General features: G+C 39.3%; 1 protein-coding gene and 1 long non-coding RNA gene across 8 annotated transcripts; one reads left to right on the top strand and one right to left on the bottom strand.

The window, feature by feature from the left end:
* Nucleotides 1–2,126: 2,126 nt before the first annotated feature.
* On the bottom strand, nucleotides 2,127–2,931 carry LOC128634020 (uncharacterized). Its single transcript, XR_008397212.1, has 3 exons — nucleotides 2,538–2,931; nucleotides 2,406–2,453; nucleotides 2,127–2,302 (listed from the first exon to the last, which is right to left on the bottom strand). It is a non-coding gene; the product is annotated as an uncharacterized LOC128634020 (long non-coding RNA).
* A 23,197-nt stretch (nucleotides 2,932–26,128) lies between these two features.
* On the top strand, nucleotides 26,129–141,467 carry chl1b (cell adhesion molecule L1-like b). Of its 7 annotated transcripts, none has more exons than XM_017479998.3 (29): nucleotides 26,129–26,419; nucleotides 76,733–76,925; nucleotides 83,956–84,064; nucleotides 91,416–91,606; nucleotides 92,149–92,271; nucleotides 94,205–94,375; nucleotides 97,728–97,766; nucleotides 98,081–98,192; nucleotides 98,486–98,667; nucleotides 99,392–99,523; nucleotides 100,363–100,503; nucleotides 102,407–102,518; nucleotides 103,951–104,117; nucleotides 109,971–110,130; nucleotides 110,229–110,353; nucleotides 111,275–111,376; nucleotides 112,029–112,226; nucleotides 112,541–112,611; nucleotides 117,565–117,787; nucleotides 120,284–120,399; nucleotides 122,353–122,557; nucleotides 123,077–123,199; nucleotides 131,613–131,792; nucleotides 133,277–133,351; nucleotides 134,923–135,036; nucleotides 135,341–135,502; nucleotides 135,814–135,945; nucleotides 136,716–136,788; nucleotides 139,865–141,467. In XM_017479998.3, the coding sequence occupies exons 2-29, from the start codon at nucleotides 76,832–76,834 to the stop codon at nucleotides 140,064–140,066; spliced, it is 3,834 nt and encodes a 1,277-aa protein (XP_017335487.1). In that variant the 5' UTR covers nucleotides 26,129–26,419; nucleotides 76,733–76,831; the 3' UTR covers nucleotides 140,067–141,467. The 7 variants fall into 7 exon arrangements, with proteins under 7 accessions (XP_017335487.1, XP_053539475.1, XP_053539476.1 ...); XM_053683500.1 differs by lacking the exon at nucleotides 26,129–26,419 and adding an exon at nucleotides 60,079–60,226; XM_053683501.1 differs by lacking the exons at nucleotides 26,129–26,419; nucleotides 133,277–133,351 and adding an exon at nucleotides 60,079–60,226.
* The last annotated feature ends 2,712 nt before the right edge of the window (nucleotides 141,468–144,179 follow it).

Below are 144,179 nucleotides of genomic sequence, written 5' to 3'. Positions count from 1 at the left end.
TTTCTTTCCTGGCCCTCTGTATAAAACATCTATGCTCGATATCCTCATCGAGTTTTTGGCCACAGAGTATGCATTTCGAATGGGCACATACATGATTCTCTCGATTAGAAGGTTTATCCCTTATCACACGTTTACATTTATCGCAGTAGAATCCCGTTTCACACATAGAATATTCGCCTTTGTGCGATTGAATCTTTGCTTTATGCCTCTCGAAACAGTATTGGGAGCTACACAGTCTCTGACACTCTGGACATTTAGTAACATTCTTAGGGTGTTTGTAACAATCGGGGTCGTGACAAACGTTGCAGCTATAAGCGCATTTATGCTTCCATAAAACGTCAAACCCCGAATGGCAGAAATGACAAACATGACTCGTTCCTAAAAGTCCGTTGATACTTTTAACCCCGTAATAGTGGTTGTCATGTAAAAACAAGTAAATGGTTTTTTCGTGGGGAGTCTTGCTAGTTTGAAAGAAAGAGTATCCGGCTTTGCTAGCAGAACAGTGTACGATTACGATTTTGCAATTCAAATGTCTCTCAAATCTCGGTACGTCAGCGAAGCTGACAGCGGTGTTTACGGATAATCCCACATCGTGTTGTAATTTTCTAGCGATTTGTTCGGTTTCAAAATCATTTTTTTCACGATTCAAAAGTTGGCTAACACACAAGGCGAAGCACATGTTGTCTCTGTTGTGAAAAATGTATAGATGCTGCATTTTCTTCTGCAGGGTTTCTGTTTTTAATATATGGCCTATTTTCCTTCTAATTCCACCACCCCGAGGTGGTCGAACGATTTGGACGACTATTTCAAGGGTATTATCGGTAAAAATTTCACGTTTACTCTGAATTGCATTTTCGAGCATGGTCAGAAAAGAACCTAAATCGATGACACCATTGTCTAATTGAACGCGTGATGAAACATTGATCGTATCACCTCTAATTTCAACGGTGACTACATCCTTGGCAGAAATTAAATTGTTAGCGATTTCAATCGCGCTGTTTAAAATCTCTAAAACATAATTATAAAAATCTGCAAAGCTGTCAACGTTCGCGATAGAAGAAAAATTCACTCTTCTCCTAATCTCAGTGTTGTTGAATCTTTCCCGATTAATTATTCTAATATTAGGATCTAATCCATCACCCTCTTGCTCTACTTGGATATCGGGCGAGTTTTCCATCTGAGAATCTTGGGTATCGGGCGAATGTGTGTTTTCCATTTGAGAATCTTGGGTATTAGGTGATTGTATGTTTTCCATTGGTCGGTTGCGTTCATTATCGTTTTCCGAATTTTGTGCAATATTGTCAGGGTTTTCGATTAAGCTAACAAGACCGTCATTTATCCTCATAAGACTTTGATTAAGTTCGTGTATCATATCATGAGAAGATAACGGATTAGGTTCCTGAGCGTTTTCTGGAGTCGAGACGATATTCTGAACGGGAGGTAATGACATATTTTCATTGATTTGATTCACCACGTCTATTAAACATGGATTTATCTGCAAAGATTCTCTTTGTTCGATTAGGTTATTTTGTAACTCTAACAGACATTGATTTAATTCGAAAAATATGTCGTGCGACGTGACCGGCGTACTTGATACAGTTTGACTGGAAATTCGTCTGGGGTTTTCATTTTGAGTATTGTTCTGTTCTGACGATCTTAAATTTTCATTCAACTGATTGACTGCATCGATTAGATCAGGGTTTATTTGTACTGAATGACCGTGTTCATTTAGGTTATTATGTAACTCTAACAGACATTGATTTAATTCAGAAAATATATCATTCGGCGTTACCGTTGTGTTTGATACGACGTGATTTGGACTCTGATTAGGTCTCTCACTAACGACTTGGTGTGACGGTATTAAACTTTCGTTCAGCCTGTTGATCGCTTCAGTTAAATATGGGTTCAGGGGTGTGTGCGAATCATTTGAAAAACTCTGGTTTCCGTCATAAAAGAAATCATGCGATAATGGAGAATTTTCAGTTCTCTTTTTTTTAATCTCCATATCCGAACTGCATTTCAGTCGTTTCTGCGCCATATCTATCATACAATTTTCTAATCAACTTTATGCTCACTGAGAGACATCTATTCACATTTTCAAGCGTGCTGTACAGTAAAGGGATCAAATCTGTACCTCGATCAGATTCAAGTGTATAATCAATCTGTCCAAAGTTTTCCAATAAATCAGTCTTTGCTTCGAAGAATTCACGCCACACTGCGCAGATCTGTTGTAGTTCGATGTCTTGTTGAATGTCGGTTTCCGAGATGATTTCCTCTGGGTCTTCTATTGCAGCACTCGTATCTATAAGTCACAGAACATGTGAAAGAGCTTTTATTTATTTTATTTATTTATTTTTTTATTTTTTTGTGCTGTGTAAATAGAAGGTAAATATACTACAACTCACCTGAAATATCTCCGTCGTAATCACTGTTAGACACGTTTCCCTCAAATTCTGAATATGATACAAACAATGTTATATTCATGTATGAAAGACTTTTACAGCATGAAACATTCACAATTTTATGTTGTGACTTACGTGTGGAACTCAGATTCAAAAGGTCCTGAGTGGTTGTTTCGGGAATCTCATCATCAGAAATAATCACCAAGCTGTCTATAAAACAGTAAAACATACTTTTAATAACTTAACATTCTCATTTTAGATCACTACATAGATCTAAGAGACAAATTTTAATTACCTATACACTAGAAACAGATGAGCTTAACTCGGTCTTGCACTGTAATATAAATGTAATGAATATTTACAATTTAGATAAAGTATCGTACCAGATTACATAATGACCAGATAAGTATGATGATTTTTGTACTCAGAATGATTAGTTCTAAGTTTATATCAATATCATTGCCTACTGGATAATTACATAAACATTGTATTTCAATTTATATTTAACTATTAATTGATTAAAATACAAATTTTTACCTGCTGAGAAATCCATGGGGTCTGGAAATTCTGTTGAACTTTGCCGATGTTCAAACTTTCGAAGTAGTGAAGAACTGACTCTGGAAATTCGGTCGAACCTTTTCCGATGTTAAAACTTTCGAAGTGCTCGACTTTATAAACAGGTTTGTATGCATTCGAGTGTGTGTGTGTGTGGGGGGGTGTGTGTTTGTGCTCGGGAATGCATCAGAACGGGGGTTTTACGTTGTTGACCTTTTGACCTAGGCCTGACTCGGAGTGCTTCATATTCTACGTGAAAGGAAAAGATCGTGTGTTCCCGGGACCGAGAACTTGAAAAGCAAAACGGTTCCTTTTTCTGCATCGAAAAAAAAACCCGGCTGTACATCCGTTTGACATTACCCAATATTGAATCTTTTCATGTTCTAACATTTTTTCTATTCTTCCCAAAAAAGGGTGAGCTTTTTTCGGCGCGTTAGGACAAACATCAGCCATGTTGTAAGATCGCACACGTTGTTCTAAGTACAGAGTATTATAAAGCCTAGAGGGATGCTCGACTTTTATAAGCAGGTTCGTATGCATGCGTTTGTCTGTACATGCACGTGTGTGTTTGTGTGTGTGTGTGTGTGTGTGTGTGTGTGGGTGTGTGGGTGTGGGTGTGTGTGTGTGATATTTTTGTTTGGATGTGGGATACACATGGCTGTACCAGGTATGGTCACGATTTGGATGTGAACCAGATTTAACAAAACTATATATATTTTTATGACCTACCACAGAGAGCTTCATATTCTATGTGAAGAGGAAAAACATGAGTATGCAACTTGTGTCTGTGTGGGGTGGGGTGGGGGGAACACATGGTCATACCAGGTATGGTCACGATTTGGATGTGAACCAGATTTAACAAAACTATATATATTCTTATGACCTACCACAGAGAGCTTCATATTCTATGTGAAGAGGAAAAACATGAGTATGCAACTTGTGTCTGTGTGGGGTGGGGTGGGGTGGGGGAACACATGGTCGATGTCCTACCACAGAGTGTTAGAAAAACATGAGTATGCAACTTGTGTCTGTGTGGGGTGGGGTGGGGTGGGGGGAACACATGGTCGTACCAGGTATGGTCACGATTTGGATGTGAACCAGATTTAACAAAACTATATATATTCTTATGACCTACCACAGAGAGCTTCATATTCTATGTGAAGAGGAAAAACATGAGTATGCAACTTGTGTCTGTGTGGGGTGGGGTGGGGTGGGGTGGGGGAACACATGGTCGATGTCCTACCACAGAGTGTTAGAAAAACATGAGTATGCAACTTGTGTCTGTGTGGGGTGGGGTGGGGTGGGGGGAACACATGGTCGTACCAGGTATGGTCACGATTTGGATGTGAACCAGATTTAACAAAACTATATATATTTTTATGTCCTACCACAGAGAGTTTCATATTCTATGTGAAAAGATGTACCAGGTGTGCGCAACGTGTGGGGCGGAAAAACACACATGGCAGCACCATGTATGGTCACGAATGGATGTGATCCAGATTTAACATAACTATTCATATTTTTATGATCATGACCTTTGATCTAGATATAGAGAGTTAGAATGTGTATCTTTTTGACCTTTGACCTATACCTGTCAAAACTACGGTTACAATATATACAAACTATCTCTCTCTCATGTGCCTTCTTGCCCAAGAGAGAGCAGTATCAGAATGTTGAGTGATTCTTATATTCAGTAGTGATCAGTATGAGAACAGTGAGTAATTCTCATTCTCAAGGGTATCAATAACAAAACCTTTAGGAATAATGAACAATATCAACAATGTACAATATTAGCACCCTGAGCAGTTCTTGTCCTCAGTGGTGATATCCACATTTGATTCTCATCCTCAATACAGTACAGAACATCAAGAGATGAGGGGTTTTCATCCATAATAGGAAGCTGTATCAACACTTGGAATCATGATAATGTGATTCTCATTTTCAATAAATGATGGTATTGGAAGATGGTATGATGGTATTATGTGCACTGTCTCTTACTGTCCAGTAAGGGGTACCACCATGTGTTACAATCCCTTGTGTTTGAGTTGTTATATGTATGGCCTCCACTAGTTCCACTAGAAGGAAACCACCCTGGTGGCAACTTTGCCACTGGTACTTAACAAGAAACAAGCAAATAGGAATATGCCACTAATTCTGAAGGAAACTGTCCTGGAATATATAGCCTTCTGTATTCATTATCCTGGCAGATGCTAAACAATTACACTGTTTAACTCAACCTTCTGGCAAAAAAAAAAAAAAAAAAAAAAAAAACCTGCCTAGTACTATTTACCAGTGTTTCTTTAATGTGAAGCATTGGCACTAAGAACAATTTTCCACTTTAAGACTCATGCTTGCAATGCCATTATTGAGACAGGGCGCAATGCAGATTTTATACAACACTGAGCACTTTGTGCACACAAGCAGGCATTTTCGAGCACCAGAGCCCCTTTGTCAGGCATGACAGATTTATCAGACTGTCTTTTGTGAGGCTATTTCCTGACCCTGCTTTGCCTCCTATGTCCAGCCTGGAAACAAACAGATGTGGCCCACCAAGTTTATTGAGTTAAATTTTGCAATAGCTTTATTTAAGTGCTTAAAAGGTGCTATGCATCTTATAAATAGCTTTATGCCGTCAGGCCACATACATAGAGCATTTGCATGAGTGTTCATTGGGCCAATAAGAACAATCTAAATAAATCTATGATTTAAATAAGGCAGGAGTCTGCACCAAAATATAAATGAACAAAAGCTGTCATTCATTCTCGGGCCTGCATGTGGGACAATATCTAATGATATGCCATTTGATAGTTAATGAACTTCCTACATGCCCCATAGCTTCTATTTCCATAGCAACCACTGGGTGCTGCAAAGCAGTTGCAGCAGTAGGTGGGGGAGGAAAACAAAATGAACATTAAGAAAACCTTTGTATTTCAGTTCCTCCTTCCAGATATCCACAGATGATCATTCTGCCATTTGTATAACCTATTATAAGCCACTAAGCCTCCACTAAGCCTCTGGTGTTGTTTGATATTTTTAGAATACTTTAATTTAAAAGCAGTACATACAGTATTATAGCAATATATATATATATATATATAATATATATTTCCCAATAAAATACTTTTTTTAACCCATCATACTATTTATGTCTTACTTTAATGACACTATTAATATGTGTGGATGACCTAAATGATATAGTTTAGCACTAATCCTTCTTCATAAAAGTGTCATGCACTTTTTATAATTTCCAAAGAAGGGCATTAAATATAAACGTTTTTAAAGTCCTCTGTCTGAATAGAGACACACTGAATGCTATTATCTAGAAACAACACAAGAAAAGAAGACAGACAGTAATGGAGGATGGGTCTTGCAGGAATGTCTAAATCAGACAGCAGTTTCTCAATCTAGTTCAGTCTAATGGATGTCATTATGAGATCATCTGTATGATTCACAGAATTGCTCATAAAGATGAGCTGCTCACTGAGTCATGCAGTGACCTATCAACACAATGATCATAAAAACCTAAAAATACCATATATAGGCTCTTGATCAAAACAAGCAATTAAGGTCTGAGATCAATATATACTTCAGTAAAATATAAATGCAATTATAGCCAAACCAGCATCTCATGTAAAAATGATGCAAGGGCTCGGTGGGAACCTCTGACATTATATACAAATTATTTTAGTTTGACTTGTCACTTTATAAATATCATAGCGGTGGGGGCCAGAGGCCATGTCTGATGGCTGTCACCCACAGCAGTGCAGGAACTGAGAAGTCTGATGTCTATGATGTCTGATGACACTGGAGTGGTGTGAAAGTCTAGTTGAATGATGGCCTGTCACTCAGCTCGGAATTGTAATGTGCAAGTGTTGCTTTGTTATTCCGCCGTGCTTTACACTTTTGACTGCCAATTAAACATCATGTTATGGAGCCAAAACAGAGAGCAAATATACTCAACATCATTCTTATTGATTTTCAGTTTATTTTCGTTTAATTAGCATGCGGCTTAAATTGTAACCAAGGCCCCTAGATAGCCTGTATTGATCACAAGTCTATCCTATGTATGCACAGCACCTTCTTTCCCTTGAGACCACCAGCTTGCTAATAATTACTCAGAAATTGTCTGACATGTCAAGCAAGCTTTTCACTGAAATGCATCACCATCATTATTTTATTAAGGAAGAGTGATTCCATCACAATATCTTTAGAAACCTATGAGAAAAGAAAAACATCATCTTTTGATGCAATGCGCAACACAGTACACCTATATCTACTGTTTTCTTTTCTTATTTATCAATAGTAGAGACCATAAAGAAGAGCAATTTCGTGAAAGATGCAGCATCCACCCCACTACTCAAGCAAATGATCTGACCATGGTCGCCCTGATGGTGGCACTATAGTGTATCATTTTAGAATTTGGTACACACAGTGGTGCTAATGGACATCTGTCCATGAACTGAATATCATGAGAAAGTGGGTCATGCAGCAAGACAATTACCCTAAGCACACATGTTGTTCTACCAAACAATGGTTAAATAAGAATAAAGTTAATGTTTTGGAATGGCCAAATCAAAGTCCAGACCTTAATCCAATAGAAATTTCATGGAAGGATCTGAAGCAACCAGTTCATGTGAGGAAACCCATCAACATCTCAGAGTTGAAGCTGTTCTGTACTGAGGAATGGGCTTAAATTAATCCAAGATGATGTGCAGGACTGATCAACAGTTACTGGAAACCTTTAGTTGCAGTTATTGCTGCACAAGGGGGTCACACCAGATACTGAACGCAAAGGTTCATATACTTTTGCCACTCGCAGATATGCAATATTGGATCATTTTTCACAATAATTAAATGACCTAGCATAATATTTTTCCTCATTTGTTTCATTTGGTTCTTCTTATCTACTTGTAGGACATTTGTGAAAATCTGATGATGTTTTAGGTCATATTTATGCAGAAATATAGGTAATTCTGAATTCTTTAATTATATTTGTTTTTGAACTCTTTTTGAAAATAAGCACAAGTATCCAATCATTGGATTTGATTTAGAAATATTTACATGAGACTTAAATTTACATTTAGCAGATGCTTTATCCAAAGTGACTTACAAATGAGAACTGGTCTCATAAACAGAAAACACATTACTCTAATTAAAATGAACACATTTACTAAGTTCTGAAGATTAAAGTAAGATTTCTTAACTTACATAATGTTGTTAATTCATATTAACATTGACTGAACTCTTAAACACCTCCTGTTATAGCCGTTAGCGTGAAAAATAGCCTTTATCGGCTGATACAGATTATTGGCCAATACATGAGTGCATCTTTCTCTCTCTCTCTCTCTCTCTCTCTCTCTCTCTCTCTCTATATATATATATATATATATATATATATATATATATATATATATATATATATATATATATAAGTTTTATTTGTTTTGTTTTGTTTTTTAATAATGTCGGGTTGGCATGTTAGGGGTTAGTTAAGTGCTGATGCAAGAGGTGGGTCTTTAGCTGTTTTTTTAAAAAAAATACCGACAGATTCTGCTGTCTGGTTTGAGGTTGGAAGCTCATTCCACCACTGAGGCATGGTTAGTTTGAAGGTTCTGGAAAGGGACCTTGAGCCACGCTTAGAAGGCCTTACTAAGAGTTGATCGTTAACCGATCGCAGATTGCGTGAGAGAACATAAACCTCAAGGAGTGTGTTGAGGTAGGGGGGTGCTGTTCCAGACAAGGTCATGTATGTGACTATCAAGACCTTGAATTTGATACGGGCAGCTACAGGAAGCCAGTGGAGGGAGATGAAGAGGGGTATGACATGGGTTATTTTGGGCTGGTTGAAGACGAGGCGTGCTGCTGCATTCTGAATCATTTGAAGGGGTTTGATGGAGCTGGCTGGGAGGCCCTAGAGTAGTGCCTTGCTGTAGTCCAGTTTTGAGATGACAAGAACCTGGATTTGTAGCTGTGTAGCCTGTTTGGTGAGATAGGGTCTGATTTTCTTGATGCTATACAGAATGACACTACAGGATTGTGCAATTGTTGAAATGTGGTCTGTGAAGGTCAAGCTGTCATCAAAAGTCACCCCAACATTCCTGGCTGTCCTGGTTGGCTTGAGTGTGGTTGAGCCGAGCTGTACAGTGAGGTTGTGGTTGATTGGGGGCAGGCTGGGATGACGAGAAGCTCAGTTTTTGCCAAGTTGAGCTTAAGGTTGTGTTCCCTCATCCAGTTTGAGATGTCAGACAGGCATGCAGAGATTTGTGTAGTGACAGATGGATCATCAGGCTGGAAGGACAAATAGAGCTGGGTGTCATCAGCATAGCAATGATATGAGAAGCCATGAGACCCAATCACAGGCCCCAGAGATGTAGTATATATAGAAAAGAGCAGTGGACCCAGAACTGATCCCTGAGGAACACCAGTTGTGAGTTGCTGAGTTTCAGAAGCCCCTCCCCTCCACAATACCTTGAAGGATCTGCCTGTGAGTTATGATTCCACCCAGTGCAGAGCCATTCTGGTGATGCCTAGGCCAGAGAGAGTTGACAGGAGGATCTGATGATTCACAAAGCAGAGTCGAAAGCAGCAGTGAGGTTTAGCAGGATGAGGACAGATGATCTTGACGTTGATCTTGCTAGTCGTAAGGCTTCAGTGATGGAAAGCAGAGCAGTCTCAATGGAGGGACTGCTTTTGAAGCCACTTCATAGACAGGACTTTTTTTCTGTGACATTGTTATGAATAGCAGTCATTGTAGTGTATATTATTAACAGATGCTTAAACAAGTTAAGTTTAGCATTACATTTTGCATAGCTTTTTAGTGTCAAAAGAGAGGTGCTCTACAGAATATAGCTGAGTACAGCATAGAACCACTTCAATATTAACACCTGTACCCCTGCATTTATCTGATCAGCCAATCATGTGGCAGCAGCTCCTTGCATTAAATCATGCACATACAAAACAAGATTTTTAGTTAATGTTCACATTAAACATCAAAATGGGTGACACAGCTTCACCAAAACTGGACAGTTGAAGATTGGAAAAAGACCAGCCAACATTTATCCAATATTCAGCTGTCCAGTTTTGTGTATCCATTATATAAATATTAAATAACAGTACATTGAGTCAGCCATGATCCAGGATATGTAAGATGAATCTAGACAGCTTGCCCTTTAAAAATAGATTTTGTGTTTTATTTTGTTTTTTTCACATTGTCTGAGAAGACAAGTCTATTCTAGGGTACTAGGGCATAACTAAACAGTCAGTAATCTGCATGATCAGAACATCATTGCATGTGTGGAAAAACTGTTAGGATTTTAGAATCGATATCCCAGGATGAGCCTCCAGAAAACTGTTAGGATTTGAGAATCGATATCCTGGGACCAGCCCCCAGAAAACTGTTAGGATTTGGAAATAGAGAATCTCCGGGTTACGATTATTAAGAAGAGAGAAAGCGAAAATACACAAGAAAGATGGTGCCCTCCCCTCGGTACACAATTCCCGCACCAAGCTCAGGCAAATGTTATTCAGGAAGGTATGTAAATGTGTGCAAATGGTATTTGGGGAGACAAAGGAATGCACAAATTGTGAGGGGTTTTATCTGTCTGTACCTGAGTAAACAGAGAAACAAAGAGAAAACAGGTGCCAAGACAGGAACCAGGAACCAGAGAGGTGGTGTTCACAGAGAGGGGGGTATGTTCAGAAACTTATCAAAAACATTACAATGAAATATGTTTAATTGAAACAGTGAATTCACAATTACAAGACCAGAACATGTCTGTTGTCCTTTCCAGAGACATTTAAGCATTTTAGCACATGTTTTTAAAAAATATTTAATATCTAATACCTTGTTGTTATTTTAACCAGTAAGAGAGACCCTCATAATCAATAACTATGTGGAACAATGTACTTTTTCATCTCAGGCAGTGGAAAAGTCATCTACTGATATTAATTGTAGACCAACTACCATTTACACTCCTATTCCACTGCTGGTTTTTCAGTGATTAAATCATATAGTGGGATTTAGGTTGACATTTCCAACTTATGTGATATTTGGTTTGTTTTCCTAGCAAAATATTAAAGCATGCTTCACTTGGTGGGAGGGGGGTTGGAATGCTATTTATGATATTTGAATTCCAGAGGTATCAAGGGGAGTTGCCCAGGCAACAGGCTGTCACACAGGGTCATGATAGTGAATATGAATGGCAGTGCCAAAGATAAAGCAATATGATGTTCCTATTAAGATGATACTTGATGCCTGTACTGCATAGATAGTGATGTTCCACTTGATTCAATGTAAAACCAAATAAAATTTCCCCAAAAGGGGACATGCCTTGAAAAGCCACTCCTTTTCTGTTGTTGTTTTCCTTATCTCATTTTACTATCTTATATATGGATGAAAATTCACTTTCCTATTTACAAAGATGTAAGAAAAAGAAATTCAAAAAGAGACTCAAATTACAAAATTCCATTGTGCTTTTTTAAGTTTAAAATATATAAATAAATATATATAGCTTTTTTTTTTTTTTTAAGTTTTATATATAAGTTAAAACTATACTAACTGTATATATATATATATATATATATATATATATATATATATATATATATATATATATATATATATATACAGTGTATCCGGAAAGTATTCACAGCACTTCACTTTTCCCACATTTTGTTATGTTACAGCCTTATTCCAAACTGGATTAAACTCATTATTTTACTCAAAATTCTACAAACAATACCCCATAATGACAACATGAAAGAAGTTTGTTTGAAATCTTTGCAAATTTATTAAAAATAAAAAACAAAAAAAAGCACATTTACATAAGTATTCACAGTCTTTGCCATGACACTCAAAATTGAGCTCAGGTGCATCCTGTTTCCACTCATCATCCTTGAGATGTTTCTACAACTTGATTGGAGTCCACCTGTGGTAAATTACGTTGCTTGGACATGATTTGGAAAGGCACACACCTGTCTATATAAGGTCCCACAGTTAACAATGCATGTCAGAGCACAAACCAAGCCATGAAGTCCAAGGAATTGTCTGGAGACCTCCAAGACAGGATTGTATCGAGGCACAGATCTGGGGAAGGGTACAGAAACATTTCTGCAGTATTGAAGGTCCCAATTAGCACAGTGGCCTCCATCATCCGTAAATGGAAGAAGTCTGGAACCAGCAGGACTCTTCCTAGAGCTGGCCGCCCGGCCAAATTGAGCGATCCGGGGAGAAGGGCCTTAGTCGGGGAGGTGACCAAAAACCCGATGGTCACTCTGACAGAGCTCCAGCGTGTCTCTGTGGAGAGAGGAGAACCTTCCAGAAGAACAACCATCTTTGCAGTACTCCACCAATCAGGCCTGTATGGTAGAGTGGCCACTCCTCAGTAAAAGGCACATGACAGCCTGGAGTTTGCCAAAAAGCACCTGAAGGACTCAGACCAAAGATTGAACAAAGATTGAACTCTTTGCCCTGAATGGCAAACATCTGGAAGAAACCAGGCACCACTCATCACCTGGCCAATACCACCCCTACTGTGAAGCATGGTGGTGGCAGCATCATGCTGTGGGGATGTTTTTCAGTGGCAGCAATGAATGCGGCAATGTACAAAGACTTCCTTGATGAAAACCTGCTCCAGAGCACTCTGGACCTCAGACAGGGGCGAAGGTTTATCTTCCAACAGGATAAAGACCCTAAGCACACAGCCAAGATAACAAAGGAGTGGCTACAGGACAACTCTGTGAATGTCCTTGAGTGGCCCAGCGAGAGCCCAGACTTGAACCCAATTGAACATCTCTGGAGAGATCTGAAAATGGCTGTGCACCGACACTCCCCATCCAACCTGATGGAGCTTGAGAGGTCCTGCAAAGAAGAATGGGAGAAACTGCCCAAAAATTGGTGTGCCAAGCTTGTAGCATCATTCTCAAAAAGACTTGAGGCTGTAATTGGTGTCAAAGGTGCTTCAACAAAGTATTGAGCAAAGGCTATGAATACTTATGTAAACGTGCTTTTTTGTTTTTTATTTTTAATAAATTTGCAAAGATTTCATACAAACTTCTTTCACGTTGTCATTATGGGGTATTGTTTGTAGAATTTTGAGTAAAATAATGAATTTAATCCTTTTTGGAATAAGGCTGTAACATAACAAAACGTGGAAAAAGTGAAGAGCAGTGAATACTTTCCGGATGCACTATATATATATATATATATATATATATATATATATATATATATATATATATATATATATATATATATATATATATATACATCCTGTCAAGGGTATATTTTGCACGTCGCCTGATGTTGGTGCCTGACGAGGTGCCTGACGAGATGCCTGTAAACCATGTTGCCTGTTTGTGTGAATGCTCCTAAAAACTTTTCACTTCCTCTCTATTTTTTCAAAAAAGTATCTCTATGTTTCTGTCCCTTTGAAAAAAAAAGAAAAGTATGAGTCAGAGAGAGTTCCGGAAGTGTTACGGGGACACATTCTGTGTGAAGTGTATGGGGGTGGACTGTGCTACAAGACAATTATGCATCTGGCTCTCTCGCTTCTCAGCCGAAATGAGATGGGTTTCGGAACCTCAGCACTTAGGGTCCCGTATGTATCTGGAGGTGGAATCGGAGCTGAGAGCTGCTCCATCGATCCATCTTTCCTCCAGATCCAATGATTCATTTCCAGGTTTAAAGAAAAAAAAGGAAAAGTGGAGCTCACATTAACCCGTCAAGACATACAGTCAAGTGCCTAAGTCTGCTGCCCAGCCAAAAGTTTTGCAGGCTTACTCCCTTCCTCTGTTCCTTACACTGGAAAGAGGAAGATTGCACCTACTGTGTCCAGTGAGGGCTCTCTGTACTTATATGCACTGCTCCGGCCAGTGACGTGAGTTGGAACAATTGCTGCTTTGGTTTGTGGAAGCAAGGGAGTGGGAACCATATATGAGCCATATTTGAGCTGGCCCATAAGGCCAAAGTGTAATACCGAATGAAAGTGTGTGGCATAGACCACCTCACTGCAGCACACACATGTTGTAAGGATACCCCTTTAGACAAAGCCTTCGAGGAGGCGACCGCCCTAGTGGAAAGAGCCCTTATGCCAGAGACATAGCGCGACCCTGCGCCTCATAAGCAATAGAGATTGCTTTCACTATCCAATTAGAGATGTGCTGCTTTGACACAGCATCACCTCTACTGTCGCTGCCAAAGCAGACCAGCAGCTGCTCCAACTTATGCCACTGGCCAGAACGGTGGACGTAAATACAGAGAGCCCTTACTGGACACAGCAGGTGCATCCTCTCTTGTTCTGGTGTGAGGAATGGATGAGGGCAGAAAGCCTGCCACACCACAGGGTGGCAGCCAATGTAGGCACTTCAGGAATGTAATCCGGCCGAGGATACAGGAAGGCCTTGGCTAATCCAGGGGCAAAGTCACGGCAGGAAGGGGCAACATAGAGAGCTTGTAGATCTCCTACTCCCTTGAACGATGTCAGGGCCATCTTAAGAGCTACATTTAGAGTCAGAAGCTTCTCAGAGACTGACTCTAAGGGCAAAGCCCCTGCCTCGACAGGATGCCTGCCCTCACATTCCAGCTGCCCGGAATGTACATTGCACTCACTGACAAGAACGTTCCCTTTGCCCAGAGAAGGATTAGTTGTGCCTGCCTGAACAGGGGGTGTGAACGTAACCCTCCCTGGTGGTTGATGTATGAGACCACCACTGTATTGTCTGTCACAACTAACACATGGTGACCTCTTAACTGAGGAAGAAAGAACTTCAGTGCTAGGAATACAGCCCACATCTCTAGGCGATTTATATGCCGCTCCAGATGACAGCCGCTCCAAAGACCATGAGCTGGACAGCCATCTAAGATGCCCCAACCCGTGAGGGAAGCATCTGTCATTACTGTCTTCCAATAAGTAGACACTCCTAGAGTGTGACCCAAGGCTAGAAACTGGGGACACCACCAAATACTCAAAGCATGTAGGCTTCGCCACATGTCACTGATTACTCTCAAAGGTTTCATCCTCGGATGAAACCCCCACGTGTCACTGATTACTCTCAGAGGTTTCATCCTCGGATGAAACCCCCGCGTGTCACTGATTACTCTCAGAGGTTTCATCCTCGGATGAAACCCCCGCGTGTCACTGATTACTAATTACTAATTACTGATTACTAGTAATCAGTGACATGTGGCGAAGCCTATGTGCTCGTGAAGCACGTAGGCTACGTGCTCATGAAGCCGAGGATGAAACCCCCGGCTTTTCAGCCACCACTGAAACGGTCTCATGTGCAATAGGCCCAATGGTATGACATTGGCTGCTGCTGCCATAAGGCCCAACAGTCTCTCAGAGAGACTGCAGAGAATGCCCAGACCCAACTTTCTCTTGCTCAATGTTGATAGGATCGATCCTATGCATGTTGGGGATAGAAACAACCTAATCGTAGTAGAAGCCCATATAACCCCTAGAAAAGTTGTCCTCTGCACTGGAGAAAGCATACTTTTCTTGAGGTTCAACCTGAACCCCAAGCTCCGCATGTGGGCGAGAAAAACATCCCGATGTTGAAGCACCAGTTCCCTGGATCGTGCTAGAACTAACCAGTCATCCAGGTAGTTTAGTACACGGATGCTCTGGAGTTGCAAGGGAGTCAGAATGACACCCATCCACTTTGTGAAGGTGCAAGGGGATAAAGCTAACCCGAAGGGAAGAACCCGATATTGGTATGCATTGTCTCCAAACGCGAACCTCAGGAACTTCCTGTGACTTGTCGATATTCCTATATGGAAATATGCATCTTTCAGATCTGTTGTCATAAACCAGTCCTTGAACGAAATCTGTGGCACAATAAGTTTGAGCGTCAGCATCTTGAACCTGTATGTCCGAAGAGTACGGTTCAGATGATGCAGATCTAAAATTGGCGGCATGCTCCCATCTTTTTTGCGGACCAGGAAATAACGGCTGTAAAATCCTGGCTTCCACAGGGAACGGGGCACATGTTCTATGGCCCCTTTGTCCAAAAGGGATCTTACTTCCTGCACTAATGTTGAGCTCTGCTCTGTGCTGACTACTGTGGTGAGCACACCTCTGAACCGGGGGGGTTGAGCTCTGAACGTGCAATGGGGAAGGAACTTGCTTAATGCTGCCGTTTGTTGTTTTGCCTCACGAAACCTGTCGGTGATGGCATTACCCGCGCCACAAAACAGGCCAGAAGGTTTAAAGGGGGCGTCCAGCAAGGAGACCTTTCTTTGTCCCCCACCCCGAGAGGTTGAGCCATAGGTGCCTCTCTGCCACAATCAAGCTACCCATTGAACGGCCGATATGACAGGTCGTTTGCTTGGTCGCCTGGAGACACAAATCTGTGGCGCGGCGCAGCTCTGCCACTGCCTCCAGCCCAATTCCCTCCCCAGCATTGAGCTCACTCAGCAGGTCTGCTTGGTAGGCCTGCAACACTGCCATTATATGCAGTGACCCACAAGCAAGACCCACTGCCGCATAGGCTTGACCCACCAACAACGAGGTGGCCTTTTACCTGCCATTGCTGGAGAGAGTTGGCTCGCAAGTGCCTCCTCCACCTTCGGCATCGCTAAATAGCCGTGCTGCTCACTCCCCATGACGGCTGAGTAATCAGACGTCATGGGGTTATAAACACGACTAGTGTATGGTTTTCCCCAGAAGCGTGATATCTCATCATGCACTTCTGGAAAAAAGGGGAGTTTTCTGCGGTGTGATTGAGATTCATATTTATTTTCACTGGAAAGGAAGCGCTCATCCAGCCTGCTACGAGCCACTTCCTCTTGCCCGGGCCAGTCTATGTTCAGCTTTTCAACTAATCACCTCACCTTGAGATCTGCTCTGAGTTTTTGCTGCAGTGGCACCCTCTACTGACTCCTCGGAGGCAGCGATGGTGTTTTGGCTTTCCATAGGGGAAGGAAGTGTCGTAATGCAAGCTCCAAAGTCAGACTGAGAGCCGGACCCAGAAGACAGAGCAACAGATAGAGCAGCGCTCGTCTCTGGCTCCTCTTCCAAATCCATACGAGATCCCCAGGACTGGAGTCGGCTGGCTGCCTCGGCATCGGCCGATCCAGATACGTGAGGCTCTGAAACCCATCTCCCTTCGGACAAGAACAGAGCGAGCTGCATAATCGTAAAACGTTCACGATGCTGACAGGCAGAACCCCAAGGGCTGCCATCCCATGCTCCTTCCCTAAACACTTCACACAGAAAGCATGTGCGTCTTCTCCCGTGATGAAACGGGAGCAAGGTGTAACACACTTTCTGAATTCTCTGTAGCTCATTTTTTCTTTTTCTTTTCTTATCTTTTAAAAAGGGATAGAAAAGTTCAGAGATTTTTAGAAAATATAGAGGAGAAAGGAAGTGTCATTTTGTTACACAAACAACCGACATGCAGTCTCGCTGAAGATAATAAGGCTGACGGTGCGGATCAAAGGAATCATATATATATATATATATATATATATATATATATATATATATATATATATATATATATATATATATATACATTCACGTGACACACTTAATTGCCATTTCACCCGATCATGGCAGGCCTATAAATAGAGGCATGATTTTACACAAACTTCAGATGTCCGTCGCGCGCGCAAGGGCGCTCCCATAGTATTATGCTAAACACAACGGGGAGTTCCCTTTGAAAGGGAACTGTATTTACTGTGCTATTTTGGTCCTAATTTATTCAGGGGGTTTATTTATTTATTTGTTTGTTTGTTTGTTTAGGTTTTAATTCAGGCCAAAATTTCACAAGTCTTCAGTCTTGAGTCCTAGTTGAATTGTGAGTCAATGAACATGCAACTCAAATGCAATTTGAGTCTGAAATAAATTCCCTCTGGTCTCCAGGCCAAATGAGATTTGATCAGATAATGCTTTCATCCTTTAGTGCTATTTGGAGAGCAGTTATGAACCATTTCACAAATTTAAGGAATCAAATTTAATGACACAAAGTTGAAGATTTTACCATAATGTTCACTGACCTATAGAAAAGAAAGTAATAATATTTTTGGAGCATGATCAAAAGACATGCTGTTTGAGACGCTGCTTTAATCCGGGCCTGTTGTACCTGCATGTTTAGACATTACGGTTAATACCTGATACTCACTGATACAGTGAGGGAAAAAAGTATTTGATCCCCTGCTGATTTTGTACGTTTGCCCACTGACAAAGAAATGATCAGTCTATAATTTTAATGGTAGATTTATTTGAACAGTGAGAGACAGAATAACAACAAAAAAATCCAGAAAAACGCACGTCAAAAATGTTATAAATTGATTTGCATTTTAATGAGGGAAATAAGTATTTGACCCCTCTGCAAAACATGACTTAGTACTTGGTTTAAAAACCCTTGTTGGCAATCACAGAGGTCAGACGTTTCTTGTAATTGGCCACCAGGTTTGCACACATCTCAGGAGGGTTTTTGTCCCACTCCTCTTTGCAGATCTTCTCCAAATCATTAAGGTTTCGAGGCTGACGTTTGGCAATTCGAACCTTCAGCTCTCTCCACAGATTTTCTATGGGATTTAGGTCTGGAGACTGCCTAGGTCACTCCAGGACCTTAATGTGCTTCTTCTTGAGCCACTCCTTTGTTGCCTTGGCCGTGTGTTTTGGGTCATTGTCATGCTGGAATATCCATCCACGACCCATTTTCAATGCCCTGGCCTTGAAGGGAAGGAGGTTTTCACCCAAGATTTGACGGTACACGGCCCCGTCCATCGTCCCTTTGATGCGGTGAAGTTGTCCTGTCCCCTTAGCAGAAAAAAAACCCCAAAGCATAATGTTTCCACCTCCATGTTTGACGGTGGGGATGGTGTTCTTGGGGTCATAGGCAGCATTCCTCCTCCTCCAAACACGGCGAGTTGAGTTGATGCCAAAGAGCTCCATTTTGGTCTCATCTGACCTCAACACTTTCACCCAGTTGTCCTCTGAATCATTCAGATGTTCATTGGCAGACTTCAGACGGGCATGTATATGTGCTTTCTTGAGCAGCGGGCCTTGCGCGCGCTGCAGGATTTCAGTCCTTCATGGCGTAGTGTGTTACCAATTGTTTTCTTGGTAACTATGGTCCCAGCTGCCTTGAGATCATTGACAAGATCCTCCCGTGTAGTTCTGGGCTGATTCCTCACTGTTCTCATGATCAATGCAACTCCACAAGGTGAGATCTTGCATGGAGCCCCAGGCCAAGGGAGATTGACAGTTCTTTTGTGCTTCTTCCATTTGTGAATAATCGCACCAACTGTTGTCCCCTTCTCACCAAGCTGCTTGGCAATGGTCTTGTAGCCCATTCCAGACTTGTGTAGGTCTACAGTCTTGTCCCTGACATCCTTGGAGAGCTCTTTGGTCTTGGCCATGGTGGAGAGTTTGGAATCTGATTGATTGATTGCTTCTGTGGACAGGTGTCTTTTATACAGGTAACAAACTGATATTAGGAGCACTCCCTTTAAGAGTGTGCTCCTAATCTCAGCTTGTTACCTGTATAAAAGACACCTGGGAGCCAGAAATCTTTCTGATTGAGAGGGGGTCAAATACTTTTTTCCCTCATTAAAATGCAAATTAATTTATAAAATTTTTGACATGCATTTTTCTGGATTTTTTTGTTGTTATTCTGTCTCTCACTGTTCAAATACAACTACCATTAAAATTATAGACTGATCATTTCTTTGTCAGTGGGCAAACGTACAAAATCAGCAGGGGATCAAATACTTTTTTCCCTCACTGTACCTACTAATCCCATGATCATGATCCCCTCAATCTTAAATTCTTGAACACTTAAATTCTTAAACTGGAAGGGTTGATTATCTGCAGATGTAATCTGCAGATGCAAGGAGGAAGGCACTCGGACAGGCCTCCATCTGTGCCGGTACATCATGCCATTCTAACCTGTCTCTCTTGTTGAATAATTCCTTTTTGCCTCTTTTTGAAATTAGGTCATTTTACTTTTTAAATTTGCCTTCTACTTGCAAAGTTTTGGACTGCATAATGGTTCTTATTGTGATTTTGGCAAATAATTTTTTTTACTGTTTTTTTTTTTTTTTTTTAAATCTTGTCAATATTTTGCTAAGTAGTTTTTAATATGGATTTTGAATAAAAGATTTCTTCCAAGATATTTTTTTTCACTTAGCAGTTTGGTTAATGTGCTATATCCATGGAATGTTAAACAAATAAATAAATAAATACATACATAAAAAAACAAAGCCAGGCAATCAATGCCACTATTTCTAAAGCTTGAAAATGCATGCACACAAGCAGTTGCAATAAGCTCATAAGACACAAACTGGGGACTACATCAAAATGAGTGTCACAATTTCCCCTTGCATAAAGTGCTGGAGATCGCAGCAGGCTCCAAAACCCAAAAGCGCGACCGCGCGCATCTGGGTTTTTCAGTGACGTTGACTTTGTTTACTTTTGACATGTGTGTTTTGTTATGGTTTATGTCCTGTCTCCGCCCCTGTATTGTCATTGCTTGTTTTCCTTATTTGTCATAATTAGTCTCAGCTGTTTTGTGTTCACCCTTGATTACGTTTGATATTTAAACCCCTTGTGTGTCTATGTTCAGTGTGAAGTATTGAGTGAGTTTTCTTTATACCAAGTAGCTGATTTTTGTTTCTGTTCCATAGTTTTGATCTTGATCTCTCCCTCATTGTTTGATTCTTGTTTAGTCTAGATAATGCACATTTGCTGGTTGCCTGACCTATTGCCTGTTTTTGACCATACTATTGTCTCAAGTTTTGGATTTGTCTGCCTGTCTTTACTCTAATAAATCTCTTATCTGCACTTGCATCCTTCCTTAACCCTCATTACGTGACAGAATGCTTTGCCTCAACATGGATGCAGCAGGAAGATGGAGGAGACATCATGCTAGGGAAACTAAGCAAACTGTCCCAGCTTTGGATTCAATCCAGTTTTTCCAGTGGACTGTCATAGATCTCCAAGATCCATATGAGGGTTTTTTTGGCTACCCTGACGCCAGTTCAATTTTGCTAGCCTAGCAAACCCCAAGCCCGACAAGAAACAATAGCTCAAGTTCATGTGGTCGTAGCTCTTCGGCCTGACCCACCAGTGGGTGCAGTTCCTAGTGGCCAAGGGATCCAGGGAACTTCAGAATGTAACTCAGCTTGTGGGACTATTTGTAATGACATTTAGGAGTAAAGGATCCAGGGATGAACTTGAACAGCTTTTTTTTTTTTTAGGGGGTCAGCCTGGCAGATAAACCTGCCCTGCCGTTCAACACCTATTATGAGCAGTCAAACAGGGTGACGTCCTCCCCAAATCTACAGCCTGAGATACACAAGGTGCTCTCACCTGCAGAGCTCCAGCCAGAGGTCAACATAGCGACCTCAGTTCCAGAGCTACAGCCTGAGACCTACAAGGTGGCCTCAACCCCAGTGTTCCATTCTGAGATCCATGAGGTGGTCTATCCTGCAGAGCTCCATCCAAAGGTCAACATGGTGACCTCATCTCCAGAGCTCCAGCCTGAGACCCACGAGGTGGTTTCACCTACAGAACTCTCGTCGGAGGTTAACGAGGCGTCCTCCCATGTCAAGTCCCAGCTGAAAGCCGACGAAATGGCCTCTCAAGCCATGTTCCTGCCGGAGGCCAACAAGACGGTTTCCTAAACCGTGTTCCTCCCAGAGGCCAACGAGACAGCCTCCCAAGCCGTATTCCTGTCCGAGGCCGATGAGACGGCCTCCCAAGCCATGTTTCTGTCTAAGGGCGGTGAGACGGCATCCCAAGCCATGTTCTTGCCTGAGGTTGAAGAGATGGGCTCTTAAGCTAAGTTCCTGTCGAAGGTTGAAGAGATGGCCTCTCAAGCCATGTTCCTGTCCAAGGGCGAGGAGATGGCCTTTCAAGCCATGTTCCTGTCCGAAAGCAATGAAGTGACCTCCCAAGCCATGTTCCTGTTGGAGGTCGACAAGACGGCCTCTCAAGTCACGTTCCTGTCTGAGGGCGATGAGACGGCCAACCGCGTTTTGCTCATGCCAGAGTCTGCTGACACTACAAACCAAGTTCAGCCTGCAGTGTTGGCTGAGAGTGACGTTCAGCCTCCTGGCTTGGCTAAGGACATCGCTCTGCCATCCTGCTCCGCTGAGGATCACGCTCTGCCTTCCTGTTCCACCAAAGCTGACGATCCAGCTTCCCACACCTGGGTGCTGCCTAGGGAACCCAGTGAAGCTGCCACTTCCTCATGCCTGCTCTCTGGCTCCTTGAGGAGCCTGCTATCTGTGGGACAATGCCTGCTTTGGGACCTGAGGGGCTGTGAAGACATTTTGCCCAAAGGGCCAGGACTGCTGGTGGATGGAGTGTTTTCTGGCAATGTTCTCCCTCCAATGTTGGGGGGGGGTCTGTCATGATTTCCCCTTGTGCAAAGCACTGGAGTGTGTTTTGTTATGGTTTATGCCCTGTCTCTGCCCCTGTATTGTCATTGGTTGTTTCCCTTATGTATCATCATTAGTCTCAGCTGTTTTGTGTTCACCCTCGTGTGTCTATGGTCAGTGCAAAGTATTGCATGAGTTTTCCATATACCAAGCAGTTGTTCTTTGTTTCTGTGCCATAGTTTTGATCTTGTTCGATTCTTGTTTAGTCTAGTTAATGCCCGTTTGCCGATCGCCTGACCTATAGCCTCTTTTTGACCATGCTATTGTCTCACATTTTGGATTAGTCTGTCTGTCTCTAATGAAGCTCTTATCTGCATTTGCATCTGTCCTTAACCGTCATTATGTGTCAATGAGATTAAGCTAATGAGGTCTGCTTTAGAATTTATACTAGCATACTGAGACAGCAATAACAGATTCCAGATGCAAATGCCCCATTTAAGATCAACTCTAAAGCAATTTCTTAGACTTTTGTATTTTGGTTCCCTAGAATAACAGGAATGTGTTTCAAAGGAGTTCAAAACTCCTACAGAGTTTACCCAATGCAGACCAATATAAGCTCAAATTAAGTTGCCAAATGTGCTGCAGTACAGAGACAATAAAAGAATGTGCCTTTGTCAATGTCTACAAAATGCACTGTAGTTACTATATAGTATACTTCCATCAAAAAATGTGTTTACCCATTTCTCAGTGTAGATCTACCACTTTCTTAAAGCTTAAAACAACCTGTGTTAGGTCTTTATGTGGCCGCCCTTAAAGTATTTGCTCTACACTCACTCAGCTGTGCACATTATTCAAAGCCGGAAAAACCCCACCCCTCCAATTTTGTGTTATCATGTGTCTATCTGACTGCTAGTTTCACAGTGAGCTTGGGGTTAAAAAAATAATTCCTTCTGCCACTGGAGCAGATGAGAGTGTGTGACAGGTGTCCTTTGAGTGACACTGAATCAGTTTGGGGGTTGAGAGCTTGCTTTGAGTACTGGGTAGCCTCATAAAAAGATCCAATTACACTCTGTGGCTAGCAAATGCCATCATGTAAGCCTCTCTCAATGAGATTAAATTGGTCCAAATTAAATTAGCTTTGATTAGCTTATTTGCTGTCTTAGATATATGAGAAGGATTTAAGGATTTAAGTGTTGGCTACAGGATGACTCATTTGAGAAGAGTATGTGTAAAACAGGCTATACATAATAGAATTAAGCCCTGGAAAAGAGTGAATTTTCCTCTAACCCAGATCATTTCTAATTAAGTATATTACTTTCAACTAGTCAAAGTTAATGTATGACAAAGTTGCTAGTAATTGGCTAGTGATTGTGCTCTTTATAAAGTAACAGACTTAAATTGAGGGCAATCTTATCTAAATAAATTTTCAATTCATTTCATGTTATACCACACTCACTGGTATATTTGTGAATCACTTTGCTCTGTGCTAACATTGTTTAGTTTTAAAGCATTAGGAATGAAGAAACTAGAGAAAATTCAAGACCACTGTTACCCTCCCCAGGAGTGGTCAACCAACAAAGATCACTCCAAGAGCAAGATTAGTAATAGTCTGTGAGGTCACAAAGAAATCCAGGGTAACTTCTAAGCAACTAAAGGCCTCTCTCATTGGCTAATGTTAATGTTCATGAGTCCACCATCAGGAGAACACTGAACAACAATGGTGTGCATGTCAGGGCTGCAAGGAGAAAGTCACTGTTCTCCAAAAAGAACATTGCTGCCCTTCTGCAGTTTGCTTTAGACAAGCCAGAAGGCTAATGGAAAAAAGTTTTGTGGATAGATGAGACCATCCAGCAAGACAATGACCCTAGAACACAAGTCATTCTATCAAAGATTGGTTAAAGAAGAATAAGGTTAATGTTTTGGAATGGCCAAGTCAAAGTCCTGACGTTGATCCAATAGAAATGTTGTGGAAGGTCCTGAAGCAAGCAGTTCATGCGAAGAAGCTCACCAACATCCCAGAGTTTAAGCTGTTCTGAGGAATGAATTAAAATTCCTCCAACCCGATGTGCAGGACTGATCAACAGTTACCAGAAATGTTTAGTTGCAGTTATTGCTGCATAAGGGGGTCACAGCAGGTACTGAATGCAAAGGTTCATATACTTTTGCCACTCACGGATATGTAATATTGGATATTTTTCCACAATTAATAAATGATCTAACATTTTAAAAAAAAAATAATTTGTTTTATTGGGTTCTTCTTATCTACTTTTAGGACATTTTGAAAATCTGATGATGATTTAGGTCATATTTATGCAGAAATATAGAAAATTCTAAAGGGTTCACAAACTTTCAAATGTAGGTCTCCTTTTTGTACAGGTGGGTGAGGGCCAGATGTAGGGTGGTGGCGATGGCATCGTCTGTTCAGAGGTCTGGTGAGGAGGGTAGCAGTGTCTTGATCTTCCTCATGACTAGCCTCTCCAAGCACTTCACGATGATGGGTGTGAGTGCAGTGGGGTGGTAGTTGTTGAGGCAGGACACTGAAGACTTCTTCGGCACGGGGACAATGGTGGTGTCCTTGAAGCACATTGGAAACGATGGCGCTGCTAAGGGACATCCCAAGTGGTCTGCACATGTTCTGAGCACTAGGAATGTTGTCTGCTCCAGCAGCTTTCCGTGGGTTGACTCTGCATCGAGGTTTCCTCACATCAGCTTGTGTCAGCTTGACACCGTACCTGCTTGTTGGTAGGAGGGGTGGTTTTCCTTGCCATCACATCTTTCTGCACCTCAAACCAAGCATAGAAGTTATTCAGTGCATCTGGAAGGGAGGCATCACTGTCACAGACAGGTGATGTTGTTGCTGATGGCCTGAATGCCCTGCCACATGTCGCTGCTGTCCATGAAGTGACTGTGGATTTTGTGGGCATGTGCCCTCTGATGGACTGGTGCTATGGATACACACGAGTATTTATGCATGGCTCATGGGATGGGCTGGTCTCCCATCTTTGGTGTATACTCCTGCGTCACATCTCAGAGTTTCCAGGATAGGCTCTGGATCCACTACAACCCTGATTAAGATAAACAGTGGTGCAGTAAGTAGCTTTGTCGCCTCATTCTTACAAGGTCCCTGGTTAGATCCTGAGCTTGGGATGCTGCTTGTGTGGAGTTTCGCACATTCTCCCTGTGTTCACATTGGTTTCTTTCAAGTTCTCCACTTTCCTTCCACGGACCAAAATGCTCATAGGTGGATTGGCCACGCTAAGTTGCCCATAGGTATGGATGTGTGTGTGTGTGTGTGTGTCTGTGTGTGTGTGTGTGTGAGTGTGTGTGTGAGTGAATGTGTGCGCACATCTGGGCTGAATTGTCCTGCCTAGTGCCCAGTGTGCCCCGGATAGGCTCTGACCCTGAAAAAAGACCATTGTAACTGTCCACTTCCTCAGCTTGATTCCTTGACCATCTGGACCAAATGTGAAACCAGACAGATTGAATCGAGTTGTGATTAGAAGCTGCTGTCTAAGGTGCTGAAAAACCAAGTTGGCACTGTTTACTGTAACGTGACTAGTAAGCTTTAAACGATTAACAGACACTATGCTCCTAATGTCGAAACGGATTTGCTATGCAACAATTCATTAAAAATAAATAAATAAATAAATAAATAAAAAGATTTCAAAAATCAGTCCATAAGTCTTTTTTTAATTATCGAACATGCCATGAATTTCCCAGAATATTTAAACACGAGTAGTTATGTATGGTTTAGGAAACATTCCTAGTAGACCCCTTCCCCCAGCTCACGCGTCAGTACCTACCGCCTGATTATTCTGTTCGCGGGAATGATGTCGCTGTCATTCTGCGTCTGTGTGTGCGCGTGCGTGTGTGTTAACCCGGTCACAGCGTGCTGAAGTTGCGGAGGTTTTTTTCTCGGTTGCCATGGATTTCTAAAAAAAAAAAAAAAAAAAAAAGCCCATTGACTGCAACTGATCTCTTTCAGAGCAGAGCAAAGAGCAGAGCAAAGCTGTTGCGTTACTATATTGTCTTTAGCGGAGGAAAAAAAAAAACCCATAGAATCTTGTGCGAGACATTATCACCCCAGATTTCTTCCAGCTATCGCTCTCCACACACCGTTCTCCGAAAGGTAGGCAACGTGTGTATATTTTCCACATTTTTCACACAAATTCGTGTTTGACTTATAATACTATTTTAGCTTTCTGGCTTAAATCACTTGAAACCACCACGTGAAATCTGTCCACTTTGTTTTGCTGTATGTACCGATGGCAGTGGGATATGATGATGGAAAAGTCAGTGAACACCACTGGTCTGATGATGATTAAAAAAAAAAAAAAAGTTCCATAATACGCTCCATTTCTAATATCACATCATTTGTGCGTTATTTCACTGCATCCGGCACAGAAATGGGATAAAAACCACTTTCACTTCAGCATTAGTAGCGCACACTATGAAGTCTGCACAACCTTAGTTGTTGCAAATGTTACTTCACTTTTATTTTACATACATTCTCTTAAGTCAAAATATGACTACTAGCTTCCGAATTGTCCAGATTTCTCATTTAACAATTCCTTCATTCAATCAGTATGATCAGATCTGATGAATCCAACAGAAAGGTCCATCCATCAAACTTACCGTGTTAATTTTTTTATTTTTTTTATTATTATTATTTCCTATGGTGCTGTAAACAGGCTACCATAGGCATATCCAAAAAAGCACACCACCAGAATGCCTGTAGTGATCTTGAAAAGCACACTTCTTCACATGCTGAATTTCAGTGACTGAACTGCATAATGTGGCATCTACGTTTGTATTTTTAGTATAGGCTATATTTCTAATGTTGTAATGTAGTAGTAAGTATTTTCCTTTTGTTGTTGCATTGCATAATGTGAGCTTTATTTTGGTGCTGATTTGATTGTCTGATGTGGATGTTGGTAAAAAAAAATAAATAAATAAGTAAGAGTATGAAGCTGAAGAAGGAACTGAATAAGGTGATTGATTCTCTCCTACACTCCTGGTAAAAAGCTTAAAACAGCTTTATTTACAAAAAAAATCACCCTTTTAAAAGTGTTTTTATACACCAAATTATACAACTAATTTCAGTTTTTAAATAAGCATCTTTTTTATCTGTTTTTGTATTTGTAGTACTTTTGATATTTTTATGAATGTTGGTAAAATAAAATAAATAAATAAAGGGAGCTGAAGTAGGGAGTGAAGGAGGTGATTGCTTCACTCTGACTTGCCTGTTGCTATTTCATTATTCTTGCCCTTTTACAAGCATCTGAATCCTGAGTGCATTATTTATTACACACCATTTTCAGCAACACTTCATGAGTGTTTCCATTTCCGATTTGTAGAGAACAATTATCACTGTGGCTTTGCTCTAATGATACAAAATTAAATTATATCTCAGAGAGAATGTGCCATTACAGTGAGATGAGCTACACCAATTTAATGATAACAATTAAATTCGCATTAGAGACAGACACCAGGTTGCTGTCAGAAGACTCCAGTACGCTGAGACTTTGTAATTGAATTGGGTAGTGGATGATGGGTTACTGGTTCAGGAAGTAGAGAGTTAGGAGACAGACTGCAGTGATACAGTACACTGTCGGGTGCAAAAAAAAAAGGGCTAAAGATCACACTTACATATATATTACTGGACTATTGTTTAAAAAAAAAAAAAAAAAAAAAACGGTCAGATGTGTGCCTTTGAATCCCAATTTAATATGCAATGATAACAGGAGTGTGATGGCTTAAAAATATTCCCTTATTTCACATGCAGATTTTCAGGGATGTTGGTCAGATGATATCACAGTGTTTAATATAATGATTTCTCAAATACTAACCATACAACCATAAAATATACATTGCAAAAATTCCACAAAGTAATTTTCTTTCGACTATGTTTTCAAGCATAATAGAATGCTCTCATCATCCTAATGAACATTTATGTGGCAAGCCTTGCCTATTGAGGCCACTAGCTCCCCACCAAGAAAATTAGGCCAAATTCTTTCTCTGCCTCTCCAAACTAATGAAAGGAATTAACTGATTGGATGAGCTTCAAGTCTACAAATGCATAGCAAATCCCAGGCAGTGGATTCAGCACATAATGCAGTAGGCAATACAGCATTTGTTTCAATATTTATAACCATAATTCCACATCATAATGTGGATATATTGGTGTGAAAACATTTCTGGTGCCTTTCTAATGATTTGATCAGGGAAAAAAAACACCTGATGTGTCAGGAGAGTCAGTGTTAAGCTTTTTTAGTAGTTTACCAAAATGTTTAATGGTTAATAAGCTATTCCTACCTAACCATCTTACATATGTTTAAGGGCACACAGTTTGTGTGCACCTCTATGGTAAAAAACAATACAATTTTTGTTTGATTTGAGAGTGAGAATCCATGCAGTCCCTGATGATATTCACTGAGCCCCTCACTATTTTTATCCAACTATCACAGCCAGAGATCAAATCCACAGCCACGCTTCCATCTCCATATGTGACTCTCGATTCAGTTAGTTATATGAACTCACTACAAAAACACCTGCGCCCTTGCCAGAATATGCTGTATGCCTTTTGTCCTCTTTTTCATGTAAAATAGCAGACTTCTGAAGCAATATGACATAACATTGCATAAGCTTCACGCTGTGGGAACCGCCCTTGCTCATGACTGGTATCTGAAGTCTGTGTAAAATCACGCCTATAGGCCTGCCATGGCCAGGTGACATTGCATTTCGCACATCGCGTGACTGTAAAATGGCACCTGTAAACCACTTTTTCCCTTTGGGGGAAAAAAAAAGAGAAAAGTATGAGTCAGAGAGAGTTCAGGAAGTGTGTTAATCCTTGCTCCCATTAATTACAGGGGAGGGCTGGGACACTTTCTGTGTGAAGTGTATGGGAGTGGACCCTGATATGGCATGGTTCCGCTTCTGGCTCTCTCTCTCTTCTCAGCTGAAACAAGATGGCTTTCCGAACCTCAGGACTCTGGGCCGGCCGCTGTCGAGGCAGCCAGCCGGCTCAGATCATGGGGGTATCATGAGGGTATGTATGGATCTAGAGGGGGAATCGAAAACGAGTGCTGTTCTATCTCTTGTTCTTTTCTCCCGATCTGACGCTTCGCTTCCAGGTTTTTTTAAAAAAAGACTGCAGCTCGCATCAACCCACCCTCTCTGACTCAGAGGAGCCCGAGGAGGGAGCCAGTGCATCATTTTTATGGTAGTGGAATATGCTGCAGCAGCCCTATATATATATTTTAATTAATTCATTAATAGATCAATCAATCAATCAATCAATAAATCAATTAATTAATTAATTAACCAATTAATAAAAAAAGACATAATGAATCAGCTAAGCTCTTGGCTCTCTCACTTCTCAGGCTCCCTCCTCCAGAGTAGGGAGCCAGTGAGAAGGAGAGCACTACATCACACCACAGAGAACTCCCCTTTTTTCACGGAAGTGCACCATGAAGTGTCACGCTTCAGGGGAAAGCTGTGTTTATAACCCCACGACGTGAGATTATTCGGCCATTGGAGGACATAAACAGTAAAGCTATTTTGCTATGATTTAAAATTATAATCAATGCCAAAAAGCCAAAAAAGTCACGGTCCTAGGGGCCACGAAGGGAGGTGTCAGGGGATAAGAGGTTGTTTGGGCAGTTAGCCGCCAATATTACTGTAGGGCTCCCCTAGCCAATGTCATCCCAAGTTTACACTTTCTCTGGTCAGTGAGCTGTCACAGGGCAATGAAAATCTGATGCTTTCCCTCCAACAAAATGTGGAAGAGATAACATCACTAAAAGACCATCTGACAGCATTGAAACTACTGCCAAATGTGTCTCCATGGGTTCTGTCTGCCATAGAAAAGGAAAAATATCTTTCTTGTAAAAAGGGGCCATGGAACATGTACCTCTTCTCCGAGGGAGGGCAATTTCCTGGTCCACAGAAAACATAGGTATGTGGCCAATTTTAGTTCTGCGTCATCTGAACCATACACTTTGGACATGAAGGTTCAGGATGTTGACACTCAAAATTATCGTTCCACAGACTCAGTTTGAGGACTGGTTTGTGACGATAGATCTAAAATAGATGCATATTCCACTGCCCAATCACAGGAAGTTCCTGAGGTTCGTGTTTGTATCAATATTGGGTTTTCCTTTTCCTTTCTAGATTTAACCCCTCGCACCTTCGCAAAGGGCATGGATGCCACCCTGGCTCCTTTGCAACTCCAGGCCATCCGTGTGCTAAACTACCTGGATGACTGTTTAATTCTAGTGTGGTCCAGGAAGTTGGCGAGTCAACATCAAGACGTTGTTCTCGCCCACGTGAGTAGCTTGGGGCTCATGTTGAGAGCAACATTTCTAGAGGTTATATGGGATTTGAATACGATGAGGGCATGTCTCTCCCCAACACGTGTAGAGCAATCCTATCAACATTGAGCAAGATAAAGTTAGATCTGGGCATCCCTTCCAGTCTCTATGGAGACTGTGGGGGCTTATGGCAGCAGCAGTCAACCTCATACCGTTGGGCCCATTGCACCTGAGACTGTTCAGTAGTGGCTGAAAGTTGGGGGTTTCATCTGAGGACGAAATCCCTGAGAGTGATCAGTGTCATGCGGTGATGCATACATGCTCTGAGAACTTGGAGTTGTCCCCGGTATATAGCCTTGGGTCACACTCTAGGGGCATCTCTCATCACAAGACAGTAAACTAATTCTTTTTTGGTGGAGGGGAAGTTTTGTCAGTAAGTTCAATGTACTTTCTGGGCAATTGGAATGTGGGGGCAGACATCCTGCCGAGGCAGGGGTTGAGGCCTGGGGATTGGAGGCTCTGTCCACAAGTGGGTGACTCCATATGGCAGAGTTTTTGCAGAGTAGAAGTGGACGTCTTCGCCTCCGAGGAGACAACACACTGCCTGCTGTGGAACTATGGAAACTGTGCAGATCATGGAGGTTGTAGAGACCATGTTAAACACTAGAGCATCATCCACAAGAAAATTGTATACATTCAATTAGCAACTTTTTTATCATGGTGTGAGGAACATCAGTGAGACCCAGTAACTATAGCTACAATCCTGGAGTTCTTACAGGAACGTTTCTCAGCAGGGTTGGCTCTACAATTAGGGTCTACATGGCCACAATTTCAGCCAGCCATGCCCCTATTGATGGAGCCTCTGTGCCAGGCCATGCCCTCAGTATTGCTGAGTGGGTATACTCGTTCCCACAGCGTGAAGCTCATGCAACATTGACTTCCCTTTGAAAGGGAATGTCTGGGTTACGCATGTAACCCTGTTCCCTGCGAAGGGAACGAGATGTTGCGTAGCTTTGTCATGCTAGGGCATGCCTGTGCTTGTCTTCGCTTCAGATAATAGAAGCTGTTGACATGGTTTACAGGTGCCGTTTTATAGTCATGAGATGCGTGAAATGCTGCGTCACCTGACCACAGCAGGCCTATAAATAGATGTGATTTTACAAGGACCTCAGATCTCAGTCACACGTGAGGGCGCTTCCCACAGAGTGAAGCTCATGAAATATGGAATAGGGTTACATGCATAATCCAGAAGTTTCCATCCAGCCTGTTGAATTCTGAACTTGCACTATGACATAAATAGAAATGGCAGAAATTCTAAACAAACTTTAATTTCACAAAATATTTTTTTATGGTTGGTTGACCTGAATTTGACATACAGTGCATGTATACAGTAGAGCAGGTGGGTGATGGAAGCAGAATTTTGTAATAAATGATGATTCAGCAAGAGTGTTTTCCATGAGCAGTTACTTTATTTATCAGTGTCATCTTTGGTATATCTCATTTCTGGTGAGAGTGGTTAGAAATTTGAACAGAATATTATAAAAGTCCTAAAAATGCTTGATTTCTAGTTAAATAATCAAAAGCAAATTCATCAATAATTATAGCAAGTAAAGTGACATAGTATACTTTACTTAGAGTATTAAGAGTACTATAACATAACAGTATAATATTTCATAACTGTTCAATAACAATAAACATAGAAAATAACATTAATACTGTTGTGTATTAAATTGGCATTAAATTGTAGGTTATGTAGTTTAATGTAGTTTAATTTGTGTACGTGAATCAGAATGCACATACATAAATCTTTATTAGCTCATAGGTCTTTCAACTGAGGGAATTTCAACAAAGGGCATTTGTGTACAAGATGCATCATGGAGCATCAATTGTGCTGAGAATAAAATGTTTACACGCTCTCAACACCTGCATAAATTTTATGTAAATTAGATGTACTGTATGGAGCATGCTGCACAAATACATAGTGTACCAACCTGGTACCCTCAAATGTACACCTATTATACCTAGAGTATGTATCTTTTACCTAGAAAAGTGTATGTAGCGTATCTTCAAAGTGTTACTCTAAAAGGTCTATTTATGTATTGTAAATCTTATTTTAAAGATGCACTGTATCTGTATTTCCAGGTGAAAGATGTGCATGAAATGTTAAATAAGAGCTAAATGCATATTTAATAGTAAATATGGTAAATAAAATATTAAATAAAGGTTCCACCTCAGTGACAAAGAAAGGAATGGTTTGTTAACCTTTTTTTCTGAGAGTGTAGAGCATATAAATATGGGACTAGTGAGCAGGAATTTGCTACCAAGTAGCTGAAACTGATCCATTATTTGCACTCAATTCATTGATGGTGTAGAACAGTTTCAAGAATCAGATTTATTTCTGCACCATTCTGGGTGCTCAAGTCTGTGGCTGTTTCTCTTCAATTTTGATGAATTTGCTTTATCCAATTTATTAAAATGCTAGCTTATTATTTACTAATACAATAATTATATTAATATTTATTAATTATATTTATTAATCACTATACATATTATTTAGTATCTACTTAAAAATATTCAGTAATTATAGTGAAACTACAACTAAGTATGTGGCTACAAAATTGTATATCTTTTTGTATGATGTTTTGTTCACTTACAATCAGGTCTGTAATTATTTGGACAGTGACACAATTTTCTTAATTTTGCCTCTGTACACCACCATAATTATGCAATCAAGATGTGATTGAAGTGTAGACTTTCAGCTTTAAGCGATTTAACAAAAACATTCAATTAACTGTTTAGGAATTACAGCCATTTTTTGAAGAGTCCCTCCATTTTCACAGGCTCAAAAGTAATTGGACAAACCGACATAATTATAAATATACTAATTATTTTTATACTTGGATCCAAAATTGCAGTAAATAAGTAAGTAAACTGAAGTCAGGAGCCCATGGACATCATCAAATTCTGAGTTTCCTCACTTAATGCTTTGCCAGGCCATTACCGCAACTGTGTACATTTGCTGCTTGTTTGTGGATCTTTCTGCCTTCAGTTTTGTCTTCAATAAGTGCTCAATTGAGTTGAGGTCAGGTGACTGATTGCTTTAGAAAATTTTATTTCTTTAAGAAGCTTTGGGTTGCTTACATGGTATGTTTTCAGTCATTATCCATCTGTACTGTGACATGCCAAAGTATAGTTATATTCACTTCAGAATTCATCCTGCTACTTCTATCAGCAGTCACATCATAAGTAAATACCAGTTATAGTTACATTGGCAGCCATACACGATGATATGGTATGCTTTGGATCATAAGCACGTCCTTTCCTTCTTCAAGTTCTTCTCTACCCATCAATTTTGGTACAAGTTAATCTTAGTTTAATATGTCCAAAGACATCAGTCTTGTTCCAGGACTGATCAGAGTTTTTCAGATATTTACTAGCAAAATCTAATCTAGCCAACTTGAATTTCCCCCACGGGGAGCAATAAAGGTACATCCAATCTTTCTGTTCTTGAGTGTTACATGTGGTTTTCACCTTGTAGTAAACCCGCTATATTTACATTCATGAAGGCATCTCTTGAATGTAGATTTTGACAGTGATGTGTCTACCTCCTCCAGAATGTTCTTGACTTGGCTAGATGTTGTGAAGGGTTTTTTCTTCACCAAGGAAAGAATTCTGCATTCATCCACTTTAGTTGTCTAGGCCTTTTGCTGAGCTCTTCTTTTCAAGAATCTTTCAAAATGTTGAATTGAATAGTTTTGGGGTTTTTTCAGCCTAATGATGTACTCTTTCACTTGCATCAACACCTTTTTTGGGCCACATATTGAGAGTTCCCATGAGCAGCTACCAAATGCAAATTCAACACTTTTGAATCATCTCCAGAACTTTTATTTCCTTAATTTGTCACGAAATAATGAGGAAACAGACCATCATTATCCACGAAATTACTTATCAGTCAGTTGCCCAATTACTTTTGAGTCTGTGAAAATATAGGGACTATGTAAAAAAAATGGCTGTAATTCCTAAACAATTCCGAAAAAGTTAATGACAAACACACATGGCCCTGTTAATTGTGAAATGTCTGACATCAGAAGAACAGTTGATAAAAAACTTGAACCATAGTAGAATGCATGTTTGCTAATATAATCAATATCTTCGCTATCTTTGATTTTTATATTTAATCACAAAATCACTGAAAGCATTTAGTTTTTCTCCAATTTATAGGTTAAATAACTAAATAAAATATTGTTATACCAATGCAGCGCTACCAGCTTTCTTTGTTACTGTGATGCTGATTTGATCTATGATGACAAAAATGATAATCTCATTTATTTTGCATAAAATCATAATCCTTCAACTAGGAAAAAAGTAGTTTTAGTGTGCTAAAAGCAGTAAGCAAGCTACCATGGTATGCAATCAGATAAAAAGTTCAAAGATGTGAATAGGGTGTTTATAATTTTATACATCAAAACTGCTGTCTAATATTAGCCAAGTAGCTAATTTTAGCTAAGTTCACCAATTACACAATTGATTAGGTTAAATTTATTCACAAATTCAAAAATCACGATTACCTATACAGCCTTAGGTTGAACCCCAATTTGTTTGCAATCCAAAAAAAAGCTGACTTTGGGGAGAGGTTGCCTTACATGCATGAGTGTACATGAATGACACCCTTTGCTGTCCAGTGAGCACATGGGAGGGCAAAAACGGTGGGGGCGAGTACTGCATAGAACATATCTTATTAAACAGGACCCTTGAGCCATTGGATGGCCACAGCCAATTAATCTGCTTGGGCCATTGAAGGACGAACCTGAGTGTGAGGTCAATGTTATCACACATGTTCAGGGCTGCTTTGCTCCCTAGACTTTGGAAGGATGAATGGAAGAATGGGAAGCTGTACGCTCTGGTTTCAAGATGATTTCTGCCCCTGTGCTAAAAAAAAAAATCAATGGCAATTTCCATACCTTTCTGGCAGTTTAAAATAATGCCATATCAGAGAGTGATTTGGAGTGTTGGATGTGTGAGAAACGTTTGCTAGTGTTTTTCAGAATGAGATGGGATATAGCTATTGGTCTTCTATTACATTTTTTTTGCAAATTATTAATTTGCAAAGGTGGTGTTGCAGAACCCTAATGGTATGAATACCATATAATCCTAACGTTCTAGTTTTTAGGATATCACATAAAATTGAATACGTGGGGATAAAACGTGCAGTGAGGTTATAGGTTTAAGATACCACTTTGCAGCAAATTTTAATCAATACACTACAGCCAGAAATAAAGCTTAATTTTGATATCTATAGCAGTATAATCTAATGTTCACAAAGGAAGTATTTCAGATCTCTTTATCATGCGTTATTATACTATTATGAATCATATTATATATACTATATAATATATAGATTATACCATATGAATGGTTTGGAGTGGTGGACGCTTGAGTTTGTAGAAATCCTGAAAATACACCCTCTGGCTGTTGGTGATTACTAGGGTATTTCAGAAAAACAGGAGACATGGTCAATACTGTTCTGTTGCAGCTAAGCACATCATTACCGAAGACCTTATACAGTGGTGAAACACCTTTCCTCTTATTGCACTTTTCCTTGGTGTCAGTAGTAACAATGCAAAAATTTCCTCACTACTGAAGAAAGCAAGCAAGCAAAGGAACACATACAGTACATTAACTGTGGTATATTGAGTCGCAGAAACCATAAAATTTTAGATATAATATCGTATTGTAATAGGTTGTATTCTAAACAGCCTAAGTTTATTATTAATAATTTCCTTAACAATTCCATATGTTATAAAAATGTTATAGGGTTGGGGTTTTTTCCCCCCTAAAATTGCTATTTTAATGTAACACAGCCGTTATATCCAAATTTGCTGTGATCCTTTTATGACCTTGGCTATGCTATCTGATACACATTATGATATCTGAGTTTCTGGAAATTATCAATTTTAGAAATCTGTCTTGGTGTGTACCTTAAACCTAATATGTATGGAGGACATACCACAGAACAGGAGCTTAGCCTGTAGAAAGCTGAATATATGCGTAAAGGCAAGATCCATTAAAATGATGAATGTTCTCGACTAGTAATGGAATAGCAACCTTTGTCCCCTGTACTCCCCATAAAAGACAGTTTGGGGGTATGTGCAAAGTTGTGGGGACTCCCTGATTGAGGAAAGGACGAATGGATGGGGGGAGAAAAGATGAAGCAGGATAGATGTGACAGCCATAGGGACCTTAGCAGTGAAAAGGCTCATTGTGTTTATGGGACGTGATATGAAACATGCAGAGGTTTCCCATTAATTTCAGCCTTCAGTTTCTCTCTGTAACAGGAAGACACCATTTAGAAACTTATAGAAACATGGAAATGGAGTATTGATTGAGCCTCACTGTATCGTTAATCAACATATCCTCCTTCACCAGCATTTAGCAATTGATCTACATGATGTTCTAAACCTTATTATTAGCAACACATCTGCTTTATTCATGCACAGCTACCAGTTGTCTGCATTGAGAAAGTCAGAATGCTCCACATGTCCTATTTTCCATTGCATATTGTCAGCAGACACCAAATGACTTGCTGTAAAACTGCATATCTCTGTTTAACAAGCCTACAAAAAATATGGATGCCAGATGCTTGCTTACAACTGCCTGTGTGGGTAAATTGTTCGGCTTCATGCTTTGTCTAATGCGTTTCTCTCTTTTTGTTTACCGTGAGCTATGTTCTTAATAAACACTCCAATTTGGCTCAGACCACAAAGTCTATCTGTCACACAGAGCAGCAGACCCACACAAACTCTACCTCAATAGCATTCATCCCATTTTGTGGGGCTGTACTGGACTGTACTGTAAGGAAATGCATTACATTGCAGGTCATGATGCTTTAGTAACATTTATGGTGGAGACCAAAATGTATGCATCATGCGCTCATGTGCTCCGAATTGCAAAATCTTGTTTACAGCCTTGAGCCCGACACTGTTATCCCCTAATTGAGCATCAGTGTGTTCATCATGTGCTTTCCCTACTACAGAATAAACGCAGAGAGCATGCTAAGTAGTTGTGCTACAGAAGCAGTTTATGCAATATCTAGCATATAGAGATTATATTTTACAATGCTACATTTGGCAGCAAGACCGCAAGATGAAAAGGATAAATTTATTTGGCCAAATTCTGAGTGTAATTTGATTCACTGTTCTAAAGAGTTACAAAACATAAATTTGCATTAACCATTAAATATTTTACCCTAATACACCTTTCCTATACATTTTGTAAGTACTCTGACTTTATGTCTCACTGGGAAGGCCATTTAGAAAATATTTATTATGGTTGGTTCAATGAGAACATGAGAACAGTCTTTGTGTCTGACCTTGGCATGCTGTGGAAAAAAATGGAGGAAAAAAGACCTGCAATGAGGCCAAAAGCACAGTTATAGTCCAGATCTTAATGTTCTTGTCCTGCAGAAAGAGCAACTGTTATAAGAGACACTGCCAAACCAGTCAAGATACAGAACAAGTAATCTGTGTTGTGCCTGGGGACCAGAATCCTCACATTCATAATTACATATCTGACCCATGAAGCACCTACATAAAACCAGTAACCTTTATTATTTTTCTCCCTATGCCTTTTTGTGTTGGCCAAATCGTGACCCCTATTTGTTTGACATATATTTATTTGAAGGGAGATTTTTATTTATTTATTCTCAACTGCATTATTCTCTCTCCCTTTGTATATTCCAGAATTCATAATGCTAAAGTGGTGCTTGAATGTTTTTGAACCCTTAAGAATTTTCTGTATATCTACATAAATATGACCTAAAACATAATCAGATTTTCACCCAAGTCCTAAAATTAGACAAACAAATGAGACAACCATATTATACTTTATTTATTGAGGGAAATGATCCAATATTACATATCTGTGAGTGGCAAAAGTATGTGAACTAGGGATGCACCGAATGTTCTGCAACCGAAATTATTCGGCCGAAAATAGCAAAAAAAGCACTTTCGGTGTTCGGCCAAATAAGTGAAAGGGCCGAATAAATTTGACCGAACAATGACGTGTATGATGACGTGACCAAATAGCCTAGCAGCCAGAGTGAGACTCGCAAATGTCACGACCTCCACCTCCGGCAGCGCGCTCGGAGAGATGAGTGGGCACGCACTTACACGAGCTACGTGCACGAGCTACGTGCTCTTTGGATGTTGACAACCAAGACATTGTTTACTGAGGCCACGTGTGTTTGTTTTGTTTCTGTTCCGGAGTATTCTGTCTCATCGCGAGACGTAAGGGAGTAGAGTACGGAAGCAGGTAAAGAAGTATTTATTTAAGGGCAGGCAGACAAATCCAAATCGAAATGCAAAAAACAGTCAAGACAGGTGAAGGGTTGGGCGATTGGCAAACAGGCATAAACGGGGCAAAGCAGGAATCAGAGTCGCGGTCACAGAAAACAGGGTCAAAACACAAAACAAGAAACATGAACTAGTACTATGGACTGGGAGCGGAACAACCAGCCGGGACTAAATGAACTAATCTAAAGTTTAACCTAACTAAATCTATCAAGGAACATAACATTAATAACGTATCTAACTATACTATATATACTATAATACTCCGCGAGGTGTACAGGGACGCGAGCGGTATATATCCCCAATATAATCAGCCGAATAGAACCCAATAGAACCATTTATTGCACTCTTGTCAATGCTCTTTTTAATGCACTTTTTTGTTGTAGGCTACAGAGTGTTACATTCTTTCAGCAGACAGTTACAGGCCTAACATCGGATATTCAAGGGGCTCAAAGATGACCACATCAAAATATTTTTATTTTACTAATTTATTTATTTAAAGTTATATTGTGCCTTGTTGGTAGCCGATGCCTGCTGGAATGAAAAAAATGTTCAGTGTTAAATAAATAGTTTGAAATTGTAGTTTTTGTAATTGATTTTTTTCTTTGAAAAGCAAGACAAAATAGTAAAAAGCACATTTTGACTATTTAATTTGCATACACTGATTAGCCATAATAAAACAACGAAAGCTTCAAGCAGCGTTTAAAGGGACCAAGCACCAAAGGCACAGCAAGCACAATGCAGAGCCTGAAGAACATGAAGAGGAGAAATAGAATGTACATGAATGAATAAAATATTCAGAAAGTTCAGAAGCACAGCTGAGAACAAGATTGAACAGCAAATGAACAGAGCAATTTATTTGTATGCCAAGAGGTTGAAAGGTTAATTCAATGCTGAGCCACAAAAGAAAGGAACCGAAATACAAAACATTACACAAACTTTTAAGAACTTGCACCACGTGGGAATCGAACCCAGGACCTTAAGAATTAATGATTGTTGTTTATCACACTGCTCCACACATCAAAAGTTGTGTTTTTACATAAAACCTTATACCTCTAGAACACTAGGTGGCGCTGTATTAAAATTCTTTCAGGTACCTAAAGGACATGCTATGAATGATCCCTATGAAATTTTGCGCCGATATGTCAAATATTTTAAAAGATATTACAATATATGACAAATTTCAAATTGCATATTGGTATCCACAGATTCACCATGACCCAGTGAATCTGTAGACACCTAGATAATAATTTTCTGTCAAAGTAGTCAAAAGTTATAAGTAAAAATGTTCATTTTTCAAATCTCATGACCTGTAGACGGTGGTGCTGTTCTCAAATTTTTAACTAGTGGTGGTGCTGGGGTCTTTGAGACCCCATAATTGGTCCAGATACTATTCATGACCATGTCTATAAGTGTGACACATTTCATCATTTTCCTACTTACACTTCATAGGGCTGCCATTGGCCCCTAATAATATGAAAAGTAACAGATACAATAGGGGCTACAACCCCTTCAGGGCTTGGCCCCTTAAAATGCTGACAGATGACGTGAATAACATTGACTATCTCTTTATAATGGCACCTGCCAAGGGGTGGGATGATTAGGCAGCAAGTGAACAGTCAGTTCTCAAAGTTGATGTATTGGAAGCAGAAAAAATGGGCAAGTTTAAGGATCTGAGCGACAAGAACCAAACTGTAATTTTAGACGACTGGGTCAGAGCATCTCCAAAACAGCAGGTCTTGTGGCATATTCCCAGTATGTGGTGGTTAGTACCTACCAAAAGTGGTCCAAGGAAGGACAACCAGTGAACTGGCGACAGGTTCATGGGTGCCCAAGGCTCACTGAAGTGTGTGGGGAGTGAAGGCCAGCCTGTCTGGTCCAATCCCACAGAAGAGCTACTGCAGCACTGTAAAAGAAAGCCAGGGGCAGTGGTGGTTTGGCGGTTAAGGCTCTGGGTTACTGATCGGAAGCTCGGGGGTTCAAGCCCCAGCACTGCCAAGTTGCCACTGTTGGGCCCTTGAGCAAGGCCCTTAACCCTCTCTCCAAGGGCCTCTCACGTAGCCTGCGCTCTGACACCAGTTTCCTGATATGCTGGTGTATGATCAGAATTTCACTGGTCTGTGATCAATAAAGACTCATTATAAATTGATAGAAAGGTGTCAGAACACATGGTGCAGCTGCGTAGCTTGCTGCATAGCCACAGACTGGCAAAGTGCCCATGCTGACCTCTGTCCACTGCCAAAAACACCTAGAAAGGGCACATGAGCATCATAACTGGTTTGATGAATCATGTTTTCTTTTACATCATGTGGACAGCTGGGAGTGTGTGCGGAGGAAGTTTAATGTGCTGGGCAGGTGGTTTTTATGTTATGGCTGATCAGTGTATAAAATGCAGAAATGTTATGTATAAGAATAATACTTTACTCACAACAATAGATGCATTACTTAAGGATGCATTGATGTCAGTTATGCATTTATTAGAATCAGTTGGGGCATTTCTTGTTGACTTGCTTGTCTTATTGTGGGTGTGTTGTTACTATTCCAGTCTAGCTCAGAATATTGAAGTCTGTCAAATTTGAAGTCTGGTTTGTTAAATTGGTTTCAGTTAAGTGTCAGTTATTGTACAAATTGACATGCAGAGGAGTGATGCAAACAAAACAGTTTCTCATAACTTTTATTCGTTAATGTCATTTTGGCATAAATGTGCCAGATCTGAAGCCCATTTGTGAGCACAAATATGTGCATGTGCTTTGTTTTATACTAAACATCTAAGACTGCAAAACAGTAATCTTCCTTTCTCTATGTTTGCCATTTTTCAGTCAAATGCACTGTTTATTTTTTCTGATGGATAACTGACTTAAAGCCAGCTTTTCTTTACATGCTCTCCATACATATAGATAGTATGTATTATATATTTGAATCCTCCTTAAATATATCAGCTTAAATGGCACACTGCATGTGTTTCTGCTCTGTTAAATGTGACCCTCACACAGAGGAGCACTGCATGCTGGTAATTGGATTATGGGGCTGTCAGTCAATTTAACAGAGTTAACAAATGTAAAAAAGGTCTGCCCACATATCAAAGATCACCAGCTGTGAATGAAAGGTTGCTTACATTTGATTAATCAAAGACATTAAGTGTATTTTTTTACACATCTGGTGTGTTTGAGGTGGCTGCAGTTGTTGTTTGCATTAGTGTTGACTGTAGCTAACATACTTACCATAGGTAACTGGCAACACATGGGGCCCTTTGTGACACCTGGTCTTCTGATCCCTCAGCCTGTGCTACGCACTGTCTCACACATGCACACACACATATATCTCAGACCTACCATAACTATCCCTCTGGTCAAGATGTCCTTGTATACTTTTGTGTTGTGGTTACCCACAATGCAGAAATGGAGAGAGAGAGAGAGAGAGAGAGAGAGAGAGAGAGAGAGAGAGAGAGAGAGAGAGAGAGGGTGAGTTTGTGTGAGTTGAACTGAGAAATAGGGTTCATGGCAAACACTTGTCCTCTCCTTCTGTTCTGCATCTAATATCATTACAGATGCTCAGAGACTCCCTAAAGAATCTCTCGTTAATAATACTAAAAAGCACAACCCACTCTAACTTTCCAGAGCCTTTTACCAGCTGTGATACAGGCCCTCACAGTTTGAGCTTTAGTGTGCCAACTCATCTATTAACCCCCCTATTCCTGTGGCTGTTTTTTTTTGCCAGGGGACCACGAATACTCACACAAGCTCTTTATTCATGCCCAAGCAGCCACTCCCATGCCTAAACAGCCTTTTTTAAGACTATTATAATCTTGCTAGTAAACTTAAAGTCATGATATATAGTACATCCTTATGACTGTTCATCGAGCAAATTACAGCGAGAAAAGGCAACACAGGATTCCCTTACTTTTGCCTGTTAAGAGTTCTGTTGCCGCACCCTCATGCTGATAAAAAGAAAACCATCACAAAGATTAGTGTCAGTGTAGAAGTGTTACAGAAAGAACACAAATGTACAGCAGACAAAGACACTCAATGAATAGCGCATCGTAATCTCGGACTTCAAACTAACCCATCCATCGAAACTTAACGCAGACATAAGGCTTCATTACTACCCCACAGAAGCCTTTTGTTACCATAATGACTTCTTTCATCCTCACTGCTGTGTAAATAATAGAAATGGATCAGTAGCAGCTTTGCTGACAGACACTGCTGGGAGAGTTAGCATTAGCAGTGGAGTCACGTCAGCCTACTGAAGTGCAGATGGCAAAGCACAACTAGCAGTGATTGCTAACACAAGCATTCCATCACTCATATTAAGACTGAGAAAACTACTAGTGCTTCAATGTAGCAAAAAAAAGGAGAATTTTCCAACCTCTACATAAGCCATAAGTGATTGCTTTTGGAACTGTTTTGTCTCCCTCTTGAATACACAAAGCACACCTTCAACTTCTCATTGTGCAGAGGGAAGGGTGAGGAGCCCTTACCTGCCATGTTCAATGATGGACATGTGGAGTGAGGAGATATGCTTGGAATTCATAAATGACTGCGTCTGGGAATGGATGATTGCACTTCACACTGTCAGTAATGAACAATGCGTCTGTTCGTCCATCAAACTGGCAAACATTAAAGGACAAGCTTTAGCTTGAAATGCAAGTTAAGGATGTTTTTTGGCAACTGATAAGGGAGACTGTCTTTATGAAATGTATGAATGGTAAAAGTGTATGCGTGTGTGTGTGTGTGTGAGTGAGAGAGAGAGAGAGAGAAAAAATTTTTTTTGCATTTAAAATTCACAGCTGTAGTATCATTCACAATGAGCCAAATGTGCAATGTGCTGTCTCAAATGTCTGCCTTTAGTGATTTATTCCAAAATTCACTACATTTAAACAAAATGCTCTACATCGGCCAAGCGGGTGATGTATAAACTCTCTAACTGACAAGTTAAATAAATGTATAATATGTATGGAGATAATTTATTGCTTAACATCCACTGAATCACTAGTGGGAACACCTCATGGCCAATTCATGTGGAACAAACAAGGTCAGCATCAACACAAACTAAACACAAAACCAGTCTGAGATCCTCAGAGACAGAAAGAGTAAAGATATGTTATACATGTGGGCAATGTTACACATGTGCTGCTGGGATATTTTGCGATATAGCCTTCTCCTGCACACTTGAGCAGAGAATGAAGACAGACAGCACAATCAGCAACATTGTGAGCCCATGAGTGGGGGATGTTACTTCATTAACTGCAGAGAGTAGCAACACCACCCCAACCAGCATTATACCACCATTATGTACCAGTGGCCCAGAGAATACAATAACTGCCTCTTTCTGCTATATCTGCACTTTCTACCAGATCATTTGAGACCAATGAAATATGGGCTGTGGGACATTTGCATGAACCTTGTAGTGCCTTAAAGCAGGGAAACATTATGCTTTGTCCTTCTGCATCAGAGGCAACAAACTGTCTTGAATACAGACCCTCATTTAAGGAATCTAACGTAGGTTTTGTTTAACAAGTGCCACATCAGGTATAAAATAGAGAGGAGTGATAATTACTAAAGGTTATGTTTGTTGATGGGGGATATGTCATTACTCAAGGTACTGGTGCAGTTTTCTCTCAGACTTTTAATTACCTTTAGTTTCTTTCAGTCTGCCTCTGAAGACAGTACAGAATTAACGATGCACACTGTGGTGAGACAGTCACCAATGGCATTAACTGGAAGATACACCAGGTTGCAATCTGCATTCATCAAGCTGTCACTGGTAGTGCTGAAAATGGCAGGAGTCAATACAATAAGACAACAATGGCCATTAATCAACTGTCTGCCAAAATGTTTCTGTGAGTCTCATCAACAGTGTTCACAATTGCATGGTGCCGAGCACAGTCTCTGGTGTCTTGCTGGGGATATGGATTTTTCCACACCAAACTGAGCAGTCCCCATGCTCACAAGCTTTGCTCTGCCTGTTTAGAATGGACCCAATTCAATCAATAGCTATTTAATTTAACTCTCTTGGTTCCAAATATGGCAAGAGATTCTTGCTGTATCTCTTGGTTGAATGAAAGACAATGGTTTTCAACAGCCTTAGCTGTTCTTTTATTCGTTTTTTATTAATTGAAATGCTATCTCAGAACAGAAAATATCCTAATCAGGTTAGTTGTGTGACCAGTTTCTGCTCTCAGAACTATCACTAAGATTTTAAGTGGATCAAATGAACAGGTTGCCTACAGTTGTGATTTGAATAGTTCAATAAGATTATGCCTTTCTTTCAAAAAATAGCGGTTATATGAATGTTAAATAAGAACCATGTGTCCTTATTACTGATAAGGATTTTAAATCACTTTTATAGTATTTCCTCTTGCTTTATAAATTAAGGAACAATCACTTTCTCATTTTGTAATTATATAGTTGGATCCACTTTCATTCTGGTTGGATCAGGATTTTGCTGTCTGTGTCTTTGAAGGCACATAGTAAAAAAAAAAATGCTATAAGGAACTGCATGGGACACAGGAACACAAAGAAAGTACAGAGAAGAACATCAGTTCCTTGGGAACAGTGAAATTTCATTGAAGGTTGATGATATCGTGACACTGTTTTAATAGAGTTCAGAACCTTTGATTCCACACCAGTGGTTAGATGTAATCTTATTAGTGCTTGACTGTGTTTCAGAGGTTTCTGTTCGTCAGGACCTTACTAACAGAGGAGGCATGACTCATTTGACTCACTGAGTCATTTCTCAGTGTTTCCTTTCATTTCTCAATTCATTCTCTATCAGCACATTATTTGTTCTTAGCAGATCTCCACCCCACATAGCTTTAGTAGGCAGTAAATTCACACATATGATAAAAGTTTGCTTAAATGATCATCCCAGTTTGATATAAAATATTTTAGATATTGTGCAAGAGTCGTAGATGCTTTATAAGGCTATATTAATTGAATCTAATCTACAGCATTTTTCAAAATATCTCATCTGTACTATAACTATTTTAGCTCTCCTTAAATTTGCTACGCCTCTTTATCACTCACTAATCTGCTTAGTTCACAACAAAAGGCCTACCATGAAACATATTCAAAACTAAAAGGCTGTTAAATGAACACATAACAAGCCCATCCTCACTCAGATCAATTTCCCATCCCCCAGCAACCTTATTTTGAATGTTGTGTTCTCAGCAGAAGAAAACATCCCTTAACATCCCTTATCCTTTTTTTTTTTTTTTTTTTTTTTTTTTTAACAGAAATATATATGTTAATATATACTCTTTACTGAGTAAATTGCATGGTGGTCAAGGATGACTCGAAACATGTATGTTTTTAATTTAAAAAGAGTAAAGCAGATTTGCTGAGATGAACATTTGACTCTAGAGGGGTGAGCACTAGTTTAGTGTGAGGGTAGGGGGTAGGGCTCTGGGAATGCATAACTGAACAAATGTCTGGGTGAATCAACATAGCCTGGGTTAGCAGAAGGAGATTTCTACCCTGCTTATTACAAAGCTCTTGAAAGGAATTTGATTCATATCCATTAAACCCTACAAACCTACTTTTTCTAGTAAAGCTGATAGCTATCAGGGAACAACAATACTGTCATATACGTGATATAGGGACTCTAAGGCATATATTTGTATGTTTTTGTCAAATAACAGTGCATGCACACAAGAAATAGACCAAAAATGGCTCAGATGGCTGTTTGTTATATAGCTAAGATTAGGACCATGCCATTTCAACTGTGTTTTAATGCTAAAAGACATCCTGTGAGCAGTGGTGTCAGTTTGTAAGCTTCCAAACAGAACTCTGTTCTTTGGAACAGACCACTGTATCTTTGGTTCAGAGACCCCCCCTTATGTGTCTGTAATTGGTCTAAATGTCACATGATCGCTTGTGTCAGGATTGAACCAGGAACCCTGGATCTCTGAGGCAGCAACGTTACATACTGCGCCACCACGCTGCTCCTCACCTTTTATGAGTTAAATAAAACCTCTCTCAGCTACATGTCTGCCTCTTTCATCACAGGTCTTGAAATTTTTTGTTCATTTTTTCAGGTTGACAGAGTTACCTTGTCTTATAAGTAATCTCATACAATAAATGTTAACAAGGCTTTATTAAATATACAGGCATACAGTAACTGGCAACACTGCAATTCTGTGAAGTTTGCTCAGTTTACAGCCCTCTGAAAACCTTTCTGCACTCCCTAACAATACAGATTGTCTTAGAAAGTCTCATTGCAAATCTCCATCTCTCTCAATTGTGTTTGTCTCTTTAGGTCAGTTTGCTCTTATTGTATTCTCTGTACTTTATTAGTAAGTGTGGGATGCAAATGTATCCGACTCACCTGAAATTTTGAAATGGAGCTGAGAGGTTGGGGGATGATTCCGTTTAGGTTTCAAAAATAGCAGGGCAGCATTGTTTTCATACATCAGTGCAGTGAGACAGCAACTGGTCTGTCAGGTTTCAATAACTCTTATTCCTCTTTTTTTTTTTTTAATATGAAATAGGTATTTTCTTACCTTTGTAGTGGTGTATGTACTGTATTATGAAGTCTACGGTTTTAAGCCTTTCTACAGCTTGCCAGTAGGAGGTTTGCAAGTATTCTAATTTATCTTAAGTTATCTTATTTTGCAAGTTTTCTTATATACCATATCTGATGAGCATCACTGACTTTCATCATCGTGAGTTATTGCACAGACCAGTTGTAAACTAGAACCACTGTGAGTGTCGTGAAAGAAACTGAAACACAGGAGCAGTACTAAATGAAGCAGTGATGTTTGCACAATGCACCCACAGCCGAGGGGTTTTCTCTTTCCATTCTCTCCATGGTGTAGTGGTCCAGTTGTGTGGGAAATCATTTGCTGATAAGTCATTGCCATATAACAGACCTTGCCTGGCCATCCTCAACTTGCTCTTCAGTGTTCTCAAACAGCTTGATTTTAGCAGTGGCATGCTGGGGTGATGTGTTGCTAATGCAGTTATTGCCAGGGCTCGAGATAGCACTTGTGCTGCTAGCTTTGGGTTCCTGATTTTTAGTAAAACCAAAATATGTTAAAGAGACCTGGGGCACTTGCTTCTAGTTCAAAGAAATCTCACTAGCTACAAATTTTAACACCAAATGTCAGTAATGTTACATTAAAATCATGATTTAAAAATAATCAAAGTTATCAAATAATAATAAAAAAAATGATTTAAAAGTCATCTTTACATATGCTTGCTGTCAAGTGAAGGAACATGCAGACAGATACAAATGTAGGTAGAGATGTTTATTAAGATCCAGGCAGACAAATGCAAAAATGTAGGCACAATCAGAATCAAGACATAGGCAAAAGGTCAGACAATCAACAAACAGGATATCCAAGGCAGGACAATCTCATAAAATACTAGGCAAAAGGACGGCAATAACATAAACATAAGCCAAGAGATAAACAGGCTTGGTATAATCACAAACACAAGGAATGGCACTTATACCGCACAATGTGTGAGTGAACTGAAAGTCCTTTTAAACTGTAGCTGTGATAATGCTGAGAATTGGATGCAGGTGTGCATGATTAAAATGAAGGTGAGAGTGAACTCAAAGTCCTTTTAAACTGTTGCTGTCATAGTGCTGAAAATTGGATGCAGGTGTGCATGATTAGAATGTACGTGAGCGTGAACGTGTCAATGTGTGAGTGGTCTGGGAATTGAAGTCCATGGCGGCCATGTTTGTAGGCCACAGTGCAGGCTGGGAAATGCCCCACATTCCCTGGGACAGGTTCCAGGCCCCCCTCAACCCTGTGTAGGATAAGTGGTATAGAAAATAGATGGATGGATGGATTTTAAGGATAGAAATCTATTGTTATTTACTAAGAAGAGAATAGTCAGGTACTTATTATTCCCAACATCCACCCAATCCCTCAAACCTAAGATGTTTTTCTGCTTCCACCACAACCCCCAGTATTATTTACATCTTGATTTAACCTAAGTCAACTTTGGCTTAGTTGTAATTCTAATGCTCCAGTAATTCAAAGTGGTAATTCAAAGCTCCACCACCAATAAGAAAGTCTTTATTATCTAAAAAACCTGTCATTTGCAATCTCATAAATTTCCAGGCAGTATTTGTGCATGAGTCTTATTTCTCCCTCATAATTTTAAGATAAAGCCCTTGTTTCCAAGACACCGTCAGAATGCTTCCAAGCAACGCAGATGAACGATGAACTGAAAGTGCAAAAGTGAAACCCCTGAAATAGCTTTCACACTTCCAGTAAAACAGACACTAAAGAAAACTTGCATTAACTGTTAGACTTCCCATTTTCTATTCCAGAGTTTAATATGAGCAAAATGGGGGATTTGAAAACCTCTCTCTTAATAGAGCCTTTCATGGAGGCACAGGACAACGAACAAGCACATTCATTCAGTGCCTTCCAAAATGCAAATGCCCCTGGCCCTTAACACTTTTTATTGAGGTTTCCCATGTCACAATATGGCACAGAGTACATCAGTGCCTGCTTTTGCATGTGCTGCATCAAAGCACTGGTACACATTAAAGTTTTCCAGACAGAAAACAATATAGTGGGGATTTCCTGAAGTACTGCGAAGTTTAGGGATATCCCCCAATTGCTTTAGACCTTTCAGTAACCTTCCACTGTACTTCGTGTGAACTTATGCTGTGTAGAATTGTGTAAATACTTCCTTATCTTAGGCTGATACTGATTATAACATCCTCAGTAATTCATGTATTAATTGTTCTCTTATGTTGATATCTTAATATAAAGATATCTTGGTCTTATGGCAATAAAACACTTCTTCACACTAGTCTTCACACGATGTCTTTGGACACATTGAAAAAAATAAGCCATAAACAGTACAGGATGCAACTGCAAGACTTCTCCCCTTAATGCCTTTACTTTGAACCAGTTGAAGTAAGACGTGTCAACAGTTTTTTAAGGTCACCAAGTTTCCATCACAGTCCAAACAGAGGTACTTAAACGGGGGCTTTTGTTTTGACTCAAGGCAATTCCTGAAGACGGAACTGAAACACAGGTAGTCAAAGAGTCTCCTGCTCTCTGCAGTCAGTAGATGTGCTGCCTTGCACACTAATGAGAGCTAGGCTGTCACAATGTGGAAAGCAAAAGCAATTATGCCCTTATCTGGTCTTTGCAAGGCCACTCTGCTCTTCAAAGTTGAGGATAAAGTGCATACACCGATTGCTTCAACTTCTGTTGGACTAAATTTCAGTCTTGCCCTTCGAGCTCTTCATAGCAGTGAGCTTAGCAAAATTGTCTTTAACTTCAAAGAGAGCTATTTCCCAAATTGGATTTGGAACACCTACTGATAGATCAAAGTTCCTGCGTGATTGCATTAGTAAGTGATGGCTACTTATATGGCAAGTCCTGTTTCTAGAAGAGTGCAAGTGCATCATGTTTCCTAAAAACAGTTGTAATGTAATTTCTTAAAAACATAAAGGCAATTCAATAAATATCCAAGATGTTGAGATAACTTGTTATACAATACAATGCATATGTTTTTTTGTCTATCTAGTATATTGTCATACAGTTGGCTGAAATTAAATGGATTGTTTATTCCTGAAAAAGCAAAAATTCAAATATGACACCAAAGCCAGATATGGTTGGGTGGATTCTTGTATTTCTGGAGCTTGCTACAGGAGGCCCAACTGCTAAATATTAATATGAGAAAATCTTGAAAATAAATAAATAAATAAATAAATTTTCCTCAACAGTCATTTAAGTAATAGAATCTTTAAGTTCTATGAAAAAAAGGGCTCAAAGCCCATTCTTTTAACATACATGAATTTTCATGAGCGCTATCTAGGGACATAACCTATTTTCATTCGAATGCTCTTCCTATTTTCGCTCGTTCCCCCACAGTGCCACATTACTTGTGAGAGAAAGCATTTTGACATATTTTCAGTTGATGTCATGTTTACAAAGCTCAACTGAAAGGTAGTGAGTGCAAGGTGTGGCTTCAAGAACACTCTGGACAAAAGCCAATCACTCAAAATTTCAGAGATTTCCAAGATAGACAGTGATTCAGCAAACTATTTGAGCATCCTGCAGAGTTTCTCTCTCTCTCTCTCTCTCTCTCTCTCTCTCTCTCTCTCCCTCACACACACACACACACACACACACACACACACACACTGCCTTTTCATTATGCTTGGATGACACACTTCCTTTACTTCCTTTATATGAACATGGGTTTCTATAGAGTGGAATATTACTCATGTATAGCTGCACGACTTATAAGAGATTGTCTGCTATACTCTTTAGCTTGTCTTTTTCTTCTCATCTTTGAAGTTTTTGTCAGGAGTGAACAATGCTTGCTTGCTGTTCAAACTAGCCTGATTGCTCAGCTGTACACAGTCAATAGATGAGAGAGGAGTCAAATAAAAGACTGTCAAAATACCATTAATCTTCAGTCATAATTTCTTTGGCATTCCCATAAAAGAGCCTGGAAAATGTCGAATCACTATGGATGTATCATGTACTGTAAAAGCATAATCATAAAATATCATTTAAATATAAATAAAAACTTGTTTTTTTTATTCAAAAAAGCTTTATTCATGTTTTGATTTTATGTATTTAAGACACTGCACAAAAATCCATTTGACACATCATTCTTAGTTTAGTACTGAATTCTACAGTAATTAGTAATTCTACAGATTAGTACTGAAAGGCATGTTTAAGCAAATGCAACAACGTTGTATTAGTGAAATTCATCCAGGGGTACGGCAGCCAAGCTCAGCTCATAGAGCAAAGGATGAATAGAAATGTACAATAAAATAGAACACACGCTGATCTCTTTCATCTGAGTCACCACAAGTCTTCTGAGAGTGTTGCAAACATCTGTTAAGTATGCACGCTAACAGTAGCCCTGCTAGACTCTTTGTTAATTCAATTCACAATCGCTTTGTCTGACATCATAGTTCAAAAGGGTAGTAGAAAATTATGCAGGTGCCCTGAGTAATAATGAAATGTTAGCCTTTGATTTCTATACTCATAATTCTGCTTTGATGTGAATATTAAGCAGAGTGGCTGCTGTTAGAAGTGAAGTGTTCAAATAGATTCCAATCATGAAATCTAATGCCATTTAAACAGGAATAAATCTCAGTTTATAAAATAAAGTAATAAACTGAAAAATAAAGAATGCGATACACACTTGCCAATCGAAAAGAGCCAAAACATTCAGTGATGACAACAGAAGTCAATGAAACAATAACAGGAAAAAAAAATTGTAGCAATTCAGAAATGAAAGAGCTGTCAGTTATTCATACCAAGCACAAAATCCTTTGTCAGTTGATGGCACATTATGGCATGTGTCTTTCATGAGCAAATCTGGCTCACAGAGAACATGACAGGAGTAAGATATACAGTGCTGTGAAGTCCTGATTTCTTCTGTTTTTGTGTATATCTCATACTAAGTAGTTTTAGATCTTCCAACGAAATACAACATAAAACAAAGGCAACCTGAGTAAACACACAATGCAGTTTTTATTTATTCAGGTTTTTTTTTTTTTTTTTGAAGCAAAAAAAGTTATCCAACACCTATCACCACTGTGAAAAAGTAATTGCCCCCTTATACTTAAAAGCTGCTTGTGCCACCTTTAGCAATCACTGGTACCAAACGCTTCCGATAACTTGAGTTTCAACTTACAGACAGACTGGGCATTCTCCTTTAGGATTTCCTGGTAGAGTGTTTTCATGAGAATTTATGTTTTCCTCAATTATTGCAAGTTGCCCAAGTTCTGAAGCAGCAAAGCTTCCCCACGTCATCACACTCCACCACCATACTTGACCGTAGGTATGATTTTTTTTTTGTTTGGAATTTGGTGTTTGGTTTATGCCAGATGTAACAGGACTGTCTTCCAAACAGTTCCACTTTTGACTCATCAATCTACCAAACATTCTCGCAAAAGGATCATCAAGGTGTGTTTTGGCAAAATTCAGATGAGCCTTAATGTTCATCTGGGTTAGCAGTGGTTTTCACTTTGCCACTCTTCCATGGATGCCATTTTTGCCCAGTGTTTTTCTGATAGTGGAGTCATGAACAGTGACCTTTATTGATGCAAAAGAGGCCTGTAGGTCCTTTGATGTTGTCCTTGGCTCTTTGTGACTTCCTGGATGAATAGATGTTGTGCTCTTGGAGGAATTTTGGAAGGTCAGCCACTTCTGGGAAGGTTCACCACAGTGTTGAGTTTTTTTTTTTTTTTTCTATTTAAAGATAATGGCTCTCACTGTGGTTTTCTCAAGGCCCAGAGTCTTTGAAATAGCTTTATAACCCTTCTCAGCCTGATGTATTTCACTCACCTTCTTCCTCATCATCTCTGGAATTTCTTTCAATTTTGGCATAGTATGTTACTGGGAAAGACCTTTTAACCAACTTTATGCTGTTGAAAAAGTTCTATTTAAGAGTTGATTTGAATGAACAGGGCTGGCAAATCAGGCCTGGTTGTGTCTAACACCAATATGTATGCAGTTTCATATATCTGGGGAATTAGTAACTACAGGGGCAAATACATTTCCCCACAGGCTCAGTTGGTATTGGATAATTGTTTTGCTTCAATAAATAACATTATCATTTAAAAACTGTATTTTGTGATTACTCAGGTTGCCTTTGTTTTACCTTAGATTTTGTTTTCATTTCTGAAAATATTGAGTATGACATATACACAAAAACAGAAGAAATCAGGATAGGGGCAAGTACTTTTTCACAACACTGTAGCTGATAGACAAACTAAAGTGATCAAAGCATACAGTTTAATACATTTAATGACTTCTTAAATGTCACATACCATATAAGAGAAATTTCATGGAAAGTGTGAATGATGCAGATGTCCTTATTTTTCACTGTGAGAGAAGCTTTAGTCAAGGGCACCACTTTAGAACCTCATTTTCGTTGGCTCTCTAATGTCCTTTCTCAGCTTTCAGGACTCTAAAGATATAATTTTCAATATGATATAATATGTGCAATTAAGATATGGAGTGGGGTCGAAAAAATCTGGGATTTTTTGTTAATTTATTTTTTTCGTTTAAAATGGTAAATAAACAGAAGGTTTTAGATGTTTTAAATGTTTAATATCTTGCATATTTAAAATTCAATATTCTGCACTATCTCTAGGTCCCCATTTAAATGTAAGCAAATTTGTGATACTGACCATGTTAACTACTACAGATTTTTCCTTTCCGCTTATTACTCGTTGTTGTCAATAATATAATTTGTAATGAAAATTGTTGTATTGAATTAGAACAGAATGCAAAATCAGAATGTATCCTCCATGAGCCCTTTCAACAGGAACACACTCTTATAGTCAGTACATGAAACCTCTTAAACGGTCAAGCTCTGATTGTATGTCCATGTTATCCAGGCTATCCACATTATCAGAACAGATATGTGGAGGTATGAATTACTCAGTCCCACAGTGCTAGACAAAATAACAGTGAATTTTCACATTAGTGTGAGGGGCAAAGCAGCATTATTAATTATAAAACTGCAAATAACTGCAAACAGAAATAAATGGACACCTACATGGTTAGATGATCAGCTTTCAGTGTGGCTCTAAGGTAGTGTTTCTCCTGGACTGCCTCTGCTATGCACATTTTGTTGATTTTCTTGTTCTCAACTCATAAGCTAATGAATAACCCAGAAAGAGATTGAACTGAGTGCTTTAGAGGAGGAAAAACAGTCAAATATACAGGGCAGTGGCTCTCAGAATATTGTGAAACACTGCTGTAAGGAAATTGCTCACATTATTGGCCTAGTGGGTTCAAAGCCACCAGATGTGCACTGCAGGTGCTTCCATACAATATACTACAAGGCCATAGGGATCAGTGCAATGTAAAATGAGAGCACTTATAGTTATAAACAGCATGTAATAATGCATAGGGCATCCTGGATCTTACTAAAATATAGACAGCTATAAATGCTGTAAAGTTGATTTGCACAAGAAGGAAAGTAGCTTAGAGCACAGAAAGCTACAACACACATCAGAACGTGCCTTCAAACATTTAATGGCTATTTTATTGATATTCTTCATACTGCTTCTGGGTGCCTGATAATATTACCTATGCAGACTTTTCAAACTGAAAGTTCCAGCAGCAATCACCTATGATTGCTGGTAAAGTAATTAACCAACGCAATCATTCGTGCAAAGCTGACAGGGACATATACATAATAATAGAATTTCCCAGCACAACTTATACAGTTTTGCCTAAAGGCCTCAGGACCTGGTATCTCCTAATTATTTTCATGGTGTCTGAGAATAGCACCATCTTTTTACAAAATTAAGTGCTAGGTCTATGTAACTATTTTGTTTCTTTTGTAAAATTTTGTTTTAAAAGTTTTACCACCAATTGTTTTACCACATTTTCTTTTGTGTGTATGTGTGTGGTCACTTATAAAAGATTCAAGATCAAGATTGAAGATTTTTTAAATGTAATTCACTTAACTTCAAGAGCACTGAGATAAGAACTGGGGCTGGTTTCATTCACTTGGTGCTCCTGTTGCAAGGCATGAGTCATCATTCAAGTACTATTCCTGCATTTTCAAAATCATTTAAACAATGTTGGTTTATTCATGAGCAATCACTCTCAACCAGGGATAAACACACACACACACACACACACACACGCACACACACACACACACACACACACACACATACAGAGAGCTGCCTCCTCGTTTCAGTAGAAATGTCTCAAAGTATTCTGTAGCCTTGTGTGATCATGACCTGCATGCCAATTCAAACACACCTGATTTTTTCCCCTTCAAGTCCATAGGATTTTACTTTTATTAAGAGGAATTCACAAGCAAAGTTAATCCTTGGTGCAATTTTCTGCTCTTGGATCGTGTATTGTAACATTACATTCCATCTCTTTACCCTGACCCCAGTCCTCAGGCTTATCTCTCCTTAAAAGGCATCAGCTCGATGCTGAGACCTTATCTTGGCCGAATTAACCCAGGCTTATCTCATTAAAGCGGCAGGAGGAGAAGAGGCTCGGATATGGATGCTTCCAAGAAACATTAATCTCACTTGTTGGAAATCTGATTTTGCAGCACAGGAGGCGTTTGTTTGGCGGCACACTTTCCGCCTGCAGCCCTCTGCAATGGACTTCCTCTGCTGGCAGGTGGGAAGATGATGGGGATGATCCACACAGAGCTCTATGCCTGAAGCACTGCTGCATTAAATTACTATTGAACCACTGAACTACTTTCATTTTGAGCTAGCACACATCTCATTTTTTTTTTCATTCCTGCTTTCCACGGTATAAGCTCTAAAGCTTTATAGGTACTATGTTGCTATGCATGTTAAATGACTTGATAGTTGTTTTAATGAATTTGTCTCCCTGACTTCATGTTTGTCCAACATTCTCAACTGGCTTATGTAAACACTCAAAATACCCCTGGGTTCCAGACCTTTGACTTTGTTAAGGCTGAGAACTAGGGGAAATAGCTCATCGGTTTATGGGGTAACATGATTAAAATGGGTTCAACAGGACTCTTTATTTAAAACCTGTCAGCAACAACAGTCCCATAAGTGAGAGAAGCTAGAACACAAGTTAGCCTGCCTCCCACTGTTTATCCCCCCCATATTTTCCTTGACAGCATGTTTATCCTCAGTTATATTGCAGTCAATGTGAATGAACCTAATATTTGGTGCTAGCAGTGTTATTGTGTTATGTGTTTGCCCGAGACCTTTGGTGATGATGCCAATCAGGAAAGCTGATCACATAATAGTTGTTGCCATAATCACAGGGAGTGCCATCTGTGATCAAGTCTGGCAATGGAAAGTCTAAAAAAGACAGAGGAGACAGGAGAAATCACTCAATAGGATTACAGTCCTGCAAACCATATCACACACACACACACACACACCAAGTGCAAATGTCTCATGTAACTGTCACTCTGTGATTTAACATGCTTAACATTTCACCAACCTGTGCACAGTAGACTTTTTGCAATGGAAAAATGCAGCTCCAAGCATGCATTAGCTATCTCTTTCCATGCTTGACTACACTGTAAAATTAATACCTTATGTTAGTCAGTGGTGTATGTTTCACTCACCTATAAACCAAGGTCTGGAATCAATTTAGAGGTTGTTAATGTGTCGAGGCTAATGGGGAACTGAATATAAACACTCACAGGTACTTCATCTTGAGAGGCATATGGCGGTAGAGTTCATAAAGAGCACCCATCAGATATCCGGCCTTTATTTTAAGCATTTAGGCATTTTAGGCATCAAAGAAGCTGCTGAGAAATAAATAAATAAGTGTGTTATAGCTTTGAAACTGAATAAAAACACCTGCTAAATCAGTCTTGTCCTAAACAAGTGGGAACCAAGTGAAAACAAAAACTTTTTCAGACCCATTTGTCATCATTTATAATGACTACATGCATGTAATTTTTTTAAAGTCTGAAATGTATATGTTAACCATACAGCTTTTAAGTTTTTCTCTCTAATTCTTAAAGTCATTTCTGTAGAGATATATTAACATCTGCTTCTGTGAGAAGGTGGTTTTAACATGTGTATAGGTTTATTTGATACATATTTGAAACTGGAGTACCAGAAGCTTCTTTCATTGCTCTGACAGTGAATATAACTTTGGAAGGTGCTTAAGACTGAGTTTCCCAATAAGCTTTGCAGCACAAAGAACATTTTTTTAAAGACCCATCTCTCAGTTAAGACGATCTTATCTTACAGATGCTTTTACAAAACCCTAGATCTCCAATGCTAAAGTGGTATGAATCCAGCACAAAACATTCTCTGTTGGTTTGATGATGCTCAGCTTTTCATGCCACTGACCCATCATGTTCTGTACCCTATTTTTATTCCTCAGCCTATATAGATGCTCTGGGAGTTCCTTTCTAATGCCAAAGCATAGATCAAAGACAGGATGGCAGAGTTGATCAGGACCCAGTTGAGCACATGGTGCAGGTTGTCAGTGTTGCCTGAAGGTTACTCTGAGGTTATTTCCTGTAGCGGAGAGCACCTGTGCTCCCCATGCGCTGCATTCGGCTTGGCGAATGAGGTGGTTTGTTAGTTTTTGCAGGTAGTGCAGTTTTTCTACAACTAGTCTGATTGGCTACTTCTGCAGTGCCCTGACTCTTAGCAAAATGCTGTTCTGAGTGATGAGTAGATAATGTTTGTCAAATTATTGGAATTACTATTAATGAGGAATTAGAGCTAAAAACAAATGACACACACAATATGTGTCAGAGATGTTTTGGTTTGTGAATGCCAGACCAAATGGCCCTGGAACAACCCTGTAATGCATGGTGGCTTACTGTGAGCCATGGAGAAGAGGGACACAAAGGCACAGAGATGGTGAGAGAGAGAAGCGGAGGGAGGGGAAGTTGTCCTCTAGGCAGTACAAAGAACAATGTCAGGTTTGTTCGGCCTGGCTGAACTCTGGAGAGCTGGCAGCTTTGTCCATCCTTTCTGCAGCTTCATTCTTTCCCTCTGTCCACTGTCCTCCGCTGCTTACTTCCATAAGTGCTTGTGCAAAGTTCATATGGCTTCCCTCTGTTTGTGCGGCCCATAATGGCAGCCCGATCCTGCTGCCACTTAAAGGGAGTGCCAAGGGACCTGTATTGACACAGCACTGACTGTTCTCAGTGTCTGGTTTTGGCAATCTGCTCTCACGATTAAACACACCGCAGTGTTTCTGCGAAATACTATTCTCTGTCATTTGACATTTTAGAGCAGTGAATGCTTCAAGATGAAACTTGTTTGTGTTATTTGTTAAATGAAGATGAATTATGACTAATCACAGTATTTCATATAAACTGCTCAGCTGTTTTCTTAATCTAGTGTACAGTTTATTTTCAATAAGGGCGGTACCTTTATTGCCTTTCATTTGCCAGAACATCTTCACACAGGACAGATCATTCTGGTTTATCAGAATTAAGCTTAAGTGATTTATTGATTTGATTAAAATCTGAGGTTGAGGCATTTGTTGCAACACAAAGAAAAGCTTTGTCATACACAAATATAGAAATACCAGTTATGTCTTTCATATAGTTAGATAATTAGCTTCAGTCGGAGAGGATGGAATTAATGAAACCTTCAAAAGACAAGCTCACAAATATATTCATTATAATTGTTTTCTAATTAAGTTTTTTTTTCTTCTGGTGCCTGTAAATTCAATGGTATTCCAACTAACTGATGTCACCTGTTAGGATCATACTTCCTATAGCAAATGTAATCCAATAAAGCATGGAAAAGGCTATGCACGGTTGATATGTCAGCTTGATATAGGCTTATGTAGAATCTCTTCTGCATTTTTTTTCAAGGACATTTTTTCTGTGCTTTGAAGCTTTTTCTGTCCCTTAATGCCCCATATCAGTATAATTCAAGCATAGTTCAACCCTCCCCCCAGTTTCTAATTTTCTTCTTCCCTCTTCCCCGTTAAACTGTAAGTCATACACCCCATTCCACATCATATATCATCTCGATTCTCTACCTCACCCCCTACCCCCCCAGTGTAATGGGAGAGGACTGGGTTTTTTCCCCCTAGTTTGCTGTTGAGGGATTTTTACTAGTCCACCTATGGCTATGCTGTAAATAAAACAAAAAAGTCACACTCTTACTCTTTGGGTTTCTGGACATGTTCTTGATTAATTTCCCTTTGAATTGCTACCAGTTAGTTTGATATAAGCAGCCACTTGCAGCTGTTTGAATGTGTCATGAGCAGCGTGTTAAATTATGCTCACTTCATGCTCACTTATGTGTGTGTGTGTGTGTGTGTGTGTGTGTGTGTGTGTGTGTGTGTGTGTGTGTGTGTGTTTGCATATGCTCATTGAGGCTATGATTGCAGAAATACAGAACATCAGTTATACAATAATATTCTCTCTACCAAAACACTGAATGATTAAAACTGCACATAGACGAATATGCATCATAAGATCTTACCTTAGATTACATTTCTGGAGATGTCTGTATACTTTCTGGTTATTTAAAATTGATTTTCTAAACTGTGTCCCTATTCAACATTCCTTCACTGGTGCCCCCCCCCCCCCCCCCCCCTCTCTTTCTCTTCCCATACCCACCCAATGCAGTGAATAGCTCTCAGATCAGGCTTTGATTGTCACTCACTTAATGAGCTCCTTTGCCAAGGGAGAGGCTCTGGCAGCATAATCTTTTCCTGTGCCTCCCATCTCTTGGCCGCCTACAGAGCACTCCGTCAGTTCCTCGTATCCCGCATTCTTGTCTGCATTCTGTTTTCAGTCTGTTATAATGTGTATCAGAGGAAGGGGTTAGCCAGAGGCAGAAGGAAAGAAGAGAATGGAGCAGGGACTTGTGAGTAGTCAGACTTCTGTTTTGTGTGCTTTGGCTGAGCTTGTAACAAATGCATCAGGTGGGGGATTACAGTAGCAAAACAAGTGTTTTGGGTCTCTGCACGTATGTTATGGGTGGGGGGGTTAGGAAGAAAGGTGAGACTTAAGTGCCTTAAGAGACGTAAGTGAATGAAGAGATTTGAGGATTTCTTTGTAAATGTTTAATTTTGTCCTTTGGTCTTTAGGAAGAAATAAGAAAAGCGTTTGGTTTGACTTGTTACTCATTTGTTGTTCCATATCTCATACTGTGTACATCTGTTCCTCTGCAAGAATGTATGAAATTTTCCTTTTTGAAATGTGCATCAGTTTGAATTGCGTGCTTTTGTGCAAAAATGAGTAAATATTAACATCCTGCTGGTTTTATGGTGACAGGTGTTAGAAAGTTTCCTGTGAAGCTGGACTTTCTCAGATAATCAATCATAAAAGAAGAGATAAAAGAGATACAACAGGCATATGTAAGCACTGATGAACAAGCACAGAACATTTTTAATATAACCTCCAAATCTTTAAACAGCCTGTCGTGAAGAGTTTGTCCAGATCATAGCAGGATGTTCACTTTGTATCATTTAGCATAGCACTTATGAATCACATATCCGGAACTTGAAACTCAGTGGTTAATATGTTCAATTGTGGAAACGGAGCAATAGGGAAAAACAAACAAGAGCTATTCTTTACTCACTGCTCCACCTCAGCACACCAGTTGTCCACAGCACTGGGAAATCAAAATCTCCCTCTTAGGCACAGAAAGCAAATTTGCTTCAGGTTCTAATGCAGGGGATCTAGAATGTAATTTTCATCCATCTTTTCCAACTGTGACCAGTTGCTTTCTGGGAGATTGCCAACATCCATCAGATGTTGTGAGTGATTGTAGTGAGGTCCTTGGCTATTTCTATTCCTACCAAATAATCCAACAGTCTCTCCTGTGAAATTGCTCTCAGCCACACACCCACTTCATGCCGCTCGGAGTGGATCACAGGCTAACATCATTATTGTCCTGAGAATGGATCCTCTGTGATTCACAGACTTCAAAGAGACAGAAATAGGTGGAAGAAAATCAGAGAAAGTAATTCCCTTTGTGTTCACAAACACAAGTGCATTTTTAATTATGCATTTTCCCCTCACTTGTTCTATCTCCAAATCCCAATCCATCTCTCTCACCTCTCTTTCTCTCTCACTTCCAACTTGACACATCTGTGATCACAGAGCCCCTTTAATTTGGTGTCTTTCATTCTTTACTGCCTCGTGTGTGACCTTAGCTGTACGGACAATTTATTACTTTTCCTGTAGTGCAGTCTGTAGTGGCACTGTTTTTAATCAAGGTGACTTGAATAGCACATCCTTGTAATTTACACTACGACTTGTGGCACTCAAACAGGTTCTGTTTCCTGAGCTGTACAAAGGCAAACGGCAGTAACGGTGCTAAACTGAAATGAAGACGTTTTAAATGCCCAGGAAAATCAAGTCTGCTCCAGTATTATTGAGAAAGATGGATAAAATAGTTATTAAAATATATGTGGATAATTAGCTTAATCTGACACTGATTGAACTTAGGCAAGGGTAAGGAATCTGATAGCACTCCTCAATAGAGAATCTCTGCACATCCTCCATGGCCCTGCTTCCTCACTTGTGCTTTACTCTTCAGCTCAACCCACAGGGTTTATGTCAGGGGACTGGGATGGCCATGTCAAAATCTTGATTCTGTGTTCACTGAACCACTTTTGTGTGGATTTGGACATTTTGGATTAACTGTCCTACTTAATGATCCAACCACAACCCAGATGTAGCTCCTTCCAGAGGCAGACAGATTTTCATTGCAAAATCTCCTGGTGCTTTATGAAGTCCATGATGCAGCTCATCTACCATATGTAATATTTAACACTGGTTCTTTTCTGTATAACAGTGACCCAAAAGCTACTCCTGCAGATCTCTAACCATGATCCTTGGAGTAATTTTTGCATCTCTAACCAGCGTCTCTTATTTTGCATGGGAGGAAAATACACTTGCACCTCCTTCCAGGCAGGTTCATTACAAGTCTGGAACTTCTTAATTATTGCTCAGTGGATCTATGGATCATGGATATGAGCATTTTTTTTGTATTTCTATTTATTGTAGCCATTGCCTGATTTATGAAGGTCAACACACTTTTGTGTCATTTCATTTGTCTATTCTCAAATCTTCACAATGTTGACTTATGGAATTTTCCCCTTTGAGTCATCTCGTATTTATACCTCAGTGAAACAGGTCAAACAAGTCATGGATGACCACTTCAGATAAAAAAAAAAAAAAGTAACTCTAAATGGGAACATGCTTCAATTGTATTTTGTTCATTATATTATATTTCTAGGTGTGTCAATAATTATGACAGATATGGTTTTGTAAAATAAATAAATCAATCAAATTATAATAATAAAATAAAGTAAGTGCCGTGAAGACAGTCATGAGGATTCTATTCAATAGCCTTTAATGTTTTGAAGAATGAGGAAACTTTTGATTTCCCACAATATTGTCTGTGTTTTATTTATAATAGTACAAGTTTTGAACTTTGTTATAGATATTGAGTTCCTAATTATAGAGAAAGTTGTTGCAGGTTTCCAGGAGAACAAGTTCTTTTTTGTTATTTTTCTTTAATTACAAATAACATGGTAATACATTACAGACTTTCATTTGCATTTTGTCGTTATGTTTACATGTCCCTACTGTCAGTCTAGTTATAGACACTCAAGTGTCCTTCAATCCACCTCTATTGTAAAGTCCCAGAAAGGTAACCATGAGGTAATTCAGTGGCATATACTTTTGCTACTTCAAAACTTCAGTGAATCTTGGAACTAATTTTACAAGGTGGAAAAACCTGCTGAGAACGCAGAAGATCAGATGTCAGTGTAGCTGCATTCTTTGCCAGATATGCAGTATAATGTAATCCGTCATTTTATAAGCTAGCAAATTGTTTAAATTATTAGCCACCTTTACCTTATGAAAAGCAGAATGCCTCACTGTACTAAAACACTCAGATCAATGGCATCAACATCATGCTGGGGACTTTCTGGTATCACTCCATTGATTTGAATAGTAATTATAACATAAGCTATGATTTTCTCCAGAAATGCCAGTGCCTTGAGCAGCATTTGGTTGCATGAGGTGCATCTCAAAAGAAGACAATGAGAAATGACTTTTCACAGGTGAACGCTATGACAATATGTATTTTCCTTTTATGAGGGGCCTTATGCAGGAGGAAAGGCAGGTTTCCAGTTTGTTTATTATTGTTTCTCTCCTCTGTAACTCAGCTCAGTTCTTTTCTAATGCTCCTACTGCTTGGTTGTACATTTCAAGTTAGGTAAGATTAGCTTTGCAATTGGATTTGTAGATCATATTTGAGACTTGTTGTGGATTTGGTATTATGAACGTATGATACCTTTGGAGCACTGCAAAAAAAATGTGCAAAAACCCTGGATATAGTCAAAATTTCCATATATAGATATATTACACAGATAGATAGCTTAGCATCTACCAGATGTGTATATATACTGTATATACTGTACATATGGTTTATGCTTGACACATGACTTTTGCATGCCCATGGAGAAGCGTCTGCTTATCTCATGTACACTATATGGTGCGTCACAGGCAAAACACCCCTGTCTGTGAGGTTTCCAAGTCGAACTGTAAAACATTTAGTGATTTTATGCACAGAGATTTTAAACACACTGAAGAGATCTATTCTCTTTAAAACTTTCCACCCTCATTGTGATTACTGTCATGAGCTGTGTCTCAAATCAAAAACTCTGACGTTATTTTCAAAAGTATTTACTAATCTAAAAAAATCTGAAGAATGGTATGCAAAACAGATCTTTTGGTAGGCTTGAAGGCATGAGAGGTTTTTAAAATTCAAACACTAACAGTAATAGGTCAACCGGTTAATGTTAATACTCAATAACAGTGTAGAATAGTACATAATATGTGATTTGAAATGCAATGCTAGTTTCTATATTTCTTATAACAATTTGTAAAGTAAATGCATGAAGTAATAAAGGAAATTGTGAGTTTCTCTCACAATCTCTTGTAAATCAAGCAACTCCATTTGGGGTTTTGGAATGCCTATGTTAATGACTGGTTGAGCTGACAGTTGAGTCAAGTTAGCTGCCATATTGAAGTTTAGCAAGTCTTTACTTGTATTTCCTCAAAGGCACATTGGATAAAAGCATCTGCTAAATGAATAAATGTAAATAAATATAACAAGCTTTATAAATAATTAAGATGATCATTTTACTACATATTCATAAATGTCAATAATCCTCACTACTAACATTAACCAACTACTTACCATGGATTAAATTAAACCATATTCATAAATGTTCACAATGTGTACTCAACTACCATATTTTAGTTTAAAAGCCAGCAGCTGATGAAGCATTAACTTATGTTTAACACAATTAAAGATGAATTCAGTAGCTGCGTCAGACCTACAGGAAGACTGAGTCCTGTACCTACACTTAATGTGGTTGCCTTGGTTTTTAGTTTTGTATTTATAACAATCCTATTTTGTCCAGGAGAGGAAATGTTTAAAGAACTGGTTAGCTTGTTACAAAACAAAAAAAAATGTGTTTTCTTAGTTTAGGCATCCATTTGGAACAACAGAACTACTATCCATACTGTTTGCTTTTGCCTGGAGTGCGTCTTTGTGTAGTGAAATCTTGACCTAAACCCCAGGAAAGCCTAATCAATAAAATCAAGAAAATGCATGTTGCAGTTTACTGATTTTGCCAAGGTGCTGGATTTGATTGGGATTTTAAATTGTGTTTTTGCTAGAGTCAGGGGATCTGTCCATCTCTGTGGCCTGCGGTGCATTTGACTGTGGTCATGGGGTTATTCGTCATCTTGTCACAGGGGAGCTTAGGTCAGAAACTTCACTGTTCATTTATTGTGGCTAAGACTGTATCCATCAATTTCATCATCCTCTTACTCTCTTACTCCCTGTCTTAGTACCCACTCCATCTTTCTGTGCATCTCTATGAAGCATTCACCAATTTTTACTTTTACTCTATTTCTCTTTTCACTCCATGATAATATTTATCTCATACTCCAGCTCAGTGCTGGTCTTTCCTTTCCCACACAAGCCTGTTCTAAAGGCTGTTGCAATTCTTTGGCCTTAACCAGTTTAATAACTGATGCATTTTTTAATGTATTTTGAAGCTGTGGTCTGATTTTTAGGTTAGTCATTTGAACTGGTAAAAACCAGTGTTTTTTTTTTTTTTTGCACAATTAGGGGTCTCCATTATAACTGGTAAATGCTTGCTGTTAGCTAACTGCTGCAAAACTAGCTAGGCATGGTGTCTTTAAATGACAGCTAATGGAGACAATGATATCACCACTAAGCTGGCTATCCAGGCAGCCAGCTTGCTTTTTCCACATCTGACCACACTAGATAACTTATTACACTAGATACGTTAGCTACCTGGTTATGCTGATAACTTAGCATCATGTGTTAATTCATTGTCACTTCCAGTCAGTACCAGGGAGGTTTTTGAATGCTGGTTTCTCAGTTATGTGACAAACTGCATTTTGTGTCTTATTAACTTTGAGAGAGATAAAAACATAAAATTGATGAAGTGTCATTCTTTCATAAATTGTAAAATAGTAACCATGGATATATTGCTGTGATATAAGATGAATAAAACTTTTTTATGGAAAAAACATTTTTATGGAAAAACACAGGGACATGTGCACAGGATTTTGTGCAGGGATATGAAAATATACTGAGATATTATTGTATACTTAAGTTAATATGAATGCAAAGAAAGTTACTACTTTAAATGTACTCAAGTATTAAAAATAAAAAGTAAATGTTTTTAATTGATGAAGTTTAATATATATAATAAATATATAATAAATATATATTTATATTTATTATATATAATAAATATATAATATATATATATATATATATATATATATATATATATATATATATATATATATTAATTACATATTTACATCTGAAAAGTAACTTTTATTGCTTATCTAAAACTGTTAGATGATTTTTGTTTGAAAGCAACTACACCATTTTGCCTGAAAACATCATTCAGTCTCTATTTGCTGGTTATATACATGATTAACACTATGTAGTTTGCTAATGAATTCATCAGATGCAAAATATCATGTAAGTAATCAGTATTTAACATTAGCAAGAATATAGCCAGTTAGTTTTAGCAAATAGTGAAACCTACCTCAACATGGTTTTCCAAATTAGATGGAGTTCATGCCTTCTAGACAGGCAAAGGTTACACCTCATTTTTGAGTCTTTGCTTACTTCAGCATACTGAAACAGTGATGTAAGGCCAGGGTGCTCAACCTCAAATGTTGAAAATACAGTCTTGTGGCTTGGCAATCTTCACATACACTTGGATAGCTATAGCATTAACTACATTGTGTAGCATGAGTAAGTATGAGCAAGGTCAACTCAGATGATGAATTGGCACAATTTTTAAATTGATAAACTTGATTGGTTGCTAAGCATGGGGCATTGTGGCTTAGTGGTTAGTAAGGTTGCCTCACACCTCCAGAGTTGGGGGTTTGATTCCCACATTTGCCCTGTGTGTGTTTTTCTCCAGGTAAGTAATACTTAAGTATAGTAACAAAGTACAATTACTCAAGTATTTTCCACCATTGCTTTTGGGGCAGCAGTCCAACTCTTCACTATTCCCCATCTTGTGTTTTTTCCTTACTTAGGAAACTGCCTCTATAGGAACTTAGCTGATTTGAACATAAATGAACTAGTGATTAAATGAAATCACTATAATCATGCAGGGAAATAACTATTTAGTGATGTTAGTCACAGCCATGCCTGAATTATGTGGAAAAGATCACAATCAGATTTTCCACTATTAGAGATAATCTAATGCACTTTTATTCAACTAGCATGAGCTAATCCCATTACCGGCCAGCATGAAAAACTCCAATGCAATAGGTAATTTAACACAGAACTATCAGAGGGTAGCAGATGCGTCTTCTGGAAGTAAAAATAAGCTGTGCTGTATGACATACTGTACAAACCGTAGATTGTTCCTAAGCAATTTATCTATTGGAAATAATATATGGGGTGGTGCCTCTGAGCTCTGCCACCAACTCTCAACACACCAAATTGTCCTTTGAGTACCTTTCCCACCAAACTGTATGCACTTTGGGCATTTTCCCTATAGAACCTTGTTCATTTAGTTGTATCCCAAAGTGCATACAATTTGGGGGGAAGGGTACTAAAAGGACAGTTTGGTGTGTTGAGAGTGGGTGGCATGGCATGCCTCTGAGCTCTGCCACCAAATGATCTTCACAAGGTGCCCCACTCTGTCACTTTAATTTCCCACCTTCCCAGTCGCTTGATTTATGCTTATCCGTGTTGCTAAAGGAGTCCCCGCTGTGAGCAAGGGTAGTGTAGGAAAGGGAGAGAGCTGCCATCCATCTGAAAAGCCTGCTCCAGATTTTCCTTGCCCCAGATTCTATCTTCCTCTCCTCCTCTTCTGGCACCTGTCATATACTGATGTGCTTAGGCAGTGCCAGAACTAGTGTGGGTCAGAGGTCATACTGGGCTTCCCACGCTGGCAGCTTTTAGCCTCCTGCCAACTTCGGCAGGCTCGGGTGTGAGCCTCCGGCACTGAGCAAGGGAATTAGGAAACAGCCTGAGATCCTTAAACAGGTCTTAGTTCTATGTACATGAGCAATTGTCTGGCAGGTTGGCTGTGTGTGCATCAGTTCTGGTCTAGCATGCTCAGCATACATCAAAGAGGACGTTTAATTACTAATCTCAAAAGATGCTCTTAGTATAAAGGTACTGATCTATGATGAGCTGTGTGTCTATGGAGATGCTTTGTCAATAGCCATTTTGGCTATATACCATCAGAGTTGGGTATAACGCGTTACAAAGTAACACGTTACTGTAATCGAATTACTTTTCCTGATAATGCAGTAATGTAATGCATTACATGTTAAATTTATGTAATTTGATTACAGTTACTGTTGTCAAGAAAATTATGTTACTTGAGTTACAAATTTATTATTAAGAAAGCAATATTAAGTATAAAATCCATTTAAAAATAAATCACGTTTTGCCCTGAAGATTTTTTCTTTAGCCCTGAATAATTCTCCACTTGTCACTACATAAGTGAACGTCAGTAAAAGAAGACGACAGTGTTGTAATTTTACATCTTCAGTGAACTGAGGTGAGACCAATCAGACAGGGTCTGGCTCGCAAACTAGCATAGTTAGAAAAGTTTTATATTTTATCGGTCTGATAGTCCTGCAAACAGTCACAGCACCCGAGGCAAGTTTTATGATAAATCCAACTTTTTCTGATCACGTCATACATTGGCACATGCTAAAATTACTGAAAGAACTATGAGTTTCACTTTGTAGTGTTTTTTAGTAGGTTTTATAGGTTTTGAAAGTAATGTGAAAGTAAAGTAATTAGTAATCTGATTAACATGCAGTAATCAGTAAAGTAATCAAATTAAAATTTTAAAATAGTAATAATCTGTAGTGGAGTACTTTTTTTGAATAACTTCCCCAACACTGTATACCATATGAATGAAGTAGTTCTAAATTGAACATCTTTCATGTCCGGTCCCATGGTTTGCAAGCTGTCCCCAGCCAGATGGCCATATTGCATCCTGCTAGACACTCAATAATAATGAAGAGCAGCCAAATTCAATTTGATGGAGAGGGCTCAAGTTCAATTAGAGTGGAGATATAATATATTCATCAGAGTAGCCTTTGATTGATGAAGGCACAATATGATAAAACTAGAGCACATTGTCTTAATATTGTAAAAATGTGAGCTAAACGGGTCAGTGGTGCACAAACCAATTTTCTTAGATTCTAATGACTTTTCCAGTGACATCACATAGGTCATACAGGGGGTCAGAGCAACCAGCATCGACTTGACGAAAGGAGAGAGACAGAGTTAATCCCATTATCACAATACGCAGACTTGTAGAGTAGTGTTCATGCCCATCTGGAAAACAAGAACCCCCTACAGGGAAACAAAAGGAATCAACTCCTTGTTCAATAAAGGCTTCATGCACTGGTGTTTGATCTATGTTTTCCTGTAGAGTTTGATAAATTACAGAGCAGCTTAAGTAGTGGAGAGGAAATGGGTAGAGAGGCAATGCAAGATGCTGGGTCATGAATTTCTGCCTGACTTTTTAATCGTTTAAAGAAGCCATTTGTGCGTGTTGTGTATCATGTTGCTGAACATTATGAAACAATGAAGTTTTATGAGGTCACTTTTCTGAACTTGGCTGGGAGTCCGAGACTACTTCTCTCTTCCACTTTAAAATCTTATGTTATAATTTATAGCACTTTTTGCTGTTGGTTATTTGACTAATTAGAGCCAAAAGGAACTTAACTAATGAGCTGGGTCACAGCCTGAATGAGAAGGGCTCATCAGCAGATACTCAACTGACTCCACTGCTAAAACACAAACATAAATGCAAGTTAATTAGTGACTTTAGGATCAGCCAGGAAATATCATTAAAAATGTTTATCAGTTGTTAGCTATGTAAATTAATATAACAAATTAATGCAATCCCATGTTAACTGGTACTATAAGCTCAACAGTAAGTGTTATTAGAAAGAAATGGCCTTTATGTTTTTAAAAGATTAATAGTGATGGCTCATTTCCAGTTAGTACAGTATGGTTAAGGGTAGGCCTGTCATGCAAGATTTTGCATCAGTCATTTTTGTGTGTTCTTTCTTCATTGTGTGTATATTAAAAAAATAAAATAAAAACATCATAAATACAGTTCCCAAAAATTACATCGTTTGTTAGCTTTCTATACTATGGGCGGCTGTGGCTCGGGTGGTAGAGCGGGTTGTCCACTAATCGTAGGGTTGGCGCTTCAATTCCCGGCCCACATGACTCCACATGCCGAAGTGTCCTTGGGCAAGACACTGAACCCCAAGTTGCTCCCGAATGCAAGTTACCGTGGCGAAACCAGGATGGGGTGCCAATACTTTTGAGAGCTGACGGCGTAGGGCGACAATACTTTTGACAGCTGACGGCGCACGTGTAGGTCACCAATACTTTTGAGAGCTGGACACGAAGGGTACCAATACTTTTGAGAGTCAGCCAGATAGGGCGCCAGTACTGATAGAGCCAGCCGTGTACTGCAGCTATACTTTTTAGAGCCGGCCATGTAGGGTGAAAATACTTTGGAGAGCCAGCCATACGGGGTGCCTATACTTTTGAGAGCCGGCCAGATAGGGTGCCAATAGTTTTGAGAGCCTTCCAGATAGGGCCCCAATACTTTTGGGAGCCGGACAGATCAGGCGCCCATACTTTTTAGAGCCGGACGTGTACGGAGGCAATTCTTTTATAGCACGCTGTGTAGGGTGCCAATTCTTTCGCAACCCAATGCAAGTCTATGGGAAATTTTCCGACTTTGAGCTTCCGTAGCAAGAATTCCGGCATTCCCATCGCTTATGAATGTCATAGCACACCTCTCCTCAATAAGCCGATCGATTTGACTCCTCACCCGGAGAATTCGGTCAAACGGTGCAGGACTAGTTACTCGCTGAAAAAAAAGGGGGAAGAATAATAATAATTTTTATAATAATAATTATGCAAGAGAACAATAGTAGTGCTTTTCAAGCACCACTAATAATAATAATTATAATAAGTGTGCCGAATAACAATAGTAGTGCTTTTAAAGCACCACCACTGATAATAATAATAATAATAATAATAATAATAATAATAATAATAATTAACCATTTACTTATGGGGAACTTAAAAGCTAGCCTATTATCTAAGAGTTGTAGCCATTTCAGTAGCTGTGTAACAATAACAGAAGTAAGCGTAAATATAGCTGCAAGCAGCAGTACCGGGGTCAAGCCAATTATCAGCACCATAAGCATTCAAGAGTTATATCAAAGCATTCAAGAGTTAAGCCAAAAAGGCTGTTTTTGCTATCTCCTGACCAGTAGGGGACAGAAGTGCCAAAACTCTGCAGCTAACCTCAGGGTGTAATTCTGATGACCCATACTAAGTTTTGTCAAGATGCCACAAAGTGTTATGTAGATATACCGTCATGTCCATTTTGGCATGCTCGCCATCAATTTTGTTGAAGTGCCATTTTAAAACAGTATGGTTTATCAAAATTCTTTGAGTAACTTTTTGTCATTAGCATCTCTAGATGACACAGGCCAATTTTCTTGCAAATCGGTCAAACGACCTAGGAGGACTTTGAAAAAGTATGTTTTCAAAACAATTAAAAAGTAGCGAACAGTGAATTGCGCAACCATGACTTAATTCATTGTTCTGGACATGAAACACAGAATCTATCAAGATGAGTCTCATGATGGTTGGAAAAAGGAGTCAAGAGCTATTAGCATTTTTAGAAATGGCATTATAATGTTTGACCAGAAGGTGGGGCTGTCACAAAACTTTTTGAGTCCCTTCAAAGCATTGCGACAAAGAAACATACTGAGGTTCGTAATGATTCAAAGTCGTTCATAAAATACAAATTTTTTTTATTAAATTAAAAATGGCCAACATCCAAAATGACCGATATAGGAATCTTTTTTATATCTGAATCTAATGAGGCCAATTTGATAATTGTATGAGAAACTGTTCAGAAGTTATAATCAAAAATGTTCATTTTTCATATCTCATGACCACTATGTGGTGCTGTTCCGAAACGCTGCTGCTAAGCTCAGGGCCTAATGCTGATGACACCTACCAAGTTTTGTCACAATCCCTCAAAATCTTATGGAGATATACCCTCACGCCCATTTTGGCATGCTCGCCATCGAAATTGTTGAAGCGCCATTCGAAAATGGTATGGTTTATCAAAATTCTGTGAAGAACTTTTTGTTGTAAGTGTCTCTTGATGATGCAGGCCAATTTTGGTGCAAATCAGACAAACGGCCTAGGATGAGTTTGAAAAAGTAGATTTTTAAGAAAATTCAAAATGGCAGAATAATTTTCATGATAGAAAATTAAATATGTTAAATATGTCATTCAAATCATCCTGAGCCAAGGAATCAGAGGGGGAATAATTTTGTTTCTAGGACTCACTCTTCAAAAGTTATTAATATAAACATGAGTGCAACTTTGGACAGTTGGTGCCACTGGAGGGATTGAGTTAGAGATTCCAAAATTGCTGGGGTTAATGGTCCTCTATCAGTGTGCCAAATTTCACATCTTTCTACCATATGGTTCTATGGGCTACCATAGTCTTCCAGAGTGGAATAATAATAATAAGAAGAAGAAGAAGAAGATGAAAACTAACGATTACAATAGGTGCCTACGCACATTCGGGGCTTGGCCCCTAATAAATATAGCTGCAAGCAGCAATTACAAGTACCGCAGGGGCAAAGTAAGGAGATGAGTAAGCATGATTTTAGAATGGTCATGATTTTATGACAAACCATTCAGAAGTTATAAGCAAAAATGAGCTTTTTCCATATCTCTTGAACACTAGGTGGCATTGTTCCAAAACTGTACCCTCATGATGCCCATGATGCCCATGATGCCCATGACATATACTCAGTTTGGTCTGAATATGCTAAAGCACTACAGAGATACAGCATCATGTCTATTTTGGCATGCTCACTTTCAAATTCATCTGTGCTTCATTCAACAACGGTTTGACCAATCAACTTGAGTTCCATAACTTAAGTTCGATACGATCCATAATGGTCTGAAGATTATCTGTATAAATTTTGGTGAAAATCAGATGAACGATCTAGGAGGAGTTCAAAAAAGTCATTTTTTACTTAATTCAAAATGCTGGACAGTAAGTTCAACCGACCATGTCCTAAGCGATCATTGTTTTTGGCCTGAGCCAAAGAATCTACGAAGACCAGTCACCAGTCACAAAAGTAATCAAAAGCAATTACAAGGTAGCAATGTTCCAAAACAGTGAATTCATCCTCAAATCCTGATGCCAATGACAGGTACTAAGATTGGTCTGAATATGTTAATGCATTATGGAGATATAGCCTCACATCCGTTTCAGCATGATTTCCATCTAATTTATTCGCACGTTATTTGAGAATGGTTTGGTTTACTTTTGCTGGAATGGTCTGAAGATGATCTCTTGAAAATGAAATTCTGACACACAAAAACCTGTTATGCCCCACTGAATCTGTAGAGAATAGTTTCATTATTTTAAGACAAACCATTCATAAGTTGGAAGCAAAAATGTGAATTTTTCAAATCTCATGACCACTATGTGGTGCTGCTCTGAAACTGTACAGGTACCCTCAAGTCATGATGGTTATAACATATACTAAGTTTGGTATGAATATGCTAAAGTGTTTAGACGATATAGATCATGTCAATTTTGGCGTGCTCACAGTCTAATTTGTGCTATTAAAAAATGGTTGGACTAATCAACTTGAATTCATTAACATTTTGTCAGCATGGTCTGAAGATAATGCGATTCGATTTTGGTGAAAATCGGACAAAGAGTCTAGGAGGAGTCTAGGAAGAGTTTGAAAAAGTAAGTTTTTCAGAAAATTCAAAATGACAGAAGATTTTGTGCATTGTCTCGAATCAGCATGGGCCAAGGAATCAGAGGGAAAAAGAATTTTGTTTCTAGCCTTTACAGTTCAAAAGTTATTAGAATAAACATGAGTGAAATTTTGACCTGTTGTTGGTGCTAGAGCTTTTGAGAGAGAGACTTCAAATTGGCTGTGTCCTCTGTCTGTGAGCAAAATTACTTTTAACCATACAGTTATATTGGCTGCCATAGACTTCCATGGTGGAAGAATAATAATAATAGGAAAACTAACGAAAACGTCTGAGGTATGCATGTAACCCTGTTCCCTGAGAAGGGAACGAGACGTTGCATTTAGCATAACACTATGGGAGCACCCTTGCGTGCCTGACCGGTATCTGAAGCTTGTGAAAAATCATGCCTATTTATAGGCCTGCCATGATCAGGTGATGTGGCAATTAAGCACGTCACATGATATAAATATGGCACCTGTGAACCACGCCATCAGCCTCTATTATCTGAAGTGAAGACGCAATTCACAGGCCTGCCCTGGTACGACAAAGCTACGCAATGTCTCGTTCCCTTCTCAGGGAACAGGGTTACATGCGTAACTCAGACATTCCCTTTCAAAGGGAACTTTGACGTTGTATATAGCATAGCGTTTAGTGGGAATACCCACTCCGTCATACCGAGGGTATGGCCTGTTCAAAAAGACCCAAGCCCAAGGGTCTGTTGTAAACTCGCCTGACTGTTGCATTGACATGTATTGTCAAGAGGAAAATGAGAGACACTGGACCCAACAATACAGATGAGCTGAAGGCCGCTATCAAAGCAACCTGGGCTTCCATAACACCTCAGCAGTGCCACAAGCTGATTGCCTACATGCCACGCTGCATTGATGCAGTAATTCGTGCAAAAGGGGCCCTGACCAAATTAATTAACATACTTTTCAGAAGCTCGCCATTTCTGTATTATAAATTCTTTATTCTAATATTTTGAGATGCTGGATCTCCGAATTCCATTTTGTCTGTAAGCTGTAATCATCAAGAGTAAAACAAAAAACTTTTTCACAATATTCAAATTTTTTGAGATGCACCTGTATCAACACTCACAAGTCTCATGTCATCTTTAATCGATAGTTCTAAAGTAGAACATGATTTCAGTCACTTGACTGTTTTTCTTTAAGTTTTTTTTTTGTTAATCCCAAATCACTTGCAATTTATACATATAGTGCAGTAGATGGAGAAACCATTATTTCACTGCCTAACTAGTGCACTTATATAGGTAAAGACAAAGCTACCAAATAGAGAAACTATTACCAACATAATGAACAAATACTCAAGTTATTTATTTAGGATACCCTTGTTCAAAAATGTGTAACATGAGAATGAAAGAATCTGTTTGATATAAAATGCAGTAATAATGCTGTAGTCCTGTATGCAAAGTTAAAAATGTAGACCCTCTTCACTAAACCACACATATTTGCTCAATAGATCTGTGTACAGTAAAAGTACATATATTCTGAATCTTCAATATCATGAACTGATTAAAAACTCAAAAAGATTAAAGATTATTTTGTCTATGTTTGTCCATAAATACGAAGTGTGGTCATTGCCAAAATAAATTAAAATAATCTGTAATAGAGCATGTATTTATCTCTTTATGATTGGATAATGTCTTCAGATAAGCATGGCATGCTGTAATATAAATGCTGTGAGACAACTTTAAGCATTTATTTAATTGATGGATACATTTTGAGTGAAGAGAAAATATTGTGCCAGGTGAAATTCCAGTTTGGAATAACAAAGTTTCCTGGTCTAAACTGAAACTAAATCTGTGACAGAAGTGTTTAATGTAATAAATAGGCAATACATAATGGAATTGTGCTTTGGATAATTTGTTCTGTTTGTGTAAGAGATGCACTGCAATAAAGCAGCATCCAGCAAAGCTGTATTTTGCCTTGAGCAATGAAATGTGTGGGGGCGGGGCTGTTCATGCTCACATTTGAAGCACTGTCTTGTTTGCTATAGTCTGAGCCTCTTGCACCTGACCCTCCACTGTGTCTTCATTATATTGTAGCCTCTGGTTTCTCACTGCATATGACATTCACTAGCATTCTAACAGTATCTGATACCAGACTTAAAAAAAAAATAAAATCATTGGTGGATATGCTGTTATTATCGAATAACTAAAATCCGGTGGTCTCATATTTCAAGCACCATTATACCCCTACCTCTGTATACCTACTTGAAAATTCACGGTAGCTGCTATATGGAAGTGAGTGGCTTCCATCTTATGGCAGCACTCTAATAACCAGTTAATCAGAATCTGTCTGTTATTGTGCCATGAATTCATAATTCAGCATAATTTCTGCAACATCTGCCATGCATTATCATAGCCACAGGAGGCAACTCATTTATTTACATTCATGCCTTTTTGTATGTTGCATTATGAATCAGAGGATGGAAGGAAATGTGTCTGCCACTCAGTCCAACAAATAATAAACAGGAATACAATACATCTGGTTCCTGAGAGTGTGCAGCAGAAACCTTTAATATGGAGATTCGGTTCATTTAGTGTAAAAAGAAGAGTGGGTAGGAAGCATCGATGCAGGTGTGTTCTTTCAGTAATGTGTGTGTGAGAGTGTGTGTGTGTGTGTGTGTGTGTGTGTGTGTGTGTGTGTGTGTGTAGACTCATGGGGATGTTTAAGTGTGTGTGTTAGTGAGCATACATGTTCCTGAGCACTTTTTGTGAGCATATGGTATCTGCGAGTGGGTGTGAACCTTTTGGGGGGAGAACTGTCTAACAGTAAGATGCCGTGTGTGTGTGTGTGTGCGTGTGTGTGTGCGTGTGTGTGTGTGTGTGCGTGTGTGTGTATGTATGTGTGTGTGTGCTCACACCTTGACATTTGGTAAGTCTAGCAATGGCTGATTCTGAGCAGTTCATGTGTGAATGTTAATTGTGTGTGTTTTGCGCAGGTCACAGCTCTCCTGTACCTACTGGGTGAGATGTACTGAGATCTGGCCCACAGCAGTCTTTTCTTCTTCCTCTGCTCAACTCCGAGGGTGTGGCTAGTGATGCAGTTACCATGGAGAATTGGCGTCACCCTGCTACTGGTGACATTCCTCAACACCAGGCATCTCACCAATGCTCTGGACATTCCGTTGGAGAGTACGTTATGATTAATACCACATCATAATTTCCCAGCACTGATTATAAGACTTTATATTCACATTCTTTCTCATTCATGGATGATAAATTATGGATGTATTCCTTAATATGCTGCAAAGTGTACAAGTGAACATTTCTTCCAAACTCTTGAGCACATTAATGAGAGAAAATTATTCTTCCAATTATACTCTTAGGGCCAGTCTGATTTAATGGACACTTATTTGCAGATTTTCTCATATTTAAAATTTTATCTTGCTTTTGCTTTAGAAACTAGACACAATATGTTTATTCTTTTAAATTATTTATATATGCATACACATATACATAAATTTCACACAAGTCTGAAAAGTAGATAGTGAGAACCCAATTAAACAAATGAGACAAAAATATTATACTTGGTCATGTATTTATTGAGGAAAATTATCCAATATTCAACAGATTGGTAGGATTTGGGGCATTTCATTTTCCATGGGGCACAATAAAATTAAAAGATTCAAGGAATCCGGTCAAATCTCAGTGCATAAAGGGATAGGCCGAAAAACACTTCTATATGCGCGTGATCTCCTATCCCTAAGACTTCACTGTCTTATAAACTGTCATGAGACTGTAATGGATATCCTGACATCGAGAATACTTTGGAAAACTTTGTCTGTCAACATTAGTCACTGCTGCAACCAAAGACAGAAGTTAAGGCTTTACCATGCATAAGACATACATCAACACTGTCCAGAAGCGCTGCCGACTTCTCTGGGCTCTCTCTCATCTGGAGACAACTTATCTGAGATGACTCCAACGAGTCAACATTTCAAATAGTTGTTGTACAAAACGTCTGGGTTATGCATGTACCCCTGTTCCCTGAGAATGGAACGAGATGTTGCTTTTAGCAATACATTATGGGAGTCACTGCAAGACACATGAGCCCGGGGTGGAATGAATATCCAGGCTGTAATAACAAATGCATGTGTGTGGCGTAGACCACCCTGCAGCAGCACCCTCATCTTGTAAGGATACCCCTTTGGACAAAGCCTTCGAGGAGGCGACCGCCCTAGTGGAATGAACCCTAATGTCCAGAGACAGCGAGACCGCGTGCCTGATAATCATTAGAGATTGCTTCCACTATCCAATTAGATATGCGCTACTTTGACACAGCATCACCTCTACTGTCACCGCCAAAGCAGACCAGCAACTGCTCCAAGTTACACCACTGGCCAGAGCGGTGGACATAAGTACAGAGACCCCTTACTGGACACAGCAGGTGCATCCTCTCTTGTTCTGGTGTAAGGAACGGAGGAGGGCAGAAAGTCTGCAACACCACAGGGTGGGCATCCGATGTAGGCACTTTAGGAATATAATCTGGCTGAGAATACAGGAAGGACTTGACTAATCCAGGGGCAAAGTCAAGGCAGGAAGGGGCAACAGAGAGAGCTTGTAGATCTCCTACTCGCATGAGAGATGTCAGGGCCAGCAGAAGAGCTACCTTTAGAGTCAGAAGCTTCTCAGAGGCTGACTCTTAGGGCTCAAATGGGGCCCCTAACAGACCTTCCAGGACCACAGAAAGGTCCCAGGAAGGTATGCGTGGCCTGCAGATGGGCCTCAGCCGTCTGACACCACTCATGAACCTCGAAGTTAGAGGATGTTGCCCCACAGAGGCTCCATCAGCAGGGGCGTGGCTGGTCGAATTGGCGGCCACGTAAACGAAGAGCCAACCCCGCTGAGAAACGTTCTTGTAAGAACTCCAGGACAGTAGCTATTGCGCAGTTCACTGGATCCAGCTGACGTTCCTCACACCACAAGACAAAAAGCCACCACTTGAGCGCATACAATTTCCTTGTGGATGGTGCTCTAGAACCTCAGTTGTGAGACCAGAATCTATGAGCTGGTGCCCCTCAGGGGCCAGACCCACAGTTTCCATAGTTCCGGCCGAGGGTGATAAATCACCCCTCTGGCTTGAGACAGTAGTTCCCTGTGGATGGGAATCTCCCAAGCAGTGCTGTCTAGCTGGGATATTATCTCAGAGAACCATATTCGAGCTGGCTAATAAGGTTCTACTAGCAGCAGACATAGACGATCTTGGGGGACGCTCACTAGAACTTGTGGGAGCAGAGCAATCGGGGGAAAAGCATATAGACATGTCCTCGGCCACATGTGCACCATGGCGTCCAGCCCCAATGGTGCGGGAGGAGTGAGGGCGAACCACAGCGGGCAGTGTGTTGTCACCACTTGTGGATGGAGCCTCCAACCCCCGGGCGTCAGCCCCTGCCTCGACAGGATGTCTGCCCCCACATTCCGGCTGCCCAGAATGTACATTGCACTCACTGACAAGAACTTTCCCTCTGCTCAGAGAAGGATTAATTGCGCCTGCCTGAACAGGGGGTGTGAACGTAACCCTCCCTGGTTGTTGATATATGAGACCACTGCTCACTCCCCATGATGGCTGAGTAATCAGACGTCACAGGGTTATAAACATGGCTAGTGTATGGTTTTCCCCAGAAGCGTGATATCTCCCTCACGTGTGAGGGAGATTTATATTTATTTTCACTGGAGAGGAAGCACTCATCCAGCCTGCTACAAGCCACTTCCTCTTCCTCTGGCCAGTCTATATTCAGCTTTTCAACTGCCTTAGTAATCACCTCAAGCAGTTCTTTATATGCTTGAGAGCTGCTCTCGGTTTTTGGTGCAATGGCATCCCCTACCGACTCCTCGGAGTCAGTGAGGGTGTTTTGGCTTCCCATAGGGGTAGGAGGAGTCGCGATGCGAGCTCCAAAGTCAGGCTGAGAGCCAGACCTGGAAGACAGAGCAAGAGATCACCGGCTCCACTTCCAAATCCATATGAGATCCCCAGGACCTGAGATCCGCAAGGCTCTGAAACCCATCTCCCTTCGGACGAGAAGAGAGCGAGTCGCGAGCGGAGCTGCCTAATCGTAAAGCGTTCACAATGCTGACAGTCAGCCCCCTCAAGGGCTGCCATCGCATGCCCCACCCCTAAACACTTCACACAGAAAGCGTGTCCGTCTCCTCCCGTGATGAAACGGGAGCAAGGTGTAACACACTTTCTGAATTCTCTGTTGCTCATTCTTTCTTTCTCTTTTCTTTTCTATTAAAAAGGGATAGAAAAGTTCAGAGATTTTGAGAAAATATAGAGGAGAATCAAAGTGTCTTTGTTACACAAACAACTGACATTTAATCTCACTGAAGATAACAGAGGCTGACGGCGTGGTTCACAGGTGCCATATATATATCTCACGTGACACGCTTAATTGCCACATCACATGATCATGGCAGGCCTATAAATAGAGGCATGATTTAACACAAGCTTCAGATGCCAGTCGCGTGTGCAAGGGTGCTCCCATAGTGTTATGCTAAACACAACGTCAAGATCCCTTTGAAAGGGAACAGCTGTCTTGTTCTCCGGGCCAAAGAGGAAAAGCGTCAGGTCCAAAAGCCAGCGTCTGTCATGGAATAGGGGTGTGTCAGGAGCCATAGCATGGGTAACCTGCACATCTGTGAGAGCACCATTAATGCTAAAAGATATGTACACATTTTGGAGCAACATATGCTGCCATTCAGAGAAGGACAACGCCAAACCACATTCTGCCCAGATTACAAGCACATGGTTGTGTAAGCAGAGAGTGTGGGTACTAGCATTGCCTGCCTGCAGTCCTGACCTGTCTCCGATTGAGAATGTGTGGTGCATTATGAAGCGCAAAATAAGGCAACGAAGGACCACACAGTACAGTTGAGCAGCTGAAGAAATGCATAATGTAATGAATAGGGGAAAATTCCGCTTGCTAAACTTAACCAACCGGTGTCTTCAGTGTCCAAACAATTAATAGGTGTTATTAAAAGAAAAGGTGATGCTACACAGTTGTAAACAGTCGACTTTGACTATCCCAACTTTTTTGGAGTGTGTTGCAGTCATTAGATTTGAAATGAATGTATATTTTCAAAAAGAAATTAAATTCACAAAGTAAAACGTCAAATAATGTTAACAATTTGTTTTAAATTTAGTACAGGGTAAACTGATTTTCCGATGACTTTTTTTTTTTTTTTTTTTTTTTTTTTTTTTTGCATTTTCCATATTGTCCCAACTTTTTTGGAATTGGGGTTGTGCAATAAACTGGTTGCATAAGTGTACACACCCCTAAACTAATATTTAGTTGAAGCACCTTTAGATTTGATCACAGCATTCAATCTCTTTGGGTAAGAGTCAATCAGTTTGGTACATATTGACTTAGCAATATTTTGTCACTCTTGCAAAAGCATTCTAACTGTTTCTATTTGGCTGGGCATCTCCTGTGCACAGCCCTCTTCAGGTCACCCCTATTTGACTTTGATCTGGAAACCTTGTTTTGGTGAAGCCATTCCTTTGTTGATCTGGAAGTTTGTGTTGTCATTGTCATGCTGAAAGCTGAAATACCTCTTCATTTTAAGTGTTTTAGAAGAAGCCTTTTTTACCAAAATTTTTGTAACAAAATTAACTGGTATTCAAAGCTATTCATTATTCCCACCACCCTGTTTAAAGCCCCAGTTCCAGCTGATGAAAAGCAGCCCCAAAGTATGATGCGGCCTCTGTGCTTCCTCGTGGGGATGGTGTTTTTTTTTTTATTTGTTTTTTTGTGCCAAACATATTTTTTGGTATTATGGCCCAAAAAGTTCAACTTTGGTCTTATCAGATCATAACACATTAGGCTATTCCACATGGTTTTGGGGGATTGGATGGATTTCTTTACAAACTTTAGCTAGGCTTGGATGTTTTTTTTTTTTTTTTTTGTTAAAAAAGGCTTCCGTCTTGCCACAATACCCCGTAGCCCAGATATATGAAGAATTTGGGAGATTGTTGTCACGTGTAGGCAGCCTCCAGTACTTTCCAAAAATGTATGCAATTCTTTTAATGTTGCTGTAGGCATCTTGGCAGCCTCTCTGACCTGTTTACTCCTGATCCTCTCATCAATTTTAGAGGGATGTCCTGTTCTTAGTAGTGTCAAGGTCATGCCAAATTTTCTCCACTTGTTGATTATTGTCTTTGCATTGTGCCATGGTACATGCAATACCGTAGATTTTTTTTTTGTAACTTTCTCATGATTGATATTTTTGTAGGAGATCCTGTATCTGTATTATAAGCTAGTTGCAGCCCATGGCTTTTCCAGTTGGATGTTACCAAGAAGATGTCAGGAAAATCCTATAGGAAAAGCTATACTTTATTTGGCGGTAATCAGTCACTGTAATTGATGGCAGGTGTATACTAATTAATATTTAATATGAGTTTGAATGTGATTGGTTGATTCTGAACACTGCCACATTCCCAATTATAAAAGAGTGTGCACTCTTACTCAAGCTGGGTATTGGGTATAGGTTGTTTTTGTTTTTCCCCAAAAAACATTTCTGGGTGTTTGTCACTTGATATCTATATGTTGCAAATTTACATTAAAGGTGAAAAGGGTTCTGACGTGGTTTATGGTTATATATACAGTAATAAATATGTCTACCATTGTGTTGTTAAATTTAAATATTAGATATGCAGCCTTTCAGCTTTAATTTGAAGGTATTTAATCAGTTGAACAATGTAGGAATAACTTTTATATATTGCCCTCCCCTATTTCAGGGGCCAAAAATAATTGGACAAGCTAAGAATCATAAAATAGTCATTTTTAATACTTTTGCAAATACACTTTAATTAAGAACTTTCAAGAATTCACAAAAGTGAAAAAAAAAATTCCAGCTTTTTTGAAATCGCCTCTTCTCACTGTTAACGTTGTGCTTTTTGTCTGTAGCCATGACTAAATATAATTCAGTAAATTAATTTACAGGTGTAATCAGAGAAAAATAAAAGGCTCATGCATTTTAGCTAATTGTGTTATCACAGTCTGTTGCCACAGTCAGGTAAAAGGAAAAATTTCAACATGTTGATTGGTAGGCCATCATTCATATATTCAAAGACAGAAGTCATGGGCTAATTAACATCTGTCTAAGAGCCGCATTTGGCCCTGGGGCTGGACTTTGGACACCCATGCCCTGGGTATCAATCTCAAATACTTCCTGGGCCACAACATCTTTCTAACTACTTGAAGGGCCATAATCTAAGGCTATTTGTTCCAATCTAAGGCTTATCTATTCCATTCATTAATACCTGATTCTGAAAGTAGAATACAGTCTTTTTGGAAAACACCAGTGTGGACAAAGTAAAGTAATCTAACGTTAACCTAAATAATCTATAGAACTATATCTAATACTCTGCGCCGTGTACTGGGAGGCGCGCGGTATATATAGCAAACATAATCAACTGAAAGTGCTGACAGCTGAAAACGCTGAAGACACACCCTCGAACAACAACCAATGACAGAACAGGGAGTAGACAGAACAGAAACAAACAAACGCACATATCCACAGTAAACAATGTCATAGTTGTCAACATTCGGAGAGCAGGCGCTCGCTGTGCACTCGCACACCTTGCTCGTGCATGAGCGCACCCTCCGGCTCTCCAAGCGCGCTGCCCAAAGGGGAGACCGTGACAGTTAGGAGCATTTTCTTAAAACTTACAATGTGGCTGCTGAAATGTATGTGAATTTTATCTAAATTAGCTACAAGCAATCTCTCTTCAAAACAGTTATACAATTAGTTATAAGTTATATAAGTAAAATGTAAATAAAAACAGAATGCAATGATTTGCAAATCTCATTAAACCATATGTTATTTACAATAGAACATAGAAAACATATTACATGTTTAAACTTAGTAAATGTACCATTTTTTTACTTGACCTCAAGCCATGGTTCAGCCACTGATTAAGATTTCAGCTGATTTTTTTTTCTATGCCATATTATGATGTTTATTATTTTGTGCATCTTGTATTAGAGTTGCACATCATTGTTAATGAAAGCCTAAGGTCACACTGTCACAGTAGGTTCTCACCGGAACGTATGCATCATTGCCCATGATTAATGTGAGCACACAAGTGAGGCGCCCCATACGCCTAAGCCTCTCATGTATTACTGTGTAGTGTAACAGCCTCTTCTGTATTCTCTTTACCCAGTTGAGCAACCGCCAACGATAACAGAGCAGTCACCAGCCACTCTTATCGCTTTGTCCTTTGATGAGAGCTTTGCAGTCACGTGTGAAGCCAAAGGAAACCCTGATCCAGAGTAAGCACACAAACAAGTACACACATGCACTCATGCTTACACTCACACACTAGGTCATTAGCAATGCCAAAAGAGGTGTATACTAAAAGAAAAGTATGATAATGCTGTCTGATGTCATGTACTTGACATTCTGCAGTCCAGTGGTACATTTTAAAACAAAGCAAATACTGGATGCTTTTGAAACACGTGTTAACACTGTTATATTGCTGCCAGTGTTCTGAATGTTTCCAGCTATAATTTTCATACTTACACAATATGTACTATTTATATATTCATGCACAATATTTTATCTATTATATGTTCAATGTTAACCCTGCCATTATACATCCAGAAACACTGGAAAACACTGAGCAACCTAGAAACTACTGAAAAAAAAGTACATTTTTATTCACAAAATGTAAAAACAAATAGCAATTTTGCAGAACATAACTTCAACTTGAAGAGTTCTGTGTATTGTGACTGAGAAAATAAAGAACTATCTTTCAACACAATGTCTTTCCCAAATCAAAGAACCGTTGTTCCCTTTCAAAGGAAACTGAATGTTGCATGAGCTTCACACTGTGGGAAGCACCCTCGCGCCTGAATGTTATCTGAAGTCTGTGTGAAATTACGCCTATTTATAGGCCTGCTGTGGTCAGGTAATGTGGCAGTTTCATGCATCGCATGACTATAAACTGGCACCTGTGAATCATGTCATGAGCCTTACTATCTTCAGCGAAAGACTGCATGTCGGTCGTTTGTTTGAACGCTCACAAAAAAGACTCTTAATTTCCTCTCTATTTAAAAAAAACAACCTCTTTACTTTTCTGTCCCTTTAAAAAAAAGAAAAATGTGAGTCAGAGAGAGTTCAGGAAGTGTGTCACACCTTGCTCCCATTTCATTATTTGGTGGGACACTTTTTGTGTGACGTGTCTGGGGGTAGAGCATGCCGCAGAGGCCCGTGAGGGGGAACATTTTTCAGTCCGCCTGTGGCCCACTCTCATCTCAGCCAAAGAAAATGGGGTTTTAAAGCCTCGCAGATCCGGGGGATCCCGTATGGGTCTGTATGAGGAACCAGAGACAAGCGCAGTTCTTGCCCTGTCTTCCGGGTCTGACTCTCTGCTGGATTTTGGAGCTCGCGTTACGACTCCTCCTTCCGGTATGGAAAGTCCACCCACCCTCTCTGAATCTGAGGAGCCTTAGGGGGGAGCCATTGCACTAAAAATGGTCAGCAGCTCTCAAGCATATATAGAGCTGCTTGAAGTCATTACTAGGGCTGTAGAGAAACTTAATCGTGACTGGCCCAGGAAAGAGGAAGTGGCTTGTAGCAAGCTGGACATCAGACTGGAAATCTCCCCAGTGAATATAAATCTCCCTCACACCACAGAAAACGCCCCTTTTTACAAGAAGTATATGATGAAATATCGCACTTCTGTGAGAAAACCATACGCTAGCCGTGTTTATAACCCGCAATGTCGGATTATTTGGCCATTGTGGGGAATGAACAGAAAGGGTATTTGGCTATGTGAACGGTGGAGGAAGTGTTTGCAAGCTACCTGTCTCCATTGATGGCAGAAAATTTAGGGGGACCGGCTTTACCATCCAAGCCATGTAAGGCCACCTTGGCGCTGGTTGGCAAAGCCTATGCGGCAGCGGGTCTCGCTTGTGGGTCACTGCATACAATGGCAGTGTTACAGGCCTACCAAGCAGACCTGCTGAGTGAGCTTGACAGTGGGGAGGGAATTGGGCCAGAGGCAGTGGCGGAGCTTCGCCGTGTCACAGATTTGTCTCTTTGGGCAACCAAGCAAATGGCCTGTCATATTGGCTGTTGAATCTTCTGGCCTGTTTGGTGTTGCGGTTAACGCCTCGCCGACAGGTTTCACAAGGTGAAAAAGAAAACGGCGGCCTTCAGCCAAATCCTTCCCCCCATGTCGATTCCGATAGCACTAGTGTGAGGGAGGCACAGAAGGTGAGTGTGGCAGCCTGCCTCCCCTCACAGAGAGCCAGGGGGACCAGGCAGCCACAGTTGCAGCCTGCTAGTAGGCCTGATCTGAGAATGATCATAAATGCCAAGTAGGCAAATAAAGAGCAGTCCTGATGGACGTATCAGGGGACATGAGGTTGTTAGGACAGTTAGCCCCCAGCATTACTGTAGGGCCTCCCCTAGCCAATGTCATACCAAGTTTTCAATTTCTCTGGTCAGCAAGCTGTCACAGCACAATGAAAATCTGATGCTTCCCCTCCAAAGAATGTGGAAGAGTTAACATCACTAAAAGAAACTACTGTCACATGTGTCTCCATGGGTTCTGTCCACCATAGAAAAGGGTTACAGTGTCCAGTTCAGAGCTGGTCATCAAAGCCATCAATGATGCATTTATAAAGGTTAGCAATTGTATTATAACTCACAATAAGTATTTATAAGGCGCTGCAACACAATTATCAACAACAATCTAAAATAATTGGACCTAGAAATAAATCTGCATTACCAATAAGTCATTATAACTATAATATAATAACATGATAAAAATGCAGGCAGCATTTTTATGAATACATTAATGGAACCATAAAACTGACTAATTAATACTTCTAAATTGGTGTATAATGCATTATGAGCATGGGCACTGAAAAATCAAGTGTATCACTTATAAGTAATTATAACAATAATATAAATATAGCTATAACTGTTATTATACTAAAGTATAGGTTTTTATGTGTTCTTATAAATGTGTTTATAGAGCAGTAATAATTGCTTATAAATAATTATAACTGGGGTTATAATTCATTATAAGCAGGGGCTTCATAAAAAGTGTTACCATATGCTTTCTGCAGTGCAGAAGACAACTTTTCTAGGGGTTATATGGGATTCTTCTACGATGAGGGTATTTCTATCCTCAACATGCATATGGTCAATCTTATCAACATTGAGAAAGATAAAGCTGGGTCTGGGCATCCCCTATAGTCTCTACAAGAGACTGTTGGGGCTTATGGCAGTAGCAGCCAATGTCATACCATTGGGTCTATTGCACATGAGACCGTTTCAGTGGTGGCTGAAAAGTTGTGGGTTTCATCCGAGGATAATCAGTATGACACAAAAATTTGGAGGTGTCCCCGGTTTCTAGCCTCAGGTCACACTCTCGGGCATCTGCTTATCACAAGGCGGTAATGACAAACACCTCCCTCATGGGCTGGGGTGTGGTACTAGATGGCTATCCAGCTCACTGTCTCTGGAGCAGCACTCATCTGGAGTAGTATATAAATCACCTAGAAATGTGGGCTGTATTTCTAGCACTAAAATTATTCCTCAATTGAAAGGGCACCATGTGTTAATTGTGACAGACAACACAGACGTGGTCTGATATATCAACCACCAGGGAGGGTTACATTCACACCCCCTGTTCAGGCAGACACAACTAATTCTTTTCTGGGCAGAGGGAAAGTTTTTGACAGTGAGGGCAATGTGCATTCCCAATCTACTGTCTCAAGCCAGAGGGTTGATTTATCACCCTCAGCCAGAACTATGGAAACTGTGGGTCTAGACCTGAGGGGCACCAGCTCTGGTCTCTCAACTGAGGTTGTAGAGCCCATGTTGAACGCTAGAGTACCATCCACGAGAAAATTGTATGCACTCAAGTGGCGACTTCTTGTCTCGTGGTGTGAGGACTGTTAGTTAGACACAGTAAACTGTACAATAGCTACTGTCCTGGAGTTCTTACAGGGACGTTTCTCAGCAGGGTTGGCTCCTTCTACAGTCAGGATCTATGTGGCAGCCATTTTGGCCAGCCAAACCCCTATTGATGGAACCTCTGTGGGGCAACATCCTCTAACATCGAGGTTTATGTGTGGTGTCAGGTGGCTGAGGCCCATCTGCAGACCTTCACTCATAGCTTCCTGGGACCTGTCTGTAGTCCTGGAAGGTCTATTCGGCATACCATTTGAGCCCTTAGAGTCAGACTCAGAGAAGCTTTTTACTCTAAAGGTAGCTCTTCTGCTGGCCCTGGCATCTCTGAAACGAGTAGGAGATCTATATGCTCTCTCTGTTGCCCCTTCCTGCCTTGACCTTGCCCCTGGATTAGCCAAAATCTTCCTATATCCTAGGCCAGATTATATCACTAAAGTGCCTACATCTGCTGCCCAGCTGGTAGTGTTGCAGGCTTTCTGCCCTCCTCTGTTCCTCACACAGGAACAAGAGAAATTGTACCTAATGTGTCCAATAAGGGCTCTTTGTACTTACTTCCATTGCTCCGGCCAGTGGCATAAGTCTAAGCAGTTGCTGGTCTGCTTCGGCAGCAACAGTAGAAGTGATGCTCTGTCAAAGCAGTGCATCTCTAATTGGATAGTGGAAGCAATCACTATTGCTTATGAGATGCGCGGTCTCGCTACGCCTCTGGGCATAAGGGCTCATTCCACTAGGATGGTCGCTTCCTCGAAGGCTTTATTCAAAGGGGTACCCTTACAGGATGTGTGTGTGGGGTGGTCTACGCCGCACACATTAATTCGATGTTACAGTTTGGACATGCATTCGACCCCGGGCTCGAGTGTCTTGCAGTGACCCTTGGACTCGGATTTTTTTGAACAGGACATACACTCAGTATGACAGAGAGGGTATTCTCGTTCCCACAGCGTAAAGCTCACGCAATGTTGAGTTCGCTTTAAAAGGGAACATCTGGGTTATGCATGTAACCGTGTTCCCTGAGACATAGTGGAGCATGCCTGTGAATTGCTTCTTCGCTTCAGATAATAGAGGCTGATGACATGGTTCACAGGTGCCGTTTTATAGTCACACAACGCGAAATTGCCACATCACCTGACCACAGCATGATTTCACACAGACTTCAAATACCGGTCATATGCGAGGGTGCTTCCCACAGCATGAAGCTCACACAACATCTCGTTCTCTTCTTAGGGAACAGGGTTACATGCGTAACCTGGACATTTATAATACAGTAGTCACTTAATGACATATTTTCAGATTTATTTTTTTGTTTTTTTGGGTGCCACATTCCAGAAACTTCAGTTAATAATCAGACACACAATTAGAATATTCCACAATGCTGGGATGCAGTGCTAATGTGAGTCTAAAGTCCTTTAAGGTCTTTAAAAAGATCTTAAAAAGATTAGAAAGATTTTCTTTTAAAAACAGTAGCGGACATTCGTTTAAGAACAATGGGGGAAAAAAAAACTCACACAACAGTGAGACAAGTTAATATCTTTAAAATGAATTTTTAAAAAATTGTGTGCCCAGCATGTGGCGCATGTGGGCTATAAGGAGCAGCATCTCTATAAGTAAATGCATAATCCTTTTGAAAATTTGCACCAGTTTTTTGGTTTTTTTTTAGAAATATAGTGTAGCTCTCTAAGGCAGTCTTTAGGTTAATCTACTGGAGCAAACCACTGACAATAGACAAATTGTTTGTATCTGTTTAAAGCTTGTATTTGTATCTGTTTAGAATGCATATCTGTTTATTGCTTGTATCTGTTTAGAACACATTATGTCTATATACACTCACTGGCCAGTTTATTAGGAGCACATGCACACCTGCTCATTAGTCCTGTTCTTAATAAACTGAGTATATGTATATGTGTAGATAATATATGTAATGTAACAATAAACATATACATAATAATTAGGGATGCACCGAATGTCCGGCAACCGAAATTATTCGGCTGAAAATAGCAAAAAAAGCATTTTCGGTGTTCGGCCGAATAAGTGAAAAGGCCGAATAAATTTGACCGAACAATGACGTGTTTGATGACGCGACCAAATAGCCTAGCAACCAGAGTGAGACACGTGAATGTCTCGACCTCGATGAGGGGGCACGAGCATGCACGAGCTGTGGACACGTGCGTTTGTTTTGTTTCTGTTCCGGAGCATGTTTCTGTCGCAAGACGTAAGGGAGTTGAGTACGGAAGCAGGTAACGACGTATTTATTTAAGGGCAGGCAGACAAATCCTATATCTACTATAATACTCCGCGAGATGTACAGGGACGCGAGGGGTATATATCTCCAATATAATCAGCCGTATAGAACTGAATAGAACCATTTTTTCACTCTTGTCAACGCACTTTTTAATGCCCTTTTTAGTTGTAGGCTACAGAGTGTTACATTCTTTCAGCAGTCAGTTATAGGCCTAACATCGGCTATTCAAGGTCAAAGATGACCACATCAAAATATTTTTATTTTACTAATTTATTTATTTAAAGTTATATTATGCCTTGTTGGTAGCCTATGCCTGCTGAAATAAAAAAAAAAAATGTTCAGTGTTAAATAAATATTTATAAATTGTAGTTTTTGTAATTGATTTTTTCTTTGAAAAGCAAGACAAAATAGTAAAAAGCACATTTTGGCTATTTAATTTATGCAGTGGTGAAAAAAATGGCAAAATAAATGGAAAAACACGACAAAATGTGTTCGTTATTTGGCCTTCGGCTTTCGGCCAAGTTTTTCTTTATATTTGGTTTCGGCTTCGGCCAAGAATTTTCATTTCGGTGCATCCCTAATAATAATACAATGGAAAGCAAAGATAAATAATGCAATATTGAACAGAAATATTTGTTTCTTTGTTTGTTTGTTTAACACGGGGGTGGGGGTGGGGTGGGGGGGGGGGTGGGGGGGCTTAATTTATGACTCTTCCTTCTTGTGCAGTTTCCATGACAACACTTAAAGCATCTAGTCAGGTAGACAGGGAGGCAGTTTTTAGAGGACATGTAGGAAATGAGATCACAAGATCTTTAAGTTAGATATGTTTGATGTACAGGGTCTGTATTACTCTCCCATCAGCAGTTATTTATTTTTTTTTATCACAATAGCATTTACAGGAGAGCTAACATCTAATAAAAAACATGTTTGTTATTTCCTTATGAAATAACAAACATACACACGGTAAGTTAGAGGTAACTGAATAACAGAAAATACTTTTGGATATCGGTTCGACATTCAGCATAGATGCACTTGTTAATAACAGAAAATCTACATGTTGTCCAGCCATGCAGTCTTAAAAACAAACAAACAAATAAATAGTCAAACAGATTGATTGACTAGGAATAACTGCACAGAATATATGAATGTTATTAAGAAAAAGTTATATTTTAACATTTTTCACTTTACATACAAGGTTTCCGAAGATGAATGAATAAATGATATTGCTTCCACAATTGCTAACATATAAATTATATAAACATTGTATGGGCATTACATAGTAAAATCTGAATTACCCTCAATCTGCAGGTCTTCTCTCTTTCTCTCGACGCTATGCACTGCATTATTCCAAAAAAAAGCAAAGTTAACATAAATAATTACATAATTATCTGAACGCTGATTAATTAAAAGAATTTTAGGATTTGGATTGTTTATCCAAGATTGTATTCCCCTAGATTCAAATGGACAAAGAATGGGCAAGATTTTGATCCCTATCAGGACCCCATGTTGATCACTAAAGAAGACTCTGGAACATTTATCATCCCAAACAATGGGAACCTCACTGAATACCAAGGCCTCTATCGCTGTTATGCCTTCAACAAACTCGGAACTGCCATGTCAGAAGAAATTGAATTCATCATTCCCAGTGAGTGAAATATTAATGTACTATTATGGTTCTTTCAGTTAGATTTAGAGGCCGGAGTCCGCTGAAACGGCCACTCTTGCTCTCAATGGGGGTGTCCACTGTATTTGCTTGCTTCAGGGCCCTTGATCTTTGCCCTCTCACTCTGCTGTATAAGTGTGTGTATGTGAACCTTGGGGATGGAGTGCATGAAAAATAGACCCACTGCTCTCTTTATCATACTCCTAGATACATCCCTCACAGTGCTCTAAAACCCACCATATAAATATCTGGATGATGGAACCAGGCCAAAGGGGGCAGAAGTGACAAAGCATGAGCACTTCTTAGTCACTCACTGAAGTTTGACATGAGGCAGTGTTGTAGTAATAGTGTGTTATTACTGTGCTTTGGGTCCAAGGATATAGGGTGCTATAAATCTTCTGTGTATTATGTTGGCACATCCTTAGGTGAACTATAGAGAGACCTCTTACTGCTCCCCTGCTGCCATGGTATATTACTACACCTGCCGATTTTGGCATATGCCTTGTTTTTATTGTGCTTACCAGATGTTCCGAAGTTCCCAAAAGAGAAAATTGATCCAATCGAGGTAGAAGAGGGACAGCCATTTATTCTGGAATGCAATCCGCCTAAAGGAATTCCTCCACTGGAAATCTACTGGATGACCATAAGTGAGTAACCAAGCATGACATGCATGTACATATATTGGGTCACATCAAGCTTCTATAAAAAAAGTTGGTTTCATATTTTCTTACTTTTCAGGCACACATTTTTTCATACAGAATTATTTTTGTTACCACACAATTTGAGTTATTATTAAACATTTTTAAATAAAATTTATGAGTGCCCTGCTTCAGCATCACAGTATGACACTTATTTTGAGTCGGTAAAAAGCACTTGCACAGAAGCATTATTTTAATGATCATTTAATGTTTAATGTTGCTCTCAACCATTTAATGTAAAATAAAAAATAAAACGGCTTAGCAAATATGTGTACAGTGCCCTGAACTAATATTGGCACCCTTGGTAAATATAAACAAAGAAACCTTTTTATATTTTGTTTTAAACAAATCACAAAAATACTCTGTTGTCATGGATATCAAACATTTGCAAACACAACACAGGTTTATAAAAAATAAAAAAAACACATTTTTGTTAAATATACGTGTGCAACAATTATTGACACCCCTGTGAATTCATATGAGAAAAATATATTTGAAGTATATTCCCATTGATATTTAAATGTTTTGAGTACACCTGGCAGACTAGGAACAGGAAATTGTTCAACCATGACTTCCTGTTTCACAGGAAGTAATGCAACACATAGACCAAATTCCCTTAGTCATTCATAACAATGGGTAAGACCAAGGAATTTAACTGTGATGTGTCCAGCAAAAGGTTGTTGAGCTTCACAAAATGGGAAGGGGCTATAAGAAAATATTACAATCATTGAAAATGGCCATTTTTCAGGGCAATAATTAAGAAGTTCCAGTCAACTAGAAATGTTATGAATAAATCTGGAATTGGACGTATGTCTATTGTCTCAACACACTGTGAAGAGGACGGTTTGAGTGGCCAAAAATCTCCAAGTTTTCTACAAGAATTCTACAACCCGAAGTCACCTACATCACCACAAGTTGTTTGGAAGGGTTTCAAGAAAAAAGCCTCTACTCTCATCCAAAAACAAACTCAAGTGCCTTCAGTTTGGCAGACACTACTGGAACTTCAAATGGGATTGGGTTCTATGGTCAGATGAAACCAAAATAGAGCTTTTTGGTAATAAACACAATGCACACAGAGAGGTAGCCATATGGAAAAGTACCTCATGCCCACGGTTAAATATGGTGGTGGCTATTTAATGTTTTGGGGCTGTTTTTCTGCCAGAAAACATGAACAGAGCATCACGGACTCTATCAAATATCAACAGATATTAAATGAAAAACTGACTGCCTCTGCCAGAAAACTTAAAACGGACCGTGGTTGGATCTTCCAGCCGGACAATGATCCAAAACATGCATAAAAATCAACACAAAAATGGTTTACTGACCACAAAATCAAGGTCCTGTCATGGCCATTCCAGTCCCCTGACCTGAACCCCATTGAAAACCTGTGGGGTGAACTGAAGAGGAGAGTCCACCAGCATGGACCTTGAAATTTGATGGATCTGGAGAGACTCTGTATGGAGGAATGGTCTCAGATGCCTTGCCATGTATTCTCCAACCTCATCAGACGTTATAGGAGAAGACTCAGAGCTGTTATCTTGGCAAAGGGAGGTAGCACAAAGTATTGACTAAAAGGGTGCCAATAATTGTTGCACACCTATATTTAACAAAGATTTCATTTTTGGATAAACCTGTGCTTTGTTTGCAATTGTTTGTTATGCATGAGACCAGAGTATTTTTGTGATTTTATTTTATTTTTTAACAAAAGATCAAAAGGTTAAACAAAAAAGACAAATTTTCATAACCTTCTTTGCTTATATTTACCAAGGGTGCCAATATTAGTGAAGGGCACTGTATATAGCTGTACTTCTTATGCTTTTGCAGCCACAAGACAGCACTGAACCTATTTTCTGTGCCCTCTCATTCTGTCTTACTCATGTAGGCATGAAGCAAATAGAGCAGGATGAGAGAGTGACAGTAGGGCTGAATGGGAACCTCTACTTCTCCAACGCCATTCAGACAGACAGCCGGAGAGATTATTGCTGCTATGCATCCTTCCCAAGAATACGCACCATCGTCCAGAAAACCGCCATGTCCGTTATTGTCAGCAACTGTATGTATAACCCTTAAACAATCTGTTCACTGGTGTATTCTACATTGACTCACGTCATTACTTTTGTAATACAAACATTATAAAATCTTGACATGCTTTAAGATTATAATGCAGGTGTGTGTATGTGTGTGGGCAAGATTGCACATAAGAGATGGAGGGAATGATACAGTAGAAAATCGCTTATTCGCTGCCTTGTTTACAAAGACTATTTGTTTTTAACATATTAATTCCTTAAGTGCTTTCAGTAACAATAAATGAAGAAATGTTCTTCATTTTTATCAAGAAAACTAATGCTTTCAGATACAGGCTGCACATAGTAGATTCTGATTTTAAATATGCTGTAGTCCACAAAGCACAGAAAGTTGGCGTGTGCAATTTCCTTAAATCACAAGTGAAAAAAATTAAATAGTGCAATATAAAAAAGGTGAAATTCTATTTTGCATATCCTAGCTTATTCGGGCGCTAACAGGGTCAGCTATAGCATGCACCCCTGGAGCAGAAATGGTAAAGGGCCTTGCTGTCCCACAGTGGTAGTGGGGCTTGAACTTTCTGATCAGCATCCCAGAGCCATAATCACTGAGCCACCACTGTCCATAAAATTATTAACATCTTTCTGGATCTGGTTTCTTGATCTATCAGTAAGTTTCTATTTATGTTCATGTACAATCCTTGTAGCTAGGGTGGCATGGTGGTGGAGCAGTTAGCCTACAGCTCCAGGGCCCCCGGTTTGAGCCTGAGCTTGGATTACTCAATTGTTACATAAAGTCACTAGAATACCCATAATGAAATTCTTCTCATTGAGCTGAGTGTTGATATGTCACACGTCTTTACTGAGGTAGTTTTGTGATTCCTCATATTTTGGGGGTTAATGTGCATGTGACGTCACTAAAATACCCATAATGCATTTGTGCACACAGAGTTGAGGATATTGTCATCCCTCATAATGCAGTTCTCCTTAGTGAGCCGTTTTGGTGTATGACATGGTTACAGTAGTTACCTGTGTCTGTGAGTCAAACGGTGAGGGACTAGTAAGGTGCAGAATATCCTACAGTTTCAGATGTCCTCACTACGTCCACTTGGGCTTCCTCCGGGTTCTCTGCTTTTCTCTTACTTCCCAAAAACCTGTCAGTAGGTGGATTGGCTATGCTAAATTACCCATAAGTGTGAATGTGTGTACATGGTGTCCTGAGTTGGACTAACAGACCAGCCAGTGTTTATTCCTGCCTTATGCCCTGAGCTCCCGGCATAGGCTCCAGATCCCACTCAACTCTGACCAGGATTGTGGTTACAGAAGATGAAGGAATGATCTTTGTAGCTAGCTTTTCATGTTATCTTTACTGTAGCTTCTGGATAAGTCATAGTAGTTGCTGAAATTCTTTAATATAAGAAAATGCAATATTCAGCTGAGACTTTAAAGGGGTTTTATCTTGTTCCACCTTTAAACATTAAATCTGTCATTTTGACCTGAACAGAACATAAGACTTCACAGTCTATGTGTCAGCAAGAGTATGACGTTTGATTAATGACATAGCATCAGCAATTGGTTTCATCTGAGGTCTAGGGTGCAGTGATGGTGCAGTGCAGTGCAGTGATCAAACAGGTTTGTTTCATGGTCATTTGTGTTTTAGACATCTAGAACATGTCCATTCTTTGAAGGAAAGCCTTTTAAACATCAACATTGTTCATAAAGTTCATAAAGTTTTTGCACTGGCCTACATTTAAGTCATGGTCTGGGATTTAAGAGCAGCATATTGTAAAAGAAGCCACTTGATGACATTTTCTAAACTGTTACAAGAAACATTGGACCAGGACACAGAGGAACCTATTTAAAAGATAAATTGTGCTTTGGTAATCATGTCATCATTTGGAAACCTTGGACCTGAAACTTCTGCTGGGTTTCCTCACAGAAATGTACAGCCATTTATATAGATTGCCGCCAGAAAGTATTCACCTGCTAACGATTATTTCTCTTTTCAAACATCAAATTTAAGCATATCAGAAAGGGATTTTCACTTTGAAGTGACTCCCTACAAAACAACAACAACAAAAAACAACAACAACAAAAAAAAAACATAAAAAACATAATTAAAGATTAAGATGACCTCAGAATTATTTGAGAACAATTTAGTAAAAATCTAAAAACTGCTCAACTGATAAGTATTTTCCTCCTCAGCGTGAATTATACTTTTCCAGCAATTACACATGTGAGTTGGCTCAGATGTGTCTCTATGAGCTTTGCACATTTTGATTTTGACATTTTTTCCCATTCCTCAATGCAAATTTTCTCCAACTCCCCCAAATTAAATGGAACATGTTGGTGGACAGCAATTTACATGTCATACCACAGATTTTCAGTTGGTTTTGGGCTTTGACTTGGCCATTCCAAAACACAAACTTTTTTTCAAGCCATTGTTTTGTAGTTTTTCCTCTGTGTTTTGGCTTAATGTCCTGGTGGAACAGTCATTGTATGACCAAAAATTTGTGGACACCCATATGTAGACATTCCCCAAACTGTTGCCACAAACACCTTTGGGATGAACTGGAACCCCAACTGCACTCCAGGCCTCCTGACCAATCATCAGTGTCTGATCGCACTAATGCTCTTGTGGATCAATGATCACAAATCCCCACCAAATGCTCCAAAATTGAGTGAAAAAAAGTCTTTTCAAAAGAGTGGAGGTTATTATAGCAGCAAAGGTGGACTATATCTGAAATGGGATTTTCAAAAAGCACATATGATTGTGATGGTCAGGTTTCTACAATCTTTTGGCCATGTAGTGTATATATTTGCCCTAAATGCAAATGACTCACAGACTGGAACAGGTTCTTCTCAGCAGTTTGCTTTTATATGACTCCATCCATATTACTTACTGTATGATGGCAACAAGCTTTCCAGTTCCTCCTGCAGAAAAGTAAACCTAATGCATGATGCTGCCACCAATATACTTGATCACAGAATTGGTGCAAAATGGGTGCTGAGCTATATTTGGTTTGTGCCAAACATTATGCTTTGACTTTAGACCAAATGGCTCAACTTTTGTATTATATGACTTCAAAATGAGCAGAAAAAAATCCCATTCTAATATGCTTAAATTTGATATTGCAATACAGGAAAAAGAGAAAAACTCACTGAGGGCAAAAAAACATTCAATCTTTGGGATAATGCATAAAATGCATAAACAACTTTTTTTTCCTTTTTTTTTATGACAAAATGGCATTGCAAATCCTTGATTGTCCCTTTAATCACCATTGCCAGATGTCGATCTCATTTATGTTGTATTGCATTCATTATTTGGATTTATTATTTGTACCTCCATGTATTTTCCATCTGTTTTCCATTTCTCCATTTCAGTCAAGTCAATGAGTCAATCTGGTAGTCGAAGGGGAACAGGTGAGCATTGTTCACTACGCCTGCTTCTCTAGAATAGCACGCATACTTAGCACCATGAAGCGAAGTTATCAAACCTATTTTAATGCTTAAATTTAAACCTAGACATAGTACTTCAGGATGAGCACCTGTGGTGTGCTCTGTGGCATCTGGTTGGATGTAACCAGATTTTTTTATGGCTTCAGTGGCATGTGTATAAAAATTAATTATTAGATTAATTAATTACACCATCATGCACACGTGCATTAAAATGGCTCTTCATGTATTCATATGTATCATATGGCCTCACATATGGATCATATGGTCCTTCATCCTAGCCAACGCCATTCTGGAGAGGAAGCCCAGTCTTCTGTCGCCCTCTGGTGGTCAAACATATACTCATATTGTGAAAGGGGAGGAACTGATATTAGAATGCATTGCTGAAGGCTTGTAAGTAACATTCTCTCATTTAACTGAATTCATCATATTTACCAATATGAGATTTCCTACACTGTCTGTCATTTATAGACATTAGTGTAATGTTAACCAAGAGCACTTTGACTATCAATAAATATGTTAGAACATTAATATGACATTAAATATTATTCTCAGATAATGTGTTTACCTTCGAGTACCAGTTCAATCCAGTCCCATAAAATTACTTTCTCTAAAAGTCACTTAAATAACAACACTATTTGTTATTTGGTTTACTTATGAATATTTTTCTTGTGGCCTTCCTCCAGCCCAACTCCAATGGTCGAATGGACCAAGATAGGAGATAAACTTCCTGACCGAGCTCTACAGAAGAATTTCGGGAAGCACCTCACCATAGAGGAAGTGATAGAAGATGATGAAGGGAAATACATGTGCAAGGCCCATAACTCCCATGGAGTAGCTGTTCATTACTTCCATGTAGCAGTGGAGGGTGAGATATTCTTTGTTTCTTTTTTTTTTTTCTTTTTTTTTGAGGTTTTAAAAACAATGTGGGTTTTGTTAAGGTATTGTGTTTTCATTATTAGCTAAATGAGAATAGTGACATAATTCTCATGATATAACATGAACTCCAACATAAAGCACAAGATCACAGTATTGCCGTGTGTGTATGGTGGGGGAGATATATTCTTGGTATTTTTGCATCCATTGGTGGTGGTAACCTGACAATGCAGTTATAAAAAGGAGTTGGGGTATATTTAATATATTATCAAAACATGTAATTGGATATATTCAATCAAATCACCTGCTTTCATCACCTCTATGATCAAGTCTATGATGCCAAAACATTTTGCAAGTCTGGTATTTAATTCATGTTATCAGATATTTTATTTATCTATTACTTACAAGATGTTTTTCTTAAAATGTTCTAAAACTTGTACCATCTGTTCTTTTTATGTAGCAATAAATGGTGTACATTCACAAAAATAATAACTGTCTCTGGAAATGGAGTTAACAGTTACACTTAACAGTTTTAGATCAAATGACATATTTTGCTCCACTCCAATCATGTCAGTGCACACAGTTTCATGTCTGCCCAAAAAATAGCAGAAAGTGAAAAGATTAAAAATGTAGCTTAGACTCACCAAACTATTACTTTGGAAATGCCAGGCTTGTCAATACATTGTGGGTACCTTTATGTCACTCTTTTGTAACAGAGGCTCCTAGGTGGAATATTGAACCCAAGGGCCAGTTGAATGTCATTGGATCTGATGTCATCATTAGATGTGCTGCATATGCCAACCCAGCACCCTCTGTGGCATGGATGGTGAACGGGCGCCCTATTAGTGGTATGACTCCATTTCTCCCTGCATTGCTGAACCCTGAACACTACTGTTGTATGTTTAGATATGTGAGGAGTGGTATACATAGTGTTCCCTCATTCATGCCATGTCTATGGAATGTTTTTAGTATTAAACATATTAGATATAGATATAGTATAGTTCATTGTCTTAGTTCATGTTACGTACCTTGATAGATTTAGTTAGTTTACCACAATAGATTAGTAAATTTAGACCAGGCTGATATTTCCACTCCCAGTTCCCTGTCTTAGCTTTACGTTTCCTGTTTTGTGTTTTGACCCTGTTTTCTGTGACCGCGACTTTGATTCCTGCTTTGCCCCGTTTATGCCTGTTTGCCGATCGCCCGACTGACCCACTGCCTGTTTTTGACTACGCATCTGTTTCACAATTTGGATTTATCTGCCTGTCTCCTTTAAATAAAAATGTCTTTACCTGCGCTTGCTTCCTTTACTCTACTCCCTTACGTCTCGGGACGTGACAAAACCAAATTGTTAGCATTATCAAATTTCTGTAGCGTGAGAAGAAAGAAGCACCGCAGGAAGTGTCGTTATTCGAAAATAGTCAAATTTGATTTTGTGGAGTGACTGTTACCCCCTTTCTGTTGATTTCACATACAGACATATATACACACACACACACATATATATATATATGAAATAAGCACATTACATAATATGTTTTATTTTTAAGTGCATTTCACGTCCAATAAAAATCTGAACAATTCAGTTTTCTAAAAGAACAATTTACATATAGTTTCTGAGAAAAATAAATAAATATATAAAAATAGGATTGCTGTAAGCCACTGCTTATTTATTCATCTGTTTCAGAGGTTCCAACAGCCAACAGAAAAGTGTATGATGACACCATCATGATCCACAATGCCAGCCCCAGTGACAGCGCAGTTTATCAGTGTGAAGTCTCCAACAGACACGGAACGCTGCTGGCCAATGCTAACATCATGATCATGAGTGAGTAAATCCTCAATAATCCTGCTGAAGATGAATCCCTTTCCATTGCTTTATTTTTTTTTAAATGAATCAATTTGGATTTTCAAATTCAGTGCACAGTACAGTATAGATATATGAAGCTTACCCGACATATGTTAAATTGCAGTGTATTGAAGATGGAATGATCTGTTACTAGGATTTTTATCTTCAATGCAATAAAAAGAGATTGTGTTGCTATGGCAACATTTTGTTGTCCTGATTATGATCAGACAGTGTGGTGGTTAAATACAGTATATATTAAACAGAAGTGTAACAATTAAAATATACTTGATTACCATCACAGGTTCCAGCAAACAAGGCAGTCATAATCAAAATTATCAGACTTTAATTGTTTAATTCACCCTAGACTGGGCACTTCATAAACACACAATCCAGTATGTTAACACACATGACAGTTTATTGTGACAAAAACCAGGCATATACTGTAGCAATACAACTGGAGAACAGCAAAATCAATCAATAGTGTCACTGCTGTGCCCTTATTAATTAAAATATATTTAAACTATTACTTTCAATTCATATGAATAGAAACATAAAAGGGTAACAATGGAACTGGACAAATAATAAACATCTGCTTCTTTGTTGGTGTAGATTTGAGTATAAGTGGATCTCTGAGGCCAGCAATGTTGTGTGTGAGGAGAAGTGTGTAACACACCCACATGTGTGTGTAATTTTTATATTATAATATATATTAATATAATAATTATACACACACACACACACACACACACACACACACACACACACACACACCTTGTATCCTTAAGGGTGGGCCACATAGAGACTCATTTCCCTTTGCTTCCTTAGGTGGAAATGAGATCCTTTTATATGCTAACATGTCCCCCTTCCCACTCCCAGTCACAAGTGATAAGCAGAGCATCTTTCATCTTACAAAATAAAAAACAGAACTGTATCTATTTTTTTTTTAAGGCAACCAAGAAGGAGATAGGAAATGGCCAGAACATTTATTGTATAAGAGAGATACAGCAGATCACCCATTTGGCAGAGAGTCATGGTAGGAGTTCAGGTCAAAGGGGCAGATATTGGTGTCTGACTGATAATACTGAGCAACAGAAAGTCAATTTGAGTGCAGGACAACAGAGCCCCAGTGCTTTTCTTTTTTGTGACATCGACTCCAGCAATGGATCATAAAATCAGGTCACATAACTACCAGATGACTACTAAGTGCCTCCCCCCCAGTTTTTTTCCTTGCAGTTAAAACTGATGGAATATGTTAATCATTAGATCTAGATAGGTAACGCAATGGGGAATCCTGAACACACTATTTTAGCAGGGCATTCTTCTCTGAAGTAAGTGTTACCCACCAGCTTGCTTTTAGTATTTTCTTACCCAATAATACATCGTTATTTGTTGTGTGTGAGATCTGTCTAAGGCAGTGGTCACCAACCTGGTCCCTGCAGGTTTCATCTCCAAAATCTAACACACCTGTTTTATCAAGTATTTCTTAAGGCAACCATGAGATGGTCAAGTGGGCATGAGTATGGTTGGAGCTAAAGTCTTCAGGAAGGTAGATCTCCAGCAACAGGGTTGGTGACCACTGGTCTAAGGCTGTCACTCATCTGTGTACACAAATGTATGAGAGATGAAGATCATAGGACAGAGACAAAAATTGTTATTTACAAAAATCTGATATTTTACACCATTTGTCTAATTGTAACTCTCAGGTCAGAATAAGCATAATCTCAGTCATATCATTATGACTATTTTAAAAAGCACTAATTAAATTAATTATGATGAATTAGTATTTATACTGTTAAACATTTACGAAAAAAATTAAGTGGGATATTTTGGCGCAAGCACCTCATAAGAATTAAACACACAATGTTGTTTTTTCCTTTTATAGACCTGCGACCACTGATTTTGACAGAAGATAATCTTCAGTATTCAGCAGTGGAAGGAAAGCAAGTGATCATGCACTGCAGGGTGTTCAGCTCACCACCCTCAGCTATCATCTGGTGAGCAAAGTTCACCTTCTGAAAACTCAATACAATTGACCAGTCAAAAAAATAAGACTGCATTAGCTACAGTACAGTATGTATTACAAGACAGTATATTTGGTGCCTCAAGATGGGGGACAGCAGTGGTCACATGGTGTAAACAATTTGTTTGTGTTTGTACAGTGCACGTATTTTATCAGTGGGGAATACAGCAAGGTTTTTCAAAATGCATCAACCAAGATAAACAAGATTCTGTTGCATAGGTGCGACAGGGGAACATATTCTGAGCTAATCAGTCTATAGGCACTAGTTATGATGATTGTGATGGTAAGATGTACTGTATATTTGCAAGGTTGTGTGTGTGTGTACTAAGTCATTAGAGACATGCAGGAGTAGATTTGTGACACAAGGGAATATAGCTGTTTTGTGTAAATATAAATATACTCCAAGTTATTATCCAATTTATTAAATGAAGCAGGATCCAAATAATTCACTAATGATTAGTAAAATAGAACACAAATGTAATGTATGAAATAGCATCTCCAATGAGAGAATTCTTAACATTATCAAAAAAATTGCAATTTGCACTTTGTCATTATTCACTATAAGGCTACAACTGCCTAATTAGAAATGTAAGAATAATTCAATAAAAAGAGAAATGTGTTTAGTAACAAATGACCATAGGTAATTAGCAATCACTTACAACCAATATAACTGAAAGAGGTCATTTTCATGTATACATTTATATTTCATGCATTGTCATGAATCGTGACGGAGCAGAGATAGGACGGATGCAAGTGCAGGATGAACAGTTGTTTATTTGAAAGAGAGACAGGCAGACAAATCCAAAACGTAATCCATAAACATGCAAGAGGTCAGGCGATTGGCAAACAGGCATAGACGGGGCAAGGCAGGAATCTAGGTCGTGGTCACGGAAAACAGGGTCGATAAACAAAACAAGAAACGAACTATGACGAGGGACTGGAAGCGGATAATCCAGCGCAAACTAACTCTAAACATGGACCGTGACTATGACTACGATACGAACTAAACTAACTCTAAAGTATTAATCTTCCGCGTTGTGTGCTGGGAGGCGCGCGGTATATATGCGGACATGATCAGCATCTAAACCGCAAGCAGCTGAGAGCAATTCAGACCCACGTGAAATCCCAGCCAATGACAGAACAGGGAGGAGACATGACAGAAACATAAACAAAGCACACGTGTCCAGATGTCATTACAGTCAACAACGGAAAAGCAGGTGCTCGCGCATTCGCGCTTAGAGCACGCTGCTTCAAGGGGGAATCGTGACAGGCATGAGGGAGATATGAATGTATACTAATTTGTAGCATCACACACAAATGTTCAAACAATGAATTTGCCCCATAGGTATGTGTATAAAGGTTATTCACTTATTTCTTTGTGTGATTATATATTTCTTTGTTTTCAGGAGCAAGGATGACAACGCTAATGCCTTAGAGGGATCAAGGTTCTTCATACACGCAAATGGGTCACTGGAGATCCACAGCGTGAAGGGGGAGGATGATGGCGAGTACACATGTGTCACTGAAAACTCTGAGGGCAAACTGGCCATCACTGCTAAGCTGGAGGTTAAAGGTGAGATCTTAGATCTTTTCATAACTCTCTGCAGATTTAATTTCATACCTAATTTTGGAACAAATAATTAATGCATAACAGTGAATGCAAATTATCTGTAATATGTTGCAGTCTCACTTGCATAAGGATAATTAGGGGTTAGGGGAGGTATTATCTAGCACAGGAAATTAAACTCAGATTAGGAATCATGATAGAAACTTATCAAGAAAGAAATGGTTCATTTTACTCCTTAACGTAGGCTGTCAATATTTACAGTGAAGATGGATAGTCTATTATGCTGCCTCATGCATTGCTTATGCTGCAGTTTGGTAGGAGGATTAGTTTTTGTCCACCATTTTAGTATATTACAATGTAGATACATTTCTGAGCCATGTGGTTCTGGTAGGTTGCACTACAGCATTTCAGATGGTCTTATTCATAAAATCCTGGCTGATTTTTTTTTTTTATTCTGGTAGGGAAAATAAAATAATTAAAGTGTTGCCTGACCGTCAGGAGAAACATTTTTTCATTGTGTCGTAATATAGTCTGTCTTCAACTGACAAAAGGATCAGTGCTGTAATGACTGGCTTACAGATGTGGCCATTAAAAGCATGCGTCAAAGGAAACGGGATCCTACAATTTCATGCGGCATCACACAGAATCACGCTCATGCTGCAGGCACAGGAAAAACAAGACCAGTAGGGGTCAGCCATGTTTCATTTGAATAAGCACGGCTTGCTAGCAGACAGTAGTTCTGCCTGGACATATACTGTATACATATTTATTGTCTTACCAACCAAACGGTGCTGTTTTTTGTTGTCACGATTGGAGGTTGAGACAGATGCAAGTGTAGAAGTATAAAGTTCAATAAATAACCAAACAAAATACAAAGACACTATGACTATGAAGCAAAACATGGTGGCAAAGTTTAAACATAAACTAAAGAACAAAACACAGCTACATTGTCAAAGACAAATGTAAGACAAGGAATGCAGTGCAAACAGTGGCTATATACATGAGTGCTCGTTAACAGAAACGGGATTCAGGTGCAGGTGGTCATGTGACTATGATGCAGTGGCTGCTGGGAACTGGCGTTCAGAGTTCCTCCTCTGATACCTGACACTTGTACTGAAGCCTGTGGATCTGTGAACCTCTCTTAGAACCATTTTGAAACAATCAGCAGAGCACATTAAACGCTGGTGAGCCTGAAAAAAAATGGAATGTGTGGTCGGTTAGATTTAAGAAAAAATATTATGTATGGTTTACATAAAAATATTACATTTCTCATTAAAACTTATGATAAACCTAATTTAAACAGGTTTCTAATTACAAGAGTGAGCATGGTCGAGTCACGTAGTATAGGTAACTATAGTATTTAAGTTAATGTGACTAGGTTATTTTTTTCACTGTAGAAAGTTCCTCAATGTAACGTTGAATTAATTCCATCTGCTCCTATTTTGCCAATGGAAACATTTGTTCTTTTCTTAGATTAAATAGTTTGACTATTTAAAAACTGGTTTAAAGTGAACACAGAAGACCACACACTGAACAAAAGCCCCTTGAATTTACTTAATTCAAATTCATACATCGGTTCCACATTATTGAATTGAGTTAATTTGTTTTTGTACATCAAACATGACTTGATCATATATTTTCACAGCCCTGAAATAAATTTAACTTCATTTGAGCTGAGAATTGAACCCCGGTTGCTGACAGTCTGCAACAGCCACAAAACCACTGTGTTACTCTACCACACACTGTTTACCCATGTTAATTTAAATTCTATAGTTATAGTACCTGTACTGTGTAAATTGGTCAAAATGAAACCAAATATTGAAACATTTTATGTATTAATTTAAACATGTGGCAACATTTATCAGATATGTTGTTAAAGAAAGACCATATTCACAAGGTGATTTACATATCCTGATTATTACAGATACTCAGAGGTGGGTAGTAACATGCTACATTTACTTCATTATATTTACTTCAGTAACTTTAAAAAAAAAAAAAAAAAAGACTTTTAATAGTTAACTGGCCATACTTATACTCGTATTCAAGTTCATCTTTAATCACAAAAATGTATTCTTACTTTGCTACATTCGGTGGTGTTCCTCCATTACAGTTAATTATTAATGAATATATGTAGTTTTAATAATTAATTTAAATGACATATAATGAGGTCCCAACCCTTGCGATACGCTGCAGTGGTCTGACACAAAAACTGCTCATGTTTTTAGAATTCTGGAAAGAGGGAAGAAGTGAGCGTGTCAGGACACACACACATACACACACAGAGTTCTCCATTCATATTTACAGACCTCCATAAGGATGGCAGCACCAGAAACCTGTTCTATTTTTACCCCATGCACCCCATGCATGGCACAGGGCCATAATTTCAAACTTTCCCTTTGCTGAAAGAAAAGGCGCCTGTGGGTGTTTCCAGCTAAAAAAAAAAAAAAAAAACAAAAAAAAAAACAGGAAGACACAACAACAACTGTCAGCATCAACATATAAAAATTGGTACAATGTAAATAAAAACAGAATGCAATGATTTGCAAATCTCATAAACCCATATTTTATTCAAAATTGAATGTAGAAAACATAAAATGTTTAAACTGAGGAAATGTAATGTACCATTTTAAGCGAAAAATAAGGTCATTTTGAATTTGATGGCAGCCAAAAAAAGATTGGTGAACCTCTGCCCGTCTTTACTTCTGAGAGACTTTGCCTCTCTGAGATACTCTTTTTATACCCAATCATGTTACTGACAGTGCTGGAAGGGGAACTGGTACAGCTTAGAGTCATGACCATCTCTCTATACCAGGGGTGCAAAATTAGAATTCAAAGAGGTCCAGTGACTAATATTTTCTTCTCCCAAAGGTCCAAACCATTAACATGTCTAATGTGCGCTATGATTTGGGGGCATGTGTTGTTCTTGTATATGTATAGCTAATAAACAAAGTACTACATTTCAGTAACATTTCAACAATATTTATTGTACATTTTCAATTCAGACACATTAAACATGAGGTAAAATCAATATGCAGCCTAACCATAAAGAAACATAAGCCATTCACAAATATTTCAAGCAAAACAAGACTGCATCTTCACAAAAAAATAACAAAAGTGCCTGTTGGGCAATGAATGCGTGGGAGAGGATTCTGGTGGACCAATCATACTGGGCTTTGAGTTCGTTTATTTTGCGTGCCTTCACCTCAGACTGCTGTGGATATGTTTGCTCAAAAGATCTGTACTTTGTCTCGTAGTGGCGCTTCACGTCGGCACTTTTCATAAAAGCCATGGTCTCTGAACATAACAGGCAGAGTAGTTTGACATTCGCTGCTGGAAGGATAGGCAAAGAAAAAAAATAAATAATGCATAGCCACTTAGGGATTTCGTAGGATTGGCTTCAGCAACAAGTAAATTCGTTGTGTTTTTGAAGAGGATGAATCCTGCAACTTATTGACGCGTGGATCTTCCCTTCCCCCCAACTATTATCAACTCTCAGCAGTGCTTCTCTTTGAGTAAAATGCTTTTGCCTCCATTGCGATGTCATAGACTGCAAATACAGACAAATAACTTGACCTGGATAGAATTTATATGACTCTCCATGTTTTATACTTCTGCTCCTCCCTTTCAATTTGATGAGCCAAAAGATGATAAGATTACTTAAAGATGATAATTGCTTATTAAACACCCAGTACATTTGCATGTGAATCCAAAGCTACTCAAGCTACAGTAAGTAAGCATATGCATTTTACTCCATGGATTGCCCAATTAAACAAACTGCATTCCTTTAAAAAAAAAAAAAAAAAAAAAGTAATTGTAAAATAATGTAAAAACCAAGCCTTTTGCAGTTTTCCCACTCCAGCATTCAACAATAATATGAAAAAATTGTCATTCATCCATTTGGCCTAGGTATAAAAACCCATCTGGAGAACAGACACACTTCTGAAAAGTTCCTCAATGGGATCTCAAAAAGCCTAAAATCCATCTAAATTTAACAAGGAACCAATAATCCAAAACGCATCCAAATGATTTCCATCAACAGTTCTGGACACAAGAGCAGTATAACCACAACATATCCCAATATACATAGATGGATCTAAATCTGGAAATAAAGTGGCAGCAGCTTTTGCAACAAACCAACTGTGTCAAACCAACTGTGTAAATGCATCCCTGACCAAAGTTCAGTTTTCACTGCAGAAGCAAACGCTCTACTACTTGCACTGAAGTTTATTGAGTCTGCTCCACAAAAGCATTTTTAATAATAACTGATTCAAAATCGTGTCTTGAAGCATTGGAAGCTACTAAAAACTGATCACCCAACAATCGTGAAGATTTTAATCAAACTGTCATCTCTTGAAGCAATTAATATTATTTTCTGCTGGGTACCAGGACACTTAGGAATCTCTGGTAACGAGCAAGCAGACAGCTGCAAGAGAATCACTAGCTACTGAACCTGTAAAATGCCCTATACCTTCCACAGATCTGAAACCAACTCTGAATGCATATATCAACAACAAGTGGCAGTCAGAGTGGGATCAATGTCTAAACAACAGATTACGAGAAATGAAACTTGTTGTTGGGACAACATGTTTTCCCTTTTAATAATCACTGGGATCAAGTCATTTACACACAATGCTGGATCGGTCATACAAGACATAGAAGGAACTGACAGAAATGGCATACAATAATTATATCAACAGACTGTAAAGTTCTTCCAGCCATGGTTGTGTCAGGGTGGACACACTGGCATGTAGCAGATAATTTCCAATCTTTCAATAACTTTATCTAGTATATTATGTATCCTGTTTAGATTTGCTGAAAAAACCCCAAATGTGACTTAACAATAATTTGGAATTGTAGTTCATTTCTACATTAAAGATTAAGAACACAGACTTGACCCATTTTGTGTTATTTCATACAGCAGCTTTGCTGACAGTAATATTATTCTAAAATGTGAAAAAAATATTTTGAATATGTTTAAAAACTGACAAGTAGTGTACTTAAAAACTTGATTTAACTTTACCTTTATTAAATAAACTTTGTTTCTTTTGAACAATGCAGAAATGTGTATAAAAAAACGTTAATTTTAATAAAATAAAATCATGGTGCAGCGAACGCTCACTCCCTTGAAGCACTGAGAATGATGTAATCCTCTGGGCTTCACTGAGCTTTTTTCAGTGTGTGGACTTCTATGTTCACTTTAAACCAGTTTTTTGTTTAAAATAATAAAACTAGGGGGAAAAAAAATCTAAGGAAAGAACTAAAGTTTCCATTGGCAAGAAAGAAGATGGAATTCATTAATGTTACCTTGAGGAACTTTCTACAGTGAGAAACCCCCACTCATTTAAAAAACATTAAACTGGGCTGGGGCTCAAACCCCAATCACTGATGCACAAAACCTGCATGTTACCACTGAGATATCCTAGTACACGTAATATTACCTATTTAAATACTGTAGTTATTGTATACTTAAATCTTGTAATTAGAAACTTGTTTAAATTAGGTTTATCATAAGTTTTGATGAGAAACGTAGCATTTTTATGTGAACCATTCGACCACACTCCATTTTTTATTGTGCTGTGTTCAGCTACTATATGTTGTTCCATGCGCCACCTGGTGGTTATTGTGTGAAGCACAACAAATTAATTTAAATTCTTATAACCATCCCTGCATTATATCGCGTGATCACACGTGACAAATCGCTTGAAAAAACACGCATTCTTAAAGGACACATCTGTAAGTGGTTTGATTTAATTCATTCAGCTGCATCTAATGCAATTGTTTAAAGTTTAGAGAAAAAAAACAAAAACTTATATTATCTGAAATATGTTCAAGTTTAGTGATATTTTTTCACTCTTTCAGCTCCCACCAAGATAGTGAATTCTCCTCAGGACCAGCGTGTTTTGGTAGGCACCACAGTTCAATTCTCATGTCAGGCTGAAGTAGATCCATCCTTCAGTGAGGATTATGAGATGATCTGGGAAAAAGATGGCATCCCTCTCAACGACAGTGAAAGCACTGGGTAAAATGCTTGAGAGTTCCAATTCTTGATCAGTGTGGTGAATGAATGCCCTGGATGTCTTCCTGTTCAATGGATTGCTCTTCTATATTTTTTGACAGTTATTTTGTCGATGGAGAGATGCTGCAGATTGCTAATGTGAGCTTCAGAGACCAGGGTGTGTACGTTTGCATAGCCAGAAGTCCAGCAGATCAGGACAGTGCCATGGCACTGCTTACAGTACTGGGTGAGTGAGAAGATTCAAAAGAGTGCAGCTTGGCATGTGCACCCACCATTAGCAGGCTTCTAAAATATGTAAAGGATTTTTTGTGTGCATCTGTTAATATAGTTTAAATTTTGAATAACTGAAGTGATGGACACACGGTGACTTAGTGGTTAGCACGTTCGCCTCACACCTCCAGGGTCGGGGGTTCCCATGGTGGGAATCGAATCGAATGTGTGTGCGGAGTTTACATGTTCTCCCCGTGCTGTGGGGGTTTCCTCCCCCAGTCCAAAGACATGCATGGTAGGCTGATTGGCGTGTCTAAAGTGTCCATAGTGTATGAATGGGTGTTTGAGTGTGTATGTGAGTGTGCCCTGTGTTGGACTGGCACCCTGTCCAGGGATGCTCCCTGGGATAGGCTCCAGGTTCCCCCGCGACCCTGAAGAAGGAGTAAGCGGTAGAAGATGGATGGATGGATGGATAACTGAAGTGAGGGCTTAGTAGTTAGGCATAGTAGTTAGCATGTTCGCCTCACACCGCCAGGGTTGGGGGTCTGAGAGTTTGCATGTTCGAGAGTTTGCACGTCCTCCCTGTTTGGTTTCCTCCTCCAGTCCAAAGACATGCATGGTAGGCCGATTGGCGTGTGTGAATGTGTATGTGATTGTGCCCTGTGATAGATTGGCACTCTGTCTAGGGTGTACCCTGCCTTGTGCCCGATGCTCCCTAGAATAGGCTCCAGGTTCTCCGTGACCCTGAAGGACAAGTGGTATAGAAAATGGATGGATAACTGAAGTGAATACATGCGATATTAAGCAATTAAAAATGAATTCTACTTCTATAAAATCAAAATAGCTGTGAATCAAAAGGACATCAAATGCTAGCTAGCAAACAGGTCAAGAAGCTCTCCGCCATCAGTGAAGCAATATTTTTGTGCTGTTGTCTCAGGTGTACCGGATGCCCCACAAGGTGTGGTGCTCACTGAACGCAAAGACAGGACTGTGAAACTTAAATGGATCCCAGGAGATGACCATAATAGCACTACCACAGGTAATAAGGTCACCTTCTACCTGCCGTAGTTTGTGTATCACCACACATACACAGAATGCACAATATAAATCTATACTCAGTGCAAACAGATGTGAGGAATACAGCTTTGGAAATAAGGACTGAACCTTATACCCTAGAAACCTAATACCAAACTGAATTTATTGAGGGATAAGTTCATGTTGTACATATTTTTAAACATTTTAAGATGATTTTCTCAGGTCCTGAGATAAAGCAAGGATAAAGCACTTACTAAAGGTCAATGAAGAAAATGTATTGTAACACTATATATTTAAAGTGTACTCAAAATGTAACTCATGCACTGTAGTGCTACCATCAGCTTGAAATCTTTAGTACAACTTGAAGAAATCATTTCAATATATATACTGTACAATTAGAAAATCTATGCATTTCTATGTAGCAGTGAACTGAGAAATGTTTGGAAATGTTTTACCTTTAAATTTAACAAATCACTTGTAGCTGACAGTTAATACTAACACTAAAAATGTCAGTGTATTGTATTTTCTTTAATATAATATTACTACAGAAATTCTTAATTCTTGTACATATTCTGCAATATTATTAAATTTGTATAGCTTTTGACAGCATTTTGATGACCTTCTGATTGGTCATCAATTTCTAATTTCTAATCCAGAGTTCATCATCGAATATGAGGAGAGCCAGTGGGACCCAGGCAGGTGGAAGGAGCTGGTGCGAGTGCCTGGAAATCACCACTCAGTTCTGCTGAAGCTCCACGGGCACATAGACTACAGCTTCCGCATCTCAGCAGTGAATGAGGTCGGAAAAGGACGACCGAGTAGAGCCAGTGACAGATACAATACCCCAGCCTCAGGTTTGCATTATCTCCTTCTTTGTCTCTCCCTTTATCAATAATTGATTCTTCTAGAACTGCAAAGCCCAATGCACTGCTCTGACACATTCAAACACATTGTTTTCAAATGCATGGAACTTTCAAATTTTCAGAGCGGTGAGATAATTGATTTCTCCTATTTGTTAAACCTCTGATCCGTTGAATTTCATGAATTTCACAGGCCATCATTTTCTTTCTGTTCCTTCTCTCACTGTTTTCCCTCTCTCCCTCTCGGTCTCTCTTCTGCACTACAAATTTCACTGCCAACAAAATCCATATTTCTGTTCTCTCAAAAGCACCTGACAAGAACCCAGAAAACGTCAAGATAGAAGCTAATTTTCCACACGAAATGCATATCAACTGGAAGGTAGGAGGCCATGTGTTTTGTTATGAAATGCTTTCAAGAGTGACTAGATCCGAAGCGCTGAAGCACAGTTCTATTCCCTCAGAGTAGAAGTAGAGAACAAACAAATCTTATCAGTTTTTTGGCTCGTACTATCCACTTGACTCCGTCACCCCCCCCCCCCCCCCCCCCCCCCCACGCCCCCGGGCAAAAAAAAAGGTTTGCATAGAAAAATGTTATCACCATCATTTTACAGTAGCGAACAAAGGCCTTTGTGAAACAGATCCAAATGTATAAGATTCTAATCCAAGTAAGCAGCCAGAGTCTTTCATTAAAAAGTGAAAGGAGTTGGCAGGATTGAGTAGTATATTCTACATTTTTATTTGAAAAGGTGATTCTGTCCCATTCACTTGGTTATTACTTGGCTTCCTGGCTATGGCAATAGAACTATGCTTCTTGGAATTATGTGCTTCTCTTATTATTAATAGCATGCTTAATTCTGTTTCATTCAGCCTTCTGCTGCCACACCATTTTTAGGGGTGTCAAAGATTCTCTTCACATTTTAACAAAAAGTCAACAGTGAAGTAATTTTATGTCTAGTATACATTTAAAAGCTAGACTGTGGGTCTATAACAGTGAACTTGCTACAGCATGTGAACATCTTCTTACCTTTATAGTGCAGTGTTTTCTAGGAGATATCAGTGATTTATAGAGGAAAGTGTGACCTTAGTGACCTACATGACAATTATTTGTGCTCAGTCTATGTTTTTTCTTTCTTTAATAAACACACGGTGAGTTTCCCCTAGATGCTCCCTTATACAAACATGTCTTCAAAGGTTTCTAACCTATTGATTGGTGCTGTTTGTATACCTTTTCTGTGAGGTGAGGCATAAACAAGAACAAGCAGACAAATCATTAGCCTGAACGAACTTAATTAAAATAAAAACATTCTTTGCAGCTTACAGTGTTGCTTGTGAACCCACAATTTTCTATATTTCTGTATAAATATGACCTAAAACATCATAAGAGTTTCACACAAGTCCTAAAAGTACACAGAGAGAACCCAATTTAACAAATGAGACTTATACTTAGTTTTATTTATTGAGGAAAATTATGCAATATTACGTATCTGTGAGTGGCAAAACTATGTGAACCTCTAGGATTAGCAGTCAATTTGAAGGTGAAATTAGTCAAGTGTTTTCAATTAATGTGATGACAATCAGGTGTGAATGAGCACCATCTATCAAAGTCTGATATTCACAACTCATGTTTGTGGAAGTGTATCATGGCACAAACAAAGGAGATTTCTGAGGACCTTAGAAAGAGTTGTTGATGCTCATTAGGCTGGAAAAGGTTAGAAAACGTAGTCTAAAGAGTTTAGACTCCACCAATCCACAGTCCAATAGATTGTGTACAAATGGAGGAAATTCAAGACCATTGTTATCCTCCACAGGAGTGGTCGCCCATCAAAGATCACTCCAAGAGCAAGACATGTAATAATCTACAAGGTGACAAAGGAACCCAGGGTAACTTCTAAGCACCTAAAGGCCTCTCTCACATTAGCTAATGTTAATGTTCATTACATGTGCATTATGTTTGGAGAAGGGAAACACTGCATTCCAGAATAAGAACCTTATCCCATCTGTGAAACATGATAGTGGTAGTATCATGGTTTGGACTAGTTTTGCTGTATCTAGACCAGGATGGCTTGCCATAATTGATGGAAAAATGAATTCTGAATTATACCAGCAAATTCTAAAAGAAAATGTCAGGACATCTGTCTGTGATCTGAATCTCAAGAGACAGTGGGTCATGCAGCAAGACAACAACCCTAAGCACACAAGTTGTCCTAGCAAAGAATGGTTAAAGAAGAATAAAGTTAATGTTTTGGAATGGCCAAGTCAATGTTCTGACCTGCATGCAATAGAAATATTGTAGAAGAACCTGAAGCAAGCAGTTCATGTGTGGAAACCCACCAACATGCCAGAGTTGAAGCTGTTCTGTACTGATGAATGAGCTAAAATACCTTGGATAATATCCATTAAATTGGATAATAATAAATCCAAAATAAATTGGATCATATACCTCAATAAATATATGACCAAGTATACTATTTTTGTCTCATTTGTTTAATTGGGTTCAAGCATCACTGTCTCTTTCCTAATACTAACTACTACTACATATACTATGATAATCAAAACATACGCTTGGTAAAGTGATAACTCTAATACTTCGCAAAGTGCAAAGAGACACAAGGGGTTTAAATGGCAAATGTAATCAGGGGTGAAACACAAGACAGCTGAGAACAATGATGGAACACTTACAGGAAACTACCAATGACAATACAGGGGTGGAGATAGGACAAAATCCATAACAAAAGCGCGTGTAGAAAGTAATGTCACTGAAGACCCAAAAGCATGCGTTTGCTAAGAGCTCGCGCATCGGCTTGCACTTCAAGCACACGCATCGACCTCGCGCTTCGGGTCTCCGAGCATGCTGCATGGTACAGCGCTGGCTCGAGGGTGCCAGAACACACTCTCCTCCCCTGGTGGCCCTGGCCCTTTGGGCAAAATGCTAAAGAAGTGCCGGGAGACTGAACGGCGTCCTCAGCAGAGCAGGAAGGCAGAACGTCATCCTCCATCGACTCGGAAGGCTGAACTTCGTTGTCCATGTCAGCAGAGTCAGGCGTGAGCAGAACTTGGTTGTCGATGTCAGCAGACTCAGGCCTGAGCAGAGCTTCACTGTCCATGTCAGCAGACTCAGGCGTGAGCAGAAATTGGTTATCCGTGTCAGCAGACTCGGGCTTGAGCAGGACCTGGTTGTCCGTGTCAGCAGACTCGGGCGTGATCAGAACTTGGTTGTCCATATCAGCAGACTCGGGTTGTGATGTCGGCTTCAAGCGTGAGCAGAATCTGGTTGGCCGTGACGTCGGCTTCAGGCGTGAGGAGAACCTGGTTGGTCGTGACGTAGGTCTCAGGCGTGAGCAGAACCTGGTTGGTCATGATGTCTGTTTCAGCCGTGAGCAGAAGCTGGTTGGTCATGACATTGGTTTCACGCATGAGGAGAACTTGGTCAGTCGTTTCAACAGACTCAGGCATGAGCATAACTTGGTTGGTCGTGACGTCAGTTTCAGGCATGAGGAGAACTTGGTTGGTCATGTCAACAGACTCAGGCAAGAGCATAACTTGGATGGTCGTGATGTCGGTCGTAACGACTTGGTGTGGGAGGTCGCCTCGTTGACCTCAGACAGGAATGTGTATTGGGAGGTCGTCTGTTCGACCTTGGACAGGAACTTGGTGTGAAGTCATCTATTTTACCTCAGACAGAAACTTGGCTTGGGAAGCCGTTTCTTCGACCTCAGACAGAAACTTGACTTGGGAAGCCGTCTCCTCGACCTCTTACATAAACTTGGCTTGGGAGCTGTCTCTTCGACCTCGGGCAGGAACATGGCTTGGGAGGTCACCCCGTTGACCTCTAGCAGGAATTTTACTTTATGCTGGAGCTCTGGACATGAGACAACCTCGTGGGTCTCAGGCTGGATCTCTGGGGATGAGAGCGCCTTGTGGGTCTCATGCTGGAGCTCTGGGGGTGAGACCGCCTTGTGGGTCTCATGCTGGAGCTCTGGGGGTGAGACCGCCTTGTGGGTCTCCTGCTGGAGCTCTGGGGATGAGGCCGCTTCATGGGCCTCAGTCTGGAGCTCTGGAGATGAAACCGCTTTGCGAGCCTCGGGTTGGAGCTCTGGGGATGAGAACGCCCCGTGGATCTCATGCTGGAGCTCTGCAAGTGAGACTACCTCATGGGTCTCAGGTTGGAGCTCTGGAGGTGAGGTCGTCACATTGACCTCTAGCAGGAACTTGACTTTATGCTGGAGCTCTGGAGATGAGACCGCTTTGTGGGCTTCAGCTTGGAGCTCTGGGGATGAGACCACCCCATGGGTCTCATGCTGGAGCTCTGCAAGTGAGACTACCTCGTGAGTCTCAGGTTGGAGCTCTGGAGATGAGGTCGCCACGTTGACCTCTAGCAGGAACTTGACTTTATGCTGGAGCTCTGGAGATGAGACCACCTTGTGGGTCTCATGCTGGAGCTCTGCAGGAGAGACTACCTTGTGGGTCTCAGGTTGGAGCTCTGGAGATGAGGTCGCCATGTTGACCTCTGGCTGGAGCTCAGCATGTGGAACCTAATAAGCTAATATTCAATAAATTAGTCTTATTTATAGATTGTGGGGTGTTAAATATTGTGTCAAAATGATAAAATAACAAGACAATAACTTGAAATAATGAGTTAGTTAATCAAAATGACATGATATCTTTAAATAAGGAGACATTAAGTTGAAATACTGACATAATATCCTGAAATAACTGAGAAATATTGAATAATACATTTCAAGGCAAAATGACAACACAGCAAGGAAAAAAGATATTTTTTCCCAATAATTTGCAGTTCAGATTAATTTTCCATACATGAAATTAATTAAATAATAAATGTCTTCATTTAGATTACATAAAAATCAAAGCACTGTTTTCAACTTTTCCTCAAATTTCAATTATATTCAGCAATTTTTTTACATTGTTTTGAGTTATTAAGCTTTAAATTCAAATGTCAGTCTGGCTAGAATTATAGTATCCAAATAATAATAATAATAATAATAATAATAATAATAATAATAATAACTATATGTTAGTAGTTGTAATTGATAGCAGTTGATAGTGATCTCCACTGCTGTAATGTAATTAAAAAGAAAAAGAAGACACAAGCAAAAAGTGTGGCCCTGTGTAACTATGCTACAGATCCTTCTTTCAGAACCATGAAATCAGAATCATATTTAGCTAAATTTGCCACTTCCATGGAATTTGATTTGTCACCTGCTCACACTGAGAGATGTTGTACCAAGATTGATTGCTTTATATGGAAACCAATTAAACTTGGTTTGCATAATGGATACAATAATAACCAACAGCCCATTCTATAATTTTCTAGCCCTTGTCCCCCATGGAACACAACGGTCCTGGTTTGGAGTACAGAGTGAGCTACCGACGACAGGATGTGGAAGAGGAGTGGCAGGAGCACATGGTAAAGAGGCACTCATTTGTGGTGAAGAACACGCCAACATTTGTCCCTTACGAAGTTAAGATCCAAGCCAAGAATCATGCTGGCTGGGCTCCTGAACCTGAAACCATAGTCGCCTATTCAGGAGAAGACTGTAAGTACATGGCACACATTTTTTTATACACATGGGCGTGAACTCAAACAAGCAGTTAACATTTTGCCTATAATAACATTTGGCATGTTTTACAAAATTGGAAAAGTTTGCGAGAGAGTGTCCATCTCTATCTCTTATCTTTTTATTAATAGAAAATACTTTGTCAACAATATCCCCACCCCAACCAAAGTACAGTATCTCACAAAAGTGAGTACACCCCTCACATTTTTGTAAACATTTGATTATATCTTTTCATGTGACAACACTGAAGAAATGACACTTTGCTACAATGTAAAGTAGTGAGTGTACAGCTTGTGTAACAGTGTAAATTTGCTGTCCCCTCAAAATAACTCAACACACAGCCATTAATGTCTAAACCGCTGGCAACAAAAGTGAGTACTCCCCTAAATGAAAATGTCCAAATTGGGACCAAAGTGTCAATATTTTGTGTGGCCACCATTATTTTCCAGCACTGCCTTAACCCTCTTGGGCATGGAGTTCACCAGAGCTTCACAGGTTGCCATTGGAGTCCTCATCATGGAGCTGGTGGATGTTAGAGACCTTTTGCTCCTCCACCTTCCGATTCAGGAGGCCCCACAGATGATCAATAGGGTTTAGGTCTGGAGACATGCTTGGCCAGTCCATCACCTTCACCCTCAGCTTCTTTAGCAAGGCAGTGGTCGTCTTGGAGGTGTGTTTGGGGTCGTTATCATTCTGGAATACTGCCCTGCGGCCCAGTCTCCGAAGGGAGGGGATCATGCTCTGCTTCTGTATGTCACAGTACATGTTGGCATTCATGGTTCCCTCAATGAACTGTAGCTCCCCAGTGCCGGCAGCACTCATGCAGCCTCAGACCATGACACTCCCGGCATCATGCTTGACTGTAGGGAAGACACACTTGTCTTTGTACTCCTCACCTGGTTGCCGCCACACACGCTTGACACCATCTAAACCAAATAAGTTTATCTTGGTCTCATCAGACCACAGGACATGGTTCCAGTAATCCATGTCCTTAGTCTGCTTGTCTTCAGCAAACAGTTTGCGGGCTTTCTTGTGCATCATCTTTAGAAGAGGCTTCCTTCTGGAACAACAGCCATGCAGACCAATTTGATGCAGTGTGTGGTGTATGGTCTGAGCACTGACAGGCTGACCCCCCACCCCTTCAACTCATATGTCTATTTCCCAAACACAACCTCTGGATATGACGCTGAGTACGTGCACTCGACTTCTTTGGTTGACCATGGCGAGGCCTGTTCTGAGTGGAACCTGTCCTGTTAAACCGCTGTATGGTCTTGTCCACCATGCTGCAGCTCAGTGTCAGGGTCTTGGGAATCTTCTTATAGCCTAGGCCATCTTTATGTAGAGCAACAGTTCTTTTTTTCAGATCCTCAGAGAGTTCTTTGCCATGAGGTGCCATGTTGAATTCCAGTGACACCAAATTTAACACACCTACTCCCCATTCACACCTGAGACCTTGTAACAATAACAAGTCACATGACACCGGGGAGGGAAAATAGCTAATTGGGCCCAATTTGGACATTTTCACTTAGGGGTGTACTCACTTTTGTTGCCAGCGTTTTAGACATTAATGGCTGTGTGTTGAGTTATTTTGAGGGGACAGCAAATTTACACTGTCACACAAGTTGTACACTCACTACTTTACATTGTAGCAAAGTGTCATTTCTCCAGTGTTGTCACATGAAAAGATATATAAAATAAAATATTTACAAAAATGTGAGGGGTTTACTCACTTTTGTGAGATACTGCATGTGTTAGAAGAATATAAACAAGCCTGGAGAAGAGTAACCTGTTGAAAAAAAAATAGAGTCTCCACTTTACATAATTATTCGCCTGCTTGACCTTATTGTGGATATTAAATAGTACACGGGGTGGAGGGGTGGGGGATGATTTCCCACGTCAAAGCTTTGTAGTCTTCAGCAGACTGACAAATGAAATGCAATAGTGTCTGTGAGCTATTCTGTATTTTCAGCTCAAATTATCCATCTTGCTTTCAGATTTCTTTTGGAGTTTACCTCCTAACTGTATCTCATTGCTCACATGTGTTGTTTAAGTTTGTGTTATCTCTCTATTCCTTTCTCTTGTCTTTATCTGCCTTGCTAACACTCTCACCCTCAGCGTGTGTTTGCTAAATCTGTTTTGTTGTTGCATTGAAACTCCTCTTATTAGTAGCAATTGGCCATGTTAAAGTAGTGAAACAGACTCAGGCTTTAAATAGTAAATAGCGTTTTACTGTATAGAGAAACCATTTTCAGTGTTTTGAAAATTGGCACAGTCACCTATCCCATTTTGGAAATTATGCCACACTTTTATGACTGTCTGTATAGTATATCTGCAGCTGGAGCTTTTTCAGTCATTATCCTGACACTGAAAGAGCTAATGTAGCTTTGGAATACTTATATGGGGCTTTTATTTTTATTTGGTGTGTGTGTGTGTGTGTGTGTGTGTGTGTGTGTGTGTGTGTGTGTACTACTGCAGTCCCATCAGCAGCACCAGAGGATGTAGCAGTGGAGGCAATGAACAACACAGTGGTGAAGGTCAGCTGGAAACGCATTCACAAGGACAAATTGCACGGACATCTGGGAGGCTACATGGTAATCCCTCACCCATGCCCTTTCTGATTTCCAGTCCTCACTTAAAGGCCCACTATCCCTTGTGTGACCCTGGGTTGTATCTTCTATTATGACAGCTGACTCTTCCAAAACCATCTCTAATGGTACATTCACAGCTACAGGCTCTTGACTAAACCCCAAATAAATAGCCTTGTAGTTTATTTAGTTTAATCTTTATTTCTTTTAGGCTTGTCCCTCATACTGTGCTGAGGAACTGATTAACTCAGAATGAGGGTATATTTTCAGTGTTCTTGTAAGACACTTATGAAAGGCAATAAATACGGATTTTAATAAAACATTTTGAAGATGAATAATAAATATTTGATTATATATGGTGCTTATCATTAAATCAAAGATCCTTGAAGTACATTATACACAATGCCCATATACACTCACTGGCCACTTTAATAGAAGCACCGGTAAACATGGTCATTCATTCAATTATCCAGTCAGCCAATCCTGTGGTTGAACTCAATATAGTATTTCAGAATTTGCACACACATCAGTCAATAGAGGTTACATGGAATGCAACGAAACACTAAAAAACATCCAGTTGATGAGAGAGTTCAGAGACTGGTTTGAGCTGATTGGAAGGCTACAGTAACTCAAATAACCACTCTTTACAATCGTCATGAGCAGAAAAGGATCTCCGAATGCAAAACATGCAGAAGATGGATGGGCTACAACATCAGAAGACCACATCAACATCCACTCCTGTCAACCAAGAACTAGAATCTGAGGCTACAGTGGACACAGGTTCACCGAAATTGGATGGTTGATGATTGGAAAAATGACACATTGTCTGATTGCTAAAGTATCCTGTTACTTTAGGTCTGTACCAAAGTGTCACCTCTTTAGCCATGCCCCCCTTGTCTCACAGAATTGGAGACATCTTGTTTTTTAACAGTCTGTGCCCTTCACCTAATGGCACACTTTCCCCTTATGATGGCACAGAAGAGCACACAAACAAACAGTGTTGTGACAGCTACACTTTCTGGCTCACAACACATACATATATCCACATATAAACACACACATGAGTATAAAAAGACATGGTAATACAACCCACTGAGGGAGAATGAGGGTATGAGTTTAGTCTAAGCCAGGGGTTCCTAAACTTTTTGGGAAAAAACAACACTAAAAAGGACATTATGAATTTTCTGTGACCCCAAGCCTTGTCCACCCTACATTATTTGTTATTCCACATTTATAATATAGGACTCCTGTAACATTTGAACATTTTATTGTCAGTAATATGTGTATGTGTAGCATAAGGGACTAAAAACCAAAGAAATGTTGTTTGCACTGACCTACCAGTCTAATGGGATGTGTTGTGTTGTTACAGGAAATTCCACGCCAGGGTGGTGTGACACGGTCCGACATAAGGCAGAGAAACCTGGTTTATACTTAAGACGTGATTTTGTGTGTACATGCAAAACCAGTGGCAGCACTAGCAGCATTGTTCACACACTTGCTATATACCTTATGTATATACAAAATTAACTAGATGGCAAAACAGAGCCAAAACTTTCCTGTCCATCAGGTTTCCAAGCTGGAATGTAAAATGTTTAGCGATTCTATGCACAGCAACATTAAACACACAAATGAACTCTGTTTTTCTTAAAATGTTCCACTGTCATCATGATTGTTGTCATAAGCTGCATCTCAAATCGAAAACTCTGATCTTATAGAGGTTTCACAAGTTTGAAGGCTACAAGAGAGGTTTTTAAAATTCAAACACTAACTGTAATCGGAAAAACCTGTTAGTATTCAGTAACAGTATAGAATAGAACATAAGCACTGTCTAATTAACAGAGTGCGAGAGGCAAAGTGCTGGAGAAGCTCCACCAAGTGTTTTGGCAGTGGAGTTATTAGTACAGTGTATTGAGAGAGAGAGAAGAGAAAAGTTTTGTAACATCACAGTTTGTGTTTCAGGTTCAGTGGTGGCGTCTGCGCAGTCTCTTGAACACAAGGAAAATGCATGGTGATAAACACACACTCAGGTTTCCCGGGGACAGAAATCATGCCCTAATCCCAGGGCTCCGACCTTTCTCCGAATACAGTCTCATTGTCATGGCCTACAATGGACGAGGCAATGGACCAGGAAGCCACCCGGCCACTTTTAAAACTCCAGAGGGAGGTAGGAGTTGATGAAAGGAGCATAATTTGTGTTTTGTGATCTAAATTGCAATTGCCTGAAGGATATATGAAAAAATTTAAATAAAATATTAATTCTCCTTTATATATATATATATATATATATATATATATATATATATATATATATATATATATATATATATATATATATATATAAGGGTACATGAATTTTTTATCTGATAACCATGTAAATCAAAATATCTCCTATAGCTAATATTTTCAAAATAAATTTTGACCTTAAATGACAGTGCAAGAGGAAGGATTCAATTACAATATTAAGATGTTGTTAGAATTTTTATGTACTTGTTATAATGATTCTATTAGCCTTCAGTCATTTATTAAAGCTATTGTAGTAGTATGTAGATATACATTTCTTGAAAAAAAAAATAGCTGGAAAAATGGTTGTGTGTGATGACTTTCTTTATACCAATATATTCTTATAACTATAATTGGATTTTATTTTACTTTTTTCAACTAATCTCCTTTCTCTCTCCGATAGTTCCAGATCAGGCTGCACTTTTCAGGGCTACAGATGTTCAGAAGCATGCTCTCACTCTTAGCTGGTCTCCTCCAGTGGAGGCTAATGGAGTTCTTACCGGCTGTGTCCTGCAATACCAGCTAAGTATGGCAATATTAATGCATTCTTTCCGAATATCCAGCAATTTCGTTCCTTCAAAATCTCGCCACTAGGAGACACTGTTGTGACACCCACATGTTTTACAAAATAGGAAATAGGGTTAGCATTGGTCTGTGGCCAGGTCTAGACAACATCAGGCCTGGTTATGATTATTATAGGAACCTGTTACTTATATTTGTTATCTACAAAATGTTAATGCTTATATGAGAGTACACCAGTGGATGAATATTTATGACTGGGACTGCTTAGAATATAAGCCAACATAAAGAAAAGCATACAGGCAAAAAGACAAATGCAATCTAAACTTGATTTTCATGCTTATTTCCCTGCATAGTTTACATTTACTGTTAATCATGTTAAGTTTTTTGGGGGGTTCAAGCAAACGCTTTTCTCATTTCATAACCTGTTCTCACCACAGATTATCAGCTAGGATACATTACACGTTGGAGATTTCTGGACTTCAAGCAGCCAATAAAACACACACAGCCTGGAAGGGTTTATTAGTTCATGTATTTGACAGTGCAGCTGATCACTGTGGCTAAGTGCCATGCTCCATATTAAAAGGAGGGACATTTTAATCAGAAGAGTGTGCAAGAGTCTCAGTGTGCCCTTTGAAGTCCCTGCACAGGAAGCAGGGTGTGAAATGTTTGGGATAATGCATCCAGCTGTCCATGTGGCACACAGCAGCCTGGAATTTAAAATGCTAGTGCACACACATCACATGGCTAAGCTTGGCTGCACTGAGCTTTAACACACTCAATATTTCACGCTCATTGCTTGTTTCATGAAAATATTTAGAGATAGTGCTTTATACATTCAGAGAATAGATGTGGGGTGTCTCATTGTGAGACAAATTAACCAGTCTCACTGATAGAACTTGTCTGATGCTTTCACGACGTGCTCTGACAGGCTGATGATGCATTTAATGAGTAAATGCTGCACAAGTCTACTCCAGTGTAGCTGTTGTGAGAGTGGGACACATCCATGGATCCTGTCTTAGAATCCAGAGATCCTGATCATTTGTCAGTGTTATATAGAAAAAGTTTTTAAATTGGTCCTTATGAAGAAAACTTTAGAATCATTAGTCCTCATTTATCCATATTTTATTAAAGTTGTGTATAAATGTTAGTGGACACCAAACAGTACTAAAAAATTCCACCAGATTTACAAAGGTTTCGTCAATGCTGATTTTTTTTCATACTCATTTGTATATATTGATTAATCACCATAATTATCAGACACATTCACGGCACAGCTGATTTGCATTTCATGATGCCCACAAAACTCCATAAAAGGCAAAGCTCACACAGCTGAAATGACAAGCCAAAGGCAAAAATAGACTTTCTCAGAGGCAGATGTGAAAGTTATTTTTCCTCAAGTCTATGCCAGTAAGAAAACATCTTTAAAATCTGTAGCCAAATTACAGAAAGGTGAATTAGATGTGAATTAAGTAAGGTGAAAATACAATGGTTTGACGTGAAAACAGAGACAAGAATGTATATCTACAGTACACAGGTGATCATCGATACCAATCATATCACACAGGGAAACTGCTATTTTTAATTGTATTTTTATATTCAAAGTGTCTCGGAGACACTGCCTATACACTGCCTGAGCCTGTCCTCCTTGTATACAGTGGCATTCTTAATTTAATTACTGGTCTTATTTGTCTTAATTTATAGATTTATCTTGGTGTAGAACCCAGTGTGTTAGGGTATGGATGAAGGCTTTGGAGACAGGCGGAATTCTAGCAGAGATCCAGGCTCGCATTTATTCATGCTGTGCTTTTCAGCACACTTTCACAAACTCAATCAGAAAAACCAAACCAACTGAAAAGGGTCCGTCATGAACTCATGACTTTCTCTCTGTTCAAATTCATGTTCACACTCCTCGGTGTGTGTGCGTGTCAGTCTGTGTGTGTGTGTTGCACACTCTGCCAGTTCGAGCACTCTCTCTCTCTGGTTACGGCTGTCACTGAAAGCACAAAGAGATACAAATAAGTAGACTGGTGGTAATAAGACACAGATGAGAATCATCACGCATTACCTGCTGGTTTGACCCGCCTCCTCTCTATCCGCAGCTGACACTCTATCATGCCCCCACTGCCACAGTTGGCTTGCTTTTTATATCTTTTTCCCATACTTAATATTTCTTTTGTTAATGCTTTTATTATGAAATAAGGTAAAAGTGCTGTATCTCATCACAATTTATATGATTTGAAGTAAATAAATCAAAGTTTATATTAATTCGCCTCCTTTAGGATAAATTTACACGCACTCAGGAGCACAAGTAGTTTTTTTTTCTGAAATTACAGAACTATCATGAACGCCAAATTTCTTGTATGAATGCTCCTATGAATGACTTATGAATAAATCCCTTCATATGCAGCTTGATCCCCCCCCCCCCCCCCCCCAAAAAAAAAAGGAAATCCACAGGGAAATTCATTCATTCATTCTTTAATCATCTTTTCTAGCCACTTTATCCTGATCAGGGTAGAGGTGGCCCACGGAGGGCAAGGTGGGAGAATTCATGCCAGATGGGATGCCAGTCCAGTGCAGGGCACATGGGGAAAAGCAAAAAAAAACTTCTCTTCAGAGGAAAAAGAATTTTGATTAGTAAAGTGGAAGTGTATTTATGCTCCTGGGTTCCGTATTCAGCTTGGGTCCTATCTGATGGCAGAAATTTATTTGTATGGATTTCAGGAGTGAGTCATACAATCTGCCTATAAACTACTGAGAGCTTACAGCTAAGAAATAGGTCCGGTTGCTAAACATGCTGTCTTCAAAAGGCATAACCCTTAACATCCTCCAAAGAAGTGACAATGCTTGTATTTTTTTAATGCGCTAATTCTGTTAAAATTGTATGTGATCTGAGACTAGCCATAACTGCATATGCAATTAAAGTTACCTACATTTAATCAAAAAATAGTAATAGATTTCAGAGTTAATTTTGTTTATTAGTGGTCCCGATTATATATATATATATATATATATATATATATATATATATATATATATATATATATATATATATATATATATAACCATTTGGTATACATGCATACATGAATATATATATACAGTGGAAGACACAATCACATTTTTTCGGTAAATATATTTCCAATGAGGTTAATCACATGAAATTTTCACCAACCGTCAGTATTAACTCAAGAAATCCAGAAATATAAAGGCCTCACAACATTACAGTCCACAAATAAAGTTATGTGTGATAAAGTGGAATGACACAGGAAAAAAGTAATACGCTAACTGAAATTTATTTAATACTTAGTGGAGAAGTCTTTGTTTGTAATGACAGCTTCAAGACGCTTCCTGTATGAAGAAATCAATTGGCCGCAGTATTCAGGTGTGATTTTGGCCGATTCTTCTAAACATATTGTCTTTCTATGTTGTTCAATTGGATTCAAGTCAGGTGATTGACTGGGCATTCTAATTCTTTCCTTTGCTGTATGCTTTGGATCTTTGTCCTGTTGGAAGGTCCACCCATGTCTCAAATTCATCATCCTGGTGCATGGCAGCAGATTCTTCTCAAGAATCTCCCCATAAAGGGCTCCATTCATCGTTCCTTCAATTGTATGAAGTCTGCCACTACCATGCGATGAAAAACAACCCCACACCATGATGCTTCCACTTCCAAACCCACTGTTGGTATAGTGTTTTAAATGTGATGTGCAGTGCTATTTCTTTCCCAAACATGGTGTGTAGTATGACAGCCAAAAAGTTAAATTTTGCTCTCATCTGACCAGAATATACTCTCCCAGTATTTCATACGCTTGTCCAAATGAGTTGCAGCAAAATTTAAACAAGTTTCGACATGCCTTTTCTTTAGTAATGGAGTCTTGTGGGGTGAGTGTTAGCAATGGAGTGCATTGCCTATTGTTTTCTCTGTGATGAAGGCACCTGCTGCCTCCAAGTGTTTCTGGTGCTCTTTCCGAGTGCTCCTTGGCTCTTGGGCTACTCGTCTGAATATTTGCACAGATGGGGTATAATTACTTGCGCATTTCAGCTGGTTCCTTGCCTAACCTTGCCTTGGAGAACTGCTTTTTCTTAGCGGGTTCAATACTTTTTTCCTATGCCATTCCACTTTGTTACACATAACTTTATTTATGGAATTTAATGTTGTGAATTCTTTATATTTCTCAATTTCTTGAGTTAATACCAATGTTTGTTGAAAATTTCGTGTGAATAGCCTCGTGTGAATATATTTACTGAAAAAAATGCTCATGTGTCCAATACTTACTTCCCTCACTGTGTGTGTGTGTGTGTGTGTGTGTGTATGTATGTATATATATATATATATATATATATATATATATATATATATATATATATATATATATATATAATATATATATATAAAATGTCTTTACAAAGGGAAAATAAATCATCTGGGTTATCAATAAATCATCTGCATGTGAAGTTCATGCAACATCATGCCTGTTTAGAGGCCTGCCGGGATCAGGTGACTTGGCAATTAAGCGCGTCGCATGATATATATATACTGCACCTGTGAACCGCACTGTCAGCCTCTATTATCTGAAGTAAAGACGCAATTCACAGGCACTGTTCATTTTGAACAGGCTGTAACCTCGGTATGACAAAGTGGGTATTCTCGCTCTCAAAGTGTTGAGCAAACGCACTGTGGAGTTCCCTTTGAGTTCCCAGGGTCATTGCAAGACACTCGAGCCCGCAGAGTAATGAATATCCAAGCTGTAATAACAAATGAATGAGTGTGCTGTAGACCACCCTGCAGCAGCACACACATCCTGTAAGGATACCCCTTTGGACAAAGCTTTCGAGGAGGTGACCCCCCTAGTGGAATGAGCCTTTATGCCCAGAGGCATAGTGAGACCGTGCGCCTCATAAGTGACAGAGATTGCTTCCACTATCCAATTAGAGATGCGCTGTTCGACACAGCATCACTTATACTGTCGCCGCCGAAGCAGACTTATGCCACTGACTAGAGTGGTGGACATAAATACAGAGAGCCATTACTGGACACAGTAAGTGCATTCTCTCTTGTTCCGGTGTGAGGAACAGAAGGCATAAAGCCTGCAACACTACAGGCTGAGCAGCCGATGTAGGCAGTTTAGGAATATAATCCCGACTAGGATACAGGAAGGCCTTGGCTAATCTAGGGATAAAATCAAGACAGGAAGGGGCAACAGAGAGAGCTTGTAGATCTCCTTCTCACTTGAGAGATGTCAGGGCCAGCAGAAGAGCTACGTTTAGAGTCATAAGCTTCTCAGAGGCTGACTCTAAGGGCTCAAATGGGGCGCTCGACAGACCTTCCAGGACCACAGAAGATCCCAGGAAGGTATGCATGGTCTGCAGATGGGCCTCAGCAGCACTATGCATAAACCTCGAAGTTAGAGGATGCTGCCCCACAGAGGCTCCATCAATAGGGGCGTGGCTGGCCGAAATGGCGACCACGTAGACCCTGACTGTAGAAGGAGCCAACCTCGCTGAGAAACGTCCTTGTAAGAACTTCAGGACTGTAGCTATTGCACAGTTCACTGGGTCTAGCTGACGTTCCTCACACCACGAGACAAAAAGTTGCCACTTGAGCGTGTACAATTTCCTCATGGATGGTGCTCCAGTGTTCAAGATGGTCTCTACAACCTCAGTTGTGAGACCAGAATCTATGAGCTGGTGCCCCTCAGGAGCCAGACCCACAGTTTCCATAGTTCCAGTCAAGGATTATAAATCAGCCCTCTAGCTTTAGATCCCTGCAGATGGGAATCTCCCAAGCAGTGCTGTCTAGCAGGGATATCTCTGAGAACCATATTCGAGCTGGCCAATAAGGTGCTACTAGCAGCAGACGTAGACGGTCTTGGAGAACTCTCGCTAGAACTTGTGGGAGCAGAGTGATCAGGGGGAAAGCATATAGATGCGACCTTGGCCACATGTGCACAATGGCGGCCAACCCTAATGATGTGGGAGCAGTGAGGACGAACCACAGCGGGCAGTCTATTGTCTCCTCGGAGGCGAACACATCCACTTCTGCTTGGCTGAACCTCCACCATATGGACTCCACCACTTGTGGATGGAGCCTCCAACCTCTCTCGATCAGCCCCTGCCTTGACAGGATGTCTGCTCCCACATTCTGGCTGCCCAGAATGTATATTACACTCACAGACAATAACCTTCCCTCTGCCCAGAGATGAATTAGTTGTGCCTGCCTGAACAGGGTAGAAGGAACTGGCTGAACGCCGCCGTTTACTGTTTTGCTTCATGAAATTCATCGGCCATGGCATTAACCATGCCGCCGAACAGGCCGGAAGGTTTAACAGGGGCGTCCAGCAAGGAGACCTTATCTTTGTCTCCCATCGCTGAGAGGTTGAGCCATAGGTGCCTCTCTACTGCAACAAAGCTACCCATTGAAGGCCGATATGACGGGCCGTTTGCTTGGTCACCCAAAGAGACAAATCCATGGCACTGCACAGCTTTGCTACTGCCTCGGGCCCAATTTCCTCCTCAGTGTCAAGCTCACTCAACAGGTCTGCTTGTTAGGCCTGCAACACTGTGATTGTATGCAATGACCCACAAGCAAGATCCACTACCACATAGGCTTTGTCCGCCAACACCAAGGTGGCCTTACATGACTTGGAAAGGAAAGCCCCCCTAAATTACCTGCCATCGATGGAGAGAAGTAGCTCACAAGTGTCTCCTCCAACTTCGGCATAACTAAATAGCCGTGCTGTTCACTCCCCATGATGGCCAAATAATCAAACGTTGCGAGGTTATAAACATGGCTAGTGTATGGTTTTCCCCAGAAGTGTGATATTTCATTATGCACTTCTGGAAAAAGGGGAATTTTCTGTGGCGTGAGGTAGATTTATTTTCACTGGGGAGGAAGCGCTCATCCAGCCTGCTGTGAGCCACTTCCACTGCCCTAGTAATCACCTCAAGCAGCTATTTATATGCTTGAGAGTTGCTATCTGTTTTTGGTGCAATGGCACCCCCTACTGGCTCATCGGAATCAGAGAGGGGTTTTTTGGTTTGTGGTTTTCCAGAGCAGGAGGATTCGCGACACGAGCTCCAAAGTCAGGCGGAGAGCCAGACCCGGAAGACAGAGCAAGAGATATAGTAGCGCTCGTCTCCGGCTCCTCTTCCAGATCCATACGAGATCCCCAGGACCTGATCCGCGAGGCTGTGAAACCCATCTCCCTTCGGCAGAGAAGAGAGCGAGTCACGAGCGGAGCTGCGTAATTGTAAAGCATTCACAATGCTCACAGTCAGACCCCTTGAGTGGCATGCTCCATCCCTAAACACTTCACACAAAAAGTGTGTCCGTCCATCCCCCGTGATGAAACAGGAGCAAGGCGCAACACACTTCCTGAAGTCTCTCTCGCTCAGTCTGTTTTTTCCCTTTTTTGAAAGGGACAGAAAAGTAAAGATTTTTCTTTCTTTTTTTTTGAAAAGATAGAGAGGAAATGAAGCGTCTTTTTGTGAGCATTACACAAACGACCGACATGCAGTCTAGCTGAAGATAATAAGGCTGACGACATGGTTCACAGGTGCAGTATATGTATCACGTGACACGCTTAATTGCCACATCACCTGATCATGGCAGGCCTATAAATAGGCATGATGTTACACAAGCTTCTGATGCCGGTCATGTGCGAGGGCGCTTCCCAAAGCGTTGACCAAACACAATGTGGAGATACCTTTGATAGGGAACATATGTTATAATGAGGTAGTTATTTAGCTGATTGCATATTGTAATTATTAGCATATCACACATTATTTTAATTAATTTAATAAATTAAGGTCTTTATCATTTTGGAATATTCCAGACAACTCACATTATTGGGAGATCAGAGCTCTTCACAGCTCAGTGATTTCCACCCACAACGCACTATATTCCTCTCAAGTAATCATCAAACCCTTTAAGAGCTTAATCAATCATCCCACCATGCGAGAGGACACTACATGGTTCTACAGGGTCCAGCATGGTATGTGAATGAGATGCATTATCTGAGCCTGTCTAGAGGTCAATCTTGTCACTTGTCTTGTGACATAGAAGGCTGAGGTATTTGTTGTTTGTGGTAATCAATCCCGGTGAATGCAATGAGAATTTTTCAACCGCCCATCCCACAGAGTTTTACATCTGGGCGTCTTAGTTTGAGGGATGAAACCAGTGGCTCAGTGGTTAAAGCTGTGGGCTGCTGATCAGATGGCCATTAACTCTCAGTTGCTCAGTTGTATCCAATCTTAATTGTTATCAATGTCACTTTAGATTTAAAAAAAAAAAAAAAGTCAGCTAAATGTATAGTGAAGTGGCCTTCCAGGACTGGGAGTAAAAAACACAACAGTAGAGTAAGTCCACTACTCATGTATCTTGCAAATCTGAGTTGTATTCCAAACTTTCTGTTTAGTTAATAGCACAGAGGAAGTGGGACCCCTGCTGACTGTGAACATCACCCATCCAGATACAAATAAATGGCACCTCAAGGACCTGGAACCAGTTAGCCGCTACAGGTTCTACCTGTATTACTGCACACAAACAGGCTGTGGCCCAGTGACTAGTGAGGAGTACATCACCATCCCAGAAGCACGTGAGTACCAGGGCATAGCCGTTTTACGAATGAGACTCGTGCATGGATCCCAGCTTAGACGGCAGAGATCTTGGTCCTCTGATATGGATGGCCGAGTCAATAGTTTCTGATCATCCATCCATGTCAGAGGATGTTCATTTTCCCTCTCATTCCACCATGCTTTTCATATGCCCATCTATGCGCTTCTTTATTGCTAAACAATATCATAGCAGTGTGGGAGCAGGAACATTCATCACTGTCAAGGAAGACCAAGTGCTTATTGATTTGGGGGAAGGGTGAAAGCTTTAGAAAGGGAAAATAAATAATGTCACCTCCAAGAAGGGAAATAATATGTAGTTATCATTTCATATTTGGTAATGATGTAGTGATCAACTAAGTGTGCCAGAATATGTGCTGTGTTGAATACAATGTTTTTACATACTTAAAAAGAATAATGATCGATAAAAAGCTATTTATTATTTTTACTTGACTGGGGATCCACATAGTCGCAACAAAGATATCATGAGAGCCATAAGTTTGTAGCATTGCATTACTATATGGCATAGTAATAAAGAACAGTTAGGAAATTGAATTGCCTATTTCATATGCAGTTTGATATCTTATTTCCTTTATCAACAACAGACCATTAGACAGACTATGGAACTCAATATTGTCAGGAGGAGAGGAAAGCAGGAATATAAGTCTTACATGCTGTAATGTAAACTCAGTGTTCAGCAGTATTACAGGGAACAATTTGAAGATCCCAATTTGTAAGAGCTCAGCATTTCTCCATGCCTGCTGCTAGGGAGCATTTCCTTACACCACCCTGATAATTTGCATTGCTTTCAACAGAAAGTAGATGCTATTTACTTTCAATGTGTGCTGTCTTTAACAAGCTGTCTCTTTCATTCATTTTTTTCTTGTTTTTATGGCTTTTTTTATTTGATTTGCCAGCTTCAACAGATGTGCCTACTTTCACCAGCAGTATGAAGTCTTCTTTATTCCATAGATGTAGATTTAGTAATAGTAGTGCTAACATTAGTGGTACTTTAGATTATTAAATTAGAAATGCTAAATAAAATGGAAGTATTGCCATTTAATAGCTGTTTAAATAAAGTAGATTTTTTTTTGTCTTTTCATGCTCATCTTAAAAAAGAAACACTGTAACTCAGCCATAGAGATCACTATTGTGTTAAAAAAAAAAAAGTGACAACAAACCTAATTATCAGATACAACTCTTTTTTTATAAAGATGAGAAAGGCCATTAAATTTAGAAATGTTCTCTGATCACAGAATGTTTATCAACACTGTAGTAAATCTAATACCGTACTTGAAAGAGTCCTTGTCTCCATCAAATAACTCTTAAATTGTTCCTATGTTTAATAGTTCTGCAGTTCAGTAGAGTCCAGTAGGGTAGCATGCATGGATTAATTAACTTAAAGCCTAGTAGAAACTTTACTGAGAAACTGTAGTGGACAAACTGAAGATTGTATTTTTCTTTTCAGGACAGTCCAGAACTCATTTGACTCCAAGAAATCCTTCTGTCTCCCCTGTGGCTAAAGCCACACTTTCTTCTATAGGTATTAAACATGAGTCCATATTTAAAATTAGTCACAGGTTGTCCAAAATAGATGGTCTATACATGAGTAGTTAGGTTATAAAAAAGAGAAAATGGAACAGAAAAGGAGATTGTCTGTATGTCAGTATGATGTGTGCATTAAAAATAATGCCGATATTTATTTAGTTGGAAATAGATGTAGTAAAGCTGAACGCTTAGAGGCAAGAGCTTGTTACATTTCCACTGTCCGTAACTGATCAAACGTGAAGCACAGATAGGCCATGCTTTGTTAACCTGGTGGAAAAGCTTTAGTGGCACAATCCCAAGCAAACAGCCAGCATCTGAACGGGTAAGAACTTCTCATGTGTGACAGTTGGGGGTAGCAGCTAGAGAAGTGAAAGACAGAGCTACATAGAGAGTCAGCTGCCACTACTTAAGTGGATAAATGGAAACAGTTGAAAGCTGTGGATCAGAACATTTTCTTTGCTCCCATGGCTTTTGGTGTTTTTTGGCCTGGTGTGAGGGCTTCTCCTATACTGCTACACTGGCAGATGCTTCCTGTCTCATTTAATCCCACTCTCCAGCAGCAAATGACCCAGCCAGCAGCACTCGATATTCATAGCCCCCCACTCCATTTTTTTTTACTTGTGACATGAAATCATCAGTGTGAACTGCGATTTACGCGAATTGCTGCTGTGACAGGGAGCAAAGAAACACGTCTGAAATTAGCAGGTGACATTTTCGAATGGTGTGATGGGAGAGAATGTGTGCCAGAAGCTATGTATGCAGAAACATTCGGCCTGACGGAAGAGTGTGATGGATGTGATTATCATGTCTGGTCATGAAGGAAGACGTTTCCATGAGTGAGATGTAGATTAAATAAAGCTGACAGCTCAAGACACTTTGCCTAATTGGGACACCCAAAAATGGTGAAAACAATTAGCCAGTATGCTGATGTTAGATTGTGTACTGTGTGTCATATTGCCAACCATTAATAAAGCATCCAGTGCTTGCCTATTAGTTTGGGTTATTATTTTTTTCTTCTTCTTCTTATTTTGTGAAATATGGCTTCCTTATTATTTTGTATTTATGGTTGGTGTAGATTCCTGAAACTTAGCTCAAGCTGGTTATTCATTAAATTTTAATTTAATTAAATACATCTCTGAGCCAAATAAGTAATTATTAATTTAGCATCAGGAGGCTAAAACTTTCAGCATGTTTTTGGCACAACAGAGAAACTAAAAGATGCTCAAAAACAACATGCCTTGGGAACAGGGTTTATCATTTTGCTTGAATATTATAAAGCTATTTTTCTGTTAGTGATGTTACATTAAAAGTAGTCCATCCTGTCTGTTCTTATTTTGCTGTCTTAATGCACTGAACAATAGCACAGATGTTGCTTTTATGCTAATAACCAACATTTTATTCATGTAATTTCTTAAAGACGGCCACATACACAAAATAATCCTGCTTCCTTCCTGAAACAAACTATCAAAACTTTTTTCTTGAACACAGATCTCTCTTGACATACACTAACAACTTTTTGTTCTTTCTCTTGCCATGTTATTTTTCTTTCCCTCTTGTTCCTGTCAGCACCCACTGTGTTGAATATTAGTGCCTCAGTTAGCGACAACTTTGCAAATATCAGCTGGATTCTGGGGAAGGAACAAATGGATTCAGAGTTATATGTTGCATATATGAAAAACCGTAAGCCCATCTTACCATTCTTTATAGCTAACAAGGCTGATACTGAAATTTAATTGATAAATTTATACAAGTCACAAAGTCAAAGTAAATATAATGTATGCAATGATTATAAAGCACAATCATAAAATTAATTATTTAGATCACTTTGACTTTCTTAGTGCTAACATTCTCTTTTTTTTTAACCTAAATTATTCTTTCTGGCTTAGTAACACCTTAGCAACCCCTCTATTTAATTAATACTAACTTCATGTTTCTGGCTTACTAACCCCTGCCTAACCCTTCCCTGGTTATGCACCTTCTGTAGGTGAAGGTAACTGGAAGATATCTGAGGCCGTTAACTCCTCTAAGACTTTCCTGGTCATTAAGGAGCTGGAGCCTGGGACAGAATATACAGTACGAGTTATGGCTAAAAGCTGGCATGATAGTTCTAGCATTTTTGAAGATGTTATCAAGACCAGGGCCAAAGGTGAGGGGAGGGGTTCTCTGCCAACAAGCGTCCCATTGCCATGTCATTGTCCTTGAACAAACTTCTCAACTGTGATCAATAATCTCTAAATGTTACCAGCTCAGTGAAAGGAATTAGGTGTTTTTTTCCAGCATCTTAAATTGATTAATTGTACAATCAAGTTGGCTGTTAATTATTAAGTAACTGTTACATTTCCATTCTACTACTCTGCACATTGATAAGCTGGCCTAAGAAAGGCTTTGTCAATATAAACAGTCAATAGCACAAGACGGTCCAGCAAAATTGTGTGAACAAATTGTTATGTTCCTCAGGTTTGGCCAGCATTCACAGTGGAATTTCAAATCAGGGTTGGTTTATTGGATTGATGTGTGCTGTGGCTTTACTCACACTCATCGTGCTCATCGCTTGCTTTGTAAACAGGAACAAAGGAGGGAAGTACTCGGGTAAGGACCTGCATCAAATGCACCTCCATCAACCTCTTTGTCTTCACTTATCACCAGGAGCCAATTACCCACGGGCATTGCAGGGTGGGGGAGTGACAGATAGACAGACAGATGATAGATAGTTAGCAAAGAAAGAACCTCTGAACAGAGCTACTACAAAAAAGATTACTGATGTTTGAAAGAGAGAAACAGAGATAGAAGGAGCTTGATGAGGAACAGAATTCAAGAAATTTTACAACATAAAATATGTAGAAAGAAAGACCAACATATGTATATTCGGATGACAGCATCAGTATGGATGAACCATGCAGTAAGTAAAAGATAGGGTGTGACATTTTATCTGTTTTCTTGATGCAATGATTTTAAATTCCACCTATTAAAAAATACTATATAAAATTATACAAGATATATCTTTCAAATTAGGCAAAAATCTAAATGCTAAAAGTGAAATTATGTATAACTTACTAGTAAAAAGCTCAAAAATCACTGCCTGTGTAAATCATACTGTTCTAAATATTTCCTATAAGAAGCACCGGGCTCAGGATAGTCAGCCATTGCTATTGTTTATTATATTCCAAATCGAGGAATTGTACTCGGTATTAGCCCGACCTTATTGTTACCAGTATAGCTTTTACATTATGGCAACAGTAATTGACTACACAGGATGGATCTAGTCACATAAAACATTTCCACTTTAATTTATTGGTTCATTTACCTTAATAGTTGTGTTAATGAAATTAAAAGAACTATATTTATCCCCCTTTCGGTAGTGAAAGAGAAGGAAGATCTCCATCCAGACTTGGAGTCTCAAGGCATAAATGATGACACTTTCTGTGAATACAGGTAGGCCAAGTCTAAAGTCACTCCATATAGAAATGCTGTAACCTTGTCAACTCATGTATATAAGGATGTCTGGGGGAAAAATAATAAACAAACAACAAAAACAAAAATCCAACAACTACACATTGCTCATGTTAAATCAGTGTTTTTATTTCAGAGTGCTTGGTATGTAGCTCAAGTGTTGTGATAGAAATTAGGCGTAATTGCATCACTGTTAAATTGAAATGTGTTTGTTTTTTGGAACAAAACTAAATGGAGTATGCCCAGTTCTCAGCATGAGATAATGTGAGGGACAATCTGGTATAATTGAAAGGCACTTGCCTCCAGGGCAGCGATATCTGTGTTCATTTCATTAATCTTTAAGTTATCCATTTCATAACATTCTCTTTGAGAGCTCAGTGTGTGTAGGCCCACCATCCCAAAATTTAGATTATCCAATACCAGATGAAAAGTGCGGATATTTTTTTCTCCCATTTATTTCTTTATTTTTAAAGAGTTAGGGGTGCAAATATTAAGAAGTGCAGATGTTGTAGTAGTAGTAGTGGAATGGTAGGAATAGTAGTAGTACTAGTAGTAGTAGTAGTAGTAGTAGTAGTAGTAGTAGTGGAATGGTAGAAATAGTAGTAGTATTTACCAGTAAGAGCACTAGTTGTAAAGAGGAGGAATAGTTGTAGGTAGTAGCAGCAAATAGTTCATTCAACTACTGTGAGTGCCCAGTATAAAATACTTCCCAACATTCGTACACTTTAAATTTCCTCCTCCACAAATCAAACTAAACTAGGCTACCAAAAGTCTTACGCTACATTCACACATACAGCGATTCGCAGCAACAAAGAGACCGGAGCCCATTCGTTTTCAATGAGAGTTGGCTACTCCTGGCAAATGAGCGACAGCAACTGTTGGAGTGTGGGTGTATCTAGCGACATGACAAAGTTGAGGAAATTTTAACTTTATGCAAATTTGGAGTGAATTGGTGCAGTGACTACCATTGGGAGTCAAGGCAGTAGAGCGCACGTGATCCGTAGCCTCCTGTGCTCACTAGCATAAGGACTGAGAATCTGAGGCTGACACGGCCAGCTCTGGCGCCTGAGAACAAGCAGTGCCAAGTCGGACACTTCACACAGGAAACATTGAGGCTGCAGCCGAAGGAGGCCATAAGCTAAGCTTTTGCTGCAGATAGATGGCCGCAATAGCAAAGAGCACACACTGTTTCTCCTTCATGTCATAGGATATGATGCTGATATACATTGATGAATTTTATATTCAAACACTCTCCATCCAGAATATTTCATTTTAGCGGCAAGAAAACTGGTTTGTTGTTAAAAATGGAATGCTAGTTTCCAAAAACTGATAAATGTTACTATTGAAACCAGTAGTAGGAATGCCTACTGGTGACTTCATAGTACAGTGAGTGGTGACTTGCAGCGACAAAATTGCTGTATATGTGAGCGTACCTTTAAGCAGGTGTTGTTGTAACCTCTCACCGACCTGCAAGTCCTCATAAATTGGGAATAAATAGTACTTTTAAAATTTGTTGTACATCAATCACTCATGCACAGCCTTCCTTTTCTTTCCCCAGCTTCCCCTTATGTATCACATTGAAAAATCATATATTCCTTTCACTTAGACGATCGCCTAGACTTCAATCCTCACTCTCATAGCTACATAATAGGGGTGTAACCATACACCAAATTTAAATTAGATGCAATATGATACATTGACTACGTTTACATGGACAGCAGTAATCTAATTATTGACCTTACTCTGAGTAAGATAATATTGTGATTAAGGTGTTTACATGTGTCGCTTTTAGAATACTCCTTTCATGTTCCCGTTTGACATGTTTTAGAACATAATTAGATTAACAGCCCGCGTCATTACGTCACCGCGCCACGCCGTCCGACATCCCTCCAGAATTTCACGTATCAACATACAGTTCGTCTTCGTTATGGTACTGTATACTGTTTGGGGTGTTTTTATTTAATTTTTTAACGAATGCTTTAAGTGCAGTTAATTATTTGTCATGCTATACGTGCTAATAGACAACTGCTTGAATCCATGGGCTGTGTCCCAAACCGCGTAGTTACTGTCTATATAGTAGCCGAGACACATGTATTTTTCCACACTACAGGCCTATAGTAGATAAGTATGCAGTTTGGGATACAGCCGAACTCTCTTGGTCTCCGTAAAATGTAAAACTGCCGTGTGTGATCATGTCCTGTCGCAAAATGCAGTGAAGACACTCACACGACGTTCACAGGAGTCTTAATTCGATAAGGAGTAAAACAGGAGTCTTAATTCGATTAGAGCTTAATTAGAGTATGACCTTAATTAGATAAAGGTAAGTAAAAATTGCTGTTTACATGGTAGTTTCTTAATCAAAGTATGGTCTTAATCAGGTTAAGAGTGGATTATTGTTGTCCATGTAAACGCAGCTTTTGTTTTAAAACAGCAAAAATAAACATTGACTGCTTGTATATGTGTCTTAGGTTTCTATTTGCAATTGATTAAAACATTCAACATTTATAATAGTACAATAATTAAAACATAATAATGAATTCCATGGAATTCTATGTTTTCCATGGCAGCGAGTGTAATTACAGTATGTCTGGAGCTATGAATAGTATTAGTGCCAGCTAGTATGCTAGCACATTTGGTCGTGAAAAACAGTGTGCTTAGGAGACTTTTTTGTTTTATTATTCCTGTAGCCTATCCTGAATTGAATTAAGTTTTTTGTTTATTTTTTTCAGACGAGGGAATGTAGGCTTGATTAAGTTTAAATGTTTATTAAATGCCATGTTATATAAATTATATTTTATGATGAATAACCTACTTTATTGTGCAGTCTGTTCAGTGTATTGTTCTATATGCAGACATATAGGATAGAGAACCTTATGTCAAATGATACCATGCAATATTATACCTTTCTGCATACTTTTACTGTTAGTTAAACTGTACTTACAGAATAAATATGCTTCAAGATGAATATTTAAGAATTAAGGTGGCATTTTAAGGGTCTAAACTCGACCAGAAGCAGCCCTGTTCAGTCATCTGTCTCTCTCTTTTTTTTTTAATCCAGTGATAATGATGAGAAACCCCTGAAAGGCAGCCAGCACTCACTGTCTCGAGACCTGAAGCGAGGGGACAGTGGGGACAGCATAGTGGATTATGGCGATGAGGATGCTCAGTTTAACGAGGATGGATCCTTTATTGGAGAATATGCTGGACAGAAGGAAAGGGCATCCATGGAAATCAAAGGAACCTCTCAGAGCAAACCATGAAAGGACAAAATCCTATTTGATATTGCTTACATAAATTTGGCACAGGGACAAAAAAGGGGGGAGAATGACATAATCCTCCCCCACATATGCAATTTGGTTAAAAAAACAAAACAGTAATTCATGTGTTTATTGTTAATCATGCTCTCGTGCTTATGTTATTTTACAAGGCTTAGTTTCAAACAAATTGTAACAGATAATTCAGTCACTTTCAGTTGTATATAAATGTCAGGTATTCTCTTTATATTTTTGAAATTATGTCAAACTGCCAGGAATAAGTTTGTTTTTGTTGTGCTGTGTTTTTTATTAGTATATATATATATATATATATATATATATATATATATATATATATATATATATATATATATATATATATATATATATATATATATATATATGTGTGTGTGTATGTTTTGTAGGCAGTCTTGGTCATCCTAATGTAAAGGTAAAAAAGGAGACATTCCAGTCTTAATTTGTTATGCACTGTGAGGTCTCTAGGGTCTCCCCCATTGTCTTCTTGTAGTCAAGCAAATTTTTGTTAGAGTATGAAACTATGAAATTTTCTGTTTTATTTCCTTCTTTGCAAATATTATTTACATTTTATATTCAGATCTGCATTCATTGTGTAATTAAATATGTGTACAAAAAAGTCGTTCATTAAATTATTTCCCATTTTAAAAGTATGCAGACTAGAAGAGAAAGAAAAAAACGAGGATTCTGTAAGCAACTACAGTAGTCATGCCTAGCCATTGAGTCTGTAAACATATCCAGTATTCAAGCTACACTAACCATTATCCATATACAGTGCAATCATTATTATTTTGTGTTTGCTTCTATTAACTCATTGTCTGAGCAATATACAATACCATCATGATATGTGAAATATATATTGTATAAAAGAGTTATGATATCACCTTTATAATGTTTTCAGCCTTGCATTTAGTATTGTTATATCACAAGGGCTTTACACAAATGCAAAAATGCACACATATGCACTCTCTTAGTAAATACTGTTTCAACTGTGGCTCACTTCTACCAGTTCTTAATTTAAAATCAAATATAATTCCAGCTGAGGGTTTGACCCAACAGACATTTTAATGGTTGGAGTTTGAGTTCTATGAACATAACACATAAAGCAAAACCATCATGGTGTTGAGCTGTTTAGTCCTTAATGCTGGTAAATTTCCCATTTTAAACATGATATTTAACTAGGCCTTTGGATACACACAACTGTTTTGACTAGCATAGCAGAGTGTAGAATGGCAATTGAAATGTTAAGTTAAATTTGAATGGCATCAGGCAACTCCTCTGTACAAACATGTCTGTGTTTGCATGTTTATGGATGTTGAATGATATTTCGCACAGATTTGACATTAAATTTTATCACTTCTCATTTTCAGATTTGGTGACTCAAAGACCATTGTTTTTTGTCCTCATATCACTTTCATTCCAAACTAAAATTCCAAAGATTAATTCCAAACTTTGTTCCAAGTCAGATCACTGTGGTCTTCTGTCTTAAATAAATTGCTAATTGTACCATTTCATTTACTTGGTACAAACTCTTTCTGCTACTTTTATTAAGGTCATACAAAATTATTCCAAATTTCCACTCTAACAACTGAAGAAACAACTTTTCCACTAACAAAAATGATTTACACTGAGGGAAATAAGTATTGAACAACATTTTTTTCAGTAAATATATTTCCAATGAGGCTATTCACATGACATTTTTACCAGACATCAGACATTTTCACCAGACCTCAAGAAATCCACACATAAAGAATCCAAGCATTAAAGTCCATAAATTAAGTTATGTGTAATAAAGTGGAATGATACAGGAAAAAAAGTATTGAACATGCTAACTGAAATGTATTTAATACTTAGTGGAGAAGCCTTTGTTTGTAATGACAGCTTCAAGACGCTTCCTGTATGAAGAAATTAATCGTCCACAGTATTCAGGTGTGCGTTTGGCCCATTCTTCTAAACATCTTGTCGTTAAATCTTGTTCAATTGGTTTCACGTCAGGTGATTGACTGGGCCATTCTAACGCCTTGATTTTTTTTTTTTTTGTCTGAAACCAACAGCCACAAATTCAATTTTGCTCTCGTCTGACCAGACTACACTCTCCCAGTATGTCATAGGCTTGCCAAATGAGTTGTAGCAAACATTAAAACTGCAACATGCCTTTTCTTTAGTAATGGAGTCTTGCGCGGTGAGCGTGAGCAGTGGAATGCATTGCCTATTGTTTTCTCTGTGATGATGGTACCTGCTGCCTTCAATTGTTTCTGGAGCTCTTTCTGAGTGATCCTTGGATCTTGGGCTACTATTCTGCTCTTTGCTTTTACCCATCATGATGAATTCTTGTGTGACACCTTGGTAACAAAAAGCATTTTTATAGACCACCAATTTACTAACCCAGCTGATATTAATTTGCACATATAGGAAGTATAATTACTTATAATTACTTGCCTTGGAGAACTGCTTGTTCTTAGCATGTTCAATACTTTTTCCCTATGTCATTCCACTTTATTACACATAACTTTATTTATGGATTTTAATGTTGTAAATTCTTTATATTGCCAGATTTCTTGAGGTAATTCCAAAGTCTGGTGAAAAATTCATGTGAATAGCCTGATTGCAAATATATTTACTGAACAAAAATGTTGACATATACAATACTTATTTCCCCCACTGTATGATTAACATATTTATTGCATGAGTTATTCATTTTAAGAAACCCAGACTGTGCAATAATCTTAAAGATATAGCTCTGCCAAAAAAACGAATAAAGTAAAAAATGAATGAAAACAATTCACTAATAGAACATTTTGTACCTTTATTTTGAAATTTTTACTTAAAATTTTATGTGAAAAACAATGAGAATCATTATACTTAAAAAAAATTCAAATAAAAAATGTACAATAACCTGGTTGCAGAAGTGAGCACACCCCTAAACTAATACTTAGTTGAAGTACCTTTAAATTTTATCACAGCATTCAATCTTTTTTTGGGTAAGAGTCAATCAGTTTGGCACATTTTAGGAATATTTTGCCATTCTTCCATGCAAAAGAACGCCCTTTCACACTGAGTGCGATGCTATAAAGCGAAGCAAATCGCCGGCAAACAGTGCTTTCACATTGACCGCGAAATGATTGATCGCCTTCGGCTAATTCACACCTGCACAATAGGTGGTGCTGACCGAGAATGCATTTTACGCCTGCACACTAGGTGGCACAACCTACTGATCAGGTACTTATTAGTACCTGCACTGCTACCATAGACTCAATTGTCCCCTTGAAGTTACAAAGATCCAAGGTGACGAAGAAAGTTCAGCCCTGGTTAAAAAGCTCCACTCATGCTCTCTGGCAGGAGTGTAGGTGCTCTGAGCACAGATTTAAGAAAGAAAGACTTCAGATATCATACGAAATCTTCAGGGAGTGTCTTAAGTGGTATCAGAGCGCTGTTAAGGAGGCACAGTTGAAAAACATGTCTGATTTAATTGCACAAAATGCACAAAGGCCGAAGGGTCTTTTAAGTACAATTAATGCCCTTCTAAATCCCTCTCCTAGTGTTCCATTTGAGATGACCTGTATGATCAGTTTTTAACTTATTTTACTCATAAAATCGAAGGTATTCGTTCTAACATACCATCTCATAGTTCTTCTCCTCTAGAATCACCTCTCTGTCAGAGCTCTCTTTCGCTTTTTCAACCAGTGTCTCCTTCACAGCTTTTTGATATTGTTTCTAGTATGAAGTCCTCTTTCTGCCCTTCTGATGTTCTGCCTGTGCCTATTTTTAAAGAGGCTTTTCGTGCTTTGAGTCCGGTCATGACCGCTATTATTAAAAGCTCACTAGTAAATGGGGTGGTGCCAGCCACTTTTAAACATGCTATTGTACAACCGCTGTGAAAAAAGCATCATCTTGGTCAGCATGTCATGGATAACAACAGATCCATTTCCAAACTATCTGTCATTTCAGAAGTCTTGGAAAACATTGTCTATTCTCGGATTTCTTCATACTTGAGTGCGTTTAGCATTTTTGAATAATTTCAGTGCGGTTTAAGGGAACTTCACAGTACTGAATCTGCTTTCTTGAAGGTTACCGAAGATATCT

The sequence above is a fragment of the Ictalurus punctatus genome, chromosome 11, assembly GCF_001660625.3.
Source record: "Ictalurus punctatus breed USDA103 chromosome 11, Coco_2.0, whole genome shotgun sequence".
Classification (NCBI taxonomy): Eukaryota; Metazoa; Chordata; class Actinopteri; order Siluriformes; family Ictaluridae; genus Ictalurus; species Ictalurus punctatus.
Note: the sequence above shows the minus strand (reverse complement) of the source record. Positions and strands in the feature narration are given on the sequence as shown.

Bases quoted from the DNA above. Each gene is read 5' to 3' on its own strand.
- chl1b (XM_017479998.3), top strand. From the start codon at position 76,832: ATGCAGTTACCATGGAGAATTGGCGTCACCCTGCTACTGGTGACATTC. The intron at 92,272-94,204 runs GTGAGTAACCAA...TTACTCATGTAG, and splicing joins AATCTACTGGATGACCATAA to GCATGAAGCAAATAGAGCAG. The intron at 110,131-110,228 runs GTAAAATGCTTG...ATTTTTTGACAG, and splicing joins AACGACAGTGAAAGCACTGG to TTATTTTGTCGATGGAGAGA.